Here is a 144,179-nt window from a genome sequence, read left to right as displayed (position 1 = left end):
GCCTGTTTTCCGTGCTGTAATTGTTATATATGGTTATATGGTTAAGGTTCACCAGACTGATTCCTGGGATGTCAGGACTTTCATATGAAGAAAGACTGGATAGACTCGGCTTGTACTCGCTAGATTTTAGAAGATTGAGGGAGGATCTTATAGAAACTCCTGATTACATTTTGTCGTATTTATGTAGACATTTTTAATCAAATCCTTCTCCCCCCCCCCCCCCCCCCCCCCCCTCCCAATATTTCAAAAAAAAAAACTGGCATCTCACCCATAGAATCAGCAATGTCAGGCAGTGACTAGTGGGTACCGCAAGGCTCAGTGCTGGGACCCCAGCTATTTACAATATATATTAATGATCTGGATGAGGGAATTGAAGGCAATATCTCCAAGTTTGCGGATGACACTAAGCTGGGGGGCAGTGTTAGCTGTGAGGAGGATGCTAGGAGACTGCAAGGTGACTTGGATAGGCTGGGTGAGTGGGCAAATGTTTGGCAGATGCAGTATAATGTGGGATAAATGTGAGGTTATCCATTTTGGTGGCAAAAACGGGAAAGCAGACTATTATCTAAATGGTGGCCAATTGGGAAAGGGGGAGATGCAGCGAGACCTGGGTGTCATGGTACACCAGTCATTGAAGGTAGGCATGCAGGTGCAGCAGGCAGTAAAGAAAGCGAATGGTATGTTAGCTTTCATTGCAAAAGAATTTGAGTATAGGAGCAGGGAGGTTCTACTGCAGTTGTACAGGGTCTTGGTGAGACCACACCTGGAGTATTGCGTACAGTTTTGGTCTCCAAATCTGAGGAAGGACATTATTGCCATAGAGGGAGTGCAGAGACGGTTCAACAGACTGATTCCTGGGATGTCAGGACTGTCTTATGAAGAAAGACTGGATAGACTTGGTTTATACTCTCTAGAATTTAGGAGACTGAGAGGGGATCTTATAGAAACTTACAAAATTCTTAAGGGGTTGGACAGGCTAGATGTAGGAAGATTGTTCCCGATGTTGGGGAAGTCCAGAACAGGGGGTCACAGTTTAAGGATAAGGGGGAAATCCTTTATGACCGAGATGAGAAAAACATTTTTCACACAGAGAGTGGTGAATCTCTGGAATTCTCTGCCACAGAAGGTAGTTGAGGCAAGTTCATTGGCTATATTTAAGAGGGAGTTAGATGTGGCCCTTGTGGCTAAAGGGATCAGGGGGTATGGAGAGAAGGCAGGTACAGGATACTGAGTTGGATGATCATCCTTGATCATATTGAATGGTGGTGCAGGCTCGAAGGGCCGAATAGCCTACTACTGCACTTAATTTCTATGTTTCCCTCTCCTCACCCCTCTCCCTCTCCTCACCCCTCTCCCTCACCCCTCTCCCTCTCTCCCTCACCCCCCTTCCCTCTCTACCCCACCCCCTTCCCTCTCTCCACCCGCCCCCTTCCCCCTACCCCTCTCCTCCTCCCTCTCAGTCCCCCACTCTTTACCGTCTCTCTCCCCCACCCCTCCCTCTCCCCCCCCTCCCCCCCCTCCATCCCCCCCCTCCCCCACATCTCTCTCCCCATCCCCCTCTCTCACCCCCTACCCCCCGCTCTCCTTTCCCTCCCAAATCTGTCATGTCTCCTCCTCCTCCTCTCTCCCCTCCCTCCCCCTCTTCTCACCCCCCCCTCCCCCTCCCCCCACCTGTGAGTTTGGGGGGTGGTTAATTTGAGTGTGATGCCGCAGCCCCTACTCCCCCCCCCCCCGCAAACGCTGTTGGGGAAACAGACCCAACGGGTCTGCACTTGGTCTAGTTATATATTAAAACTGTGTGCCTGCCGCCGTCCGGCTGCCGGCCACCTTTCTTCCTTTGATTCCTTGCTACTCCGAAACCAGACGCAGAATTGACGAGATCTTTTCCATTTCGGGAGAGATTTCACTTTTCTTTCAAAGTATCCGCTCCTGATTACATTTCGTCGTGTTTATGTACACATTTTTTAATCAAATCCTTCCCCATCCCCCCCCCCCCCAATATTTAAAAAAAAAACTGGCTTCTCACCCCAGAAGCAGCCCCAGCCCCAGCCCCTGGTGAATGTTCCATCGTGTGATGTCACAATGACCAATGCTCAAAGACAGTCTTGCCATAGAAGGAGTACAGAGAAGGTTCACCAGACTGATTCCTGGAATGTCAGGACTTTCATATGAAGAAAGACAAGATAGACTCGGCTTGTACTCGCTAGAATTTAGAAGATTGAGGGGGTATCTTATAGAAACTTACAAAATTCTTAAGGGGTTGCACAGGCTAGATGCAGGAAGATTGTTCCCGATGTTGGGGAAGTCCAGAACAAGGGGTCACAGTTTAAGGATAAGGGGTAAATCTTTTAGGACCGAGATGAGAAAAATATTTTTCACACAGAGAGTGGTGAATCTCTGGAATTCTCTGCCACAGAAGGTAGTTGAGGCCAGTTCATTGGCTATATTTAAGAGGGAGTTAGATGTGGACCTTGTGGCTAAAGGGATCAGGGGGTATGGAGAGAAGGCAGGTACGGGATACTGAGTTGGATGATCAGCCATGATCATATTGAATGGTGGGTGCAGGCTCGAAGGGCTGAATGGCTACTCCTGCACTTAATTTCTAGGGTTTCTATCCTTTTCCCTCTCCCTCCTCCTCTCCCTTAATTTCTCCCTTCATGTTCTACACCACCACCGTTCCTCTCCTCCCCCCCCCCGCCCCCTTTTTCTCACCCCTTCCCCTCTGTCACCCCTTATTCCCTTCCCACCCATCCCTCTCTCACTCTCCCCCACTCCTCCTTCCCTCTCTCTACCCCCTCCCCCCTTTCCCTCTCTCGTCCCCCCGCCTCCCCCCCTTCCCCTACCCCTCTGTCCCCTTCCCCCCACTCTTCCCCCTCCTCTCTCCCCCACCAGCCCCTTCCCCCCCATTTCTTCCTCTCCCCTCTCGCCCATTCCCCTACCACCCCCCCCTCCCCCACCCCCTCCTCTCCTCCCACTTTCTCTTTTACCCTTATCTTCCTTCTCCCTCTCTCCCCTTTTTCCCCCCTCTTACCCTCCCTCCTCCTCCCCTATAGTTCCTTTCCTTCCTCCCCTTTGGATTCTCCCTCCTTCCCCTCACCCCCCTATTTCAATCCTCCTCCCCCTCTTTTACTCCCCTCCTCCCACCTCCTCCCCCCTACCCCTCTTACTTCCTCCCCCCCCCTCCCTCTCCTCTCCCTCCTAACCCCCCTCCCTCCCCTCCCCCCAGTCCCCCCTTTGTTCATGCCTCTCCCCACCCCTCCCCTCCCCTCTCCCCCCACCTCCCCTTCTCACCCCCCACCCCCCTCGCTCCCCCACCCCTTTCCTCTCCCCCCTCCCTCCCCCCCTTCCCCCCCCCCCCCATTACAGATCTACTCCCCTCTCCCTCTCGACTCCCCACCCTCTTCCTTTCAAAAACCCCCCCCCCCACTTTTCCCCCCACCGCTCCATCCCCCCCCTGCTCCCCCCCATCCCTCCCCCCCCCCACCCTTCTGGTCCCCCCTAAACATTCCCCCCCATTTTCCGGTAAATTCCCCCCCCCCTCCCCTCCCCTCCCCCTCCATCTCCCCCCGTCCGAAATCTTCCCCCCGTCCCCCACGCTCTCTCTCTACCATCCCTCCCCCCCCCCGCCTCTCCCCTCCCCCCCCCCTATTCCCCCCTTATCAACCTCTCTAACTCTCCCCCCCCCTTACACTCTCCCCCTCCACTCCCTCCCCCCTTCTCTCCCTTCCCCTCACCTTCATTTCCACTCCCCCCCTAACACTTCTCTTTGCCACTGAAGCATCACCCCTCTCCCTTTCCCTCCCCTCCCCCCCCCCCCTCTCCTTCCCTCCCCTCTCCTTTCCCCCCCTCCCCCCTCCCCCCTTCTCCCCTCCCCTTCTCCTGTTCCTTCCCCTAGATATCCCCCCCCTCACGACCCTCCGTCCTCCCCTCCCCTCTCCCCCCTCCCTTTACTCCCCTTCTTTCCCTCCTCCCCTCCTTCTCCACTTTTTTCCCCCTCACTCCCTTTCCCCCCCCCACCTGACTCCCCCGCCCCCTTTTCCTTGTCACTCCCCCCCTCTTCTCTTTTCCCCCATCCCTATCCCCCCCCCCCACCTTTCTTCCCCCCCGCTCCCCCCCCCCAATTTTCTCCTCCCTTGGTTCTCCCCCTTTCCCCTTTCACCTTCCCCCACCCCCTTTCTCCCCCCTGTACACAGGTCCTCCCCACTTACCCCCCCCCCCTTCCTCTTCCCCCCCTTTTCCCCCTCCTCCCCCCACTCCCAAACTTTCCCCCCACCCCCTTTTCCCCCACCCCCTAGGTTTTTACCACTTTTCCCTGGAAACATTATGTTTCCCCCGTCTCATCCTTGCCCCCCCTCTCCCCCACCCCCCTCCCCCACTTCTCCTCCTTTTTATTCACCCACCCCCCTCTTCTTCTGTTCGATTTACAAGACTTCCCTTTCCCCTAATCCCTTCCTTTCTCCCCCCTCCTTCCTTTGTCCTCCCATTTCCTCTTCCCCCCACATTTCCCCCTTGTCCCCTTTTTTAGTCAAATCCTTCTCCCCCCCCCCCCCCCCCACAAATGTTCCCCCCCCCACTCCTTTCTCACCCCCTCTTCTCTACTTCCCTTCTCAAGCCCCTGGTTTATTCTTTCTCCTTCCCCGTGATACCCCCCTTGCCCCCTTATCTTACACCCCCCCCCTTTCCTTTGCACTTTTTTCCTTTCCATATCCCCTTTTGCACTCCTCCTCACCCTCCCCCCAACTTCCCCCCATCAGTTCAACTTTTCCCACATTTGATGTATCCACGTTGGTTGCCCACCCTTCCCTTCTTTTCCCCCAGATTACCCCCTTTTTCTCTTCAAGTTGCTTTTTTGCCCCTTAGTACCTTCCCCTTCCTTCTCTCCCCCCTTTTTTCCCCTCCTAGTAAGCACCCCCTCACCCCCCCCCCCCCACCCTCTGGTTCCCCCACCTATCCTTCCCCCCCTTCCCCCCCCCTTGTATCCCCCCCTCCCTTTCCCCCCCCCCCCCCCCCTTTCCAGTTACAGGACCCTCTCCCCCTCCACGCCCCCTCCCTGTTGCCTTTTCCTCCCATATTCCATCCATTCCCCATTTTGCTATTTCTCCTTCCCCCCTTTTTTCCCACCCCCCCCCCCCTCTGCTTAAGACCCCTTCTTTTTTTCTCTTTCATCCATCCTCATCCTTCTCCCCCCCCCCCCCCCTTCCCCTCCTTTGATCCCCCCTTTCTTTCGCCCCCGCTCCCCCCCCCCCCGCCCCCCCCCCCCATCACCCCTAGCTTTCCCCTCCCCCCCCCCCCTCCACTTTTCCCCCCCCCCCCCTTCATCCCCCCCCAGAAAAGACCCCTCCCCCTTTCCTCCCTTTGGTTTCCCTGCCCTCCCCCATCCCTTTTTTCCCCCTTCATCCCCCTCCTTCCTCTCCCCCCCCCTCTTGACCTTTCTTTATTTGACCCCCCCACTTCCTTCCCTCCCCCCTCCTTCGACCCCTCCTCCCCCCCTCCCCTCTTTTATTCCCCTCCCTCCTTCCTTCCCTTCTCCCCTCCTCCCCTTTTCCTCCCCCTCCCCCTTTTTCCACCCTTCTCTCTCCCCCTTTCTAGCTCTCTTCCTCTTTCCCTTTCTTCACCCTCCCCTCTCCCTCCCTCCCCCCATTCCCCCTCCCTCTCATCTCACTCCCCCTCCCCCTTCCCTCCTTCTGTCCCCTCCCCCCCTTTCTTCTCTCTGTTCTCACCCCAGACCCTCTCCCCCCCTTCTCCATACCCCTCTCCTTCCCCCCCTTTCTTTCCCCTTATATGGTGTTCCCCCCCCTCCTCTCCCCTCCCCTCCCCCCCCTCCTTCCTATACTTTCTCCGCCCTCTCCTTTGTCTTACCACCTCCTCATTTCCTTCCCAACCTATTTCCTCCCTTTCTGCCCTCTCCCCCCCCCCCTTTTTCCCCCCACCCCCTCCCCTGTGTCCCTCCTTGTCTCCCTCTCCTTTCTCCTCCTTCTCCCTTCCTCCCCTCCTCCTCTGCCTCACTTTTTCCCCCCCTCCTCTCATGTCGGTCCCCCTTTTTCATCTCTCTCCCCTCCTTTCTTCTCTCTCTTCTCCTCCTCCCTCCCCCTGCCCCTTCCTCCTCGACTTTTATTCCCTCCTGGTCCTCCCTCCTTCTTTTCTCTCCCCTCTCCCCTCTACCTCCCTCCTTCCCCTCTTCCTTATTTTCTCCCTCCCCCCTCTTTCCACCCTCTTTCTCCTCGTTTCCCCCCCCCACCCCCCCCCCCCCCCCCCCCCCCCTCCCCTCTTCTCACCACCCTCCCCTCCCCTCAACTGCTAGATCCCCCCCCCTCACCTCACGGATCTTAATAGATTTTACCCCACCCCGCCCCCCCCCCCCCCCCCCCCACCATTGCGTGGAAGGTCCCCCCCCCCTCCAACCACGTCGGATGTGCATGTGGTATCTGGACTATCTCCAGAAGGCTTTTGACAAGGTCCCACAAGACGATTAGTATACAAACTAAAGCAATGGCATTGGGGGTTCAGTATCCCCCTCCCCCGCGAACTCCCCCCCCCCCCCCCCCCCCCCCCCCCCCCTCAAAGTTCCCCGCCCCTCTCCTCACCCCCCCTCCCCTCTTCCACCCCCCCCCTCCCCCCGCCGTGTTCCCCCCCTCCTCCCCCGCCGCCCTTTCCCCCCACTTCTCAATCCCCATCCCCCTCCCCCGTAGGGACTATTTCTAACCTCCCCTCCCCCGCACCTGGATTGTCCCCCCCCCCCCCCCCCCCCCCCCCCCCCCCCCCCCCCCCCCCCCCCCCCCCCCCCCCCCCCCTTTGGGGCCCCCCCCCCCCCCCCCCCCCCCCCCCCCCCCCCCCCCCCCCCCCCCCCCCCCCGAGATTGTGTGCGCCGCTCCCCCCCCCCCCCCCCCCTTGCAAACCCAGCATGGGTACACCAGTCACCCAAGTAGGCATGCAGGTGCAGCAGGGCAGTAAAGAACCGAATGGCCGTATAGACTCCCCATTGCACGAACCATGCCCCCGCTCCCCCTGGATGTCCATTCCTGCACACATTTTTTTCCCCTTCCCCCCCCCTGCCTGCGACCCACCTGGACCATAACCCTCCCCTTCCCTGGTCTTCCAAATCCCCCCATTTATTTTAAAATGACACCATTGCACTGCCTCCACCCCCGTCCAGTGGACAGTTCTTCCAGACCGCCCACCACTCCCTCCCATAGAAGTTCCCCCTCCCCCCCCCCTCACCTCCTCCCCCCCCCCCCCCCCACCTGTCCTTATAGAACTCTTACAAATTCCCCACTCCGGGTTGCACAGACCTAGATGCAGGTCCCCCCTTCCCCTTGTTAGCGAAGTCCAGAAGAATAAGGACCCCTCACCCCACTTATAAGGGTGAAATCCCTTTAAAAACCCAGATGAGAAGCCTTTGTTTCACACAGAGAGTGGTGAATCTCTGGAACTTTTCTGCCACAGAGAGTAGGCGAGGCCAGTTCATTGGCTATATTTAAGAGGGAGTTAGATGTGGCCTTGTGGCTAATGCCTTGATCGGGTATGGAGATTACTCCCAGGTACTAGGATAACTGCTCGTTTGGGGGGCTCGTTAATTGTGAGTGGATGCCACCCCTCTTCCCGCCCGTCCAACCCTCCCCCCCCCCCCCCCCCCCCCCCCCCCTCCCTCCCCCAAGCCCCTCCCCCCCCCCCCCCCCTTTCCTCCCCCCCCCCCCCACCCACCCCCCCCACACACCCGACAATCCCCCCCCCCCCCTTTCCCCACCCCATCTGCCCCCTCCTCCCCCCGCACCCCACCCCCCTCCCCCCATTGATCTACTCTCCCCAACCACCCTCCCCTGATGCCCCCACGCCTCCCCCCCCCCCCCCCCCCGCAAACGCCGTTGGGGAAACAGACCCAATGGGTCTGCACATGGTCTAGTTATATATTAAAACTGTGTGCCTGCCGCAGTCCGCCGACCGGCTGCCGGCCACCTTTCTTCCTTTGATTCCTTGCTACTCGGAAACCAGACCCAGAATCGCCGAGATCTTTTCCATTTCAGGAGAGATTTCACTTTTCTTTCAAAGTATCCACTCCTGATTACATTTCGTCGTGTGTACACATTTTTAGTCAAATCCTTCTCCTCCCCCCCTCCCCCCCCCAATATTTCAAAAAAAAAAAAAACTGGCTTCCCACCCATAGAAGCAGCACCAGCTCCAGCCCCAGCCCTTGTGAACGTTCCATTGTGTGATGTCACAATGCCCAATCTTCACATATGTCCAATCGGAATGGATTCATTTACATATGCCTTTGCAGGAGCCCCAGCCCCTGGTGAACGTTCCATCGTGTGATGTCACAATGCCCAAAGACATTCTTGCCATAGAGGGAGTACAGAGAAGGTTCACCAGACTGATTCCTGGGGTATCAGGACTTTCATATGAAGAAAGACTGGATAGACTCAGCTTGTACTCACTATAATTTAGAAGATTGAGGGCAGATCTTATAGAAATTTACAAAATTCTTAAGGGGTTGGACAGGCTAGATGCAGGAAGATTGTTCCCGATGTTGGGGAAGTCCAGAACAAGGGGGTCACAATTTAAAGATAAGGGGGAAATCCTTTAGGACAGAGATGAGAAAAACATTTTTTTTCACACACAGAGAGAGGTGAATCCCTGGAATTCTCTGCCACAGAAGGTAGTTGAGGCCAGTTCATTGGCTATATTTAAGAGGGAGTTAGATGAAAGAAAACTGGCAGGGAACATAAAAACTGACTGCAAAAGTTTTTATAGATATGTGAAAAGAAAGAGATTAGTTAAAACAAATGTAGGTCCCTTGCAGTCAGAAACAGGTGAGTTGATCATGGGGAACAAGGATATGGCGGACCAATTGAATAACTACTTTGGTTCCGTCTTCACTAAGGAAGACATAAATAATTTGCCGGAAATAGCAGGGGACCGCGGGTCAAAGGAGTTGGAGGAATTAGAATAGAATAGAATAGAATAGTTTCTTTATTGTCATTGTAACATGGGCCATGTACAACGAAATTTAAAATGTCAGCCAGTCAGTGCAGCATTCAAACATTTCTAAAGCTAACGAAACATCCACGGTAAAATAATAAAGATAAGCAAATAAATAAAAATCACAGACAAAGCACGCATACACACCCAACCCTCCATCCTTCTGTCGATTTCACCGTTACCACAGTCCCTTAGTCTGTATCGCCCCTGCGTTCCTTGGCGGCCACATTTAGTGCTTTCATAGCAGTGGGGTAAAAACTGTTTTTTAGTCTATTTGTCCTTGTCCTTGTGGATCTGCCTGACGGCAACAGTTCAAACAGGGAGTGTCCGGGGTGGGAGATGTCCTTTATTATATTCTGGGTTTTTTTGGTGCAGCGGGAACTGTGTAGGTCCTCCAAGGTAAGGAGAGGGCAGCCGACAATCCTCTGGGCGTTGTCAATGGCCCTCTGGAGCGCTTTCCTCTGAGCCGCTGTGCAGCTGGTGTACCACACGCATACACAGTATGTTAGTATGCTCTCAATGGAGCACCGATAAAAGGAATTGAGTGAAATCCAGGTTAGCCGGGAAGTGGTGTTGGGTAAATTGAATGGATTAAAGGCCGATAAATCCCCAGGGCCAGATAGGCTGCATCCCAGAGTAGTTAAGGAAGTAGCTCCAGAAATAGTGGATGCATTAGTAATAATCTTTCAAAACTCTTTAGATTCTGGAGTAGTTCCTGAAGATTGGCAGGTAGCAAACGTAACCCCATTTTTTAAGAAGGGAGGGAGAGAGAAAATGGGGAATTACAGACCAGTTAGTCTAACATCGGTAGTGGGGAAACTGCTAGAGTCAGTTATTAAAGATGGGATAGCAGCACATTTGGAAAGTGGTGAAATCATTGGACAAAGTCAGCATGGATTTACGAAAGGTAAATCATGTCTGACGAATCTTATAGAATTTTTCGAGGATGTAACCAGTTGCGTGGATAGGGGAGAACCAGTGGATGTGGTGTATCTGGACTTCCAGAAGGCTTTTGACAAGGTCCCACATAAGAGATTAGTATACAAACTTAAAGCACATGGCATTGGGGGTTCAGTATTGATGTGGATAGAGAACTGGCTGGCAAACAGGAAGTAAAGAGTAGGAGTAAACGGGTCCTTTTCACAGTGGCAGGCAGTGACTAGTGGGGTACCGCAAGGCTCAGTGCTGGGACCCCAGCTATTTACAATATATATTAATGATCTGGATGAGGGAATTGAAGGCAATATCTCCAAGTTTGCGGATGACACTAAGCTGGGGGGCAGTGTTAGCTGTGAGGAGGATGCTAGGAGACTGCAAGGTGACTTGGATAGGCTGGGTGAGTGGGCAAATGTTTGGCAGATGCAGTATAATGTGGATAATGTGAGGTTATCCATTTTGGTGGCAAAAATGGAAAAGCAGACTATTATCTAAATGGTGGCCGATTGGGAAAGGGGGAGGTGCAGCGAGACCTGGGTGTCATGGTACACCAGTCATTGAAGGTAGGCATGCAGGTGCAGCAGGCAGTAAAGAAAGCGAATGGTATGTTAGCTTTCATTGCAAAAGAATTTGAGTATAGGAGCAGGGAGGTTCTACTGCAGTTGTACAGGGTCTTGGTGAGACCACACCTGGAGTATTGCGTACAGTTTTGGTCTCCAAATCTGAGGAAGGACATTATTGCCATAGAGGGAGTGCAGTGACAGTTCACCAGACTGATTGCTGGGATGTCAGGACTGTCTTATGAAGAAAGACTGGATAGACTTGGTTTATACTCTCTAGAATTTAGGAGATTGAGAGGGGATCTTATAGAAACTTACAAAATTCTTAAGGGGTTGCACAGGCTAGATGCAGGAAGATTGTTCCCGATGTTAGGGAAGTCCAGGAAAAGGGGTCACAGCTTAAGGATAAGGGGGAAATCCTTTAAAACCGAGATGAGAAGAACTTTTTTCACACAGAGAGTGGTGAATCTCTGGAACTTTCTGCCACAGACGGTAGTTGAGGCCAGTTCATTGGCTATATTTAAGAGGGAGTTAGATGTGGCCCTTGTGGCTAAGGGGATCAGGGGGTATGGAGAGAAGGCAGGTACGGGATACTGAGTTGGATGATCAGCCATGATCATATAGAATGGTGGTGCAGGCTCGAAGGGCCGAATGGCCTACTCCTGCACTTAATTTCTAAGTTTCTGTTTCCCTCTCCTCACCCCTCCCTCCCTCCCACCCCTCCCTCCCTCTACCCCTGTCTTCCCTCTCTCCCCCCGCCACCCCCCCTACCCCTGCCTCCCCACTCTTCCACTTCTCTCCCCTTACCCGACCCCTCTCCTTCCCCCACCCCCTCTCTCTCTTCCCCTCCCTTCCCCTCTCTCCCCCACCCCTTCCCCAACCCCTCTGTCCCTCTTCCACCTCTCCCCATCCCCCCTCCCCCACATCTCTCTCCCCATCTCTCACCCCCTACCCGCTCTCCTTTCCCTTCAAAATCTGTCCCGTTTCCTCCTCCTCCTCTCCCCTCCCTCCCCTCTTCTCAGCGTGTCCTCTCCCACCCCGTCTCCCATCTACCCCATCCCCCCCCCTGTGTGTTTGGGGGGTGGTTAATGTGAGGGTGATGCCGCAGCCCTCCCCCCCCCGCCAACGCCGGTGGGGAAACAGACCCAATGGGTCTGCACTTGGTCTAGTTTTTTAATAAAATCCTTCTTCCCCCCCCCAAAAATTGCAAAATAAAACATCCCTCAGCCATAACATGTTGGTGAACGTTCAACCGTGTGATGCCACAATGCAACGTTCCATCGTGTGATGTCACAATGCCCAATGCTCACACAGGTCCAATAGGAATGTATCCATTTACATATGCCTTTGGTGCAGCCCCAGCCACAGCCCCTCTCTCCCTCCCACCCCTGCAGCCTGTGTCGAAGCGCGTCATCACGTGTGTGGGTATAGAGAAAGAGGATAGGGGGTGATAGGGAATGGGGAATAGATGGACTACCCCTACCCCTCCCCCTTCCACTCTCCCTCCCCACTATTTCCCCTCTCCCCCTCCCTCCCTCCACACACTTCCCCCCTCTCCCAACACCCCTCTCCCCCTCCCCATCCCTCCCTCTCCTCCACATCCCTCTCTCCTCCCCCTCTCCATCTCCCTCTCCTCACCCCTCTTCCTCACTCTCCTCACCCCTCTCCCTCTCCTCCCCCCCTCCGCCTCCCACCCCCATTCCTCTCTCCCCCACCCCCCCCCTTCCCTCTCCCCCTTTCCCTCCCCCACCCCATTCCCTCTCTCCCCCCACCCCCGCCCCCTACACCCCTGCCCTCCCCCACCCCTTCCTTCTCACCCCGCCCCCCCCGCCCCCACCCCCTTCACTCCCCCCACCCCTTCCCTCTTCCCCTTCTCCTATTCAGCCACTGTTGAATCCATCTTGCTATTCCCGCATTTATACCCAACAGTTTAACCCTTCTCCGTACTCTTACCCTCCCCCTCCCTCACCACTTGGGGAAACAGACCCAACGGGTCTGCACTTGGTCTAGTATACTTTTAAAACTCTGTGAGTGTGTGGGTGTCTGTGTGCGTGTCCGTGTGTGTGTGTGTGTGTGTTTGTCATTGTGCATTTGAAAACGCATCTCCTCAAAAACCAGACACAAAAATGAAGAGATTTTTACATATATCTGTAGGAATTTAACTTATGATTTGAGAAACCTACTCCTCTCTAAATTTGGTTAATTATTTCCCCAGATTTTGGATAAAGTTGTTCACAAAACTCACTTTTAAAAATATAATCACCGTTTGCCAGCTGCTGACGTCACAATGCCCACATGCCCACCAATCGGGGCCCACGTGGCCCCGCCACCCCCACCCCTCCACCGCCCCCCACAGCTATGGATTAATGCAGCTGCTGTCCACGCACTCCCCCCCCTCCCCCCGTTCTTCAAATGGCGCGCAGAAAGAACGAGAAAGTTCAGCAGAAAAGATCCTACAGCTCCGCTCCGCTATAGGATCTTTGTTCTGCACATCGCGAGCTCAGCGGTGCTCACGTGCTGAAGATGCTTCTACTCACTGTCGGCACAGCTTGTGAAGCCCCGTCCGCACCTCACTCAGCTGCTAGTTTCCAGCAAAGATCTTATAGCATAAGATCTTTGGTTTCCAGAGAGTCAAGCCGCTTCTGTCTCTCTCCGCTCTTCGCAGCCTCCTCACCCGACCGGCTCCTCCCCTTCTCTTCTCACCTCCTCCCCTCTCCTCCCTCCCTCTCCCCCCTCTCCCCATCAAAGGGGACGACCCGTGTACACGTCCCGATCCTCTGTAATGTTGGTGGAAGCCACGGTCAGCCGGCCCTCTGCTGCTTTTGGCAGTCCTCAGCAAAGAGCCTATAGCTCACTATAGAGTCTTTGGTCCTCGGATCGCTCCAGGCTCGCTTGGGCCCCGCGACCTGCTGCCCCACCCCACCCCCCCCCCCTCTCTCTCTCCCCCCCCTCCCTCTCTCTCTCTCTCTCAACCGCTCTCTCTCTCCCCCTCTCTCTCCCCCCCCCTCTCCCCCCATCCCTCCTCCTCCTCCCCTCCACCCCCTTCTCCCTCTTGCCCTTCTGTCTCTGCCCCTCTCTCTCTCTGTCTCTCCCCATTCGCTCTCTGCCCTCACTCTCTACCCTGCCGCCTCCCTCTCTAGACGCGCCTGTGAGTTAGGGGCTATGCGTCAGTGGATAAGGCGGTTATGGGGTAAAAGGAGCAATTTAATAATATTAATATAATATCAAGGGGGGTAGTTAGCGTGTGTGTGTGTGGGGGGGTGTAGTTAGTGTGTGTGTGTGAGGGTGGTTAGTGTGTGTGACACCGGATGCTGCCTCCCCCTCCCCGCCCCGCAACCGTGCGTTGGTGGGGACAGACCCAATGGGTCTGCACTTGGTCTAGTATATACTTAAAAGTTAAGTATATACTTAAAAGGATGCGTGTGTGTTTGTTTGTTGTTTGTGTATAATCATGTCTTCTCAAAAAAATGACGCGCTAATGATAAAATGTTTAAATATTCCGGTAGAGATTTTTCCCGAAATCGCCTTATCTGACAATTTCATGCTTTATTTCTCGAGTTATCATTAAAGATGTTCAAAACTCTGACAAAACTTTGCATTTAAAAACGACTGTCTTTCGCTGATGATGTCACAATGGGTCTGCGTGCTGTTCTTCCTCGCACTGCATGTGACCCCCCCCCCCGTTATTCAAAAGACGCAGAAAGAATGAGCCGCTTAGCTCAGTCCTCGGGTCCATTTCGTGTGTGTTTGTTTGTTGGTGTGTGTGAGAGGGTCCCCGGTGTGTGAGGGGTGGGGGTGGTTAGTGTGTTTGTGATGCTGCCCCCACCCCCCTCCCCGGAACCGCGTGTTGAGTGGACAGGACACAACGGGTCCCACTTGGGACAGGAACAACGGCTCCTATAACGGCTCCTCTCACCTTATAGTGTGCCCTCTAGTGTTAGAAATGTCCACCCTGGGAAAATGATTCTATCTACCTGATCATAATTTTATGGAGTTAGTTATTGACCTTATCATAAATTTGCGTAATCAGTTTAGATAGTGCTTTAGCTTTGGACCTGGCTTTCTTGGTTGAGTGTTTGTCCTGGTGTTATTGCACAAGCGTATAGTTTGTGTTTGAATTGTAATTTTACTTTGGAGTCACGTGAGTGACTACGTGAAGACCCCGTCCAGCACGCATGCGCGAGATAGCGTCTCACGCAGTGCAACAGCGACGAACAGGAGTACAGGCGCTCCCGCTAGAAATTTAAAAAAACGGGACCTCCAGGTAAGTAGCTTACTCTGAGGTCGTGTTTTTTTCAAAATCCTTGTTCAGGTTTGTTCACTCACAGGATCATGAACAAGGGAAAACAAGCAAGAAAGGTTGTACCCCATTCGACTCCGACGGAACAGGAGAGTTCCATCAGTGGGGGGCGACCAGCGGCACCTGGACCGCACACGCTGCGGTCCACAGTCACCGACACCAATTCCGAGCCGAGCCCAGCGCCGCTAGCACAGCCTGAACAACAACAGCAAGCTGGAGGTAAGGCAAAACGGAAGTCGGACCGTCCGGTATATTCAGACGAGTCCGGTGCGGAAGACTCACCACCCGAGAGCGGCAAAGGTGGCCGTTTGAGCTGGATGGAAAGGCTCATGGAGCAAATGCTCCAGCGAGACTTGCTCCAGGAGATGGGGCAAGCTCGCCAAGGGAGCACTGGCATCCCGCTCCATGCACTACCACACACTGGGCATCGTATCTCCCTCAGCAGAGGGGAGCGTTGGCGACCAGGACTGGGCTGGTCAAGAACAGGGGTCACTGGCTGAAGATACCGGGAGTATGCTCGGGGTACAGGAACAGGAAGAGCTGTTGGGAGTGGTGAACCGCTACGTGGCAACACCGCGAGCAGGCTGGCCGTTACAGCCTAAACTGGCGGCCAGCATTGACCAGCTGTCCTCTAAACCACTGCAAGAACAGGTAGTCAATGAGGCATTGGACCTCTAAACGCCTCCTGAAAACTGCATTTTGCTCAATGTACCTGCCGTCAATAGTCAAATCTGGGGGTACTTTGGGCAGGGTATCAGAACCCAAGGATTGAAACTGCAGAAAATATTGAAGCTCTTGATGTCGGCTAACACCTCCTATGCTCATTCCGTGGACAGGGTAGACATGACAACTAACCAGCAAGATACCCTGGCTCTACTGTGCAACACACAGTACGAAATTAACAACCTCCGTAAGGAAGCAATAAGACCTGCCCTCAATCCTAAATTTGCAGGACTGTGCAGAACACCGGCCTCAGAACCACAGATCCTGCTATTTGGCAATGACTTGCCCAAGCAAGTCAAAGACCTGGATGAGGAATCCAAAGCATTTGGCCTCATGAGGGAAGGACCCGGAACGAGCAGAACCACTCAACCCAGACGGCAGTACCCCATCGTATCCACCAGTCGGCGTCAACTTCATGGGACTGGTAAAAGCTCGGGGCCCGCACACCATCCCTGGAAGCCTTTTTTAGGACAGGGCACAGAGCGGGCCCCATTGAAAATGCTCCACCCCCACACAGCACCACCCCGACAGACAAGGAACCAGAAACAGAAGAAATGAATACACCACCAATAACAATGGAGGTAGGTGGGTCTGGTCATATAACCATATAACCATACAACAATTACAGCACGGAAACAGGCCATCTCGGCCCTACAAGTCCGTGCCGAACAATTATTTTCACCTAGTCCCATCTACCTGCACTCAGACCATAACCCTCCGTTCCTTTCCCATCCATATACCTATCCAATTTATTTAAAAATGAAAAAATCGAACCTGCCTCCACCACTTCCACTGGAAGCTCATTCCACACCGCTACCACTGTCTGAGTAAAGAAGTTCCCCCTCATATTACCCCTAAACATCTGTCCCTTAATTCTGAAGTCATGTCCTCTTGTGTGAATGTTCCCTACTCTCAAAGGGAAAAGCTTGTCCACGTCAACTCTGTCTATCCCTCTCATCATTTTAAAGACCTCTATCAAGTCCCCCCTTAACCTTCTGCGCTCCAGAGTACATAAAAGGTGGGGGAATTGTGCTAATAGGGGGGAGACTACACCTGTTCATGAAAGCATGGAGGACTATCACACTTGATAGTTATATACTAAACAGTATTCGAGGATATAAAATTGAATTCATTCAAGAAAACATGCCACCAGTTCAGCATGCACCCCAAAGGGGTTTTACCCTCTCACTAAAAGGAAAACTGGAGGGACAAGCAGAACTGGTGAGGTTACTTACAAAGGGTATCATTGAGAAATCTGAACATGAACCTTTGGAATTTGTTTCAAATATATTTACCAAAACCAAAAAAGATGGTGGATGTCGCATCATCATTGACTTAACTACATTGAATACTTTCGTTAAATATATACACTTTAAAATGGAAACATTTGTGACTGCCAAACAACTGATTTCCAAAGGATACTTTATGGCAAACATCGATTTAAAAGATGCATACTATTCAGTACTAATTCATAAGGATCATCGTAGATACCTAAAATTTACCTGGATGGGGCAAAAATGGCAGTTCAAATCATTAGCTAATGGCCTACCATCAGCCCCAAGACTGTTTACCAAGATATTAAAACCAGCCTTGGCAATATTAAGAAAACAAAAACATATTGTCATGGCATATCTTGATGATATTTTGATAATAGGAAAAACCATGGAATTAGCTAATTCAGCTGTATTAGCTACTAGACATTTATTTGAAACCTTGGGTTTTGTTATACATCCAGATAAATCTCAGTTGACGCCATCCACAACTATGGACTAGCTGGGATTCACAATTAACTCAGTCCACATGTCTGTAACGTTGCCAAAAGAGAAATCAGCAGAATTGGCACAAACGTGTAACAAATTAATGGTTAACAATCGACCAACCATCCGACAAGTGGCAAGAGTAATTGGGAAAATAGTAGCAGCATTTCCAGCTACCCAGCTTGGACCTTTGCATTATCAACACTTCCAAAGATCAAAGGTGCAAGCGTTAAAACGACATGCAGGTCATTTTGACCGAACCATGAAATTGCCCATTGAAGCAATATCAGAGTTCCAATGGTGGATAGCGAACATTTGGCATAATTGCAGTCTGATCATCATCAATAACCCAACGTTAACTATACAAACAGATGCCAGTGCTCAAGGCTGTGGAGCAACTAATACCATATCCAGTACAGGTGGTAGATGGACTAATCTAGAATCATTACTACTACAGACACTGGGCATAAACTATTGAGAAATGTTGGGTGCATTCTATGGTTTAAAAGCATATTGTACAAATATGCACCATTTGCATGTTCGTTTGCAGATTGATAATACCACAGTGGTGGCCTATATTAACCATATGGGCGGGATAAACTCGATATCATGTGACAATTTGGTCAACACAATCTGGCAATGGTGTGTCGATAAACATATTTGGCTATCAGCAACTTACCAACCAGGTAAGCAAAATACAGTGGCAGACACCAGGTCAAGCAAGTTTAATGATAACACCGAATGGATGTTAAACCCCAAAGTATTTGCTGAAATTACAAAGCAATATGGCACACCAGATATCGATCTCTTTGCATCCCGACTGAATCACCAGGTACCGATGTATGTCGCTTGGGAACCAGACCCCGAGGCAGCGGCGATGGATGCATTCGCGCTGGACTGGGGGGACTATTTTTTCTATGCCCCTCGCCCCTTCTGCCTCATCAGTCGGGTACTGCGCAAAATACAAATGGACTCTGCTTCAGGCATTTTGGTAGTACCTGACTGGCCTACACAGCCATGGTTCCCAGTGGTCCTTGACAGGGTCATTGAAACACCAATGACCATTCCCAGTGGATCAGATCTACTGATTCACCCTGTGTCAGGCGAAAGTCACCCATGCCATGACAGAATTAACCTACTGGGTTGCAGATTCTAAAAAGGCCTTTGCTGGACCTGGGATTGTCAAACAGGACCATGGACACGATGACAGCGTCTCACCGACTTTCCACCAAGAAACAATACCTCTCAAGCATAAGAAAATGGGAAACATACTGCTCGAGAATAGGGACAACCTACTCGTCAACCACCATAACAAATGTACTGGAGTTCCTGGCCAGCCTTCATCATGATGAAGGTCTGAGCTATAGCGCTATCAATTGTGCTAGAAGTGCACTGTCAGCCTACCTAAGACAGGCACCAGGACAACAGGCCATAGGGTCTCATCCGCTGGTGATCAAATTAATGAGAGGGATCTTCAATTCGAACCTCTCTAGACCTAGGTATACCATGATCTGGGATGTCAGTGTTGTCCTGACATACCTAAGGTGATGGTCACCAGCCAGATCCCTCACTCTGGAACAGCTAACCCTGAAAACGGTTATGCTGATGGCGTTAGTCTCAGCACAAAGGGTCCAGTCCCTTCACTTACTCAGACTGGACAACAATGTCATAACACCAGACCAAATAACATTCACCATTCAGGAGCTGGTAAAACAAAGTAGACCAGGAACTTCAGGTCTTATTATGGAATTCCGGGCGTACCCACCTGACCCCCGTTTATGTGTCATGACTCACGTGCTGTTATACATCAACACAACTAAAGATTCCCGAGGGAGAGAAGAAGCTCTATGGGTCAGCCACAAAAAACCACATGGTCGAGTGTCGAGCCAAACCATCTCTAGATGGCTCAAACAGGTACTGGGAGCTGCTAGAGTGGATACTGACATTTACACATCTCACAATACAATACAATACAATACAATATCCTTTATTGTCATTTGAGCCTCAGTGAGGCTCAAACGAAATTCTGTTTCCACAGCCATACAAACAAAGACATACACACAATTTAATTCACACAAACATTCATCATAGTGGACCCACTGTGATGGAAGGCAAAGTCTTTTCTCTCCCCTGTTCTCCATGTCTCTCCCGATGTCCAAGCCCCAGGCGGGCGATGATAAGTCCCACGGCCATTTTAGGCCGGGCGGGGCAATGTACAGCCCTGCTCCCGGTCTAAAAGTCTCGAGGTTGGAGCCCCCGGCGGGTGCTGTAATGTCCCACGGCCATGAAGCCGTGCGGGGCGATGTACGACCCCGCTCCAGGTCGTTCCAACCCCGCGACACGGGCTGGAGAAGTTGCGTTGTGGGAGCTCCGGGAAGCGGTCTCTCCCCCCCGGATCCGCGAGCTCCCGATGTCCCGGTCCACCGGACCTGCGGCTGCGTTGCTGGAGCCTCCGAGCCCCAGGAGTCGAGTCGCAGCAGCGAGTCACCACCGCTCCCCACGCTCCGACGCCGGCCAGCCCCACGATGGTGTCCCAGCTCCGCAGTCTCCCAAGCCCCCGGGTCGTTCAGGTTGGAGGCCGCTCCACGGCGCTAGGCCCCAACGACAATGGAGGGTCCCCTGGACAGGGGAGAGATTTTAAACGGTCTCCCCCCCCCCCACATATACACATTTAAAACCAGTATTAAAAAACACCAACACTATATTTAACTAGAAACATAATTTAAAAAAAGACAGACAGGCTGTAGGGGCCGCTGCAACTGGTGAGTCACTCCACCAGGGCAGCATCCACGTTGGCGGCTAAAAGAATGGACGTGCCATTAGACCACATCCTGGCAACAGCGGGGTGGTCCATGGGGAGAACCTTTCAAACGTTCTATGACAAGCCATTAGCAGAACCTGTTTTATTTGCAGAAAGAATTTTAGACTCTGCACACATATAATTTAAGCCCGGGGGAGCATTATTTTCTTTGTTATTGTTTTCAAATAAATACCATTATTGTTTTATAAACAGATTAATGTTTGATTTTGATAACATACTTCCTCCCTTGGATGACTTCGGCAGCGAGTGAAGTATGAACTGTCACACGGTTTGAAATCACAGAGCTTTAAAATCTTCACGTAGTCACTCACGTGACTCCAAAGTAAAATGGTAAGATTAAACGAGAACTTACCAGTTTGAAGTTTGATCTGTATTTTATGAGGAGTTATGATGAGGGATTACGAGCCCTCCGCTCCCACCCTCAATTATAGAGATCAACTGGTAACTTAGTTCTCCTTATCTTTACTATGTATATTTCAATTATTGTGTTGTTTCTGTGATTTCACACCGCTGCTTTGAAGTATGTTGCGCATGCGTGCTGGACGGGGTCTTCACGTAATCCCTCATCGTAATTCCTCATAAAATACAGATCAAACTTCAAACTTGTAAGTTCTCGTTTAATCTTACTATTTTACTTCTATAAGCCCCCACTCAACTTCTGACTTTCCAGAGAAAACCTCTCCTCTTAGCTAATACCACCTATTCCCAGCACCATATATAGTTTCATACTAACTATATGTCTGCACCTGGAGTAGGGCAGGGCTGGCCTTAAGCCGATTGGACCTATTGCTCCCAATTGGGCCCTGCGAGTAAGGGGGCCCCGCGCCAGAGTAATTAACTCTTGGCTCGGGTAGAACTACCCTGGGTGGAGGGGGGAGAGAGGGGCGGAGAGAGAGTAGAGGAGTGGAGGGGAAGTAAAGGGTAGACGGGGAGAGGGTGTGAGGGGGAATGGAGAAAGGGGAGGTGGGCTGTTCGTTCATGGCTGCGCTCCTGCCCCTCCAGTCGCTGTGCTTCACGCACACAGCCCCGGCTCCACCCCTCTCTCTCCCCGGGGAGACGCGGTGAACAATACACGGAGGGCCAGGCCGGGGGTTGGAGCAACGGTTACAAACAACGTCCTCAGCTCACACCCGTCCGCCTGGACCCCGGTATCCGCTCCTGCCGCCGTCCCTCTCCCTCCCTTCTCTCCTTCCCTTCTTCCCTCCCTCCCTTCTCTCCTTCCTCTCTCTTTTCTCTTCTCTCATTCGCACCATCCCTTCTTTCTCTTCTTCCCTCCCTCCCTGTGTCCTTCCTCCCTCCCACACACACATCATGCACAGACAACTAATACACACACATCATGCACAGACAACTAACACACACAACTAAGTTAGGGTGGGGTAGAAGCCCAAAATTTAATGCCTGGACTGGTTTCTCACCAATGGTTATTGGTTTTCCAGGATCTATTTAATTAAATTACTTTTTTTTTCTTTTCACAGTCACTAAAACAAGTGGCATTGTAACTATATACTTTTCAGAGGTGATCTACACATTTTGTTTGTTACTTGTAGGTGTACATGTATGCAATTTTATATTAAAATGTAACTTAGATCTGTTTGGTCAATTAAGTTGCAGGCACATTTTAAGCGCTCATTTTGATTACTTTCCATTCTACCATAGAGATCTATAATAGACTTTAATCATATCTCTATGAATCTCCAGACCTTGGCTGGGAACCTGGGGCTCACCAAAAGTGTTCCCAATTGGGCCCCGCACCTCCTAAGGCCGGCCCTGGAGTAGGGCATGCTGAATATATTGTTTTCTATATTCAGCAGAAAATAAATAAAAGTTGGAACAAAAATCCACTGACCTGGGATGATTTTATTATACAATCAAATTAAATATGAATGGAAACCCTGTTGTTCCAGAACTACCATTCTTCACGTACCAAAATACTCTATACATCGTACACAGCTGTTAGATGCAGATTGTCAGTGCAGTCCATGTACTGGCTGCATGTACATTCGGGCACTCAATTACTGAAAGCAGAAAGACAATGATGTATGGGTTGTGAGGTTGCAGCAAAAAGGATTCAACTGTTCTGGAGGTCTGTCCAGTATGTCTTTGGAGTGTGGGAGTAAGGTTCCGGAGTAAACCCACGCAGGTCACGGGGAGAATGTACAAACTCAGTGCAGACAGCATCCGTAGTCAAGATCTAACCCAGATCCCTGGAGCTGTAAGGCAGCACCACTGTTACTGAAAGCAAACATGCAGGCAGAGCAAGCAGTAGTATGTAGGACTTAACTGCAAGACTATTTGAATGCAGGAACAACATTACGGGGCCTGGGTGAGTCTACACCTGGAGTAGGGCGTGCAGTTTTGGTGCCTGTATTAAGGCAGGCATGTATTTGCCATAGAGGGAGTGCCATGTGTGTTCATTAGAGGGTTTCCTGGCACGGCAGGTGTACAAGGGGAGACAAGGCAAGGATGGCGGTCAGTGCACAGAGGTCTCGAAGATGGAGAGCAGATCCAACTGTCAAAAGAGCTTGACAATGTTGGACGATGTTTCTCTTGACTGTTGGGGTCTACAACGGGCTTAAGGTGCAGGATAACACTTAAGTCAACGTGGGGAAATCTTTTCACTCAGATGGTGGTGAACGTGGAATTCACTGCCACCAAAGGTGAGTCTTTGAAAGGAGATAGGTCAGAGGAGTGTTGGAGGGGAGGGTGGGTTATGGAGGGGAAGGAGAGCAGGATATATACATTTCTAGACAGAAGATTATTGTGGTCCCATTGGTGAAATGGGTTCAAAGGGATGAATGATGCCCCGTGGTGACAACCTTTTGGCAATCATCGGCACATTTTTATTGTTTATTATCAGGTCAGTTCGGTAAAGTATCAGCTTTGAGCATGTGATCATGTGTCCACAGTCTCCCACACTAAACACCCCACATTATATATCAGCAGCAGCTCATAGATTCACTCCCTTGTCTTATCATTTTCACACAGTACATCATATGATACATAAAGACAAGAACTCATGGCCGCAGGACTGCCGAGTCCATCTGACAGCAACCACTGGTCCAAACCCTCACCTACCGACTCGGACAAAGTCTACTCTGGGATGGTGTGGTCTTCCACGTTCTTTTGCAACATAAAGATTCAAAGGGAGTCATCAACTCCTTTAATTTTATAAAACATTCACACCAAGCCAAAGGGTGCGGATGCCAGCTGTTTACTTTGATTTTCGTGCGCCCGGAAGTGAATCGGCCCACGTATTCCCCTTGCCGACTCTGCAAGGTCGTCCCTAAAGTATCACCGGCATTGGTTGATATCGCCAGAAACGGGGCTTTTCACCACAACCACAATCACAGAAGACACACATTCAGAGAGAGGCAGCGTCAGGGGAGGGGATAAGGGAGAAGTTGTTCCAAGAGGCAGCTAAACACCATTTGGCCCGCATCTTGTAAGGCGATTTATGCAGACAAATGGGATTAGTCACGATGGCACGATGGTGGGAATAGGCATGGTGGGCCAAAGGGCCTGTTTTTATCCTGTAAAACGTTATGACTGTGATTGCCTTCAGTCCTTCCTCATTGCACAAAGGCACAACATCGACCCTTTAAATGAAGAGGCATCTCCCGACTACATCTGCACATGTCCAGCGCCATGTCTCCTCGTCCTTCCTCCTTCAGCACAGAGGTCCCTCGTCTGATGTCTGAATAGATCACTTAATCCAACTCTCCTCCACAAACATCGAAAGCCGCAAGTCAATAAGTATGGAGCCGGCCTGATCCAAACATTCACAATCACTTTTCTTACTGCAGGCAAGGGGCGAATAGAGTTATGTCGACTGTTCCCCTACTATCTACATTTGGCGGGAATGACAAAGTAATTTTAGTCTCTCCGTTTCGTCGTGCCAGATCCTGTTCCCGGTTAAACCAGATGGTCACCAATTTAGACTGCGATGGACAAGTTATCCTTTGCATCGATGTCCTTCTGCGACTCACTTTCATAGGCACTGTCCACCGACTGCTTCCCATCTGTAAGAAACAAACTCCCATCAGTCTCACCAGCAACGGCATCTTCAACACAGGACAGAGTCATTTGTTGCACAAACCCAGACCATACGTGCAAGTGTATACCAACACACCAGTCCCTGCACTGGTCCAATCACAAATCCCACTCATGTACTGAGTGGGTGGAGCAAACAGAATATTACTGTAAATACCTTGGACTGACTGGCAGTGATGCACGAGGTACATGCAACTGGTCCTCAGAAAGACACAAAGTGCTGGAGTAACTCAGCAGGTCAGGCAGCATCTCTGGAGAAAAAGGATTGGTGTTGTTTCGGGTTGGGACCCTTCTTCAGGCTTACCTGGGGACGGGGGACTGGAAGTATGAAAAGGCCAGAACAAATCAGGGTCATACCATACCAGGATGCCATTTGTCAGGACACGCTCTATGGAGCAACAGTAAAATGACACTAGCAGCTATTGTGGCAAATTGACTTTCCTGAGTGATCTTAGGAACTAAAGCCGTTGTTGTGCCTTCTTTACCAGGGAGTGCGTGTTCGTTGACCACCTGAGACCTGCTGAGATCTGGGTGCCCAGGAACCTGAAACTGGACTGTCCACTCTTTCTCTGTTTATGTACAAGTGAGGGATGGTCACCCTGCTTCTTCCTGAAGTCAATGATGAGCTCTTTTGTTTATTTGTATTGAGTGCTCTGAGCACTGTGTTGTTCTCTGAGCACCAACCTATTAACCTCTGTACGTCCTCCCTGTAAGCTGACTCATGGCCCTCAGTGATCAGCCTCACCGCTGTCATGTTGTCTGCAAATGTTATGATGGTGTTGTGCTGTGGGTCGGTATGCAGTCATAGGTGGAGAGGGAATCGTTTTTGCTACCAAAGTTGTTGTTTTCTGTTTTTGCTACCAAAGTTGATAACCTCACATTTATTCACATTAAACTGCACCTGCCATGCATCTGCCCACTCACCCAATCTGTCCAAGTCACCCTGCATTCTCATAGCATCCTCCTCACAGTTCACACTGCCAACCAGCCTTGTGTCATCTGCAAATTTGCTAACCTTACTTTGAACCCCTTCATCTAAATCATGAATATACATTGTAAATAGCTGCTGTCCCAGCACCGAGCCTTGCGGTACCCCACTAGTCACTGCCTGCCATTCTGAAAGGGATCCGTTGATCCCTACTCGGTTTCCTGTCTGCCAACTAATTTTCTATCCATGACACACTCTACCCCAATACCATGTGCCCTAATTTTGCCCACTAATCTCCTATGTGGAACCTTATCAAATGGTTTCCTCCCACATCCCGAACACAGGTGGGTTTGTAGGTTAATTGGTCCTCTGTAAATTGCCCCCATGTGTAGGGAGTGGATCAGAAAGTGGGATAATGTCAAACTAGTGTGAACAGGTGATCAATGGTTAGCGTGGGTTTGGTGGGCCGAGGGGTTTGTTTCCGTGATGTATCTCTAAAAACAAGTTTCATAGGGATAGGGATAATTGTGTGAGTGAGAACAGAGTTCATGAAGTGACCCAGCTGAAACAGACTGGTGGGTGACAAAAGAGCTTCAGTTCAACGTGATCTGTGGCTGGAAGTTAATGCAGGGGCAGCTGTCTCTTGCAAGGCAACACCTCGGCGTTCCGGCAGCAGCCCGACTTCGGGACCGTGGCGGCGACACGACATCGGAGCCTCGGCCGCGGGCCAGTGGACGACATCATCGGGAGCTCGCGGGTCACAGGATGGTGACCTGTTTTTCCGGAGCTCCCGCAACAACAGCTTCATCCGCTGGACTGGACGGCGGCAGCTTCGGCAGCTTTGACCACGGAGTTTGAACCGGCCCATTGGCGGAGCTCGGATTCAGCCGCGGGACTGATTCACTCACCATCACCCGGCGGGGTCACAACATCGGAGGCCTGGATCGCCTCAACACAGAGGGAGAACAAGGAGGGAAGAGACAAAGACTTTTAGACTTTTGCCTTCCATCACAGTGAGGAGGTGTCTGGTGAACTCACTGTGGTGGATGTTAAACTGTGTTTATTGTGTTATTGTTATTTTATTATATGTATGACTGCAAGGCACGAAATTTTGTTCAGACCAGAAGGTCTGAATGACAATAAAGGATACTTGAACTTGAACTTAACTTTTTTTAACCTCGAGTACTTGATTAATGGTGGTTGCCACAGAGGGACTATAATAAATATTCACAGGCCCGTTATAGGTTGTGAGGAGGGACTGGATAGTTAAAGCTCCCATTGTCTGGACTTTAGAAGACTGAGAGGTGATCTCATTGAAATGTACAGAATTATTCATAGAAACATGGACAATAGGTGCAGTAGGCCAGTCAATATGATCATAGCTGATCATCCAGAACCAGTATCCTGTTCCTGGTTTTTCCCCATATCCCTTGATTCCGTTAACCCAAATAGCTTAATCTAACTCTCTCCTGAAAACATCCAGTGAAATTAACCTCCACGGCTTTCTGTGGCAGAGAATTCCACAGATTCACAACTCTCTGGGTGAAAAGGTTTTTTCTCATCTCAGTCCTCAATCGTCCAACACTTATTCTTAAACTGTGACCTCTGGTTCTGGACTCACGTAATATTGGGAAAAGCTTTCCTGCATCTACCCTGTCCAATCCCTTAAGAATTTTATGTGTTTCTATAAGATCCTCTCTCATCTTTCTAAATTGCAGTGAATACAAGCCCAGTCGAGAGTTCATTGGGGCAATGCAGAGAAGGTTTCCTTTGACTAACCAGGTGATCGCAGTCTCAGAATAAGAGAGTTATTCAGCTACCTTGGATTAGAGCAGCCTGTATAGAGAGGCTTCAATAGTGTGGATGTGGAGAGGATGTTTCCATTAGTGGTAGAGTCTAGGATCAGAGGTCATAGCCTCAGAAATAAAGGACTTTCCTTTAGGAACAAGATGAGAAATAATTTATTTTGTCAGAGGGTGGTGTATCTGTGGAATTCAGAGGGCTGTGGGGGCCATCAATAGATATTTGTAAGACTGAGACTGATAGATTATTGATTAGTATGTGCGTCAGGGGTTATGGGAAGAAGGCAGGAGAATGGGGTTAGGAAGGAGAGATAGATCAGCCATGACGATGGGCTGAATGGCCTAAGTCTGCTCCTATCGCATGACCTTATGAGGTGAAATTCCTGGACCTGGTGAACCTGAAATTCTCCTCTCTGGTGGACGGTTGAGACTCAGACATGGGGAGGGTTCAAGAGGGTTTGAATAATGTGGATATTGAGGGAACAGAGGGATACGGGGATTAGTGCAGGAGGATGATGTTGAGGGGAATGATCTGCCACGATCTGGAGAAGGGCTAGGAGCAGGCTGGATGGGCCAAATGACCCCCCCTGGCTTATGATCATACAGACACCCTCCTCGACTCTCTGCCCAGTGTCAGACACAGAGGCCCCACTCTCAACTCCTTTGCTCAAGTCTCATTGTCCAATTTTGCGAGATGCCTTTCGACTTTACAGATACAACGTGGAATCAGGCCCTTTGGCCCATCGCGTTCATGCCAGCCAGCGATCGCCCAAACACTAGCACTACATTACACCACAGGGACAATTCACAATTTTCAGAAGCCAATTAGCCTACAAACCTGCACTTCTTTGGAGTGTGGGAGAAAATCAGAGCACCCAGAGAAAAGCCACACGGTCACACGGAGAACATACAAACTCTGTACAGATAGCACCCGTAGTCAGGATCGACCCGGGTTTCTGGTGCTGTGCCACTGTGCAAGGGAATCTCGCTCAAATCCAATTTACAGATCAACCATGAGGACAACAGTCCTTGAACTCATCTTCCCCAACAACATCGCAACGCACCTGAGCACTGAAGCGCTTTGTAAATGTCTGTTTTCTGGATAATATTCATGGCTTTCTCCCAGCCCAGCTGCTGGAGGGCTTCAATTAATTGTTTAATCGTTCCACCTGAAATCTGGAGAGAGAGAAGATTATGAAGAGATAATCAGACACTACAGATGCTGAATCCTTGAGTAACTCAACGGGTCAGGCAGCATCAGTTGAAGGCAATAGGCAGACACGTTTCAAGAAGATTATGACTCCACTTGTGAACCGTAGATTGGCATAAGATTAACTATTCTGTATTAAACTGCATTAAATATTCCACAGCTCACGTGCCCCAATGATAAAGAGATAAAGATCCTGCTGTAATTTTTGATAATCATCTTCGCTATCTATGATATTGCCCACTGTAGTATCTTCTGTAAAGCCGCTGAGAGACAAAGAGGGATCTGACGGGGGGGGGGGGGGGGGGGGGGGGGGGGGGGGGGGGGGGGGGTGCAGTAGACAGCGGGTGCTACTATCTACCTCATTGGTGATCCTTGGAAGATCCTTGATCAGACTTTGCTGGCTTTAACTTGCACTCTGCGATGTTATTCCCTTATCATGTCTTAGAGTTATAGAGTGATACAGTATGGAAGCAGGCCCTTCAGCCCAACTTGCCCACTCCGGCCAACATGTCTCAGCTATACTAGTTCCACTTGCCCACGTTTGGTCCTTATGCCTCTACACCTGTCCTATCCATGTACCTGTCTAACTGTTTATTAAATGTTGGGATAGTCCCTGCCTCTACTATCTCCTCTGGCAGCTTGTTCCATATACTCACCACCCTTTGTGTAAAAACGTTACCGCTCAGATTCCTATTAAATCTTTTCACCTTAAACCTATGTCCTCTGGTCTTCGATTCACCTACTCTGGACTAGAGACTGTGCATCTACCTGACCTATTCCTCTCATGATATTATGCACCTCGATCCTCCTGCGCTCCAAGTCGTAGATTCCCACCCTCTTCAACCTCTCCCTTTAGCTCAGGCCCCTCGAGTCCTGGCAACATCCTTGTAAATCTTCTCTGAACACTTTCCAGCTTCACAACAGCTTTCCTTTGACATGGTGCCCAGAACTGAACACAATACTCTAAATGCGGACACCAACGTCTTATACAACTGCAACATGATCTCCCAACTTCTATACTCAATACTCTGACTGATGAAGGCCGATGTGCCAAGAGCCTTTTTGACCACCTTATCTACCTGCAACTCCACCTTCAAGGAACCATGCATATGCACAAGGGGTGGGCATGAGGTGTCTGAGAGCTGGCGCCTGGCCTCAGCACGGTTGAGGTCAGCCTGTTAGACCACCATGGCACCTTCCTTATCGCCAGGTTTAATGACAATGTTTGGACTGTTACTGAGTGAGCGGAGGGCTGTGGCTTCTGAGGGGGTGACATTGGAATGGGTAAGGGGAGTGGAGAAGTCTAGACTGTTGATGTCATGCCAGCAGTTGGAAATGAAAATGTCCAAAGAGACAACAGGTGCAGGAATAGGCCATTCGGCCCTTTGAGCTAGCACCGCCATTCACTATGGTCATGGCTGATCATCTACATTCAGTGCTCCATTCCTGCCTTCTCCCCATATCCCCTGACTCCGCTATCTTTAAGATCTAACTCTCCCTTGTAGTAAATGCTTACTATGTTCTGTGTGCTGAAGCAAAGCAAGAATTTCATTGTCCTATCAGGGACACATGACAATAAACTCACTTGAACTTGAACACATCCAGAGAGAAGGCCGACGGGGAATCCAAGAGGAGGAACGTTGGAGATGGGGGAAGTGGTACAAGATACAAGAGACATTTATTTTTCACATGTACCAGTTGGTACAGTAAAATGTGTGGTCACCATACCGCCTTATAAATTAAAAAAAAGAGCACAACACACAATAGGCTCCAACATAAAACATCCCCACATAGCAGAATGAAAGATTGCCACTGTGAGGGAAGGCACCAAAGTTCAGTCATCTTCCTCTGATGTTCTTTGATGTTCTCCCATGGTCGGGGCCTCCCGAGCCCTCCGCAGTGGGTGGCCTGATGTTCAGGCCCACTCACCCGGATGATGGAACTCTGATGTCGGAACGGGAGGATAACCTCAGCGGCTTGGAGCTCCGAATCGGCCACTACCTACCGGAGTCCGCAGCTCCCGAAGTCCACGGGCTGAGCAGGTCGGAGATTCATGCTGGCGGCCCTCGGCAAAGGGATCCCAGGACTCTGCGATGTTAAAGTCGACGCCGCCCGTGCTGGGAGCTCCGCGATGTTGAAGCAGCATGCCCAACACTCCGGAGCTTCAAACGGCGATCCAGGTGGGCATTGCCCGCTCCGCGATGGATCCAGTGCTGCACCGCTCTCTGGTCCGGACCCTGGTCCCCGGCATGATAGGCCGCGCCAATCCAGTTAGTAGGCGTGAGGAGGAGGGCGAGGACGCGACTCGGAGAATAGTTGCATCCTCTACAGGAATTGACTGGGAAACAGTTTCTCCCTTATCCTACCTCCCTCCCCCACATAGAAATACTAAAGAAACCTCCAAAACATATTGTGAAGACAGAATAAAATTTAAAAAAGATAAATAAAACAGACAGACTGTAGGCAGAGGCTGCCATCAATGTGGCCGGCCGGCACAGCGCCCCTAGTGGTTGTAACTGGGCAGTGAGGAGGCCTGGAAGTGACGGATGAAGAGTTCTAGGTCCTCGAGGGCTGGGAACTGGTCAGGATGTGGGTTTAGTGCAGCACAGGTACAGGCCCTTCAGCCCACCATGTCAGTGCTGAACATGAAGCCAAGACCAGCTCTCATCCACCTGTATATTGTCCATATCCTTCCATTCCCTGCATTTCCATGTACCTATCCAAAACATTCTTCAATGCCACAACTGTATCTGCCTCCCCGACAGCACATTCCAGACTCACCGGTGTAAAACAAATTGCCAACTCCTCATTGTCCCAAGGAATTGCCCCCTCCGCTTTCAAAACTGCTGCTGTCACATCAATCTTAAAGAAACCTGGTCTTGATCCCTCCTCTCTCATTAACTACCGCCCAATCTCAAACCTCCCCTTTCTTTCAAAAACCCTGGAGCGTATCGTTGCGTCACAACTTCATTCCCACCTCCTTGCGTATAACCTATTTGAACCCCTCCAATCTGGCTTTCGCCTCCTCCATAGCACAGAAACTGCTCTCCTCAATGTCCTCAACGACCTCCTCACCTCTGCTGACACTGGTTCCCTCAACATCCTCATCCTCCTCGACCTGAGCGCAGCCTTTGATACAGTGAACCATAACATCCTGCTCACCAGACTCAAAGACCTCAGCATTGAAGGCTCTGCACTCAGCTGGCTCCGTTCCTACCTTTCCAACAGATCCCACTTCATCTCTCTCCACAACCACACCTCTGCTACAGCCACAGTCACTTAAGGCGTTCCCCAAGGCTCCGTACTCAGCCCCCTCCTCTTCATCATCTACATCCTCCCCCTTGGTCAGATACTCCACCACTTCAACCTGGACTTCCACTGTTACGCCGATGACACCCAGATCTACCTCGGCACCAAATCCCCCCCACCCCCCCCCCCCTCTCCCATATCAACTCCTGTTTGTCAGCTATAAAAACCTGGATGCAACATAACTTCCTCAAACTCAACAGCGATAAAACAGAATTCCTCCTCATAGGCTCCAAATCCACACTCAGCAAAATCAATAACCCCACTCTCACCATCGACGGCACCACTGTCTCCCCATCTCCCCAGGCCCGCAACCTTGGCGTGATCTTTGATTCCACCCTCTCCCTTGAGCCTCACATCCGCCATGTCATTAAAACCTCCTTCTTTCACCTCCGCAACATCCCCAAACTCAGACCCTCTCTCACACCTCCCGCTGCTGAAAGACTCATCCATGCCTTCATCTCCTCCCAACTGGACTACTGCAACTCACTTCTCCTTGGCATCAGCTCCACCTACATCAACCGACTCCAACTGGTCCAGAACGCAGCCGTCCGACTCATCACCCACACCAAATCCTGGCATCACATCACTCCAGTCCTCAAACAACTTCACTGGCTTCCCATCTCCCACCGGATCACCTACAAAATCCTGATCCTCACCTACAAAGCCCTCCACCATCTGCCCCCCCCCATATCTCACTGACCTCCTCTCCCCCTACCAACCCTCACGGTCCCTCAGATCCACATCAGCCGGTCTCCTCTCCATCCACAAATCCAACCTCCGCAGTTTTGGGGACAGAGCCTTCTCCAGGGCAGCTCCAGGCTCTGGATCTCCCTCCCCCAACTGATCCGCAATTCTGTGTCCCTCACCATCTTCCAGTCCCGCCTCAAGACCCATCTCTTCACTTCTGCCTATCCTTAGCCCCACATCCCCCTCCCTTTTCATCTGTGCTTGAATTGCCTCATATTGTATTTTGAATTGAATTCTGTCTTTAATTTGTGTACTAGTCATGTCTCTACTATTTATTTCATTCCCCTTACATGTTTTTCCTCTACCTGCTAAATTTTTGTAAGGTGTCCTTGAGACTCTTGAAAGGCGCCCATAAATAAAATTTATTATTATTATTATTATATGCTAAATGTTGCCTTGCTCACCTTAAGTCAAAGCCCTCTATTATTTAATATTACAACTCTGGGGGAAAAAGATTCTGACTGTCTACCTATTCATGCCTCTCATAATATGATATACTGAGAGGCATAGATAAGGTAGACAGTCAGAACGGCCTAATTGACTCCCAGTAATGACGCTAGATAATGAGCAATGGTACAAGGGTGAACGTACATCAAAGTTGTCCAGCAGTGACTTGCTTGGAGACACAGCACTTTGGAGCAGCTTGCTGAGTGAGCCGAGGCCCAGCTTCTCTGCCAGTTTCATCCAGTCAGCCCCTGAAACTTCCTGGTTCAACACTTCGTTCAGCTCTCCCAATGCTTCCGAACCCAGGGATGCAATACTGCCTGAAACATAAACACAGAGAACATAGATCAGTACAGCACAGGAACAGGCCCTTTGGCCCACAATGTCCATGCCCAATATGATGCCAAGTTAAACCTCTGCCTGCATGTGAACCATATCCCACCTTTCCCTGCATATCCATGTGCCTATCTAAAAGCTTCCTAAATGTCACTATCTTACCTGTGTCCACCTCTGGCAGTGTATTCCAGGCACCATCTTTCTATGTGTAAAAAAACAACTTACCCCCCCACATCTCCATATAAACTATCTCCCTCTGACCTCGGAACAATGCCATCTAGTCTTGGAAAGGGGTTCTGACTGCTACGCCTCTGCTACCATAATTTGGTATTCTTCTATCCTCCCCCTCATCCTTTGACACTCCAGAGAAACCAATCTACATTTGTCCAACCTCGTCTCACAGCGAATACCCTCTAATCCAGGCCACATTCTGCACCCTCTGCACAGCTCCCAGGAGGCCGTGGGGAAGCCGGGCAGTGGGTCCCCGCGGTCGGCACCACAGAGACATCAGGAGAGGGCCCGGCGGCGGTCTAGGTGGAGGAAGGGGCCAGCCGTGGTGGAGGACGGGTCAGCAGAGGGTGCCGCAGGGCGGGCAGGAGGACCACGTGGGTGCTGGATGGGCCACAGACAGGAAGGGGACCTGTCGTGGGGGAGGGAGGCGCCGAGAACATAGGGGGCCCAGCATGGGGGGGGGGGGGGGGGGGGACAAAGGGGGGGCCATTGGGTATTAAATACATCACAACTTTGTTGGAGACCTTTACGTGGCTTCTCTTCGCATACCTTGTGTATACAAAACAAAGAATGTGACTGTTACCCGCCACATGTGATCATTCATTCACAACCTTTCTGCAATGGGGCAACCAGAACTGTGCACAATAGACAAACGTAGAAACATAGTCAACATTTAGTTCCCACATCAATAGCAAGAAGAGACTGCAGATGCTGCAACCTGGATCAAAGAATGGACCCAAATGGGAAGGCAGCATTTGTGGAGGTTGAGGGGAAGTGGAGGAGGAAATTCTTTAGCCAGAGGGTGGTGAATCTGTGACATCCATTGCCACTGACGTCTGTGGAGGCCAAGTCATTGGGTATTCTTAAAGCAGAGGTTGATTGGCTCTTGATCAGTATCACAGGATACAGGGAGATGGGGACACCAAGAGAAAGGATACTGAATGGCCTAATTCTGCTTCATGTGTCTTGTGGTATTTCTGATTGAGACTCTTCATCAGGACTCACCACCACAGTGGGTGAACTAATCAAACGCTACTCGGGCAGAGATGCGGGTTCAACTGCACCGGGACAAACGACACAAAGGTCTGGAAATGGAAGCAAATTCAGGAATATCCACGTTTCAACGTCGGATAGACAAGGAATGTGGACATGACTGGTGATGTTTGCCAACGAATGCTGATTCTCAAAGTAACGTGCCTGATGCTGAGGGTGAGGTGGCACTCGGGCACAGGCTGGTAATATTGGTGCCACATAGCTGACAGATCCCAAAGACCCACACACTCGACTTTGTCAGCAACTGTGACATTTACATTCAATGACGGAATACAAATTGTACTGCGACAACAGGTCAGGGTTGAACCCGGGTCACTGGATTGTGTCATAGTTATTCAGCAAGGAAACAGGCTCATTGGCCCAACTTGCACATGCCCAGCAAAATGCCCCGTTGATGCCAGTCCCACCTGCTCACGTTCCCCGCCTATCCTTCTAAACCTTTCCTATCCATGTACCTGTCCCAATGACTGATCTGAGAGGCTGCACCATTGTGCCAACTGCACTGAAGTCAGAGATATTTACAGCAGGAGGCTGCAAATGGCCATCACACCATGCAAACCCTGCTCCAGCTCTGTCACCATTGCCTTAGTTGCTCACTGAAGCCCAGTTGCCCAATAATATTCCACAACCTGGCTTTGAATACTGATCCACTTTCTCTTTCAACATTGCAATGCTCTGCCCCATTCTAGGGCACATCAATCCCTCTGCCTAGTACCAGTCCACCAATGAAACCTCACGGTGGCACAAGGGATAAAGTTGCTGCTTCATACACCAGAGACCCGGGTTCAATCCTGACTACACTACAGGTGCTGTCTGTACAGTTTATACATTCTCCCTGTGACCTGCATATGTTTTCTCTGGGTACTCTGGTTTCCTCCCACACGCGTAAGACATACAAGTTTGTAGGTATAACTGTGAATTGTCCCTAGTGTGTAGAATAGTGTTAGCGTGCAGGGATCGCTGGTCGGCGCAGACTCGGTGGGCAGAAGGGTCTATTTCCATGCTGTATCTCTAAACTAAACTAAACTAAAGCTCTCCTCAGGTGTCATCTTTTATTCAATATCTCTTTACTGGGTCCAAACCTGATGAAGTGGTCAATTGTAGTTCAATGAAAACAAAAGGTCAAGGTGCAGGATAGTAACCCATTGCAGTGAGCCAATGCCTGACTGGGAATAACAGCATGGGTATCAGTGAGCCTTTCTCTACGTAGCAAGACGCACAGATATAAAGATACAGCATGGAAATGTGAGCCAGTGATCCACCCACCCAGTCTGTGCCGAACATACTAGTTCTATTTGTTATCCTACTTTTGCATCAATTCCCTGCACACTAGGAGCGATTAGCAGAGGGCCAATTAACCAACAAACCCGCACGTCTTTGGGATGTGGGAGAAAACCGGAGCACCCTGAGGAAACCCACGCGGTCACAGGGAGGACGTGCAAACTCCACACAGACAGCAGCTGAGGTCAGGATTGAACCCAGGTCCCTAATGCTGTGAGGCAGTGGCTCTACCAGTTGTTCCATTGAAAGGCCCAAGATGTAATGAGTGATGTGTCCATCATGGACTCGACTTTGACCAAAGAGTGTCCCCAACCCACGTGAATTTATCACCTCCTGTGACATTTGAATCAAATGATGGCGTGCAAATTCGACAAATGCCTTTGATGAAGATACTGAAGTTTCGGCGAATGTTTGCAAACTTGCTGGTGACACATAGATAAGTGAGGAAGTTACGAAGAGGACCCAAGGTACTAAAGGGATATGGCTGGGTTGGGCGGGTAGGCAAAGATGGTGCAACTGGAGTGTAACGTGGGAAAGTGTGACAATGTCCATTTGGGATAGAAAATGGAAAAGCATATGATGTAGACGGTGGGAGATGGTAGAGCTGAGGTATAGAGGGTTCTGATGGCCCGGTGCCTAGTGTGTAAACCACCAACATGTGGCAATAAGTAAATAGGAATGTAAACACATTGTCAATGTTTATAGTGGGAGGAATAAAAGACAAAAGGAGTTCATGCTTCATTTACAGCGGGTCAGGCAGCATCTGGAGAGAAGGAATATGTGACGTTTCAGGTCAAGACCATTCTTCAGACTGAGTCAGGGGAAAGTTTAGACTGGCTGGGCTTGCATCTGCTGGAGTCCAGATGAATGAAGTTGATTGAATTGAAAGATGTGATCCTGATGGATGTTAGAAACATAGAAAATAGGTGCAGGAGGAGGCCATTCGGCCTTTCGAGCCAGCACCACCATTCATTGTGATCATGGCTGATCGTCCCCTATCAATAACCCGTGCCTGCCTTCTCCCTGTATCCCTCGACTCCACTAGCCCCTAGAGCTCTATCTAACTCTCTCTTAAATCCATCCAGTGACTTGGCCTCCACTGCCCTCTGTGGCAGGGAATTCCATAAATTCACAACTCTCTGGGTGAAAAAGTTTTTTCTCACCTCAGTCTTAAATGACCTCCCCTTTATTTAAAGACTGTGGCCCCTGGTTCTGGACTCGCCCAACATTGGGAACATTTTTCCTGCATCTAGCTTGTCTAGTCCTTTTATAATTTTATATATTTCTATATAATATCCTTCTAAACTCCAGTGAATACAAGCCTAGTCTTTTCAATCTTTCCTCATATGACAGTCCCGCCACATTGACAGAGTGAATATGGTGACAGGTGCCTCGTGGAGCCATAAAGCAAAGGAACTGGCCCTTCCACTCATTGCATTGCAACCAACCACCATGCCCATTTATACTAAAAGGTAGAGACTATTTTCTAAATGGGGTGAGAATCCAGTGCTGGTGCAGGGTTCCCTAAAAGTGAATCTGCAAGTCAAATCGGTGGTAAAGGAAGAAAACTCAATGTTAGCATTTATTTCAAGAGGGCTTGTGCAAAAAAACAGGGATGTAATGTTGAGGCTCTATAAGGCGCAGACAAGGCAGCATTTGGAATATTGTGAGCAATTTTAGGCGCCATATCTGTGGAAGGATGTGCTGGCTCTGGAGAGGGTCCAAAGGAGGTTTACAAGAATGATGGCAGGAATGAGTAGGTTAACATGTTCAGGTTCAATGGTTGGGTATTAATGGTGGAGTAGCAAGATGGATTCAACAGTGGCTGAATGGGAGATGCCAGAGAGTAATGGTGGATGGTTGTTTGTCAGGTTGGAGGCCAGTGACGAGTGGGGTGCCACAGGGATCTGTGTTGGGTCCACTGTTGTTTGTCATGTACATCAATGATCTGGATGATGGTGTGGTAAATTGGATTAGTAAGTATGCAGATGATACTAAGATAGGTGGGGTTGCGGGTAATGAAGTAGAGTTTCAAAGTCTACAGAGAGATTTATGTCAGTTGGAAGAGTGGGCTGAAAGATGGCAGATGGAGTTTAATGCTGATAAGTGTGAGGTGCTACATCTTGGCAGGACAAATCAAAATAGGATGTACATGGTAAATGGTAGGGAATTGAAGAATGTAGGTGAACAGAGGGATCTGGGAATAACTGCACAGTTCCCTGAAAGTGGAATCTCATGTAGATAGGGTGGTAAAGAAAGCTTTTGGTGTGCTGGCCTTTATAAATCAGAGCATTGAGTATAGAAGTTGGGATGTAATGTTAAAATTGTACAAGGCATTGGTGAGGCCAATTCTGCAGTATGGTGTACAGTTTTGGTCGCCTAATTATAGGAAGGATGTCAACAAAATAGAGAGAGTACAGAGGAGATTTACTAGAATGTTGCCTGGATTTCAGCAACTAAGTTACAGAGAAAGGTTGAACAAGTTAGGGCTTTATTCTTTGGAGCGCAGAAGGTTAAGGGGGGACTTGATAGAGGTTTTTAAAATGATGAGAGGGATAGACAGAGTTGACGTGGAAAAGCTTTTCCCACTGAGAGTAGGGAAGATTCAAACAAGGGGACATGACATGAGAATTAAGGGACTGAAGTTTATGGGGTAACATGAGGGGGAACTTCTTTACTCAGAGAGCGGTAGCTGTGTGGAATGAGCTTCCAGTGAAGGTGGTGGAGGCAGGTTTGTTTTTATCATTTTAAAATAAATTGGATAGTTATATGGATGGGAAGGGAAAGGAGGGTTATGGTCTGAGCGCAGGTATATGGGACTAGGGGAGATTATGTGTTCGGCACGGACTAGAAGGGTCGAGATGGCCTGTTTCCGTGCTGTAATTGTTATATGGTTATATGGTTATAACATATGATGAGCGTTTGTCGGCACTGGGCCTGTACTCACTGGAGTTTAGAACAATGACAGGGGATCTCATTGAAACATACCAATTAATGAAAGGCTTGGATAGAGTGGATGTGGAGAAGATGTTTCCACTAGTGGGAGAGTCTAGGACTAGAAGTCACAGCCTCAGAATTAAAGGACATACTTTTAGGAAGGAGATGAGGTGACATTTCTTTAGTCAGAGGGTGGTGAATGTGGATTTCTTTGCCATAGAAGAGTGTGGAGGCCAGGTCAGTGGATATTTCTGAGGCAGAGATAGATAGATTCTTGATTAGTACAGGTGTCAGGGGTTATGGGTAGAAGGCAGGAGAATGGGTTGATTGGCCAGATGGGCGGAGGAATGGTTGTACCGGGGGCTCTGGTGCTGTGAGGCATCAACTCGACCTTTGTGACACCATGCTGCCGATAACCACTGTGCTGATGTACTCCAATCTCAGTGCAGATACATTCACCATGAAAGCAAACCCACCCATAATAGACATTAGTTTATTATGATAATACAAAAGTTAGTGGTTTAGCAGATAGTGAAGATGGTTGTGAAGAATTGCAGCAGGATCTGGATCGATTGGCCAGGTGGGCAAAGGAATGGTTGATGGAATGTAATCCAGAGAAGTGCGAGGTGTTTCATTTTGGGATGCGGAACAAGGGCAGGACCTACACAGTAAATGGTAGGCAGTTGTAGTGTTGTAGAGCAGAGGGATCTAGGAGTACAGGTGCATGGTTCCTTGAAGGCGAGTTGTAGGTTGATAATGCGGTCAAAAAGGCTTTTGGCACTTTTGCCTTCATCAGTCAGAGTATTGAGTATAGAACTTGGGGACTCATGTTGCAGTTGTATAAGACGTTGGTGAGACCACATTTAGAATATTGTGTTCAGTTCTGGGCACCATATTATAGGAAAGATATTGTCATGTTTGAAAGGATTCAGAAAATATTTACGAGGATGTTGCCAGGACAAGAGGGTGTGAGCTATAGGGAGAGGTTGAGTCGTCTGGGTCTCTATTCCATGGAGCATAGGAAGATGAGGGGAGATCTTATAGAGGTACCTTGAAGGTGGGCATGCAGGTGCAGCAGGCAGTGAAGAAAGCGAATGGTATGTTAGCATTCATAGTAAAAGGATTTGAGTATAGGAGCAGGGAGGTTCTACTGCAGCTGTACTGGGTATTGATGAGACCACACCTGGAGTATTGCGTACAGTTTTGGTCTCCAAATCTTAGGAAAGACATTCTTGCCATAGAGGGAGTACAGAGAAGGTTCACCAGACTGATTCCTGGAATGTCAGGACTTTCATATGAAGAAAGACTGGATAGACTCGGCTTGTACTCGCTAGAATTTAGGAGATTGAGAGGGGATCTTATAGAAACTTACAACATTTTTAAGGGGTTGGACAGGCTAGATGCAGGAAGATTGTTCCCGATGTTGGGGAAGTCCAGGACAAGGGGTCACAGTTTAAGGATAAAGGGGAAATCCTTTGTGACTGAGATGAGAAAAGCATTTTTCACACAGAGTGGTGAATCTCTGGAACTCTCTGCCACAGAAGAGAGTTGAGGCCAGTTCATTGGCTATATTTAAGAGGGAGTTAGATGTGGCCCTTGTGGCTAAAGAGATCAGGGGGTATGGAGAGAAGGCAGGTACAGGATACTGAGTTGGATGATCAGCCATGATCATATTGAATGGCGGTGCAGGCTCGAAGGGCCGAATGGCCTCCTCCTGTACCTATTTTCTATGATTCTATGATTCATACTTTGCTCATTCAAGTACTTGTCTCTTAAGGTGCCCTTTAAATATTGTTTTGTTCCTGATTCCAGTTTCCTTCTTCCTCTGCAGCTCAGTCAAAATTGTTATAAGTACATTAAGGGAAAGAACTAAAAGGAAAATAGGACTGGTCAGAAAGCATCTGTGTGATGAGCCACAGGAGATGAGGAATGTCCTCCATGAATATAAATAGTGTGGAGAAAGACATTAAAACTAATGATGTGGAATTCTCAGCCTCAGAGGGCGGTGGAGGCAGGTTCTCTGGATGCTTTCAAGAGAGAGCTAGATATGGCTCTTAAAAATAGCGGGGTCAGGGGATATGGGGAGAAGGCAGGAACGGGGTTTTGATTGGGGATGATCAGCCATGATCACATTGAATGGCGGTGTTGGCTCGAAGGGCCGAATGGCCTACTCCTGCACCTATTATCTATTGTCCATTGGGAACTTGGAACAGGAACTGAAGATGTTCTGAGGGCAGTCCACATGGCAGTCAGGGAGGTGCTGAACATCCTACTCCGTACGAAGGTAGAGAAATCCCTGGTGTCTGTTCAGATATACCCGAGGTCACAGTGGGAAGCTAGGGAAGAAATTACAGGAGCCCTGACTGATGTTGTTAGACATGGGTGGGATGCTGGAAGACTGGAGGGTGGCTAATGTTGTGCCTCTATTTAAGAAGCGGTCCAAGGAAAAGCCTGGGAACTATGGACCTGTGGCAGGCAAGATACCATAGGGCATTCTGAGGAATAAGATTTATAAGCATTTAGATAGACAGGGGCTGATTAGGGATGGATAGTGTGGCTCTGTGCATGGGAGAGCGGGTCTCAGAAATATGATTGAGTGTTTTGAAGAAACCAAGATGGCTGACGAGGTCAAGGCCATAAGAAGTTGGCTACAGGGTATCTGATGGGGTTCCGCATGGTAGGCTAGATTACACGGCATCCAGAGAGAGGTAGCTGACTGGATAGAAATTGGCATGGTGGAAGGAAGCAGAGCGTATTGGTGGAAGGATGTTTATTGGGCTGGAGGCCTGTGATGTGCCTCAGGGATTGGTGCTGGGCCTGTGATGTGCCTCAGGGATTGGTGCTGGGCCCATTGCTATTTGTGGTTTATATCAATGATTTAGATGAGAAGGTAGACACAAAAAGCCGGAGCAATACAGCAGGACTGGCAACAGCATGTCTGGAGAGAAGGAATGGGTGGCATTTCGGATCGAGACCCTTCTTCAGACTGAGGATCTCGACCTGAAACGTCACCATTCCATCTCTCCAGATATGCTGCCTGTCCTGCTGAGTTTCTTCAACTTTATTTGTCTATCTTCAGTTTAAACCAGCATCTGCAGGTCCTTCCTACACATTTAGATGAGAATGTACAAGGCATGAGTGGCAAGTTTGCAGATAACACTAAAGTAGATGGTATCGTAGACAGTGGCGTGGTTATTGAAAATGACAGCAGGAAATTTTTTCACACAGAGAGTGGTGAATCTCTGGAACTCTCTGCTGCAGAGAGTAGTCGAGGCCAGTTCATTGGCTATATTTACGAGGGAGTTAAATGTGACCCTTGTGGCTAAGGGGATCAGAGGGTATGGAGAGAAGGCAGGTACGGGATACTGAGTTGGATGATCAGCCATGATCATATTGAATGGCGGTGCAGGCTCGAAGGGCCGAATGGCCTACTCCTGCACCTAATTTCTATGTTTCTAATTTCTATCTTGATCAGCTGGGCAAGTGGGTAAAGAATGGCTAATGAGGTTTAATGTTGATTAGAGCGAGGTGTTGCATTTTGGAAAGTCAAACTAGGGCTGGACCTTCACAGTGAATGGAGGGGGAGGGGGAGGATGGTTACCAGGTGGAAGGGAAAGGCAAAGTTGAGTTACAATATAATCATTCAATTCAATTCAACTCAATTCAACATCTGTGATCTCATTAAGCAGTGCAGACAGGTCCAAAGTTGTACGATCATTAAGTAACAGACAAATTGCCAGCTCAGAACTACTGGACATCTGAACAACTCTCATCAACTTCTTCACTATCTTACACTAATTGTATCTTTATCCTTTATCTGTACACTGTGGAGGGCTTGATTGTAATCATGTCTAGTCTTTCTGCTGACTGGATTACACACGCAAACCAAAAAGTTTCACTGTAGCTCAGTCCACGTAACAATAATAAAGTAAACTCATTGTGTTCAGTTGTTATCATCCTGTTGTAAGAAAGATGATGTTAGGCTGGAAAGGGTGCAGAGAAGATTTATGATGTTGTTGCCAGGACTCGAGGGCCTGAGCTATAGGGTGCAGTTGAGCAGGATGGGATTCTATTCCTTTGAGCACAGGAAGATGAGGAGTGATCTTAGAGGTGTACAAAATCATGAGGGGAATAGATAGCGTAAATACACAGAACCTTTTCCATCGAAGAGTGCAATCAAGAACCAGATGACATAGGTTTATGGTGAAGGGGGAAAGATTTAAATAGGTTCCTGAGGGGCAACTTTGTTTGGTGGGTCTAGTGTAGATATGGCATGTTGGTTGGCATGGGCAAGTTGGGCCGAAGGGCCTGTTTCCACACTGTATGACTCTCTAAACTAAATACTACTGATCACTGGGCACACCAATGAATACACAATGCCACTAGCCTTGTTAGCCAAGTTCTCTCATCATTCTACCCAGGACAAAATGCAAATGGCAGTGGGGTAGATAATGGGCAGCAGACTGGCAGCTGCCCCCTTCATGCCCAATGATGTACCCACCAGCCCCCGCTGTCCAAACACAGAATCACAGACAAATCGGAGCTACCTTGCTGAACATCAGCCGACTTCACACTCTGCTCCTCCCAGTTACACGAAATTCCTTGTAAAATATCCCGCACCTGTGTGGAATAGAATAGGTCAGATTCTCTACAAGGCAGTGCTGACAATATTAACATTATTGTACAAATGTGTGTTTGAGGTTTTACCGTTCTTCAATGCAAAGTTTGCCAACTTTTCTGTTTCCCCACACAGTTACCTTGGGGTCTGATTGTTGATAATTAATGGTCATAACACGGCATCCTATGCAGCGGAGAAACACCCACTAAATCCACACTGACCACTGATCCCCGCATACGAACACTATCCTAAACACACTAGGAACAATTTTACATAGATACCAAACCAACTAACATACAAACCTGTATGTCTTTGGGAGGAAACTGAAGATCTTGGAGAAAACCCACGCAGGTCATGGGGAGAACGTACAAACTCTGTACAGACAGCACCCATAGTCGGGATCAAACCCGGGTCTGTGGAGCTACTGTTGCACCACTGTGCCGCACGTTCACCAAGTACAGGGCTACAAGTCATTCCCATTTCCCAGCTCCCGGCTACATGTTCTCATCCGGGTTCCCTGTAAACACGTGGGGTCTCGGTCTCATGGCCCCTTCAGCACTCCAGACGCCCACTTCTCCTCAGCCCCCTCTCAGCCTGACACCAATTCATTTGTAGTTGGGAGGAACCTCAGATGCTGGTTTACACCGAAGATACACACTAAATGCTAGAGTAACTCAGCGGGTCCGGCAGCAGCTCTGCAGATGTTATCAGGCAGCTGTATCATCAGACTACAACTAGAGAGCAGTCCTGAACTTCTATCCACCTCATTGTTGACCCTCGTACTATCTTTGATCGGACATTACCTCACACTAAATGTTATTCCCTTGATCATGTATCTGTATACTGTCAATGGCTCGATTGTAATCATGTATTGTCTTTCCCCTGACTGGTTAGTACACAACAAAAGCTTTTCACTGTACCTCGGTATACGTCACAATAAACTAATCTGAACTGAATGGGTGACATTTCAGGTTGAGGCCCTTCTTCAGACTAAGTCTGAAGAAGGGTCTCGACCCAAAACGTCATCCATTCCTTCTCTCCAGAAATGCTGCCTGTCCCGTTGAGTTACTCCAGCATTTTGTGTCTATCACCATGTGTATTCATGTGTGTTCTCTACCTGGGGAAGTGGGCTCTTCCTGTTCATCGTGACGCACATTTATACCGAGTCATCTCACAGTCAGTCTCAGCCAGCCCGTCTCTGGAAACCACAGTCCCACAGCCCCTGGAGCCACCTCCCTTCCATGGACTCTATCTACACCTCACGCTACCTTGGCAAGGCCATCATCATAGTCTCACTGGTCACTGCAATGGGGGTGGCACGGTGGCACAGCAGTAGAGCTGCTTCCTTACCGCGCCCGAGACCCAGGTTTGATCTTGACTACGGGTGATGTATGCATGGCGTTTGTACATCCTCCCTGTGACCGCATGGGTTTTCTCCAGGAGCTCCAGTTTCCTCCTGCACTCTAAAAGCGTAAAATTGTACATTTCCCCTAGAGTGTAGGACAGTGCTAGTGCACAGGGCGATTGCTGGTCGGCGTGGACTCAGCGGGCCGACAGCCTGTTTCCACATTGTATTTCGAAGGTAAAGTAAAGACATCCCTCCCATCTCCTCTGTGCAACAATTTCCACCAGATCGTGACCTGGATGATCACAAACCTTCTGATCGCTGGTGATGTCGAGCGGCGTGTGTCCACGGCTGATGTCCACGTCTGCATCATCCTCTTCCTCAGAGTCCAGCAGCGGCTCATAGTTCTCCACATCACGATCAGCTCCTGGCGTGGGAGGAAGGTAAGCAGGTGAGGGCAGGGCAGGGCAGGACAGGAGAGGACAGGAGAGGGCAGGTGAGGGCAGGGCAGGAGAAGGCAGGTGAGGGCAGGGCAGGGCAGGGCAGGTGAGGGCAGGGCAGGACAGGAAAGGAGAGGGCAGGTGATATGAGGGGAGAGGAGAGGAGAGGGCAGGTGAGGTGATGGAGAGGGGAGGAAGGGCAGGGCAGGAGAGGGCAGGAGAGGGCAGGGGAGGGCAGGTGAGGGCAGGTGAGGGCAGGTGAGGGCAGGTGAGGGCAGGTGAGGGCAGGTGAGGGCAGGTGAGGGCAGGTGAGGGCAGGGCAGGTGAGGGCAGGGCAGTGAGGGCAGGGCAGGCAGGGCAGGGCAGGGCAGGGCAGGGAGGGCAGGTGAGGGCAGGGCAGGGCAGGGCAGGTGAGGGCAGGGCAGGGCAGGGCAGGGCAGGGCAGGAGAGGCAGGGCAGGGCAGGGCAGGAGGGCAGGAGAGGGCAGGAGAGGGCAGGGCAGGAGAGGGCAGGAGAGGGCAGGAGGGAGGGCAGGGTGAGGGCAGGTGAGGGCAGGTGAGGGCAGGTGGGAGGGAGGGCAGGGCAGGGCAGGGAGGGCAGGTGAGGGCAGGTGAGGGCAGGTGAGGGCAGGGCAGGGAGAGAGGCAGGAGAGGGCAGGGCAGGGCAGGTGAGGGCAGGGTGAGGGCAGGGCAGGAGAGGGCAGGGCAGGGCAGGTGAGGGCAGGGGCAGGAGAGGGCAGGGCAGGAGAGGGCAGGGCAGGCAGGAGGGCAGGGCAGGAGAGGGCAGGGCAGGAGAGGGCAGGGCAGGGCAGGTGAGGGCAGGGCAGGGCAGGTGAGGGCAGGGCAGGGCAGGTGAGGGCAGGGCAGGGCAGGTGAGGGCAGTTGAGGGCAGGGCAGGAGAGGGCAGGGCAGGAGAGGGCAGGGCAGGAGAGGGCAGGGCAGGTGAGGGCAGGGCAGGGCAGGTGAGGGCAGGGCAGGGCAGGTGAGGGCAGGGCAGGGCAGGTGAGGGCAGGGCAGGGCAGGTGAGGGCAGGGCAGGGCAGGTGAGGGCAGGTGAGGGCAGGTGAGGGCAGGGCAGGTCAGGTGAGGGCAGGGCAGGTGAGGGCAGGGCAGGAGAGGACAAGTCAAACGCACAGCTCCTTCACTGCACATGGAAATGCTGGGAATACAGTGCAATATGTGGAATTCTTTGCCACAGACGGCTGTGGAGACCATCATTGGGTATTGTTAAAGTGGAGATTGACACGTTCTGATTAGTAAGGACGTCAAAGGTTACGATAAAAGGAAGGAGAATGGATTTGAGAGTGAAAAACAGATCAGCCATGATAGTGGTGGAGTAGATTCGATGGGCTGAATGGCCTAATTCTTGTCCTATGATGGTCTTGTACATTGTTATACATGGTACGAAGCGACCAATTGGTCTCGGTAATGGAACGCAGCAGACAGAGGAGACGGGTTGTTTGCAGGAATGGGGAAGAAGTATTTAACAAACATTCAGTCATAAGGACCACAATGAATGTGTCAAGAGAGGAGAGAAAGTGAGGTGAAGGTGAATGGTATGGTATGTTAGCTTTCATTGCAGCGAATGGCATGTTAGCTTTCATTGCAAAAGGATTTGAGTATAGGAGCAGGGAGGTTCTACTGCAGTTGTACAGGGTCTTGGTGAGACCACACCTGCAGTATTGCGTACAGTTTCCAAATCTGAGGAAGGACATTATTGCCATAGAGGGAGTGCAGAGACGGTTCACCAGACTGATTCCTGGGATGTCAGGACTGTCTTATGAAGAAAGACTGGATAGACTTGGTTTATACTCTCTAGAATTTAGGAGATTGAGAGGGGATCTTATAGAAACTTACAAAATTCTTAAGGGGTTTGGACAGGCTAGATGCAGGAAGATTGTTCCCGATGTTGGGGAAGTCCAGGACAAGGGGTCACAGCTTAAGGATAAGGGGGAAATCCTTTAAAACCGAGATGAGAAGAACTTTTTTCACACAGAGAGTGGTGAATCTCTGGAACTCTCTGCCACAGAGGGTAGTTGAGGCCAGTTCATTGGCTATATTTAAGAGGGAGTTAGATGTGGCCCTTGTGGTTAAGGGGATCAGGGGGTATGGAGAGAAGGCAGGTACGGGATACTGAGTTGGATGATCAGCCATGATCATATTGAATGGCGGTGCAGGCTCGAAGGGCCGAATGGCCTACTCCTGCACCTAATTTCTATGTTTCTATGTTTCTAAGGTGAGACACCAGGAGTCTGAGCGAGCAGTTGTGTGGAACTGGAGGTGGCCAGGATGAGATGCATCCCATTAGCGAGAGCCTCAGTGATTTATTTTCTCCTGGTGGACAGCATGTTAGCACAGCGGTAGAGGTGGTGCCTTACAGCGCCAGTCACCCTGGCTCCTTCCTGACTATGAGTGCTGTCTCAATGGAGTTTGTACATTTTCCCTGTTGGTTTTCTCCGAGTTCGCCAGTTTCCTCCCACACTCCGAAGATGTACAGGTTTGTAGATTAATTTGATTTTGGTAAAATTCAAAACTGTCATTGGTGTGTAGGCTAGTGCTAGTGTACGGGGATCGCTGGTCGGCACGGACTCGGTGGGCTGAAGGGCCTGTTTCCACGATGTACCAGTCTAAAGTCTTATGCATATCAACAAGAGGGATAGTTTAATGTGAGAGGAAGGAGTTTTAAAGCGGAAATATCTTCTTTTATAACAGAGAGGGGCTGATATCTGGATCTCCTTGACACAGATATGGATACAATTGTGATATTTGAGGTATTTAACCAGACAGGCAGGGCATGGAAGGATATAGACCCCATGTGGACAAATCAGATTAGTTTAGACAGACAAAAGGGTTAGCATGGTCGGTGGGCCAAAGGGCCCTTCTCTGTGCTGTACTTCAGTGATACAGTGGGAGACTGGGAGAGTCTAGGACCAGAAGCCCCAGCCTCAGAATAAAATTGACGTACCTTTAGAAAGGAGATGAGGAGGAATTTCTTTAGATGGTGAATCTGTGGAATTATTTGCCACAGACAGCTGTAAACGCCAAGTCATTAGGTGTTTTTAAGGTGGCGATAGATAGATTCTTGATCAGTAAGGGTGACAAGGGTTATGGGGAGAAGGCAGGAGAATGGGGCTGAGAAGGAAAGATAGATCAAGCTTGATTGAATGGCGGAGTGGATTCAATGGGCCAAATGGCATAATTCGTCCTATGTCCTTATAAACATGAAGATGCAGGGAAGAGCTGGAGGGCAGGGTGAGAGAAGACACTGGATCTGAAGCCACTCACGAGGATGAGATTGTGCTGACAGACTGTGGGAATTGCTTCATTCTCCACTGCTGCTGAGGTGGTAAAAAAGCAATTTCACAATTTATGCCAAAGTGTCTTAAACAGTTAGGGATCAACGAGGAGTCATTCAAGCTGGAAAGGGTACAGAGCAGATTTACAAGGATGTTCAAGGCCAGGAGTCCACGGCCTGAGCTATAAGGAGAGGTTGAGCAGGCTGGAACTCCGTACCTTGGAGTGCAGGAGGATGAGGGATGTAATGTTAAAATTGTACAAGGCATTGGTGAGGCCAATTCTGGAGTATGGTGTACAATTTTGGTCGCCTAATTATAGGAAGGATGTCAACAAAATAGAGGAGATTTACTAGAATGTTGCCTGGGTTTCAGCAACTAAGTTACAGAGAAAGGTTGAACAAGTTAGGGCTTTATTGTTTGGAGCGCAGAAGGTTAAGGGGGGACTTGACAAAAGTCTTTAAAATGATGAGAGGTATAGACAGAGTTGACGTGGATAAGCTTTTCCCACTGAGAGTAGGGAAGATTCAAACAAGGGGACATGACTTGAGAATTAAGGGACAGAAGTTTAGGGGTAACATGAGGGGGAACTTCTTTACTCAGAGAGTGGTGGGCTGTGTGGAATGAGCTTCCAGTGAAGGTGGTGGAGGCAGGTTCGTTTTTATCATTTAAAAATAAATTGGATAGTTATATGGATGGGAAAGGTATGGAGGGTTATGGTCTGAACGCAGGTGTATGGGACTAGGGGAGAATACGTGTTTGGCACGGACTAGAAAAGTCGAGACGGCCTGTTTCCGTGCTGTAATTGTTATATGGTTATATCTTATAGAGGTGTACAAAATCACCAGAGGAACAGATTGGGTAAACGCAGACTCTCTTACCCAGCGTAAGGGAATCGAGGCCAAGAGGACATAGGTTTAAGGTCAGGGACAAGATTTAATAGGAACACGAGAGGTAACCTTTTCACATAAAGGGTGGTGGGTGTATGGAATGAGCTGCTGGAAGAGGTAGTTGAGGCAATGTTTAAGAATCATAGACATGTTTGACTAAAGAAATTCATCATCTCCTTCCTAAAAGAACTTCCTTTAATTTTGAGGCTAGGACCTCTCGTCCTAGACTCTCCCACGAGTGGGAACATCCTCTCCACATCCACTCAGTCCAAATCTTTCATAATTCTGTACATTTGAATGAGATAATGTACAATAAAGCAACATTGAACCGTTGACAATGAGCTGCCGGAGGAGGTAGTTGACGCAGGGATTATCACAATGTTTAAGAAATATTGGTACATGGATAGGACAGGATTGGAGGGATATGGGCCAAACGTAGGCAGGTGGGCCTAGTATATCTGGGACATGTTTGGGTTGAAGGGCATGTATCACTCTATGACAGAGGCTGTGGGCAATGACAATGTTGTGGGAGGAGCTGAGAGACATCCACACACACAGGCCCAGCTTGGGACAGGTAGATGTAGAAGGTGGACCCTTCCCCACAGGAGGGGGGGCATGAGCAGCCCCCACCTCTGGGTGCAGCTTACAGCAGAGCAGAAGGACGTGGGGTTTGGATAGTGACAGAGTTGTGATGGGATGTGAGGGGGAGGCAGAGCCGCTGGACGGGCGCGATGGTGACCAACCTGCCCCGAGCAGTATGGCGGTGAGGGCCGGGAAACCGTAGCCGGCAGCCAGGTGTAGCGCAGTGTTCCCCTGGAACGTTGGTCGGTCCACATCCACACCGGCCTGCGGACACCAAAAACAGCACATTGCAGTTTGAACTTTACAGTTACTGTCCTCCAGTACATCTGGGAGATTGTTTGTGTCTTCCTTAGTGAAGACAGAATCCAAAGTCCCTAATCACCTCTTCTGCCATTTCTTTGTTGCACATAATAATTTCACCCATGTCTGCCTTCAAGGGACCCACATTTGACTTTTCTACTCTTTTTCCCTTAACATATCTAAAGAAGATGGGACTAGGGGAGAATACGTGTTCGGCACGGACTAGAAGGGTCGAGATGGCCTGTTTCCGTGCTGTAATTGTTATATAGTTATATTGTTATATGGTTAAGATCTTACTGTCCTTTACATTCCTGGCCAGCTTCCCTTCGTACTTCATCTTTTCAGCCCGTATTGCCCGTTTTTTCCCTTCTGTTGTCCTATGAAAGTTTCCCAATCCTCTGGCTTATGGCCACTCTTTGCTGTGTTATACATCTTTTCTTTTAGTTTTATTCTATCCCTAACTTCTCTTGCCAGCCACAGTTGCCTCCTACTCCCCTTAGAATCTTTCTTCCTTTTTGGAATGAAATGATCCTGCGTCTTCCGGATTATGCCCAGAAATTCCTGCCATTGCTGTTCCACCGTCGTTCCTGCTAGGATCCCTTTCCAGTCTACCTTGGCCAGCTCCCCTTTCATGCCTTCATAGTCCCCTTTGTTCAACTGCATCACTGACACTTCCAATTTAACCTTCTCCTTCTCAAATTGCAGCTTAAAAGTAATCATATTATGATCATTACCTCCAAGCAGTTCCTTTATCTCGAGTTCTCTTATCATATCTGGTTCATTGGACAACACTAAATCCAGAATTGCCTTTTCTCTGGTCGGCTCCATTACAAGCTGCTCTAAGAATCCATCTCGGAGGCACTCTACAAGCTCTTTATCTTGGGGTCCTGAACCAACCTGATTTTCCCAGTCTACCTGCATATTGAAGTACAGGTCCAGTGCCTTCAAACGCTCATCGTGTGTGATGAATGAGTGTCTTCAGCAAGGTATTGGGCAAACCACAGAAGGTAATTTGCTGTAAGAAGCAGGGAAATGGCCGAACTGGGCTGAATGGTCTCCTTTGCTGCTAGAATAATTCTAGGGTTCTAGTGTGGATCAGTACAGACTCCAGGACAGGGCAATTCTCCCACCTGAAGAGTTCCTTCCCCTGGTAAATGGGTGTCATTTGAGGACATTTCCTCCAACGGCACCTCTCCAGACCCAGAGAACTCGTGTAACAGCGGCCTGTGCAGACAGAGTGGGCCTCAATGAGGAACCGTCCTCACATAACATGACTACAGCTCGGCCACTGCCCTGTTGTGGCTGCTGCAGAGTTGTTGATTTTACCAAAAAAGCACAGTGCTGGGGGACATCAGTGGGTCTGTGGAGGAAATGGACAGACAACCAGAGTTTCAGGTCGGGACCCGTCTACGTGGGGTAGACAGAGTTCATTGTTCAGTAATGCCTTCATTTCTGCACTGCTTTGCGATTGGACTGGGTTTTCATTTAGTTTTACTTTTAGTTTTAGAGATACAGTTTTAGAGAAACAGGCTCTTCGGCCCACCGAGTCCAAACTGACCAGCGATTCCTGTATCTACGGCCCACCGAGTCCATACTGACCAGTGATCCCCGCATCTACGGCCCACCGAGTCCGCACTGACCAGTGATCCCCGCATCTACGGCCCACTGAGTCCGCACTGACCAGCGATCCCTGCATCTATGGCCCACCGCACTGACCAGTGATCCCTGTATCTACGGCCCACTGAGTCCGCACTGACCAGTGATCCCTGCATCTATGGCCCACCGCACTGACCAGTGATCCCTGTATCTACGGCCCACTGAGTCCGCACTGACCAGTGATCCCTGCATCTATGGCCCACCGCACTGACCAGCGATCCCCGCACACTACATACTAGGGACAATTTACAATTTTACCGAAGCCAATTAACCTACAATCCTTTAGAGTCTTGGGAATGTGGGAGGAAACCAGAGCTCCCATAGTCAGGATCAAACCCGGATCTCTGATGCTGCAAGACAGCAGCTCTACCACTGCGCCACCATGCTGCATTTTCTGTCGTTTGGTGTTGCAGAGTCTACTACACTGTTCTTTCACCAACAGTGTCTCCACGAGGTGGTGCTGTGAGCAGGGGTTGGTCAGCGAGGTCACTAGGGTGGGCCAGGCTCAGGGCAGGATTTAGATGAAGAGTGCACAAATATCCGCCCGCCCTCGGGCTCCTCCTCCTCCCCTTTTCCTTCCTTCTTCCCCCCCCCACCCCCCATCAGTCTGAAGAAGGGTTTCGGCCCGAAACGTCGCCTATTTCCTTCGCTCCATAGATGCTGCTGCACCCGCTGAGTTTCTCCACCAATTTTGTGTACCTTCGATCTTCCAGCATCTGCAGTCCCTTCTTGATCACTTGTGAGGCCCCCCCTTCCCAATCCCCCATGACTAGAAGACCATGACAACCCGACAGTGACAGTGTGACAATTTTAGATCCTACTGTATGTTGTCATTAAACAGTTGGTTTTAAAATACATATTGTATTCACAACGGAGCGGGCGATGCCTTACCTGGATCGCCGTTTGAAGCTCTGGAGTGTTGGGCCTGCGGCAGGAATGGGGGTTGGGGTCGGAGGAAGGCAGGTGAGTGGACTGAGGCCGAGGCGATGTCTGGTGGAGGGGTGGTGGGTGGTCAGGGGGTAGGGGGGGTATGAGGACTGTCGTGTGGGTGGGGAACAGCTGGGGTCACATGGTATGAGGGGAACGGGGAAGACCCAATGGAACAGTCACTGAGGTTACCAGGGTTGGGGGGACTGGCACTAGGACCCAGCACAGTCAAACCCAGGGCAGTGGGAATCTGCAGCGTGGAAACTTCAGGCCCGGTGCTGAGTCCAGGCTGCGGGTAAGGTGATGGCTGCTGGAGGGCGGTGCAGTGGCCAGGGTCAGCGGGCAAAGAGTAGGAGTTCCCGGTGGGCAGATGGTCGGCGAGGCAGCGAGGTGAATAGACCCCCTAGATCTCGAGGCCCTAAGCTTAAGCTTGTCTAGCTTATACATAAATCCGGCTCTGGCCAGGCTGCAGTAGGAGTGGGCAGTGGGCAATGCTCACAAGGTAAGTGTCCCTGTACCACAAGGTGAGTGTACCTGTACATGAGCACAAGGTGAGTGTACCTGTACATGAGCACAAGGTGAGTGTACGTGTACCACAAGGTGAGTGTACCTGTACCCGAGCACAAGGTGAGTGTACCTATACCTGAGCACAAGGTGAGTGTACCTGTACCTCTGACATGGGGAACACGAGGAAAGCTGCAGGCCCCGATGGCATCTCGGGGTGAGTACTAAAGTCCTGTGCTACGCAGCTAGCTCTGGTGCTCACTACAATATTCAACCTCTCCCTGGACAAGTCCGTGGTCCCTGCCTGCTTCAAAAAATCATCATTGTACCGGTCCCAAAATATGCCTCCCCAGCCTGCCTGAATGACTACCATCCAGTGGCCCTCACCTTGGTAGTCATGAAATGCTTTGAGAGGCTGGTGAAGAAACACATCTGCGCCTTCTTCCCTCGCAACATGGACCCGTTGCAATTCGCATACCGTCCGAACAGGTCCACGGACGATGCGATCTCCCAGGTTTTGCACACCGCTCTCTCTCACCTTGGGAATTTATGTGATAGACCAACACAAAGTGGCGCATAATTGTGAAGTGGAAGGAAAATGATACATGGTTTTCAAATTTTTTTACAAATAAAGAACTGAAAAGTGTGGCGTGCAAAAGTATTCAGCCCCCTTTACTCTGATACCCCTAAATAAAATCCAGTGCAACCAATTGCCTTCAGAAGTCACCTAATTAGTAAATAGAGTCCACTTGTGTATAATCTAATCTCAGTATAAATACAGCTGTTCTGTGAAGGCCTCAGAGGTTTGTTAGAGAACATTAGTGAACAAACAGCATCATGAAGCCCAAGGAACACACCAGACAGGTCAGGGATAAAGTTGTGGAGAAGTTTAAAGCAGGGTTAGGTTATAAAAAAATATCCCAAGCTTTGAACATCTCACGGAGCACTGTTCAATCCATCATCCGAAAATGGAAAGAGTATGGCACAACTGCAAACCTACCAAGACATGGCCGTCCACCTAAACTGACAGGCCGGGCAAGGAGAGCATTGATCAGAGAAGCAGCCAAGCATGGTAACTCTGGAGGAGCTGCAGAGATCCACAGCTCGGGTGGGAGAATCTGTCCACAGGACAACTATTAGTCGTGCACTCCACAAATCGGGCCTTTATGGAAGAGTGGCAAGAAGAAAGCCATTGTTGAAAAAAAGCCATAAGAAGTCCTGTTTGCAGTTTGCCACAAGCCATGTGGGGGACACAGCAAACATGTGGCGGAAGGTGCTCTGGTCAGATGAGACCAAAATTGAAGTTTTTGGCCTAAATGCAAAATGCTATGTGTGGCGGAAAACTAACACTGCACATCACCCTGAACACACCGTCCCCACTGTGAAACATGGTGGTGGCAGCATCATGCTGTGGGGATGCTTTTCTTCAGCAGGGACAGGGAAGCTGGTCAGAGTTGATGGGAAGATGGATGGAGCCAAATACAGGGCAATCTTGGAATAAAATCTGTTAGAGTCTGCAAAAGACTTGAGACTGGGGCGGAGGTTCACCTTCCAGCAGGACAACGACCCTAAACATACAGCCAGAGCTACAATGGAATGGTTTAGATCAAAGCATATTCATGTGTTAGAATGGCCCAGTCAAAGTCCAGACCTAAATCCAATTGAGAATCTCTGGCAAGATTTGAAAATTGCTGTTCACAGACGCTCTCCATCCAATCTGACTGAGCTTGAGCTATTTTACAAAGAAGAATGGGCAAAGATTTCAGTCTCTAGATGTGCAAAGCTGGTAGAGACATACCCCAAAAGACTTGCAGCTGTAATTGCAGCGAAAGGTGGTTCTACAAAGTATTGACTCAGGGGGGGCTGAATACTTTTGCACGCCACACTTTTCAGTTTTTTATTTGTAAAACAATTTGAAAACCATGTATCATTTTCCTTCCACTTCACAATTATGCACCACTTTGTGTTGGTCCATCACATAAAATCCCAATAAAATACATTTACGTTTGAGGTTGTAACGTGACCAAATGGTGAAACGTTCAAGGGGTATGAATACATTGTATGTGACGAATAAACTTGACTTGACCACATTGTGAGTGTACCTATACCTGAGCACAAGGCGTGTGTACCTGTACCTGAGCATAAGGTGAGTGTACCTGTATCACAAGGTGAGTTCCCCTGTACCAGAGAACAAGATGAGCATACCTCCACCAGATGTCCGACCAGCTTCAGGCTCTGGATTTCCACAGCCAGGTGTAGTGGTGTCCGCCCGCTCTTCTGCTCAGCCACGTTGCCATCGGACCCCTTGCTCAGCAACAGCTCCACCAAGCCTTCGCTCCGCGCCTTCACCGCCAGGTGCACTGGGTACAGCCCTGTGGAGATCAGATAAGCGGGGACACTCAGGCTAAAGCTGTCCGTGATCAGTCCCCCACAGGCTCATCTTCAACACAGGCGTCATCACCACCACACGGGCAAGATTGCCACCGGCCACCATTGTGTTTTCTATTTATGGGAGGCACATATTGTCACAGCTGGTAGAGCTGCTGCCTCATAACGCCAGGGACCTGGGGTCGATTCTGGCTATGGGTGGTGTCTGTGTGGAGTTTGCATGTTTTCCCAGTGATTGTGTGGGTTCTCTCCGGGTGCTCCGGTTTCCCCAAGATGTGCAGGTTTGTAGCTTAATTGGCTTTAAATCACCCGTAATGTCCAGGATAGTACTAGTGTATGGGTGATCATTGGTCGGCGTAGACTCGCTGGACCTGACACTGGTAATGGGAGTGAACACCACTGCAGGTAAGCTGCTGCAGACAACATGAACTATCAGCCTACTGGAACCATCCTGCCTGAAGTCGGCTGTTTCTGGACCCGATTTGTCCTGGTCCTCTCTTGCTTCCAGTACCCTCTCCCCCTATATTAGTCTGAAGAAGGGTCTCCCTATAGAGATGCTGCCTGACCCGCTGGGTTACTGTAGAACGTTGTGTCTATCTTCAGTATAAACCAGCATCTGCGGTTCATTGTTATTAGTTCTGTCCAGTACAGATTAGATTATTGTCCCGTGTACCGAGGTACAGTGAAAAGCTTTTGTTGCTTGCTAACCAGTCAGGGGAAAGACAATACATGATTACAATCGAGCCGTCCACAGTGTACAGATACACAAGGAAGCATTACTTACCGTCGCAGTCAGATGAGGTGAGCAGCCTGCTTAGTAGCTGCGGTGAGAGTTGATGCAGCAACAGCTGCACCATCTGCTCGTCACTCCTGTGCAGAGCAAGATGGAGGATGGAGTTTCCACGGCGATCCAAGATGGCAGCATCGGCGCCGGCGGTGAGCAGCAACTCCACAATCTTATACTGTTGGGTGATGATCCCCAGGTGGAGCGGAGTCTGGGGACACAGGAGACACAAACACTCAGTCACACACTGTGGCCCATGGAGCAAACTCTCGATGGCTGTGACCCACCCTACGGAGTTCTAGCCCCCACCCCCCACATGGCAGTCCCCCCCCCCCCCCCCCCCCCACCCCCACAAAGGACAACCAGATATGGGGGGCACCGTGGTGTGGGGGGTGGGAAAACAAAGGAGGACCTGGCGTGGGGGGATTGGGCCGGGGGGGGGGGGGGGGGGGGGGGGGGGGGGGGGGGGGGGGGGGGGGGGGGGGGGGGAGGGGGGAATCAAAGGATAAAGACGTACAGGTATGTAGGTAAATTGGCTTTGTAAATGTAGAAATTGTCCCTAGTGCGTGTGGGATAGTGTTCATTTGTGGGGATCGCTGGTCGGCGCGGTCGTGGTGGGCCGAAGTGCCTGCTCCCGCGCTGTATCTCTAAACTAGACTAAAAACCATCATGGTGGGACGGGGGCGGGATGGAGAACAAAGGAGGACCTAGTCCGGGTTACTTTGTTGGCACCCTTTATGTGGCGACGCTTTGCATACTCTCGGTATAGAAAACAAAGAATATCACTGCGGCTTGTCACATGAGACAGTAAAACATCCATCCATCCATCCATACCCTGGACTACATCCAATTCACTAAAGTGTCAAGTGTCAACTTAGTCAGCAATACAAACTGCAAGGAGCCCCCACCAAATTAAAGTCTTCATAATCTTGTAAATTGGAAGTACAACTAGAAAATTAAAATACAGGCACCTGGCATTTTACACAGTGGTTGAAAAGTGGTGGGTAATTCCAAAATGAAACATATATGTGACTATGCTGTCAGCAGTAAATTTGAGGATGTTATTCCTAAAATACTCGCACCGAAATCAAGCTTTGGTATTAAAAGAGGTGTGTCATTTCAGAAATACATAAATCAAACACAGATAAAACACAGGTGCGGCACGGTGGCCCAGCGTTAGAGTTGCTGCCTTACAGCACCAGAGACGAGGGTTCGATCATGACTTTGGGTGTTGTCTGTATGGAGTTGGGGTGGGTGATGGGAACAGGCGGTGGAGATGGGTGTGACCGCCACATTGTCCTGGCCCTCTCACCCCAGTGACCCTGGTCCCATCAAGCCCCAGACATGGTGGGCAGTTCATGCACACCAAGAGGTGTGATGGTAAATTGAGAATGTGGGGGAGACGGACATGGCACAGGGGGGGGGGGGGGGGGGGGGAGACGCAAGGACTGACACAAGTCGGGGTGGGGCTGGGTGGTTACACAGGGCTGAGGCAGGGGTACACAGAGCTGCCGGGTAGGGGTGACACAGGGCAGGAAGGTGGGGTGGGGGGGAGGGAGGCTGCAGGAATGGACAGAGAGGGGTACACAGAGCCGACAGGGGGAGTGGGGGTGTGGGCACTTACCTGGCGCAGGTGGTTGGGCAGGTTGATGATGTTCTGCCAGGGAATGCTGACAATCACCTGGAGAAGCTGCTGCACCACCAGTGGCTGCTGGTGGATCACGGCCAGGTGCAGCGACCTGTGGGAGAGGGGGGGGGATTAATGAATGGCCCCAGCCCAGCCCACCCTTCAGCCCATCCCCACTCCCCCCTCACACCCACCCCCCTCACACCCACCCCCCCTCACACCCACCCCCCTCACACCCACCCCCTCACACCCCACCCCCCTCACACCCCCCCCCCCTCACACCCACCCCCCCCTCACACCCCCCCCCCCCTCACACCTACCCCCCCTCACACCCCCCCCCTCACACCCCACCCCCCCCCCCACACCCACCACCCCCCCCCCCCCCTCACACACCCCCACTCCCCCCTCACACCCACCCCCCTCACACCCACCCCCCCTCACACCCACCCCCCCCTCACACCCCCCCACACACCCACCCCCCACACACCCCCCCTCCCCCCCCCCACCACCCCCCCCCCACACACCCACGCCCCCTCACACCCCCCCCCCCCCCCCCCCCCCCCCCCCCACCACCCACCCCCCCCCACACCCACCCCCCCCCCACCCACCCCCCCCCTCACACCCACCCCCTCACACCCCCCCCCCCAACACCCACCCCCCCCCTCACACCTACCCCCCTCACCACCCACCCCCCCCCCCTACCCCCCCTCGCACCCACCCCCCTCGCACCCCACCCCCCCTCGCACCCACCCCCCCCTCGCACACCCACCCCCCCCCCGCACCCACCCCCCCCTCGCACCCACCCCCTCCCTCACACCCACCCCCTCCCTCACACCCACCCCCCCCTCACACCCACCCCCCCCCTCACACCCACCCCCCCCCTCACACCCCCACCCCCCCCCTCACACCCCCACCCCCTCCCTCACACCCACCCCCCCTCACACACCCGCCCCCCCCACCCCATCTCCCAACCTGGGGCACAGGGAGGGAGTTACACAGCGGCCCCAGCTCAGCCCTCACCCCTAATCCCTTACTCCCACCCACAATCCCTTACTCCCACCCCGTGTGATGGCCTACTGCAGGGTCCCAGGGCACAAGGTGGGGGGGGGGGGGGCAGGGGGGTTAACAGAGCTGCCCCCACCCTTCCACTACACCGGTCCCCATGGGTCAATGCTTACGTGTCTCCATTTTCGTCCTGAACAGCGGTGAGGTGTCGCTGCACCGCCAGCAGCATGCGCACATCGGCCGTGACGGCGTAGTCCAGCAGTGCCCGCGCGGTCCGCTCCGTGATCTGCAGCGCGCCAACGCCCAACAACACGTCTGTGGGCACGGAGAGACGGGACAATCAGGCACGCCCAGGGAACGGGCTGAGGTCCACAGATCAGCTCCTCGTACAATCTACAGACCAACACCTCCTCCCCCCCCCCCCCAATGTACAGCTCACTCTGCCAACAACCCCCACTGGTTATCAGAGCTGCCGACAAGGGAGGTGCCATGGTGTGCTGACCTCTACCTTGAACCATGACCCCACAGACGAGCACCAGGCCTTAATCTCAAGCACCATCACTGACTTCATCACTTCCGGCAGTCTGCCCTCTAAAGCCTCCAACATCATCCTTCCTCGATTTTATCTTCTCCCCAAAATCCACAAACAGAACTGTCCTGGCAGCCCCATTGTTTCTGTTTGTTCATGTCCCACTACTGACCAACATCTACTACAAACCTACTGATTCCCATAGCTATCTTGACTACACTTCTTCCCACCCTGCTTCCTGTAAAGACTCCATCCCCTACTCCCAATTCCTCCATCTACACCGCATCTGCGCCCAGGCTGAGGTGTTCCAAACCAGGGCATCGGAGATGTCCTCATTCTTTAAGGAACAGGGGTTTCCCTCTTCCATTATAGATGAGGCTCTCACCAGGGTCTCCTCTATATCCCGCAGCTCCGCTCTCACTCCCCATCCCCCCCACACGTAACAAGGGCAGAGTCCCCGTCTTCACCTTCCACCCTACCAGCCGTCACATACAACATATAATCCTCTGACATACCATCCTCCACCTCCAACGGGATCCCACTAGTGGACGCATCTTCCCATCTCCACCCCTTTCTGCTTTCCGCAGAGACCATCCCTCCGTAACTCTCTGGTTAATTCGTCCCTTCCCACCCAAACGACCCCTCCCCAGGTACTTTCCCCTGTAACCACAGGAGATGCAACAACTGTCCCCCCTCAAGGACCCAATCAGTCTTTCCTGGTGAGGCAGAGGTTCACTTGCATCTGCTCCAACTTCTTATACTGCATCCGCTGTTCCAGGTGTCAACTTCTCTACATCTGCGAGACCAAGCGCAGAACACCTCCGCTCAGTTTGTCGTAACCACCCTAATCTCCCGGTGGCTCAGCACTTCAACTCCCCCTCCCATTCCCAATCTGACCTTTCTGTCCTGGGCCTCCTCCTCTGTCAGAGTGAGGCCCAGCGCAAATTGGAGGAACAGCACCTTATATTTCACTTGGGTAGTTTACACCCTATCGGTATGAACATTGACTTCTCTTAACTTCAAATAGTCCTTTCTTCCCTCCATCCATCCCCTTCCCAGTTCTCCAGCTCTCCTCTGCACACTTTCTATCTTTTTCCACCTTTCTGCCCCCCCGCCACCCCATACATCAGTCTGAAGAAGGGTCGACCTGAAATGTCACCCATTCCTTCTCTCCATAGATGCTGCCTCACCCGCTGAGTTACTCCAGCATTTTGTGTCTAACTCCTGGCAACAAACTGGGATCTGCAGCCCGATCCATTCAGGAACGAGCTGAGATCCAGTGACCAGCACCTCCTGGGATCTGGACACCAACACCACCTGGGAAAGCTGGGATCTGGAAATCAACACTTCTTATGATCTGGAGACCAGTGCATCGCAGGAATGATGTGGGATCTAGACACCAGCACCTCCTGGGATATGGAGACCAACAGATCCAGGAATGATGAGGGATCTAGGGACTAATACCTTCCAGGAATTTACCATCAACCATTGTCAGATTACCATCTGTACATATAAACAGAGGTAAACAGCACATTCTTTTCTCCAGCGATGCTGCCTGACCCGCTGAGTTACTCCAACACTTTGTACATGTCCACGTTCTCTAGAGATGCTGCCTGAACCGCTGAGTTACTCCAGCACTTTTTGTCCATCTTCTGTCCTTCAAAGAAATTACTGTTTGTCCAGGACATAAGAAGGTCTGAAGAAGGGTTTCTACCCAAAACGTCAGTGTATGTTCTCCAGAGGTGTTGCCGGACACACGTACTCCAGCACTCTTGTGTCTTGACCTACCTGATCTCCCGGTTGCCAAACACTTTAATTCTTCTTCTCATTCCCACACTCACCTTTCTGTCTTGGGCCACCTCCATTGTCAGAGTGAGGCCCAGCGCAAATTGGAGGAACAGCATCTGATATTTCGCTTGGGCAGCTTACAACCCACCGGTATGAACGTTGACTTCTCTAACTTCAAGTAACCCTTGCATCCCCTCACTCCCCATCCCTCTCTCACCTGAGTTGTATTAGTTTCATTCACTGTTGTCCTAATGAGTTTCATTGTCTGTAACTCATTTTCACCTAGCCCACAGCCAACAATGGCCTGCTTCCTTGATCATTGTTACCTTTTTGCATAACTTTCATTTTGTTCTATATCTTTCTATGTAATCGTCTCTATCTCTCGTTTCCCTTTCCCCTGAACCTCAGTGTGAAGAAGGGTCTCAACCCCAAACGTCAACTATTCCTAGTCTACGGGGGATGCTGCCTAACCCGCTTATTGTGTCTATAAAGGTTGACAAGCCATGTTGCAGCTGTAAAACACTTTGGTCGGGTCCTGCTGCACAAAGCCATGGCCAACACTACAAGTCCATCATGAGATAGTAGATGTGAAGGGCCGAATGGCCTAATTCTGCTCCTGTGACTAATGAACTTATGAAGCAGCTGATAGTTGGTGTGAACACTGCTGAGCATGAGGTAATCATCATCTGACAACCATCCACACCGCAGTTAGATCAGACTCCTGTGCATCAGGTAGATGCACACAGTCTCATGCCCAGAGTAGGGGAATCTAGGACCAGAGGACCATAGGTTCACGGTGAAGGGGAAAAGAAGGGTGATTTCTTCACGCATAGGGTGAAGGGAACAAGCTGCCAGAGGAGGTAGTTGAGGCAGGGACGGAGTCCAGTTTAATGAGGGACCTTCGCGGCCTCGTTTAGTGAAGCACTTGTGTAAATGGCAGTGACGAGGAGTTACACCAATTCTCCGCTCAAGCTTGCAGGCTGGGTGATGTTCATTATTATCATGTGTACCGAAGTACAGTGAACGGCTTTGCTATGCGTGGTATTCAATCACATCAAATAATACTAGACATAAATGCAATCGTCATCTCATGCACGTCAGAGGAAAGAGGAAAGTACAGAGTGCAGAATAAAGCTCTCAGCATTTGTAGCGCATCAGTTCCAGTGACAAAGTCCAATGTCCACAATGGGGTAGAGGTAAATCGGGCAGTACCATTAGTCTTAACTTTAGACTTCAGATATACTGGTGAATGCCAGATGGGCTGAAGAACCCGTTTCCTTGCTGTGTCACTCTAATCTTTGACTGGCAGCACCAACACAGAGGTGCCACCTCCCCCGCCCCCAGCTCACGTACCGTGGTGGGCCGGCTGGTCACTGGGCAGTGCCGGGCAGTCAGTGGGCAGCAGCCCCTCTCCTGGGGTGCACTCCGTTGACTGGGCTGGGGCACCATGCGGGCGTTCTTGTTCCTTGCCCAGTTCCGTGGCTCCTGGTGCCTGTCTGCCCATCTCCATCGCTCCTGGTGTATCGGTGGCATGCTGCATCCCCTGCTGGCCCGTCCACAGCCCGCCGCCAAAGTTACTCGTGTAACCGAGGAAACTAAAACCTGCAACAAGGCAGCAACGTTCCTGACAGTTGTGGCCATGAGCAGACAGAATTCTGGCATCTGCACCCCCGCAACCATCTCCCCCCCCCCCCCCCCCCCCCCCCCCCTACCCCCCCCCCCCCCCCCCCCCCCCCCCCCCCCCACCTCCCCCCCCCCCCCCCTCCCCCCCCCCCACATACACACACACAGACACAGATCCACCCCCACAACCCTCTCCCTCCCCCCTCCCCCCTACACACACAGAGACACAGATCCACCCCCACAACCCTCTCCCTCCCCCCTCCCCCCCTACACACACAGAGACACAGATCCACCCCCACAACCCTCTCCCTCCCCCCCCCCCATACACACACACACACACACAGATCCACCACCGCAACCCGCATAACCCTCTTCACACCCCCACACAGACACACACACGCAGACCCTCCACTCACACCCCCCACACACACCCCCCCACCGCACACACCCCACCGCACACACCCCACCACACACACCCACCACTCCCCCCCTACACACCACCACCGCACCCCCCCCCACACACACACCTAACACCGCACCCCCCCCCCCACACACACCACCACTGCACCCCCCCCCACACACACACACACGCACCCCCCCCACACACACGCACCCCCCCACACACACGCACCACAGCACCCTCACACACACACACCACCGCACCCCCAGCCCCCCAAATGCACACACAACCCCCCCCCCCTCCCTCCCTCGTTGGGGCCTCCAGCAAGGACCAGACTGGGACCAGGGGAGAGTATCCTTTCACCCCAAACACCAGCAACGCTCCCGACAAGATTATCCCCGGGAGCACTCACACTGCCACCCCCCCCCCCTCCCGTTACCCTACACCCCCACCCTGGCTTCACAAACACCCCTGCCAATTGCAGCTCACCCCAACCCACAGCACCGCATCTACCCCCCGCACCCTTCCCCCCGCCATCCATCACCCACCAGCACCCATGGCACACCCCATCACGCACCTCTACACTACCCACTCCAACCCAGGGCAGGGCACACCATGTACCCACAGCACCACATCTGCCCCACACCACATCCTTGCCCGCCTCCTGTACCCATCACACCATATCTGCCCCACACCACATCCTTGCCCACCTCCTGTACCCATCACACCACATCTGCCCCACACCACATCCTTGCCCACCTCCTGTACCCATCACACCATATCTGCCCCACACCACATCCTTGCCCACCTCCTGTCCTCATCACACCATATCTGCCCCACACCACATCCTTGCCCACCTCCTGTACCCATCACACCACATCTGCCCCACCCCACATCCTTGCCCACCTCCTGTACCCATCACACCATATCTGCCCCCCACCACATCCTTGCCCACCTCCTGTACCCATCACACCATATCTGCCCCACACCACATCCTTGCCCACCTCCTGTACCCATCACACCATATCTGCCCCACACCACATCCTTGCCCACCTCCTGTACCCATCACACCACATCTGCCCCACACCACATCCTTGCCCACCTCCTGTACCCATCACACCACATCTGCCCCACTCCACATCCTTGCCCACCTCCTGTACCCATCACACCATCTCTGCCCCACACCACATCCTTGCCCCCCCCCTGTACCCCTCACACCACCTGCCCCACACCACATCCTTGCCCGCCTCCTGTACCCATCACACCACATCTGCCCCACACCACATCCTTGCCCGCCTCCTGTACCCATCACACCACATCTGCCCCACACCACATCCTTGCCCACCTCCTGTACCCATCACACCACCTCTGCCCCACACCACATCCTTCCCCACCTCCTGTACCCAACACACCACACCTGCCCCACACCACATCCTTGCCCACCTCCTGTACCCATCCTTACCCACCTGCCCGCCTCCTGTACCCATCACACCATATCTGCCCCACACCACATCCTTGCCCACCTCCTGTACCCATCACACCATATCTGCCTTGTGAAACCTGTTGCCCAACTCCACAGTCACTACCAGCACCCACAATGCAGTATCTTCCCCCCACACCAAACCCCCCCCAAGTTCCAACCCATAGCGCACCCCCTCTGCCTGCCCCCCCCCCCCCCCCAAGGGCCAAGGATCCCCACACTCCCTCCCTCCCTCCGCCCCACCTCCTCCTCCCACCCCAAACCCCACCCAGCAGTGCCGGGGGGCACCCCCTTCCGCAGGGGCTTCACCTCCATGAACTCAGGTTAATGTCCAGGCCTTACCCGCTCCTTCAGCACCCGCTCCTCCTCCACCCCCGATCCCCGGCGGAACTCCCGAGGGACCCCCTCCACCAAAGTGATCGGAGAAATGAGGAAGCCTCTTCTGTCTCTTGCGATTCACTTCTTCCTTGTCTGTGAGAAAGATATGGTCAGGTTTAGTCTACAATTGGAGAGGGAGAAGGGTAGATCGGAGGTGTCAGTGTTGCAGTTGAATAAAGGGGACTATGGCGACATGAGGGAGGAGCTGACCAAAGATGCTTGAGGACAAAGATACACTAGCAGGGATGACAGTGGAACAACAATGGCAGGTATTTCTAGGAATAATACAGAAGGTGCAGGATCAGTTCATTCCTAGGAGGAAGAAATATTCCAAGGGGAGAAAGGCTAACTTTGAGGAAATGCGAAAGGATTTAAAAGGAGTAAATTGGGACGTTTGTTTTATGGGAAAGATGTGGAAGAGAAATGGAGGACATTTAAAGGTGAAATTTTAAGAGTACAGAATCTTTATGTCCCTGTTCGGATGAAAGGAAATAGTAAAAATTGGAAAGAGCCATGGCTTTCAAGGGAAATTGGACACTTGGTTTGGAAAAAGAGAGATCTACAATAATTATAGGCAGCATGGAGTAAATGAGGTGCTTGAGGAGTATAAAGAATGTAAAAAGAATCTTAAGAAAGAAATTAGAAAAGCTAAAAGAATATATGAGGTTGCTTTGGCAAGGAAGGTGAAAGTAAATCCAAAGGGTTTCTACAGCTATATTAATAGCAAAAGGATAACGAGGGATAAAATTGGTCCATTAGAGAGTCAGAGTGGACAGCTATCTGCAGAGCCAAAAGAGATGGGGGAGATATTGAACAATTTATTTTCTTTGGTATTCACCAAGGAGAAGGATATTAAATTATGTGAGGTAAGGGAAACAAGTAGAGTAGCTATGGGAACTATGAGATTCAAAGAAGAGGAAGTACTGGCACTTTTGAGAAATATAAAAGTGGATAAGTCTCCAGGTCTGGACAGGATATTCCCTAGGACATTGTGGGAAGTTAGTGTAGAAATAGCAGGGGCTGTGACAGGAATATTTCAAATGTCATTAGAAACGGGAATAGTGCCGGAGGATTGGCGTACTGCGCATGTTGTTCCATTGTTTAAAAAGGGTTCTAAGAGTAAACCTAGCAATTATAGACCTGTTAGTTTGATGTCAGTGGTGGGCAAATTAATGGAAAAGATACTTAGAGATATTATATATAAGCATCTGGATAAACAGGGTCTGATTAGGAACAGTCAACATAGATTTGTGCCTGGAAGGTCATGTTTGACTAATCTTCTTGAATTTTTTGAGGAGGTTACTCGGGAAATTGATGAGGGTAAAACAGTGGATGTTGTAGCAAGATGGATTCAACAGTGGCTGAATGGGAGATGCCAGAGAGTAATGGTGGATGGTTGTTTGTCAGGTTGGAGGCCAGTGACTAGTGGGGTGCCACAGGGATCTGTGTTGGGTCCACTGTTGTTTGTCATGTACATCAATGATCTCTATGATGGTGTGGTAAATTGGATTAGTAAGTATGCAGAAGATACTAAGATAGGTGGTGTTGTGGATAATGAAGTAGATTTTCAAAGACTACAGAGAGATTTATGCCAGTTGGAAGAGTAGGCTGAAAGATGGCAGATGGAGTTTAATGCTAATAAGTGTGAGGTGCTACATCTTGGCAGGACAAATCAAAATATTTGGAGACCAAAACTGTACGCAATACTCCAGGTGTGGTCTCACCAAGACCCTGTACAACTGCAGTAGTACCTCCCTGCTCCTATACTCAAATCCTTTTGCAATGAAAGCTAACATACCATTCGCTTTCTTTACTGCCTGCTGCACCTGCATGCCTACCTTCAATGACTGGTGTACCATGACACCTAGGCCTCGCTGCATCTCCCCCTTTCCCAATCGGCCACCATTTAGATAATAGTCTGCTTTCCCATTTTTGCCACCAAAATGGATAACCTCACATTTATCCGCATTATACTGCATCTGCCAAACATTTGCCTACTCACCCAGCCTATCCAAGTCACCTTGCAGTCTCCTAGCATCCTCCTCACAGCTAACACTGCTCCCCACCTTAGTGTCATCCGCAAACTTGGAGATATTGCCTTCAATTCCCTCATCCAGATCATTAATATATATTGTAAATAGCTGGGGTCCCAGCACTGAGCCTTGCGGTACCCCACTAGTCACTGCCTGCCATTGTGAAAAGGACCCGTTTACTCCTACTCTTTGCTTCCTGTTTGCCAGCCAGTTCTCTATCCACATCAATACTGAACCCCCAATGCCTTGTGCTTTAAGTTTGTATACTGATCTCTTATGTGGGACCTTGTCGAAAGCCTTCTGGAAGTCCAGATACACCGCATCCACTGGTTCTCCCCTATCCACGCTACTAGTTACATCCTCGAAAAATTCTATAAGATTCGACAGACAAGATTTACCTTTCGTAAATCCATGCTGACTTTGTCCAATGATTTCACCACTTTTCAAATGTGCTGCTGTCCCATCTTTAATAACTGACTCTAGCAGTTTCCCCACTATCGATGTTAGACTAACTGGTCTGTAATTCCCCATTTTCTCTCTCCCTCCCTTCTTAAAAAGTGGGGTTACGTTTGCTACCCGCCAATCTTCAGGAACTATTCCAGAATCTAAAGAGTTTTGAAAGATTATTACTAATGCATCCACTATTTCTGGAGCTACTTCCTTAAGTGCTCTGGGATGCAGCCTATCTGGCCCTGGGGATTTATCGGCCTTTAATCCATTCAATTTACCCAACACCACTTATCGGCTAACCTGGATTTCACTCAATTCCTCCAACTCCTTTGACCCGCGGTCCCCTGCTAGTTCCGGCAAATTATTTATGTCTTCCTTAGTGAAGACGGAACCAAAGTAGTTATTCAATTGGTCTGCCATATCCTTGTTCCCCATGATCAACTCACCTGTTTCTGACTGCAAGGGACCTACATTTGTTTTAACTAATCTCTTTCTTTTCACATATCTATAAAAATTTTGCAGTCAGTTTTTATGTTCCCTGCCAGTTTTCTTTCATAATCTATTTTCCCTTTCCTAATTAAGCCCTTTGTCCTCCTCTGCTGGTCTTTGAATTTCTCCCAGTCCTCCGGTATGCTGCTTTTTCTGGCTAATTTGTACGCATCATCCTTCGCCCTGATTTCCCTTGTTATCCACGGATGTACTACCTTCCCTGATTTATTCTTTTGCCAAACTGGTATGAACAATTTTTGTAGTTCATCCATGCAGCCTTTAAATGTCTTCCATTGCATATCCACCGTCAACCCTTTTAGAATTAATTGCCAGTCAAGGTTGGCCAATTCACGTCTCATACCCTCAAAGTTACCTTTCTTTAAGTTCAGAACCATTGTTTCTGAATTAACAATGTCACTCTCCATCCTAATGAAGAACTCAACCATATTATGGTCACTCTTGCCCAAGGGGGCACGTGCAACAAGATTGCTAACTAACCCTTCCTCATTACTCAATACCCAGTCTAAAATAGCCTGCTCTCTCGTTGGTTCCTCTACATGTTGATTTAGATAACTATCCCGCATACATTCCAAGAAATCCTCGTCCTCAGCACCCCTGCCAATTTGATTCACCCAATCTGTATGTAGATTGAAGTCACCCATTATAACTGTTTTGCCTTTGTCGCACGCATTTCTAATTTCCTGTTTGATACCATCTCCAACTTCACTACTACTGTTAGGTGGCCTGTACACAACACCCACCAGCGTTTTCTGCTCCTTAGTGTTTCGCAGCTCTACCCATACCGATTCCACATCCTCCAAACTAATGTCCTTCCTTTCCATTGCATTAATCCCCTCTCTAATCAGTAACGCTACCCCACCTCCTTTTCCTTTCTGTCTATCCCTCCTGAATATTGAATATCCCTGGATGTTCAGCTCCCAGCCTTGGTCACCCTGGAGCCATGTCTCCGTGATCCCAACTATATCATAGTCATTAAGAGTTATCTGCACATTCAACTCATCCACCTTATTACGAATGCTCCTTGCATTGAGACACAAAGCCTTCAGGCTTGTTTTTACAACACTCTTACCCCTTATACAATTATGTTGAAAAGTGGCCCTTTTTGATTTTTGCCCTGGTTTTGTCTGCCTGCCACATTTACTTTTCACCTTGCTACCTATTTCTTCTACCCTCATTTTACACCCCTCGGTCTCTACGCTCACACATTTAAGAATCCCTTTCCCTTTAACTCCATCCTCCACTATCCCATTCAACACCCCACCCCCCTTATTTAGTTTAAAGCCACCCGTGTAGCAGTGGCAAACCTGCCTGCCAGAATGCTGGTCCCACACCTGTTAAGATGCAATCTGTCCCTTTTGTACAGTTCCCCCTTACCCCAAAATAGATCCCAATGATCTAAGAATCTAAATCCCTGCCCCGTGCACCAGTTCCTCAGCCACACGTTCAGGTCTGAGGGAAGTTAGTGTAGAATTAGCAGGGGCTATGACAGAAATATTTCAAATGTCATTAGAAACGGGAATAGTGCCGGAGGATTGGCGTACTGCGCATGTTGTTCCATTGTTTAAAAAGGGGTCTAAGAGTAAACCTAGCAATTATAGACCTGTTAGTTTGACGTCAGTGGCGGGCAAATTAATGGAAAGGATACTTAGAGATATAGATTAAAGGATACTTAGAGATAATATATATAAGCATCTGGATAAACAGGGTCTGATTAGGAACAGTCAACATGGATTTGTGCCTGGAAGGTCATGTTTGACTAATCTTCTTGAATTTTTTGAAGAGGTTACTCGGGAAATTGATGAGGGTAAAGCAGTGGATGTTGTATATATGGACTTCAGTAAGGCCTTTGACAAGGTTCCTCATGGAAGGTTGGTTAAGAAGGTTCAATTGTTGGGTATTAATGGTGGAGTAGCAAGATGGATTCAACAGTGGCTGAATGGGAGATGCCAGAGAGTAATGGTGGATGGTTGTTTGTCAGGTTGGAGGCCAGTGACTAGTGGGGTGCCACAGGGATCTGTGTTGGGTCCACTGTTGTTTGTCATGTACATCAATGATCTGGATGATGGTGTGGTAAATTGGATTAGTAAGTATGCAGATGATACTAAGATAGGTGGGGTTGTGGATAATGAAGTAGAGTTTCAAAGTCTACAGAGAAATTTATGCCAGTTGGAAGAGTGGGCTGAAAGATGGCAGATGGAGTTTAATGCTTATAAGTGTGAGGTGCTACATCTTGGCAGGACAAATCAAAATTGGACTACGTGGTAAATGGTAGGGAACTGAAGAATGCAGGTGAACAGAGGGATCTGGGAATAACAGTGCACAGTTCGCTGAAAGTGGAATCTCATGTAGATAGGGTGGTAAAGAAAGCTTTTGGTGTGCTGGCCTTTATAAATCAGAGCATTGAGTATAGAAGTTGGGATGTAATGTTAAAATTATACAAGGCATTGGTGAGGCCAATTCTGGAGTATGGTGTACAATTTTGGTCGCCTAATTATAGGAAAGATGTCAACAAAATAGAGAGAGTACAGACGAGATTTACTAGAATGTTGCCTGGGTTTCAGTAACTAAGTTACAGAGAAAGGTTGAACAAGTTAGGGCTTTATTCTTTGGAGCGCAGAAGGTTAAGGGGGGACTTGATAGAGGTCTTTAAAATGATGAGAGGGATAGACAGAGTTGAGGTGGATAAGCTTTTCCCACTGAGAGTAAGGAAGATTCAAACAAGGGGACAGGACTTGAGAATTAAGGGACAGAAGTTTAGGGGTAACATGAGAGGGAATTTCTTTACTCAGAGAGTGGTGGCTGTGTGGAATGAGCTTCCAGTGAGCTTCCAGTGAAGGTTCGTTTTTATCATTTAAAAATGAATTGGATAGTTATATGGACGGGAAAGGAATGGAGGGTTATGGTCTGAGCGCAGGTATATGGGACTAGGGGAGAATACGTGTTCAGCACGGACTAGAAGTGTCGAGATGGCCTGTTTCCATGCTGTAATTGTTATATGGTTATATGGTAGTAAGGGGCGAACGTGGCTGACAAGGGACATCAGGGACAGTATAAAAATGAAAGAGAATAAGTACAATGTAGCAAGAGAATTGGGTAATGTTTAAAGAACAACATACGATAACTAAAAAGGCAATACAGGGAGAAAAGATGACGTACAAAGGTAAACTAGCCAAGGATATAAAGGAGGATAGTAAAAGCTTCTTTAGGTATGTGAAGAGGAAAAAATTAGTTAAGACCAAAGTAGGACCCTTGAAGACTGAAAAAGGTGAATTTATTATGGGGAACAAGGAAATGGCAGATGAGTTGAACAGGTACTTTGGATCCGTCTTCACTAAGGATGACACAAACAATCTTCGTGATGTACTAGTGGCCAGAGTATCTGGAGTGATGGAGGAACCGAAGGAAATCCACAATAGGCAGGAAATGGTGTTGGATGGACTGATGGGACTGAAGGCTGATAAATCCCCAGGGCCTGATGGTCTGCATCCCAGGGTACTTAAGGAAGAAGCTCTAGAAATCGTGGATGCATTGGTGATAATTTTCCAATGTTCTATAGACTCAGGATCAGTTCCCATGGATTGGAGGGTAGCTAATGTTATCCCACTTTTTAAGAAAGGTGGGAGAGAGAAAATGGGGAATTGTAGACCAGTTAGCCTGACATCGGTGGTGGGGATGAGGCTGGACTCAGTTATAAAAGATGAGATAGCCACACATTTGGATAGCAGTAACCGGGTCAGTCCGAGTCAGCATGGATTTACGAAGGGGAAATCATGCTTGACTAATCTTCTGGAATTTTTTGAGGATGTAACTAGGAAAATGGACAAGGGAGAGCCAGTGAATGTAGTGTACCCGGACTTTCAGAAAGCATTTGATAAGATCCCACATAAGAGATTAGTGGACAAAATTAGGGCACATGGTATTGGGGGTAGAGTGCTAACATGGGTAGAAAATTGGTTGGCAGACAGGAAACAAAGAGTAGGGATTAACAGGTCCCATTCAGAATGGCAGGCAGTGACTAGTGGGGTACCGCAAGGCTCGGTGCTGGGACAGCAGCTATTTATAATATACATTAATAATTTGGATGAAGTGATTCAAAGTAACATTAGCAAATTTGCAGATGACTCAAAGCTGGGTGGCAGTGTGAATTGTGAGGATCTGATTAGGAACATTCAACATGGATTTGTGCCTGGAAGGTCATGTTTGACTAATCTTCTTGAATTTTTTGAAGAGGTTACTAGGGAAATTGATGAGGGCAAAGCGGTGGATGTTGTCTATATGGACTTCAGTAAGGCCTTTGACAATGTTTGGAAGGTTGCTTAAGAAGGTTCAATTGTTGGATATTAATAGTGGAGTAGCAAGATGGATTCAACGGTGGTTGAATGAGAGATACCAGAGAGTAATGGTGGATAACTGTTTGTCAGGTTGGAGGCCGGTGACGAGTGGGGTGCCACAGGGATCTGTGATGGGTCCACTGTTGTTTGTCTTATACATCAATGATCTGGATGATGGTGTGGTAAATTGGATTAGTAAGTATGCAGATGATACTAAGATAGGTGGTGTTGTGGATAATGAAGTAGATTTTCAAAGTCTAAAGAGAGATTTAGGCCATTTGGGAAAGTGGGCTGAAAGATGGCAGATGGAGTTTAATGCTGATAAGTTTGAGGTGCTACGTCTTGGCAGGACAAATCAAAATAGGACGTACATGGTAAATGGTAGGGAATTGAGGAATACAGTTGAACAGAGGGATCTAGGAATAATTGTGCATAGTTCTCTGAAGATGGAATCTCATGTAGATATGGTGGTAAGGAAAGCTTTTGGTGTGCTGGCCTTTATAAATCAGAGCATTGAGTATAGAAGTTGGGATGTAATGTTAAAATTGTACAAGGCATTGGTGAGGCCAATTCTGGAGTCTGGTGTACAATTTTGGTTGCCAAATTATATGAAAGATGTCAAGAAAATAGAGAGAGTACAGAGGAGATTTACTAGAATGTTGCCTGGATTTCAGCACCTAAGTTACAGAGAAAGGTTGAACAAGATAGGTCTATTCTTTGGAGTGCAGAAGGTGAAGTGGGGACTTGATAGAGGTCTTAAAAATTATGAGAGGGATAGACAGAGTTGACGTGGATAAGCTTTTTTCATTGAGAGTAGGGAAGATGCAAACAAGAGGACATGATTTGGGAATTAATGGACAAAAGTTTAGGGGTAACATGATGGGGAACTTCTTTACTCAGAGAGTGGTGGCTGTGTGGAATGAGATTCGAGTGGAAGTGGTGGAGGCAGGTTCAATTTTATAATTTAAAAATAAATTGGATAGGTTATATGGACGGGAAAGGAATGGAGGGTTATGGTCTGAGTGCAGGTAGATGGGACTTGGGGAGAGTAAGTGTTTGGCATGGACTAGAAGGGCCGAGATGGCCAGTTTCCGTGCTGTAATTGTTATATAGGAGGATTGTATGAGAATCCAGGGTGACTTGGACAGGTTGGGGGAGTGGGCAGATGCATGGCAGATGAAGTTTAATGTGGATAAAAACAAGAAGGAAGATTACTATCTAAGTGGCGTCACGTTGGGAAAAGGGGAAGTACAACGGGATATGGGGGTCCTTGTTCATCAGGCTATGAAAGTACGCATGCAGGTACAGCAGGCAGTGAAGAAAGCGAATGGCATGTTGGCCTTTATTACAAGAAGAGCCAAGCATAGGAGCAAAGAGGTCCTTCTGCAGTTGTACTGGGCCCTAGTGAGACCACACCTGGATTATTGTGTGCAGTTTTGGTCCCCTAATTTGAGGAAGTACATTCTTGCTATTGAGGTATTGAGATAGGTTTACAAGGTTAATTCCCGGGATGGCGGGACTGTCATATGCTGAGAGAATGGAGCGACTGGGCTTGTACACTCTGGAGTTTAGAAGGTTGAGAGGGGATCTTATTGAAACATATAAGATTGTTAAAGGTTTGGACATGGTGGAGGCAGAAAATATGTTCCCAATGTTGGGGAAGTCCAGAACCAGGGGCCACAGTTTAAGAATAAGGTGTAAGCCATTTAGAACGGAGACGAGGAAACACTTTTTCTCACAGCCTGTGGAATTCTCTGCCTCAGAGGGCGGTGGAGGATGGTTCTCTGGATACTTTCAAGAGAGAGCTAGATAGGACTCTTAAAGATAGCGGAGTCAGGAGATATGGGGAGAAGGCAGGAACAGGAAACGGATTGGGGATGATCAGCCATGATCACATTGAATGGCGGTGCTGGCTCTAAGGGCCGAATGGCCTACTCCTGCACCTATTGTCTATAGAAGACAGGACAGGGAGTCATTGCATGCAGACATCTCCAGATTCAGGGACAGGACCTTCCCAACTGAACCATCCTACCACAACCACAGCCATCCTGAACTACTACCTACCTCATCAAGGACCCTTGGACTATCCTTGATCAAACGTTGCTGGCTTTACCTTGCACTAAACGTTATTCCCTTACCACGTATCTGTACACTGTGAATGGCTTGATTATAATCATGTATCAGTTTAGTTTAGAGATACAGAGTTGATGAGCTGTTGCATCAGTGTGGGAGAGAGATGGAGAGGCAGAGGACGGGGAAAGACAAAGAGCAGGTGGATTGACTGGGCTACAGCAAGAACCGGCATTGAAAGTCAGTCCATGGTCAAGCTGATGGTCTGAACACGTGTGTAAATGCAGCACATGAATGTTTGTACATGATCAGGGAATAACATTTAGTGCGAGGTAAAGCTAGCAAAGTCCGATCAAAGATGGTCCGTGGGTACCCAATGAGGTGGATAGTAGTTCAGCACTGCTCTCTGGTTGTGGTGAGATGATTCAGTTGCCTGATAACAGCTGGGAAGAAACTATCCCCGAATGTGGAAGTCTGCGTTTTCACACTTCTGTCCCTCTTGCCGCTTCTTCCCTCTCCCATCAGGCAAGAGGCACAGAAGTGTGATAACGCACACTCCCAGATTCAGGGACAGTTTCTTCCCAGCTGTTAGCAGGCAGATCTCCCACTGTGCCGCCCCTCCCTACAGTAACCGCAGTGTGTACAGGCCTCTGCTTCCACCTGCTCACAGTAGGTGCACGGGGCTCTGAGCCTTACCTTCCACTCTGGGGCAGTAGGTGAAGGCCTTGGCTTCACTCGTCTCCCCGTCCTTCCTGCGTTTCAGCTGCACAAACACTGTGATGGGCCGCTCGATGGAGATGTCCCAGTATCGCGGAGTCCGGAAAACGATGGCAAACTGAGGAGAGAGAAGCCCAGTGAGATGGACACATCTACAGAGGCGGCAGTACTGCCAGGGGACACCAGGGGGCACCAACACTCGGGGTGGAAGGATGCTCCTTTATAACCGAGATCAGGAGAAATTTCTTTAGACAGACAAGAGTTCGTTTTTTGATACAGAGTGGAAAGAGGCCCTTTGGCTCACCGAGTCTGCACCAACCAGTGATGCCCGTACACTAACACTATGCTGCACACACAAGGGACAATTTACAATTAACCTACAAATCTGTAGTGTTTGAGGAAACCAAAGCACCCGGAGAAAACCCACGCGGTCCCGGGGAGAAGGTACAAACTATGTACAGCCAGCACCCGTAGTCGGGATTGAACTGGGTCTCTGGTGCTGTAAGACAGCCGCTCTATTGCTGCACCACTGTGCCGCAAGTCCACAATTCACTTACTCTGGACAAGAGAGTCTACCTTCGACCCAATGTATTCCTTTCATGGTCTTATACACCTCTATAAGATCACCCCCCTCATCCTCCTGTGTACCAGGGAATAAAGTCCGAGCCTACACATTCCTACACAGACCTTTCTGTCCTCGGTCACCTCCATTGTCAGAGTGAGGCTAAATGCAAATTGGAGGAACAGCATCTTTGATTTCACTTGGGGCAGCTTACAACCCCGGCATTCCCTCTCTCTCTATCCCTCCCCCACCCAAGTCGCTTCTCATTTTCACCCTACAAATAGTTGACAATGGCCTGATTCCCTTATCATCAAACTTTTTTGCATAACTGTATTGTGAACGGTTTTGGTCTCCTAATTTGAGGAAGGACATCCTTGTGATTGAGGCAGTGCAGCGTAGGTTCACGAGATTGATCCCTGGGATGGCGGGACTGTCATTTGAGGAAAGATTGAAAAGACTAGGCTTGTATTCACTGGAGTTTACAAGAATGAGGGGGGTCTTATAAAAACATATAATTGTAAAAGGACTGGACAAACTTGATGCAGGAAAAATGTTCCCAATGTTGGGTGAGTCCAGAACCAGGGGCCACAGTCTTAGAATAAAGGGGAGGCCATTTAAGACTGAGGTGAGAAAAAAACGTTTTCACCCAGAGAGTTGTGAATTTGTGGAATTCCGTGCCACAGCGGGTAGTGGAGGCCAAATCACTGGATGGATTTAATAGAGAGTTAGATATAGCTCTCGGGGTTAGTGGAATCAAGGGATATGAGGAGAAGGCAGGCACGGGTTATTGATAGGGGGCAATCAGCCATTATCACAACGAAAGACGGTGCTGGCTCGAAGGGCCGAATTGAAACATAGAAGCATAGAAAATAGGTGCAGGAGTAGGCCATTCGGCCCTTCGAGCCTGCACCGCCATTTAATATGATCATGACTGATCATCCAACTCAGTATCCTGTACCTGCCGTCTCTCCATACCCCCTGATCCCTTTAGCCACAAGGGCCACATCTAACTCCCTCTTAAATATAGCCAATGAACTGGCCTCAACTACCTTCTGTGACAGATAATTCCAGAGATTCACCACTCTCTGTGTGAAAAATGTTTTTCTCAACTCAGTCCTAAAAGATTTCCCCCTTATCCTCACATATCCTTATGTCTCCATATCCACAGGTTAATCAATGTTTATGTTTTCTAATCGCAACCAATCTCCTATTGAAGATGGTTCCCCCATCCTTTGTACATTCCACATCGCTATTTCCAGTTTAGTTTAGTGATACAGTGTGGAAACAGGCCCTTTGGCACCGACCAGCGATCCTTGAAGGTGCAGGTAGATAGGGTGGTCAAAAGACCTTTGGTATATTGTCCTTCATCAGTCAGGATACTGAGTATAGAAGTTGGGAGGTCATATTGCAGTTCGATACGACCTTTGTTGAGGACACATTTACAGGAATATGTTCAGTGCTGAGCACTGAGGACAGATTTTGTCAAGGGCCTGAGCTACAGGAAGAGGTTGAGTAGGCTAGGATAGACACAAAAAGCTGGAGTAACTCAGCAGGACAGGCAGCATCTCTGGAGAGAAGGAATGGCCGATGTTTTGGATCGAGACCCTTCTTCAGACTGGTTAGGGATAAGGGAAACGAGAGATATAGACGGTGGAGAGATAAAGAACAAACATAGAAACATAGAAAATAGGTGCAGGAGGAGGCCATTCCGTACTGCATACAGTTTTGGTCTCCTAATCTGAGGAAATACATTCTTGCCACAGAGAAGGTTCACCAGTCTGATTCCTGGGATGTCAGGACTTTCATATGAAGAAAGACTGGATAGACGGCTTATACTCGCTAGAATTTAGAAGATTGAGGGGGGATCTTATAGAAACGGACAAAATTCTTAAGGGGTTGGACAGGCTAGATGCAGGAAGATTGTTCCCAATGTTGGGGAAGTCCAGAACAAGGGGTCACAGTTTAAGGATCAGGGGGAAGTCTTTTAGGACCGAGATGAGAAAAACATTTTTCACACATACATTTTGCACAAACAGAAACCCCCCACAAACCAGAAGAGCACAAGATCAGAGTTTTAGTTATGTACTAGACTAAGTGAGATCCGTTGGGTCCCATGTTCACACGGGAGGGCTGGTCCCCAGGCGCAATACAAGATACAAGATAGATTTATTCATCACATGTGCCAGATGGCACTGTGAAATGAAATTCCCATACAGCCATACAATAAAAAAAGGGACACAACACACTATAGGGTTTGACATAAAACATCCCCACACAGTAGAATCAAGGTTTCCCACTATGTGGGAAGGCACCAAAGTCAGTCTCTTCCTCCATTGTTCCCCGTGGTCAGGGCCTCCCCGTGCCCTCCGCAGTTGCCGCTACGGGCGGCCCGATGTCCAGGACTGCTCGCCGGGGTGTTGTACGTCCGACGTCGGGGCTGCGGGACATCCTCAGTGGCGTGGACACCAATATCCCACCTATACACAAATTCCAATATTGGTGGCCAGTGGGGGGGGGCTTTCTGGAGTGCTGGTATGGGTTCTTGGGGTGGCAGCTCAGTCCCTCAAGCCTGATCTGCTGGCAGCTCACTCACGGCTGGTGGGCTGGCAGTTGACTCATGACTATTCCTTGAAATTCCTTTTCAAGCACGGTGCAAGGCCACCAAATTCAAATCCATGTTCCTACCATTTCAAGCAGGGTTCAAGGCCACCAAATTCAAGTGCAATTTCTTACCACTTTGAGCAGTGTGCAATGCCACCAAATTCAAGTGCAGTTTCCAACCACTTCAAGTAGGGTGCAAGGCCACCGAATTCAAGTGTAGTTTAATTCCACTTCAAGTAGGGTGCAAGGCCACCAAATTCAAGCGCAGTTTTATTCCATTTCAAGCAGGGTCCAAGGCCACCAAATTCAAATGCAGCTTCATACCATTTCATGCAGGGTGAAACCACCGTAAAACCACACAAAACACCAAACTCACACATTCAGTGTGTTCAGTTGATTCACAGCTCAGACAGTCGTGACCTCTCCCTCCCCCATCATGCAGAGACTAAGCCACACCCACACTTCCTGGTTTTAGAACCCCTTCCCCCCCCCCCCCCCCCCCCCCCCCCCCCCCCACCAGAAAAGGTGTGTTTTTCATGGCGTGATTTACAGAAGAGAGATTCTCAACATTAAAAAAAAAACTAATAACACTTTTATTTTTCATTGATGGGAAGAATTCTCTGCACCTGCTCAGCTGAGTAAAATGGCCGAAAATCACAGCTGTAAGTGGTAGCGTTTTATCTAAAATCAATATACAGTGCAAACAGGAAGTAAGTGCATTTGCAGTAGTGCCTTTTAACTTCAAGCCAAGGCACCCAAGCCACCATTTGCAGTAAGTAGTGCCTTTCAACTTCAAACCAAAGCTCTCAAGCCACCACTTGCAGTAAGTAGTTCCTTTCTACTACAAGCCAAAGCACCCAAGCCACCATTTGCCGTAAGTAGTGCCTTTCAACTTCAAACCAAAGTTCTCAAGCCTGCACTTGCAGTAAGTAGTGCATTTTCTATTTCAAGCCAAAGCTCCCAAGCCACCATTTGCAGTAAGTAGTGCCTTTCAACATCAAGCCAAAGCAACCGAGCCACCATTTGCAGTAAGTAGTGCCTTTCAACTTCAAGCCAAAGCACCCAATCCACCATTTGCTGTAGGTAGTGCCTTTCAACTTCAACCCAAAGCACCCAAACAACTATTTGCAGGCAGTGCGTTTTTACTTCAAACAAACCATATTTTCATTTTCAAACCACATTAAGGGGACTTACAGTTGTGTAGACATTTGTTCAGTTTTATTCAGAGCTCAGAGAGACATGACCCTTGGCTTCATCCATCTTGCAGAGACTGAGTGCGGCACACCACTTCCTGGTTTTATAGACCCTCCCCCTCCCTCCAGCAGTGGCAGCAGAGAGAATGGTTAATTTTTTTAAAATATTAATATCTCTCGGATTTATCATCGATGGGAAAAATCCTCTGCTCCCTTAAGGCGGAAGGGGGCTCTGCGCGAAGTGGCCAAACATGACGGCCGTAGGTGGCGGTGTTCTGTCGGAATTCGCAGCACAGTGGGCCAAAAGCGGTCAAGATCAAGATCAAGGATAAGGGGGAAATCCTTTAAAACCGAGATGAGGAGAACTTTTTTCACACAGAGAGTGGTGAATCTCTGGAACTCTCTGCCACAGAGGGTAGTTGAGGCCAGTTCATTGGCTATATTTAAGAGGGAGTTAGATGTGGCCCTTGTGGCCAAGGGGATCAGAGGGTATGGAGAGAAGGCAGGTGCGGGATACTGAGTTGGATGATCAGCCATGATCATATTGAATGGCGGTGCAGGCTCGAAGGGCCAAATGGCCTACTCCTGCACCTAATTTCTATGTTTCTAATATCAGAGTTTTAGTAATATAGATAGGTTTAGACAGGTACATGAATAGGACAGGTTTAGAGGGATATGGACCAAACGCAGGCAGGTAGGACTTGTATAGCTGGGGCATGTTGGCCGGTGTGGGCAAGTCAGGCCAAAGGGCCTGTTTCCACGCTGTATCACTCTATGACGTGGATGGGGACAATGAGAAGCGTGGAGACGTGCTTCCTTCACACTGCACCACTGGTGTTTGTAGACGTGTGGCCAGGACAGGGCAGCGTAGCGTAGAGGAATGGCTAGCGGCAAGTGTTACCTGTCTGTGGACGTCCGTGGGACCAAAGTCTCCGTATGCCTCCCAGGCGCGTTCATCGTCCTCATAGAAACGGATCTGGATGTCATCTACGAAGCAACAAGAGCAACTCAGAGCTAAAGCAAATTCAGCATGAAGGCACTAGTACAGCACGATGGCTCAGCAATAGAGCTGCTGCCTTACAGCGCCAGAGACCCGGGGTCCATCCTGACTGAGGGTGCTGTCTGTATGCGGTTTGTACGTTCTCCCCGTGAGGTTTCTCTGGGAGCTCCGGTTTCCTAACACACTCCAAAGATGTACAGGTTTGTAGGTTAATTGGCTTTGGTCAAAATTGTAAATTGTCCCTAGCCATTGGTCGTTACTGACTGTGTGGGCTGAAGGGCCTGTTTCCGTGCTGTGTCTCTGCAGTCTACAGTAAAGTCAGGATTGTTGACTAGATATCAGGTTATGTGGGCTGTAGGGAAAGATTTACTGCAGATGTTCCACCAATCGGTGGTGGCCAGTGCCACCTTCTTCGCTGCTGTGCAGGGGCAGCAGGGTGAGGCCACGGATGCCAACAGGATTAACAAACTCATCAGGAAGGCTGGCTACATCCTGGGGGCGGAGTTGGATTCATGGGAGATGGTCTTGGAGGGGAAGAAGCTCCTCAAACTGCAGAGCATCCTGGAACATACAGCCCACCCCATCCATGACACACTCGTCAACCTGAGGAGCACCTTCAGCAACAGACTGGTTTCACCAAGATGTCGGACAGGACGACACAGGAGATCCTTCTTCCCTATGGCTATCAAACTGTACAACTTCTCCCCCTTCTGTGGTGGGGTAGACTGATGGACCCCTCCCCCATATTTGCACATCCACCAATCCTTTCCACTTGTCACCTTAATTTCATGTTTCATGTATTTTGTGTTTTATGACTGTGGGCAGATCAATTTCCCTGCTGGGATAAATGATGTTGTATCGTATCGTATAGTTTATCGAGGGGGAGCAGTGACACAGGAGCAAGCTGGAAGCCTTCAACTGTGAGTGTAGATGTCATCAGCCACAAGTAGTTTAGTTTAGTTTAGAGATACAGTGCATAAACAGGCTGACGAGTCCACGCCGACCAGCGATCCCCGCACAGTAACACTATCCGACACACTAGGAATCATTTCACAATGGATTGTCACCTTGTCGTGGTGGAGAAGCTTGTGTGGACCTGAGATCCTGAGATTCCCCACACAGTTGAGAGGGAAAGGTAGATCAGCCATGATTGAATGGTGGAGTACACTCGATGGGCAGAGGGGCCTAATTCTGCTCCTATTTCTTGTGCTCTTACAAGTACAGCTCTACCCCACTCTCCACCCCCCAACTAACAACAGTCCTGTACATTTGTGGCAGCATTCACTAACCTCTATACCCAGCCTGCAATAACATGTCATATCTGCTCTCTGACAGCGATTTCATCCCATATCAATATTATTCCTCTAAATTCTTCCCGTCAAGGGGTTTGTGGTGCCCGTCCACGTTAGTTTTAGAGATACAGCGCGGAAAAAGGCCCTTGGTTCCACCGAGTCCACGCCGACCAGCAATCCCCACACACTCGCACTATCCTACACACACTAGGGACAAGTTTTACATTTACCAAGCCAATTAACCTACGAACCTTTATGTCTTTGGAGTGTGGAAGATCTCAGAGAAAACCCACACAGGTCACGGGGAGAACGGACAAACTCCGTAAAGACAGTGCCCGTAGTTGGGATCGAACCCGGGTCTCCGGCGCTGCTAGTTCTGTAAGGCAGCATCTCTACTGCTCCACCACTGTGCCACCCTTACATAATTTCATAATTTCCCAACAGCAGCAGAAGCAGCAGCTGACCTGTGGGTGGAGAGCAGCCAACTTGGGGACCGCCGACCTTGGGGACCTGCAGCCATCTTGGGGACCACCGACCTTGGGGACCTGCAGCCATCTTGGGGATCAGCGACCTTGGGGACCTGCAGCCATCTTGGGGATCAGCGACCTTGGGGACCTGCAGCCATCTTGGGGATCAGCGACCTTGGAGACCTGCAGCCATCTTGGGGATCAGCGACCTTGGAGACCTGCAGCCATCTTGGGGACCAGTGACCTTGGGGACCTGCAACCATCTTGGGGATCAGCGACCTTGGAGACCTGCAGCCATCTTGGGGACTAGTGACCTTGGGGACCTGCAACCATCTTGGGGATCAGCGACCTTGGAGACCTGCAGCCATCTTGGGGACTAGTGACCTTGGGGACCTGCAGCCATACTGAAGCACAAGCTGGCTCACCCCTCAGGCAAGCAGTGACCTGCACGCTGACCTCCACCACTCACCTTTCTGGACCTTGTCACACAGGAGGTAGATCTCATCTCCGCCCATCACACAGCCCGAGGTCTTGTCCATCCGGACGATCTTTAGGTTGGAAGCGTTTGGTGCCTCTGCCAGACACACAAGATCAAACATGTTAAAATATCAACAAGAACAACACCTGCTACAAAATCTACAAAAGCATTTGTTGTTACTTTGGAAATAACAGTTGCTGCCTTACAGCGCCGGAGACACAGGTTCGATCCTGACTAGGGGTGCTGTCTGTACGGAGTTTGTACGTTCTCCCAGTGACCTGTGTGGATTTTCTCCGAGATCTTGTGTTTCCTCCCACACTCCAAAGATGTACAAGTTTGTAGGTTAATTGGTTTCAGTAAATTTGTAAATTGTCCCTAGTGGGTGTGGGGCAGTGTTAGTGTGTAGGGATCGCTGGTCCGTGTGGACTCGGTGGGCCAAAGGGCCTTTTTCCGTGCTGGCTATCTAAACTAAACTTAAAACTTAAGTCAACCAATGTATCCAGCAAGAGTGATTGATGAGCCAGACGAAGACCCAAGGTGTAGCAGGAACTGCAGATGCTGGTTGAAAGCAAAGATAGACACAGAAAGCTGGAGTAACTCAGCGCGCCAGGCAGCATTTCTGGAGAGAAGGAATGGGTGACGTTTCAGGTCGAGACCCTGTCCAGATTAATTTCACTGTTTGTATGCCTCGTTGTCACCTTCCCCTCAGCCAACAATGAGCCAGACTACATTTCTTTGATCAACGTCTGCTTTGAGCTGTCCTTTCACACATTACCCTTCCATATCTCTAGTTTCCCTCTTCCCCTCTGACTGTCTGAAGAAGGGTCTTGACCCGAACCGTTACCCGTTCCATCCTGACTACGGATATTGTCTGTACGGAGTTTGTACGTTCTCCCCGTGACTTGCGTGGGTTTTTCTGAGTTCTTCTGTTTCCTCCCACATTCCAAAGGTACAGGTTTGTAGGTTAATTGGCTTCAGTAAAATTGTGAGTTTTTCCTAGTGAGCATAGGGTGGTGTCAGTGTGCGGGGATCGCTGGTCCGTGTGGACTCGGTGGGCCGAAGGTCCTGTTTCCGCACTGTATCTCTAAACTAAACTTGATGAAATTGAGCAAGTGCACCTCACTACCTCCTCACCCAGTATCAGCCTCATCAACCTCGACACTGTGCTGAGAGTCTCCCACCACTAACAGTGTGACAGGTACAAAGTGCAAACTTGGCCACAAAACCCCAAGAGAGGCTTGGGGAATGTTCCATGACTCATGACCAGTCACGGCCAGAAGTGTCAAATTTAAAATTCCCTGCGGTCTCTTTATTCCTTTTATCACGATCAGCCACAACCTTTCCCGTCTTTGCCCAAGACCAAGCTTTGGTGCAGCGGTAGAGTTGCTGATTCACGGCGCCAGGGTCCCAGGTTCGATCCTGGCTACGGCTGCCGTCTGCATGGAGTTTCTACATTCTCCCACACTCCAAAGACGTACAGGTTTGTAGGTTAATTGGCTTGATATAATTGTAAAATGTCCCTAGTTTGTAGGATAGCATTAGTATGCAGGGATTGATGGTCAGTGTGGACCCAGTAGACCGAAGGGCCTATTTCCATGCTGTATCTCTAATCTAAACTAAACTATGAGCAATGGCTTTATGGGCAAGTCTGACAGAGATAGGTGGAGGGGCAGGTAGTGTAGAGAAAGCAGCAACTCTGCAGAAGGACTTGGACAGGTTGGGAGAGTGGGCAAAGAAGTGGCAGATGGAATATAGTGGAGCAAAGTGTATGGTCATGCATTTTGTAATAGGGAATAAAGGCGCTGACTATTTTCAGAAATTGGAAGTGCAAATGCACGTGGGCTGCATCTGAACTTTACCAGTTCCTTCTCCTCATCAACACCACATTTCCTGCTTACTCCAATGCTATCTTTTACTTTACATTTACCACCATTGTACAAGAATGATCCCAGGAATGAGTGGGTTAGCATATGATGAGCACTTGATGGCACTGGGCCTGTACTCGCTGGAGTTTAGAAGGATGAGGGGGTACCTCATTGAAATTTACAGAATAGTAAAATGCCAGCATAGAGTGGATGTGGAGAGGATGCTTACACTACTGGGAGAGTCTAGGACTTGAGGTCATATCCTCAGAATTAAAGGATGCACTTTTAAAAAGGAAATGAGGAGGAATTTCTTTAGTCAGACAGAGGGCGGTGAATCTGTGGAATTCTTTGTCACAGAAAGCTGTGGAGGCCAAGTCAATGGATATTTTTAAGGCAGAGATAGATAGACTCTTGATGAGTACACGCGTCAGGCATTATGGGGCGAAGGCAGGAGAATGGGGTTGAGAGGGAAAGATAGATCAGCCATGATTCAATGGCACGATGGGCCAAATGGCCTAATTCTGCGCCTAGAACTAATTTGTATTGGATAAAAACGGGTAACGACAAGTCAGACTTCAGGAAGGAAGTCAATAGGTCAATAGGTCGAGCATGGAAACAGGCTGTTCGGTGTCGACCAGTCATCACCCATATACTAGCACAATACACACTAGCAACAATTTACAGAAGCCACTTACCCTACAAACCTGCACATCGTTGGAGTGTGGGAGGAAACAGGAGCACCCGGAGAGAACCCACGCAAGTCACGGGAAACCTTGCACACTGCGTACAGACATCACCCCAAGTCAGGATGGAAGCTGGGATTCTGACGCTGCGAGGCAGCAACACTACCGCTGCGGCACCGTGCTGCCCTACATCTTACTCTCAACGTTAGCAAGATCAAGGAGCTGAGTGATGGCTTTGTGAAGGGAAAGCAGAGGGTCCATGCACCTGACTACATCAACGGGGCTGCAGCGGCTTCAGGTTCTGAGTGTGCATGTCCCGTCTGATCTGTCCTGACCCCAGCACGTGGATGCAATTGCACACTAATCTCACCAACTTCATCAAAGGTTAGACAATGGTTCAATGGTTCTTTGTTGTCACATGTACCCAGGTAGTGTGAAAGTCCTTTTTTGCACATAATTAATTAAAAGCCTTACTGTACAAAGGTACAATCATACTTAACGGCAGCATGGTGGTGCAGCATTAGAGTTGCTGCCTTACGAGGTTCGACCCTGAGTACAGGTGCTGTCTGTACGGAGTTTGCATGTTCTCCCTGACGTTTTCCCCAAATGCTCCAGATTCCTTCCACATTCCAAGTAGGTACATTGGCTTCAGTAAAATTGTAAATTGTCCCTTGTGTGTGGGGTAGTGCAATGTATGGGCATTGCTGGTTGGCACATACTCAGTGGGCTGAAGGGCCTATTTCCACACTGTGTCTCTAACCTAAACTAAACTACGAGCAATGGCTTTGTGGACAGGTTTGCAGGTGATGCAAATATAGGTGGAGGGGCAGGTAGTGTGGAGAAAGCAGGAAGTCTACAGAAAGACTAGGACAGGTTGGAGAAATAATTTCTTTAGTCAGAGCATGGTGAATCTGTGGAATTTATTACCTCAGCTGTGGAGGCCAAGTCATTATGTAGTTTTAAGGCAGTGATTGACTGATTCTTGATTAGTAGGGGTGTCAGAGGTTATAGGGAGAGGCAGGAGAATAGGGTTAGGAGGAAGAGATATATCAGATACTAGACTAAGTGGGACCCGTTGGGTCCCATGTTCACACGGGAGGGCTGGTCCCCCGACTCAATATTCCACCTCTCCACCAATTCCAATATTGACGGCCAGTGGGGGGGGGGGGCTTTCTGGAGTGCTGGTATGGGTTCTTGAGGTGGCAGCTCAGTCCCTCAAGCCTGATCTGCTGGCAGCTCACTCGCGGCTGGTGGGCTGGCAGTTGACTCATGACTATTCCTTGAAATTCCATTTCAAGCAGGGTGCAAGGCCACCAAATTCAAATCCGTTCCTACCATTTCAAGCAGAGTGCAAGGCCACCAAATTCAGTGCAGTTTCATACCACTTCAAGCAGGGTGAAACCACCATAAAACCACACAAAACACCAAACTCACAGTTCAGTAGACATTCAGTGTGTTCAGTTGATTCACAGCTCAGACAGAGTCGTGACCTCTCCCTCCTCCATCATCCAGAGACTGAGCCACGCCCACACTTCCGGCTTTTATAACCCCTCCCCCTCCCACCGGAAAAGGTGTGGCTTTCATGGCGTGATTGACAGGAGAGAGATTCTCAACATTTTTTAAACACTAATAACACTTTTATTTTTCATTGATGGGAAGAATTCTCTGCACCTGCTCAGCGGAGGGGGGACTAAAATGGCCAAGAATCACAGCCATAAGTGGTAGCGTTTTAACTAAAATTATAATACAGTGCAAAAAGGAAGTTAGTGCATTTGCAATAGTGCCTTTTAACTTCAAGCCAAAGCACCCAAGCCGCCATTTGCAGTAAGTAGTGTCTTTCAACTTCAAGCCAAAGCTCCCAAGCCACCATTTGCAGTAAGTACTGCCTTTCAACTTCAAGCCAAAGCACCCAAGCCACCATTTGCAGTATGTAGTGCCTTTCAACTACAAGCCAAAGCACCCAAGCCACCATTTGCAGTAAGTAGTGCCTTTCAACTTCAAGCCATATCACCCAACCTACCATTTGCAGTAAGTAGTGCCTTTCAACTTCATGCCATCATTTGCAGTAAGTAGTGCCGTTAAACTTCAAGCCAAAGTTCCCAAGTCGCCATTTGCAGTAAGTAGTGCCTTTCAATTTCAAGCCAAAGCACCCAAGCCACCATTTGCAGTAAGTAGTGCCCTTCTACTTCAAGTCAAATCTCCCAAGCCATCATTTGCAGTAAGTAGTGCCTTTCAACTTCAAGCCAACGCACCCAAGCCACCATTTGCAGTAAGTAGTGCCTTTCAACTTCATGCCACCATTTGCAGTAAGTAGTGCCTTTCACCTTCAAGCCAATACACCCACTCCACCATTTGCAGTAAGCAATGCCCTTCAACTTCATGCCACCATTTGCAGTAAGTAGTGCCTTTCAACTTCAAGCCAAACCACCCAAACCACCATTTGCAGTAAGGTGCCTTTCAACTTCAAGCCAAAGCACCCAAGCCACCATTTGCAGTAAGTAGTTCCTTTCAACTTCAAGCCAAAGCACCCAAGCCACCATTTGCAGTAAGTAGTTCCTTTCAACTTCAAGTCAAATCTCCCAAGCCATCATTTGCAGTAAGTAGTGCCTTACAATTTCAAGCCAATGCTCCGAGGCCATCATTTGCAGTAAGTAGTGCCTTTGAACTTTAAACCAAAGCTCCCAAGCCACCATTTTCAGTAAGTAGTGCCTTTCAACTTCAAGCAAAAGCACCCAAGCAACCATTTGCAGTAGGCATCGATGGGAAAAATCCTCCACACCCATAAGACGGAGGGGGGCTCTGAGCGGGGGAGAGAAGAGGGGGGGGGGGGTGGGAGAGAGAGTGCCTTTTTACTTCAACCCAAACCCAAACAACCATTTGCAGGCAGTGCTTTTTTACCTCTAACCATATTTTCATTTTCAACCAAATTAAGGGTACTCACAGTGCTGTAGACATTTGTCAGTGTCATTCAAAGCTCTGATTGAGGCACCACTTCCTGGTTTTATAATCTCTCCCCATCCCTCCAGCAGGGGCAGCAGAGAGAATGGGGAATGTTGTAAAAACATTAATATCTCTGTCAATTTTCATCGACGGGAAAATTCCTCGGCACACATGTGGGGAAGGGGGGCTCTGAGCGAGGTGGCCAAAAATGATGGCCGTAGGTGGCGGCGCACTCTCGGAAACCGCAGCACAGATCGCCAAAACCGGTCAAGAACATAGTTTTAGTAATATAGATAAGATAAAAATAGAAACATAGAAAATAGGTGCAGGAGAAGGCCATTCGGCCCTTCGTGCCAGCACCGCCATTCAATGTTATCATGGCTGATCATCCAAAATCAGTACCCTGTTCCTGCCTTCTCCCCATATCCCTTGATTCCTCAAGCCCTAAGAGCTCTATCTAACTCTCTTTTGAATGCATCCAGTGGATCTGCCTCTACTGTCTTCTGAGGCAGACAAATTCACAACTGTGTGTGAAAAAGTTTTTCCTCATCTCAGTTCTAAATGGCCTACCCTTTATTCTTAAACTGGGGCCCCTGGTTCTGGACTCCCCCAACATCGGGAACATGTTTTCTGCATCTACAGTGCCCTCCATAATGTTTGGGACAAAGACCGATCATTTATTTATTTGCCTCTGTACTCCACAATTTGAGATTTGTAATAGAAAAAAAATCACATGTGGTTAAAGTACACACTGTCAGATTTAAATAAAGGCTATTTTTATACCTTTTGGTTTCACCATGTAGAAATGACAGCTGTGTTTATACACAGTCCCCCCCATTCCAGGGCACCATAATGTTTGGGACACGGCAATGTCATGTAAATGAAAGTAGTCTTGTTTAGTATTTTGTTGCATATCCTTTGCATGCAATGACTGCTTGAAGTCTGCGATTCATGGACATCACCAGTTGCTGGGTGTCTTCTCTGGTGATGTTCTGCCAGGCCTGTATTGCAGCCATTTTTAGCTTATGCTTGTTTTGGGGGCTAGTCCCCTTCAGTTTTCTCTTCAGCATATAAAAGGAATACTCAATCGGGTTAAGATCGGGTGATTGACTTGGCCACTCAAGAATTGACCATTTTTTTGCTTTGAATAACTCCTTTGCTGCTTTAGCAGTATGTTTGGGATCATTGTCTTACTGTAGAATGAACCGTCGGCCAATGAGTTTTGAGGCATTTGTTTGAACTTGAGCAGATAGGATGTGTTCAGAATTCATTATGCTACTACCATCAGCAGTTGTATCATCAATGAAGATAAGTGAGTCAGTGCCTTCAGCAGCCATACATGCCCAGGCCATAACACCCCCATCACCGTGTTTCACAGATGAGGCAGTATGCTTTGGATCTCGGGCAATTCCTTCTCTCTTTCATACTTTGCTCTTGCCATCACTCTGATCTTCGTCTCATCTGTCCACAAGACCATTTTCCAGAACTGTGGTTGCTCTTTTAAGTACTTGTTGGCAAACTGTAACCCGGCCATCCTATTTTTGCGGCTAACCAGTGGTTTGCATCTTGCAGTGCAACCTCTGTATTTCTGTTCATGAAGTCTTCTGCAGACAGTGGTCATTGACAAATCCACACCTGACTCCTGAAGTGTTTCTGATCTGCCGGACAGGTGTTTGGGGATTTTTCTTTATTTTCGAGAGAATTCTTCTGTCATCAGCTGTGGAGGTCTTCCTTGGCCTGCCAGTCCCTTTGCGATTAGTAAGCTCACCAGTGCTCTCTTTCTTCTTAATGATGCTCCTAACAGTTGATTTTGGCAAGCCTAAGGTTTGGCTGATGTCTCTAACAGTTTTATTCTTGTTTCTCAGTCTCATAATGTTTTTTTTTTTTAAACTTTCATTGGTACAACTTTGGTCCTCATGTTGATAAACAGCAATAAACGTTTCCAAAAGTGATGGAAAGACTGGAGGAAAGACTAGGTGCTGAGAGCTCTCTTATACCTGCATTCAGGAGAAAATTAAACACACCTGACCAATCACAAACACCTGTGAAGCCATGTGTCCTAAACATTATGGTGCCCTGAAATGGAGGGACTATGTATAAACGCAGCTGTAATTTCTACATGGTGAAACCAAAATGTATAAACATTGCCTTTATTAAAATCTAACAATGTGCACTTTAACCTCATGTGAATTTTAATGTTTTACAAATCTGAAATTGAGGAGTACAGAGGCAAATAAATAAATGATGGGTCTTTGTCCGAAACATTATAGAGGGGAATGTAGCTTGTCTAATCCCTTAATAATTTTATGATTGAATGAAGGAGTAGACTCGATGGGCCGAATGGGTGGTGGGTGTATGGAACGAGCTGCCAGAGGAGGTAGTTGAGGCAAGTACTATAGCAACATGTAAAAGACATTTGGACAAGTGCGTGGATAGGACAGGTTTAGAGGGATATGGGCCAAATGCAGCAGGCAGATGGGTCTAGTGCAGGCGAGGCATGTTGGTCAGCATAGGTGAGTTGTATGAGTTGGGTTGAAAGGCCTGTTAGCATGCTGTTTAACTCTATCAGTGATGCCTGTGTATCGTGGGCCTGTCTGTGCATCTCAGGACTGCAAAGTTCTGGATATTTGCCTCACAAGTAAAGTTTGTACAGGAGAGAACGTCAGGATTATAAAAGATTTCAAAGAAGATAAACAAATGCACATCTTAGTTTAGGAAAGAACTGTAGATGCCTGTTTAAATCGAAGATAGATGCAAAATGTTGGAGTAACTCAGTGGGACAAGCAGCATTTCCGGAGAGAAGGAATGGGTGATGTTTTGGGTCGAGACCCATTTTCAGTCTGATGAAGGGTCTCGACCTGACGTCACCCATTCCTTGTCTCCAGAGATGCTGCCTGTCCCGCTGAGTTACTCCAGCATTTTGTGAGACATCTTAGTTTAGTTTAGCTTAGTGTTACAGCGTGGAAACAGGTCCTTTGGCCCAACATGTCCAAGCCGACCATCGATCACCCATTCATACTAGTCCCCACTCCACTATCTCATCCACTCCCTACACAATACAGACAATTTACAGAAGCCAATTAACCTACAAACCTGCATGTTTTGGAAATGAGGACATACTGTAGGTTTAAGGTGATGGGGGAGAAATGCAACAGTAACCCAAAGGGTGATGTTTTCACCCATACAGTGGTGGGTGGATGGAACATCTGCCGGAGGTGGTAGTTGAGGCAGGTACTATCGCAATGTTTAAGAAACATTTGGACAGGTACATTGATAGGATAGGGTTAAGAGGGATATGGGCTAAATGCGGGCAGGTGGGACTAGTGTAGATAGGATATGTTGGTCAGTGTGGGCAAGTTGGGCCAAAAGTCCTGTTTCCACACAAAGTGGGGGGAAACTGTAAGTGGGGGGAAACCAGAGCACCCGGAGGAAACCCACGTGGCCACAGGGAGAACTTATACCTGGCGCCATGCAATTTGACTGTCACAGGATTCCATTTCAATGCAGACAGTGTCTTACAACACAGGGACTTTCCAGCTCCACCCTGACCATCAAGTAGCCACTATTCTATTTCCGAAGATAGTCACAAAAAGCTCAGCGGGTCAGGCAGCATCTCTGGAGAAAAGGAAGAGGTGACGTTTCGGGTCGAGACCCTTCTTCAGTCTGGGAGTCGGGGGGAAAGGGAAACGAGAGGTATGCAAGGTAAATGGAACAAATGAATGAAAGATATGCAAGAAGCAACGATATTAGCCCATCAATGATCTGGATGATGGTGTGGTAAATTGGATTTTACTTCGGAGTCACGTGAGTGACTCCGTGAAGAACCCACCCAGTGCGCAGGCGCGGCATTACGCCAGCAGCGCAACAGCGGCGGCAGCCAAAAGGCTAAAAGAACTAGAAGAGGCAGCCAAACCTGTGGGCCTCATGAGGGCAGGCCTAGGATCGAGCAGGACTCTAACACCTAGCTGGCAGCACCCCTCGGTATCCACCAGCAAATATCCACGAACAAGGACTGGTGAAAGCTCGGCGACCGCTACACATTACCCCCAAAGGTCTTTTTTAGACAGGGGCCCAGAGCGGAACCGTTGGAAGATGCGCCGCCCTACGACAGCACCGATAACAGTACAACAGAACCGCGCCTACAAGAGAAGACAACTCCAAAAATGAGAATGAACTTGGAGGTAGGTGGGTCTGGTTCCTGTCAACATACGTTGAACAAGGGTGCTCTACTAACAGGTGGGCGACTACACTTGTTCAAAAAAGCTTGGGGTAATGTCACAAATAACAAATACATACTCAACAGTATTAGTGGATACAAAATTGAATTTAAAACAGGCATATTACCGCCGGTTCAGCACATACCCCAAAGGGTATTTCTCCCCTCTGAGAAAGAGAAACGGGAAGGACAAGCTGAACTAGAAAGGCTCATGTTAAAAGGAGTCATTGAAAAGACCAGACATGAATCATTGGAATTTGTATCAAACATATTTACCAAAACCAAAAAAGATGGTGGATGTCGCATCATCATTGATCTTACATCACTAAATAAATCTGTTGAGTATATACACTTTAAAATGGAGACATTTGTCACTGCCAGACAACTGATCTCAAAAGGATACTTCATGGCAAGCGTTGATATCAAAGATGCTCACTATCTAGTACCCATACATAAGGATCATTATAGATACCTGAAATTTATCTGGATGGGGCAACTATGGCAGTATAAAGCATTGCCCAATGGCCTAACCTCAGCCCCCAGATTATTTACCAAAATTCTAAAAGTAGGCATGAAAATATTAAGAGAACAAAAACATATAGTCATGGCATATCTGGACGATATTCTCGTATTGGGAAGAACCAAGGAATTAGCTGTGGCAGCAGTTTCAGCTACTAAACAGCTCCTTGAAACGTTGGGGTTTGTCCTACACCCAGATAAATCAAAATTGAAGCCATCAACTACCATGGATTATTTAGGCTTCACTATTAATTCAATCCATATGACTGTTACTCTGCCAAGGGATAAAATGGTTGCATTAGCACAGTCATGCAACAATTTAATAGTCAATAAACGACCAACAATCCGACAAGTTGCCAGAGTAATTGGAATAATTGTAGCAGCAATTCCAGCTACACAATTCGGACCTTTGCACTATCAAAATCTACAAAGAGCAAAGGTACATGCACTGCATCGATGTTCGGGTCATTATGACCGAAATATGTATTTACCCACTGAAGCTATATCAGAACTACAGTGGTGGGCAGACAATGTTTGGCACAGTTTCAGTCCCATTATCATCACTAATCCTAACTTAGTTATCAAAACAGATGCCAGTGCTTTAGGCTGGGGAGCAACTAACTCTATATCCAGCACAGGTGGCAGATGGACTAATTCTGAGTCATCGTTACTACACTCACTGGGCATCAACTATTTGGAAATGCTGGCCGCCTACTATGGGTTAAAAGCATATGCATCTAAAATGCAGCACGTGCATGTTAGGTTACAGATCGACAATACTACGGTGGTGGCTTACGTTAACCACATGGGTGGCATAAAATCATTATCATGCGACAAATTGGTCAATGCAATCTGGCTATGGTGTGTCAAAAGACATATTTGGTTATCAGCTGCCTATCTACCAGGTAAGCTAAATACAGTGGCAGACACCAGGTCACGAAAATTCAATGATAACATCGAATGGATGTTAGATCCAAAAATCTTTGCAAAAATTATTAAGCAATATGGAACGCCAGATATCGATTTGTTTGCATCTAGATTGAATCACCAGTTACCTATGTATGTGGCTTGGGAACCAGACCCAGAGGCAGCAGCGGTAGATGCTTTCACGCTGGATTGGGGAAATTTCTTCTTCTATGCTTTCCCTCCCTTCTGCCTCATCAGTCGGGTACTCGGGTACGACTGACTCTGCTTCTGGAATTTTGGTCGTACCCGACTGGCCTACCCAACCATGGTTCCCAGTCCTTCACGACATGGTGGTCGAGTCACCAATGGTTTTCCAAAGTAACCCACAACTGCTGACTCACCCAGTATCCGGCATGAGTCACCCATGCCATCAATATATTAAACTCCTGGTTTGTAGGACCTAAACAGACCTTACCAGGGACTGGGGCTATCAGAAAGAACAATCACCACCATGTCGGCAGCCCTGCGGGATTCCACAAAGAAGCAGTACCTGACGTACGTCAAGAAATGGGAGCAATACTGCTTGGACGCAGGGACAACGTATGACACAGCCTCAATCACCGACGTGTTGGAGTTCCTGGCCCACTTATACCATGATCAGAAGATGAGCTACAGTGCCGTGAATGCAGCACGAAGCGCCCTGTCTGCTTATCTTAAACCAGCAGGACACCAGAGCATAGCGTCCCATCCGCTAGTGATAAAACTCCTAAAGGGTATTTATAACAACAAACCCCCGACACCCAGGTATACCCATGTATGGGATATTAGTGTGGTGTTATCACATCTCAGAGGATGGCCACCAGCTGGATCCATCAGTCTAGAGGAATCTACTCTAAAAACACTTATGCTCATGGCTCTCGTATCTGCTCAAAGGGTCCAGTCATTACACAAGCTACGACTGGACAACATGGTAACTACCCCAGACTGCATCACGTTTGTTATTCCAGATCTGGTAAAACAAAGCAGGCCAGGTATGCCCAACTCACCGTTAATATTCCGGGCCTACCCACCAGAACCAAGGCTACGTGTTGTGACCCATCTCCACAACTATGTAGACACAACCCAAAAACTCAGAGGGAGTGAAAAAGCCTTATGGGTCAGCCACAGAAAACCTTTTGGACGGGTAACTAGCCAAACCATTTCAAGGTGGCTAAAGCAGGTGCTGAAAGCTGCGGGAATTGATACTAATGTTTTTAAATCCCATTCCACCAGGGCAGCAACAACATCAGCGGCGGAACGCATGGACGTTCCAATAGACCACATCCTAAATACGGCAGGATGGTCAAGGGAGTCGACATTCCGTAAATTCTATAATAAACCGCTGATGAAACCAGACCTGTTTGCAGAGAAAATTTTACAAACTGCAAATCATTAATTTAAGCCCGGGGGAGCATTTTTGAATTTTGTTATTGTTAATAAACACTTTTTGTTTTAAAAAACAAACAGATTCGTTGGTCATTAGATACCACTTCCTCCCTCAAGAACTTCGGCAGCGAGTGATATAAAGCTGTTACACGGTTTGAAATCACAGACCTTTGAAATCTTCACGTCGTCACTCACGTGACTCCGAAGTAAAATAGTAAGATTAAACGAGTACTTACCAGTACGAAGTTTGATCTGTATTTTATGAGGAGTTACGATGAGGGATTACGTGCCCTCCGCTCCCACCCTCATTATATAGATCAAACTAGTAAACTGATGTCTCCTTGATCTTTACTATGTCTACTTCAAATATTGTGTCTATCTGTGATTCCACACCGCTGCTTGGAAGTATGCCGCGCCTGCGCACTGGGTGGGTTCTTCACGTAATCCCTCATCGTAACTCCTCATAAAATACAGATCAAACTTCGTACTGGTAAGTACTCATTTAATCTTACTATTAGTAAGTATGCAGATGATACTAAGATAGGTGGGGTTGTGGATAATGAAGTAGATTTTCAAAGTCTACAGAGAGATTTATGCCAGTTGGAAGAGTGGGCTGAAAGATGGCAGATGGAGTTTAATGCTGATAAGTGTGAGGTGCTACATCCAGGTAGGACAAATCAAAATAGGACGTACATGGTAAATGGTAGGGAATTGAAGAATGCAGGTGAACAGAGGGATCTGGGAATAACTGTGCACAGTTCCCTGAAAGTGGAATCTCATGTAGATAGGGTGGTAAGGAAAGCTTTTGGTGTGCTGGCCTTTATAAATCAGAGCATTGAGTATAGAAGTTGGGATGTAATGTTAAAATTGTACAAGGCATTGATGAGGCCAATTCTGGAGTATGGTGTACAATTTTGGTCGCCTAATTATAGGAAGGATGTCAACAAAATAGAGAGAGTACAAAGGAGATTTACTAGAATGTTGCCTGGGTTTCAGCAACTAAGTTACAGAGAAAGGTTGAACAAGTTAGGGCTTTGGAGCGCAGAAGGTTAAGGGGGGACTTGATAGAGGTATTTAAAATGATGAGAGGGATAGACAGAGTTGACGTGGATAAGCTTTCCTCACTGAGAGTAGGGAAGATTCAAACAAGGGGACATGACTTGAGAATTAAGGGACAGAAGTTTAGGGGTAACATGAGAGGGAACTTCTTTACTCAGAGAATGGTGGCTGTGTGGAATGAGCTCTCAGTGAAGGTGGTGGAGGCAGGTTCGTTTTAATCATTTAAACATAAATTGGATAGTTATATGGACGGGAAAGGAATGGAGGGTTATGGTCTGAGCGCAGGTATATGGGACTAGGGGAGATTATGTGTTCGGCACGGACTAGAAGGGTCGAGATGGCCTGTTTCCGTGCTGTAATTGTTATATGGTTATATGATGGAGGTTAGGTGGAGCCCACAATGATCCATTGTTGACTGTGGGGTAGGTGATAACGTTATACAGACAGCAAGTACTTCCACCAGCCATCACTTGGTCTGTTGACCTGTCTGGCTACTTCTCAGATGTAGGAAGAACAATGTGCAAATGGTTGTGCTGTTTCTACAGGTTTAGTTTTGTTTAGAGATACAGAGCGGAAACAGGCCCTTTGGCCCACTGAGTCGGTGCTGACCAGCGATCCCCGTACATTAACACTATCTGACACACTGGGGATAGTTTACAATCTTTTACAAAAGCCAATTAACCTACAAACCTGCACGTCTTTGGAGTGTGGGAGGAAACCGGAGCAGCCGGAGAAAACCCACGTGGTCACGGGGAGAACGTACAAACTCCGCACAGACAGCACCCGTAGTCACGATTGAACCCGGGTCTCTGGCGCAGTGAGGCAGTAACTCTACCGCTGCGCCACCGTGCCGCACTGGTAACTTACTGCTGTCGAAGATGGGGTCGGAGATGACGGCTGGGAGGGGCAGGGTGTACATGCCCTGGCTGTCGGGGAGGAAGGCGGTGAAGCGCAGCCTGACCACACTCAGGTCCATCTCCTTGGCCAACTGCTCAGACTCCTGCTTCAGGCTCTGCAGTTCCTGCCCTGTGGGTGAAGAGGAGAATCAGTGACCATCGAGATGCAAACCCACCCTCACCGCTCGGTCCACACACACACACACACACTCCCTCACTACCCGGTACGTACACGTATGTACACGTACAGACACACACACATGTACGCACACACACACCCTCACTGCACGGTCCACACACACACACACACACACACACACCCTCACTGCACGGTCCACACACACACACACACACACCCTCACTGCACGGTCCACACACACCCCCCTACGTACACACATGTACACATACAGACACACACACATGTACACACACACACACACACTCTCACACGCGGTCACTGCACGGTCCACACACACACACACACACACACACCCTCACTGCACGGTCCACACACACACACACACACCCTCACTGCACGGTCCACACACACACACACACACACACACACCCTCACTGCACGGTCCACACACACACACACACACCCTCACTGCACGGTCCACACACACACACACACACACACACACACACCCTCACTGCACGGTCCACACACACACACACCCTCACTGCACGGGTCCACACACACACACACACACCCTCACTGCACGGTCCACACACACACACACACACACCCTCACTGCACGGTCCACACACACACACACACAGGGCCACACACACACACACACACACACACACACAGGTCCACACACACACACACACACCCTCACTGGGGTACAAGTCACACACACACACATACACTGACCCTCACTGGGGAACAGGTCCCACACACACACACACACACACACACACACACCCTCACTGCACGGTCCACACACACACACACACACACACACACACACACCCTCACTGCACGGTCCACACACACACACACACACACCCTCACTGCACGGTCCACACACACACACACACACACCCTCACTGCACGGGTCCACACACACACACACACACACACACACACACACACCCTCACTGCACGGTCCACACACACACACACACACACACACACACACACCCTCACTGCACGGTCCACACACACACACACACACACCCTCACTGCACGGTCCACACACACACACACACACACACACACACACACACACACACACACACACACACACACACACACACACACACACACACACCACACACACCCTCACTGCCCGATCCACACCTCGCCCGCCGACTAACATCAGGCACGTCACTAAATCCTGCACTTGTAGCTATTACATCATTACATCTCCATCTGCATGCGCAAACTCCGTAGAGACAGAACCCATAGTCAGGATCGAACCCGGGTCTCTGGCGCTGTGGGGCAGCAAGTTTACCGCTGCGGCATCGAGACGCACAGGACCACTGTGTCTCACTGCAGATACATTCACCATGAACAGCAAACCCACAGGCAGGAGGCATGGACACAAGTCCGGTCAGTGCCCTCTGGCCACTGGGCACTGGGCTTGGCAGTGGACAGGGTGGGCCGAAGGGCCTGTTTCCATGTTGGAACATCCCGGTGAACTCACCCGACAGCAGGGACTTGCTGAGAAAGTCCTGAGAGCTCAGAGGATTCTTCTGGTACAGCTCGTTAAATATCCGGTCCTGTAGAACCTCCGGAACATTCTTCTTTGTGACGTGGAGAATGCCCAGGTTAGTAAACCTGGTGACAGAGAACACAGTGCTATAATCCCTGGTACCACTGCCCAGCTAACTGTCCCCACACGTGGACATGCACGCACATGGACACGCATGCACACGGACACGCATGCACACGGACACACACAGGCGCGCACACACACAATTGCGCACACACACAATTGCGCACACACACTCACCCGGAGAGGCTAACTACCCCGACACACACACGCGGCAGGGGGAGACCTGACCAACCCTCCCACACACACATGCATGCACACGCATGCACACACTCAGGAGTTATGTTTATTTTAGAGATACAGCATGGAAACAGGCCCTTCAGCCCAGCGAGTCCATATCGACCTGTGACCACGAACACTAGGGGCAATTTACAATCTTTACCGAAGCCAATTAACCTACAAACCTGTACGTCTTTGGAGTTTGGGACAAAACCCGAGCTCCCAGAGAAAACCCACGCAGGTCACAGGGAGAATGTATGAATTGCGTGCAGACAGCACCCATAGTCAATATGGAACCAGGATTTGTGGTGCTGTGAGGCACAGCAATAAAGGACGTTTTATTGTAGAGAGCCAAAAGAGAGTGCAGAGTAGGCTTCGCAGTAAGGAACAGCTGCTGAACACGGTGGTACCAGGCAGAGGCTTTTGAGAGAGAACATTGCACCTCATGTCCTGGAGACTCTGCAACAGAGAAGTGGGAAATTCTGCTGGATCCCATGCACCGCACAGCCTCGGCTAGCTTTGGGAAGAAGACCTCGAAGACACACGACTGGTTTGAGGACAAGTCGACCGAGATGACATCCGTCATCGAAGCCAAGCTCGTCGCCCTAGCCGAGTACAAGCGGTCAGCTAAGGAGAAGAACCTGCAGATCCTCAGGGCTGCCAGGAGCACGGTTCGGCATTGCTCCAACGACTACTGCACACAGTTTAGTGATAACATCTAGACAGCCGCCATAACAGGGAACATCAGGGGAATGTACGATGGCATTTGGACCAGTCCAGAGCAACACAGCCCCCCTCAAATCCTCCACTGGGGAAGTAATCACAGACGAATGCCGGCAGATGGTGAGATGGGTGGAACACTACTCCGACCTCTACTCGAGAGAGAACACTGTGTCCCCCTCAGCCCTCGATGCCATCGGGTGTCTGCCGACCATGGATGAGTTAGATGCACAACCGACGGGAGATGAGATCAGCAAGGCCATTGACAGCCTGGCCTCAGGCAGGGCCCCAGGCAGCGACGGGATTCCCCCTGACCTGATCAAGCATTGCAAGACCACCTTAATCTCAACCCAACTATAGTTAACCAACCAGATGCAACTAAATTTAAGGTAGCTCTTTCTTCCCATTAACCCTTTCTGGCTTAAGTCCTCCCTCCACCACCTCCAGTTTAAATTCCATTTGGAATATTTTGGAGGACCAAGAACCAAGAACCTTACTGCTTCCGTTGTATGAAGTCCTCTGCCAGTGCTGGCAAGGAGCTGTACTGCAGGACATGAGGGATGTCACCATCATTAAACTCTACAGAACAAGGGTGAGAGAAGCGACTGCAACAACTACAGAGGCATCTCCCTCCTCAACATCGTGGGCAAGGTCTTTGGTCCGGTCACCTTGACCCGCCTGCAGAAGCTGGCAGAACGTGTCTACCCAGAGTCACAGTGTGGTTTCCGAGCTGGAAGGTCAACAGTAGACATTGTCTTCTCCATTCGCCAGCTCCAGGAGACGTGCAGAGAACAGCGGATGTTCCTGTATGTTGCTCTCATTGACCTCACCAAGGCGTTCGACCTCATCAGCAGAGATGGCCTATTTAAGGCTCTGCCAAAGATGGGCTGCCCACCAAAGAGCATGATAGAATTCTTCCACATCAACACGAAGGGGAGAGTGCAGTTCAATGGCAGCTTCTCCAGGCCCTTCAATATCTGCAATCTGCAGTGGCGTCAAACAAGGCTGCATCCTCGCTCCCACACTCTTTGGGATTTGCTTCTCTCTGCTCCTGAAACATGCCTTCGGCACCGCAACAGAGGGGATCTACCTGCGTACTAGATCAGATGGCAGGCTCTTCAACCTCACCTGCCTCAGAGCAAAGCCAAAAGTACATGAAGCTCTCATCAGAGACATGTTTTTTGCCGACGACGCTGCAGTTGTGTCCCACACCCAGCAGCAACTACAGTCACTGATGGACTGCTTCTATCGGGCATGCAAGGACTTCGGGCTGACCATCAGCCTGGAGAAGATGAACGTCTTGGGGCCGGATACAGAGGCGCTGCTTGTCATCACCATCGACGACTACGATCATGATGTCATCCATCAGTTCACGTACCTCAGCTCCACCAACACCTCTCCTTGGACACAGAGATTGATAAGAGGATCGGGAAGGCAGTTACAAGTCTCGCTCGCCTCCAACTCGAGTGTGGAAAACCCAAAGCTGACGGTGAAGACAAAGATAGCAGTCTACAATGCCTGTGTCATCAGCACGCTGCTATACGGCAGTGAGACATGGACTACATATGACAGGCAGGAGTGAAGACTCAACACCTTCCACCTGAGAAGCATCTGCCGTATCCTGGCAATACAGAGTGTCCAATGCCGAGATCCAGTCTCGCGCTGGCCTTCCCAGTATGTACTCTACTCAGGCAGCGCAGACTGCAGTGGCTGGACCATGTCCACCACATGTAGGATGGACATATTCCAAAAGACATCCTCTATGGAGAACTGACATCTGGGAGGAGAACCATCGGCCGTCCCCAGCTACGTTACAAGGATGTCTGCAAGAGAGATATGAAGGGGCGCAACATCGATGTGGAACCTCGCAGCTGACCGCACGAGGTGGAGGGGTACCCTGAACCAACATCTCAAAACGGGGAAGAGAAACTGTTGAACACAGCGGCAGACAAGCTGGCACACAGAAAGGAACGTAGCAACTTCAACAAACCAGAGACCACACACAAATGTGCGACAGAGACTGTCACTCTGGCATTGGTCTCTTCAGCCACAAGCGACGCTGCTCTAGCCGAGATTTGGAGCAAGCTGCCAACAACTAGGATGCATCACCCATGGTCAATCATGACCGAGGGGGGCCTAATACTATTGTACGCCAGTTTGAACAGACGATATTTATGTATATGACAGCATGCAAAACACAGCTTCTCATTGTCCTGCTGACAATGGGTACATTTGAGAATAACAATCCTAAATCTGTCTGCCCAGGAAATGGCTGAGGCAGATACGACATCATGGTGTTGCACAGATATTGTGGGCCGAATGGCCTGTTTGTGTGCTGTAGTGTTCTCTGGTCTATCCCTCATCTCCACGGTTTTGTGGTGATTCCCACGTTGTGTGTCGGGGTGTACGTGCAGATTGCAGCCAGTTTTCACACAACCACGACTACATGTGGAAACCATTTCACTGGATAAAGTCTGGGTTTACTCTGACTTTGCAATGATAGAAGCACAAGACTGTGACTGTCAGTAGCACCCGGGCAGCTCAGAGCTGGGCTGGTGGCTGCAGGAGAGGTCTCAGCAAGGCAGTGGGGGAACGGTGCTGCAGTGCAGTAGTGCAGCGTGACGGGGCAGTGGTGCAGCAGGGGAGCGGTGTCGCGTGACAGGGGAGTGGTGCAGCAGGGGAGTGGGGCTGTAATGCAGAGGTGCAGCGCTGCAGCGGTGTGCATGGAGAACTCACTGTGCCATCATGTCCTTGGGCCCCACATGCACAATGCAGATCCCTTCGTCCGTGCACTGTTTCCCCACCAGGCTGTGGGCGTGGAGTCGCGGCGGCTCCTTGGCCGTCACCAGCTGCACGAGTACTTTGGCATTGCCCGTGTAGTTGTAGATCTGCAGAACGAGGTGGCAAACATCAGCACCAGCTCTCCCTCCCCCCACCCCAGTAGCCCCCCCATCTATCTCTGACCCTCTCAGCCCCAGCTCTCCCTCCCCCCATCAGCCCGTCCCCATAGACCACCCTGCCCATTATTCCCCCCTCTAACCATCAGTGCCCCCTCTCCCTCTTCCCCGGTGCCACCTCTCCCCCCTCCCTCTCCTCCCCCGTCATTCCCCCGTCCCTTTCCGCACTCATTCCCCCTTCTCCTCCTGTCCTCCCCCCCCCCAGTCCATGCCCCTTCTCCCGTCATTTCCCCCTCTCCCCATCACCTCCCCCATCCATGCCTCCACTCTTCCCGTCCCTCCACCTCCCCCCTCTCCTGTCCCCCTCTGACATTCCCCCCTTCCCTCTCCTCTATTCCTTCCCCCCCCCCTCATCATTCCTCCCTCTCCCTCTCCCCTCGTCCTCCCCTTCCCCCCCTCCACCCCACCCACCCCCTCCACCCCCCGTACCCACCTTGACACTGGGGTAGGTTTTGCGGTTTTTCTCGCTGGACGCCCCGGGCAGCCCCCCGTGTGATGGACCCTCGCACCCGTAGCGGAAACGGAAGCCACGCTGTGGGGGCACAGAGGACGTTAGATGACAAACAGTAACGGGCCCAGCACCAAACCCTGAGGCACACCACTAGTCACAGGCCTCCAGTCTGAGAAGCAACAAAATAGTTCCCATCAGTTTCCCTGTTGCCCTTCTTGAAAAGAGGCCCAACATTTGCCACCCTCCAGTCTTCCTGCACCTCTCCTGTATTTAAAGACAACTCGTAAATTACAACCAGGGCTCCCACAATTTCCTCTCTCATTGCCCACAATGTCCTCAGATATATTTGATCAGGCCCTGGAGATTTGTCTACCTTGAAACACAACAGTACCTTCACTACTTCTTCAATGGTAACCCTGACTGCTCTCACGACACTTCCAGTGACTGCTCCAAGTTCCTCTGTTCTACTTTCTTTCTCCTCAGTAAACACACAGGAGAAATACTCATTGATGACTTTGCTCATCTCCTGTGGCTCCACACAGAGGTGACCACATTGATTCCTGAGAGGTCCCACTCTCTCTCGTCTACTCCTTAGTTGCCGAAACTTCTCCTCCAGAGATGTACTTGATCGCAACTGCCTATACCTGTCACATGCATCCTTCTTGTTTTTGACTAATGTCTCAATTTCCCTCATCAGTCAAGCCTCCTTACATTTGGCTGCTTTGCCCTTCACTCTAACGGGGACATACACATCCTGAGCTATCTTCAGTACACTTAAAAACCTCCAATTTGGCTGCTGTTCCGTTCCCCTCAAATAACCTGCTCCAGTCACAGTCAACTTGAGCAAGACCTTCTCTCACACAATGTGCGGGGATCACTGGTCGGTGCAGACTGGGTGGGCTGAAGGGCCTGTTTCTGTGCTGTATCTCTAAACTAAACTGGCACAGAGCCGCATTCCACAACCCCCACCTTGCCCCCTCCCTGCCCATATTCAGCTGTGCCCTGTGTATGTGGCCACACCGCCCGTGGGTACAGCAGGGTGTGAGTGAGTGAATTCTGCAGAGCCAGCTGTCCCTGTGCCAGGCTCCGAGTGGGACGTACCTGCTTCGGCTGTTCACAGATGTCGATAAACGGACCTCCGGCTGTGGGAGCGAGGCAAGTGTTAGTCAATGTATCGTCCCAAAGACATCGCCACTTCTCCCCAGGGCTCAGTCCCCCCCTCTTTCCCCCCCACCCCACCCTGCCCGCCCACACCCCCACCCAGCCCACCCCCACCCTGCCCACCGACACCCCCACCCTGCCCACCCACACCCCCACCCAGCCCACCCCCCACCCTGCCCACCCACACCCAGCCCACCCACACCCCCCCCCCCCACCCAGCCCACCCCCACCCTGCCCCCCCCACCCCCCACCCTGCCCACCCCCACCCAGCCCACCCCCACCCTGCCCCCCCCCCCCCCAGCCCACCCACACCCCCCACCCCCACCCCAGCCCACCCACACCCTGCCCACCCCACCCTGCCCACCCCCACCCTGCCCACCCCCACCCCCACCCTGCCCACCCCCACCCTGCCCACCCACACCCCCACCCCCACCCTGCCCACCCCCACCCTGCCCACCCCACCCCCCCCCCACCCTGCCCACCCCCACCCTGCCCACCCCCACCCCACCCTGCCCACCCACACCCCCACCCACCCTGCCTGCCCACACCCCACCCTGCCCATCCCCACCCTGCCCATCCCCACCCCCACCCAGCCACACCCCCACCCTGCCCACCCACACCCAGCCCCCACCCTGCCCACCCCAGGCCAGCCCGCCCGTCCCTGCTCATTGCCGTTACCTGACATGAGGGCAGCCTCGGCATTGGTCAACATGTTCAGATCCAGCTGCCCAAAGTCACCATCCGCCTGGGTGAAGCACACAGGGGTCAGGGGTCACAGCTAGGCCCAGGGTTAAGGGTTGGGGGTCACGTTCAGTTGTGGGAGGGCGGCATAGGCAAGGTGGGGTTAGGGGTCACAGTCACAGCCTGGGTCGAGAGTCATGGCCTGGGGTCACGGCCTGGGGTTGGGGTCACGGTCGGGGGTCACGGGCGATCAGGGTCACGACTGGGGGTCGGGGTCACGACCAGGGTTGGGGTCACGGGAGATCAGGGTCATGACCAGGGTTGGGGTCACGGTTGGGGGTCGGGGTCACGGCCGGGGTTGGGGTCATGGTCGGGGGTTGAGGTCAGGGCCGGGGTCGGGGTCACGGCCGGGGGTCTGGGTCACGGCAGGGATCGGGTTCACGGCCAGGGGTCGGGGTCACGGCCGGGGTTGGGGTCAAAGGTCAGAGTCATGAGGAAAAGCACGATGCTCTCCAACACCGGCTATACTCACGTCCTGTGTCCCCAGGCTGTAGGCATCATCCATCCTGAAAGAAAAAAGATCCCATCAGTTTCTGACTGCCCAGCGACAGCGAGAGACAGACTCACCAACCACGGCCTCACCGGATGTAGCAGCACCCCACACGGAGCTCCTGGTGACCCCGGCATCTGTGGGGCCCTCACCCCCCTCACCCCCCTCATCCACCTCATCCCCACCTCATCCTCATCCCCACCTCCCACCTCATCCCCACCTCCCCTTCACCTCATCCTCATCCTCACCTCCCCTCACCTCATCCCCACCTCCCCCTCCCCCTCACACTCACAACCCTACCTCCCTCCACCCTCGCACTTCACTCTCTCTCCCTCACTGAGGGTGGTCTCGCAGCTCGTGTCCCCTGTACCAGGCTGCCCTGGTTTGTGGGCAGACTTGTGCTCCACATACCCACTCCCTCTACCGTTATTCATTGTCCTTGTATAAAAGTAATTCTTGCTACAGGATACACATTTAATTTCACAGCCAACAATTGGTAGCCATGTGGCTAATGACAACAAAACTGTTTTAGCTTTTAATGGCAAATTTGATTGATTGAAAGACACGGCGTGGAAACAGTCCCTTCGGCCCATCAAGCCCACGCTGACACTGTTCCCACTGGTTCTATCTAACACCACTTTCCCACCCACTCCCTACACACTGGAGAAATGTACAGAGGGCCAATGAACCTACAAACCTGTACGTCTTTGGGATGTGGGGCGAAACCAGAGTGCGTGTGGAAAACCCACGCGGTCACAGGGAGATCGTGCAAACTCCACACACAAACACGTGATCAGAACTGAGCATGGGTCTCTGGCGATGTGAGGTAGCAATGCCACCTGCTGCTCTGCCCTTTCCAGCCCTTTTGCCGATGTATGTGTTAGTTGAACATTTCAGAGACCATGACTCTCAGACTCATCTGAATTGATGCCTCTTGTGCAGCAAAATGGAACAGTATCAATAAATCAATAATCAGACAGAAAAAGGGTTGCTTCGCCTAACACCTCTGCACAGTTCACATTAACCAACCTGATCTCCCGGTGGCTCAGCACCTCAACTCCCCCTCCCATTCCGAATCTGACCTTTCTGTCCTGGTCCTCCTCCATGGCCAGAATCCCACCGCAAATTGGAGGAGCAGCACCTCATATTTTACTTGGGTAGTTTACACCCCAGCGGTATGAACATTGACTTCTCCAAGTTCAGGTAGTCCTTGCTTTCTCCCTCATTCCCCTCCCCTTCCCAGCTCTCCCACAGCCCACTGTCTCCACCTCTTCCTTTCTTCTTCCCGCCCCCCATCCCCACATCAGTCTGAAGAAGGGTCTCGACCCAAAACGTCACCTACTCCTTCGATCCATAGATGCTGCCTCACCCGCTGTTTTTTCCAGCATTTTTGTCTAGTCTCAACCCGATACATCATCCATTCCTATCCATAGATGCTGCCTGTCCTGCTGAGATACTCCAGCATTTTGTATCTTTCTTCAGTTCAAACCAGCGTTTGCATTTCCTTCTGACACGGTATCAATAAATATCTACTCTTCCCCAACCTCTTCCTGTAGCTCAGATCCTCGAGTCCAGGCAACATCCTTGTGTATCTTCCCTGCATCCTTTCATAAGATCATAAGGAATAGGAGTAGAATTAGGCCATTGGGCCCATCAAGTCTACTCCACCATTCAATCATGGCTGATTTATCTTTCCCTCCTAACCCCATTCTCCTGCCTCTCCCCATAACCTCTGACACCTGTACTAATCAAGAATCTATCTGTCTCTGCCTTAAAAATATCCATTGACTCTGCCTCGACAGCCTTCTGTGGCAACGAATTCCACAGATTCACCACCCTCTGACTAAAGCAATTTCACCTCATCTCCTTCCAAAAAGAACGTCCTTTTATTCTGTGGCTGTGACCTCTAGTCCTAGATTCTCCCACGAGTGGCAACATCTTCTCCACATCCACTCTATCCAAGCCTTTCACCATTCTGTAGGTTTCAATTATGTCCCCCTCTCATTCCCCTAAACTCCAGACAGGACAGGCCCAATGCTGACACTCACTCACCATATAACAATATAACAATTACAGCACGGAAACAGGCCACCTAGACCCTTCTAGTCCGTGCCGAACACGTATTCTCCCCTAGTCTCATCTACCTGCACTCAGACCATAACCCTCCATTCCTTTCCCGTCCATATACCTATCCAATTTATTTTTAAATGATAAAAACAAACCTGCCTCCACCACTTCCACTGGAAGCTCATTCCACACAGCTACCCCTCTCTGAGTAAAGAAGTTCCCCCTCATGTTACCCCTACACATTTGTCCCTTAATTCTCAAATCATGTCATCTTCCCTACTCTCAATGGAAAAAGCTTATCCACGTCAACTCTGTCTATCCCTCTCATTATTTTAAAGACCTCTATCAAGTCCCCCCTTAAACTTCTGCGCTCCAAAGAATAAAGACCTAACTTGTTCAACCTTTCTCTGAAACTTAGTTGCTGAAACCCAGGCAACATTCTAGTAAATCTCCTCTGTACTCTCTCTATTTTGTTGACATCTTTCCTACAATTTGGGAAGCAGAATAATCATAATAATAATCACAGGTTAACCTACTCATTCCTGGCATTTCCCAGGGGTGACATTCACTCAGCTCAACGACATGTTTAGCCACTTTCCAGTTTACAGCGAGTCCCTGAAGGAGAGTTTGCTCAGCACTTTCTAGGGGTGCGGGGGTGGGGGAGAGTACTGCAAGCGTGAGTTATTGCTGGCGTCAGGAGGGACAGTTTGTGTCATCGCTCTTCTTGGAACAGCCCTGGGTTCACAATGACAGAGCGGCAGAAACTTCCCACCAACGCGGCTCTCAGTGGCGTGGGCGGCTGCACCAGACACTGGCCCTGTCCCAGTCAGTCTCAGTCCCAGTCACAGTCCCAGTCCCAGTCAATCAGTCCTAGATCCAGTCCCAGTCCCAGTCCCAGTCCCAGTCACAGTCCCAGTCCCAGTCACAGTCACAGTCACAGTCCCAGTCACAGTCACAGTCCCAGTCACAGTCACAGTCCCAGTCACAGTCCCAGTCAGTCAGTCCCTGTCAGTCCCAGTCCCAGTCCCAGCGGGTGGGGAAATGGGGTGGGATGTTATGGGATCGATTGGGTCGTTATTCCCTTTATGATGTATCTGTACACAGAGGACGGATCAATTGCAATCATGTATTGTCTTTCCGCTGACTGGTTAGCACGCAACACAAGCTTTTCACTGTACCTCGGTACACGGGACAATAAACTAAACTGAAGCCGGAATGAGGAGAGGGAGAAAGAGGCTCTGTACAGGGGGGGGGGGGGGGGGGGGGGGGGGGGGGCTCAGAGGGGCATGGATGGGAGCTATGTACAGGAGGGGGGGGGGGATTGAGGGGGAGTGGTGGGGGGGGGCACAGCAGGGGACAGGGTGAGGGAGGAGAAGCTGTATACTGTGGGGGGGGGGGGGGAGTGGGGAGCTGTGTACAGTGGGGGGGGGGGGGGTAGGGAGGGGGAGGGTAGCTGCTCTGTACAGGGGGGATGGGGCACCCATGCTGGAGACGGGGCATGGAGGCACGGAGAAGGCAAGGTGGTGCCAAGGGAATGGGCATCACAGAGCAAAGCTGGGATTAGAGGGAGGGGTTGAGAAGCAGTGGGAAGGGGATGAATGGGGAACTAAACACATCAGGAGCGGTCCGTAGGGAAGCCAGTGGAGGAGGAGTGGATGCGCTTCAGGGCAACACCTTTAACTGTTGTTGGGAATGTGGTCAGTGTGTGTCGGGGAGGGAGAGAGAGCGAAGAGATGGGGAGGAATTATTTTGGCTGGAGTTTGGAGAGAGCCACCTGATCAATGAGGGATCTGCACCACAGGGATGGATGAGTATCTCTGCAACGCTGGAGGATGAGGGAAGACAGTCGAAGTTTCACAATTACAGGATTAGTGATATAGATACGGTAGATAGTTAGAGCCTTTTTTGTGTGTTTTGTGTGTGTGTGTGTGTGTGTGTGTGTGTGTGTGTGTGTGTGTGTGTGTGTGTGTGTGTGTGTGTGTGTGTGTGTGTGTGTGTGTGTATGTGCGTGTGTGTATGTGCGTGTGTGTATGTGTGTGTGTGTGTGTGTGTGTGCGTGTGTGTATGTGCGTGTGTGTATGTGCGTGCGTGTATGTGTGTGTGTGCACGTGTGTCTGTATGTGCGCGTGTGGGTGTGTATGTGCGTCTGTGTGCACGTGCGTGTCTGCGTGTGTGTGTGTGTCTGCGTGTGTGCGTGTCCGTGTGTGTGTGAGGGGTTATGATATGGTATACATATGGAGTAGTCTCATTTAATATGTATATTAGTAGTAGTATGTTTACTACACGACTAATATACTACTACTAATTGTACACTGCTACTAATGCACTCCTACTACTACGACAACAACACAGAGGGTAGTGGGGGCCTGGAATGTGCTGCCAGGGATGGTGGTGGAGGCAGATATGATAGTGGTGTTTATATATATATATATATATATATTGGCCCACCTTATTCACCATTGTCCCGTGATGTAAATGAAACGTTTCATTCAGATTGATGTATATTTGAAGTTATTCACATTTTAAACTTTACAAATATCACTTTTCCACTGGCCCTACCCATCAGCTGCATTCAACGGCACGATGACGTCACAATGCAATCCCAAATTTCATGTTTTTTTAAATCGCCACGATTTGTTTTCCACGTGTACTTGCCTGGCCTCACAACGGGGACCCAACGACTCCACGGGTAAGTTTCTTTTTACTTACAAACGCCTCCACAGGCCCTCTATGCACTATATTAACTTAGACTTAATTTCTGCCGTTAACGGCACAACTTTGAACGTGGCAGCCACAGATGCACAGTTTGATGGAATATTGCGCCGGGGGAGTGGGCCCAACGTGTCCGCACTTGGTCTAGTGTTCTATAATCAAAGCTGTAAACGGCCAGCAGGCCAGGCAGCTTCCGTGGAGAGCGACTCAGCGGTAAAGCTACAGCTTGATGAGATATGATTACAAGTGAAAGATAACACAAACTCAATCACAGTGCTATTGTTAGTAATTCTCATGCCTAGTCAGCATGGTAGTGCAGCGGTAGAGTTGCTGCCCCACAGCGCCAGACACCTGGGTTGGATCCTGACTACGGGTGCTGTCTGTACGGAGTTTGTACCTTTTCCCCGTGACCCACGTGGGTTTTCTCCGGGTGCTCTGGTTTCCTCCCACACTCCAAAGATCTGCAGGTTTGTAGGTTAATTGGCTTTGGTTAAATTGTAAATTGTTCCTAGAGTGGGATAGTGTTAGCGTGCGGGGATCGTTGGTCGGTGTGGACATGGTGGGCTGAAGGGCCTGTTTCCCACTGTATTCTAAACTAAACTAGACAGTACAGTAACGAGTACGACCATTATCGCCCTTGTACACTGCCCATGCTTTTTTAAACTCCCCATTTGCCAAACTCCCCCACCCTTGATTCAATCCAAGATGACAGCCGCACAACCCACACAGCTTTGGAATGTCGGAGGGAACAGTCACAGGAAGAACATGCAACCTCCACATAGACAGCACCTGAGGTCAGGATCGATCCTGGATTTCTGGCTCTGTGAGGCAGCGGCTCGAGCATTAGACGGCACTGGGCCTGTACTCACTGGGCCTGTACTCACTGGGCCTGTACTCACTGGAGTTTAGAAGGATGAGGAGACCTCAATGAAACTTACAGAACAGTGAAAGGCTTGGATAGAGTGGATGTGGAGAGGATGTTTCCACTGGTGGGAGAGTCCCTAGTGAGACCACACGGAGTATTGTGTGCAGTTTTGGTCCCCTAATTTGAGGAAGGACATTCTTGCTATTGAGGGAGTGCAGCGTAGGTTTACAAGGTTAATTCCCGGGATGGCGGGACTGTCATATGCTGAGAGAATGGAGCAGCTGGGTTTGTATACTCTGAACTTTAGAAGGATGAGAGGGATCTCATTGTAACCTATAGGTTTATTAATGGTTTGGACACGCTAGAGGCAGGAAACATGTTCCCGATGTTGGGGGAGTCCAGAACCAGGGGCCACAGTTTAAGAATAAGGAGTAAGCCATTTAGAATGGAGACGAGGAAACACTTTGTCTCACAGAGAGTGGTGAGTGTGGAATTCTCTGCCTCGGGGGGCGGTGGAGGCAATTCTCTGGATGCTTTCAAGAAAGAGCTAGATAGGGCTCTTAAAAATAGCAGAGTCAGGGGATATTGGAAGAAGGCACTGATTGGGGATGATCAGACATGATCACATTGAATGGCAGTGCTGGCTCGAGGGGCCGAATGGCCTACTCCTGCACCTATTATCTATTGTTTTGGACTAGAAAGAGCCTCAGAATTAATGGATGTTCCTTTAGGAAGGCGATGAGGAGGAATTTCTTTGGACAGAGGGTGGTGAATCTGTGGAATTCATTGAACATCATTCACTGAACAGGGGCGGCACGGTGGCACAACAGTAGAGTTGCTGCCTCACAGCGCCAGAGACCCAGGTTCGATCCCGACCATGGGTGCAGTCTGTACAGAGTTTGTACGTCCTCCCTGTGACCACGGGTGCTCCAGTTCGCCGGGTGCTCCAATTTCCTCCTAAACTCCAAAGACGTACAGGTTTGTAGGTAAATTGGCTTCAGAAATTTGTAAATTGTCCCTAGTACAGTATATACGGTAGTACTAGTGTAGGGGTGATCATTGATCAGCGTAGATTTGATATGGCGAAGGGCTTGTTTCCGTGCTAAATAAAACTAAAGTTAACATAGAACAGAGAGCGGTCCAGAAACAAAGTTCTGGAGTAAAGGGCATGTCCCACTTTCCCAAGTTACTCACCAATTTGGGGCATCAGGTAAGTCGGGATGTTTTTTCGGGATGTTGAAAAATGTTCACGAGTAAAAAAAAATAGCCCCGAGTACCGGCTGGCTATTACCGTAATTCTCCCAGTTTGAATCAAGAGGAAAACTCGGGGGAATTCATGAGTAACTCGGGAAAGTGGGACAGGGGCTTAACTGAGTGGGTCAGGCAGCATCTCTGGAGAACATGGATAGGTGACGTTTTGGGTCAGACCTGTCCTTGTGGTGGGAGGGAAAGGAGAGATGGAAGAGAGGTGGGGCTGAACTAAGCCTGGTCAGTGACAGGTGGGTACAGGAAGGGGGGGGGGGGGGGGGGGGGGGGGGGGGGGGGGGGGGAGGGGGGGTGGGGGTGGGGGGGGGGGGGAGCTGATGGTTGAACAAAGGGCAGAGATGAATAAAATAAGGATGAAAGAGTTATTTTGTGAAGCGAGGGGGGGGGGATGTATGTGGGAGGGAAGGGGCGGGGAGAAATAAATGCAGGTGCAGGTGGGGCATAGGGACAAGGTGAGGGGAGTGGGGTGGAAGGGAGTGGTGTGGGGGGCTAGTTACTCCAGTACAGCCCAGTGGTTTGAACATTGAATTCTCCACTTTTAAATAACTATAAACTAAACACTGGACTCGTATCTATTTCTTCCCATCTGCTTCAACCTCCATTCCTTCCTATAGCTACACAATGGTAATTTGAGTTTCACTGCACCTTAATTGGTACATGTGACCTTAAAACCTTCAAACAACTCTTCAACCCTCTTGTCTTGTACCTTCTGTTTTTTTATATAGGTCTAGCCTTTGTTCAACCATCTGCCTATCAAACCTACTCCTCACCTGTATGCACCTATTGCTTGCCAGACTTTGTCCTGCCCCTCCTCTCTTCAGACTTCTGTCCCCCCCCCCAAACCCACTACAATCAGTTTGAAGGGTCCTAACCCTAAACATCACCTATCCATGTTTTCTCCAGATGCAGTTCAGCACTTTGTGTGTTTTTTGTAAACTAGCATCTGCACTTCCTTGTTTCTACATAGAACAGTCGAGCACAAGAACAGGCCCTTCGGCCCACAACGTCTGTGCTGAACATGATGCCAAGACCACCTGCACGTGATCCATATCCCTCCATTCCCTGCATATCCTTGTGCCCATCTAGAAGTCTCAAACACCACTATCGTATCCGTCTCCACAACACGTGCCCCAGACGTCCCCTCCCTCTGAGTGAAAAGATTTGTGAGATTTATAGAATTTTCCACACTTGCCTTCTTGCGGTTTTAATCTCAGTTGCAAATTTACTTCCCACACCTCAAACTCAGCTATATCTTTTGTTTCAAGTTACGATTCTCGTTCCAACAGTTTAACCACATTGTTCTCGAGCTCCCAGCAAAATTAGCAAGTCACATCACCATCACCCTTCCTAGAAGATTTGTTATATTAGATGCATCTCTCCAACAGGTTTGCTGAATTTCAAAGTACACTTGTTCATGAACAGTTATTTATATTGAGAGGTATTCAGGCTCATTTGTATAGTGTAGTTTAGCTTAGAGACACAGCATGGAAACAGGCCCTTCGGCCCACCGAGTCTGCGTCAACCAGCGATCCTCGCATATTAACACTATCCTACACATACACAGGACAATTTCACATTTATACCAAGGCCATTAGCCTCCAAACGTGTATGTCTTTTGAGTGTGGGAGGAAACTGAAGATCTCAGAGAAAACCAACACAGGTCACTGGGAGAACGTGCAAACTCCTTACAGACAGCACCCGTAGTCGATATCGAACCGGGGTCTCTGGCACTGTGAGGCAGCAACTCTACCGCTGCGCCACGGTGCCGCCCATAGTATCTCCCAAGCTCAGTTTGAAGAAGAATTCTGACCCAGCGATATGAATATTGATATCTCTAATATCCCCTCTCCCCGTCCCACTCCCACCCTAGGTGTCCTGCCAGTTCCACTGTCCACATCCATATATCCCATCACTATCACCTCTTCCACAGCCAACAATGGACCATTGTGGGCTCCACCTTCCCTTGGTCATCTGATCTGTTCTGAACCTTTTCATATCTCTAGTTTCTCTCTCCCCTGACTCCCAGTCTAAAGAAGTGCCTCGACCCAAAACTCCGCATATTCCTTTTCTCAGTAGATGCTGCCGGACCCACGGATTTGCTCCAGCATTTTGGGTATATCTTTGGTATAAACTAGCTTCTGGAGTTCTTTGTTTCTATATCTTCCTAACAATGGTTGATTCAGATACAGGAATATGGACAGGAAAGCTTTCGAGGGAGATGGGCCAAACATGGGCAGATGGAACTAGTGTAGATTGGGGCATCTTGGTCAGCATGGATAAGTTGGGCTGAAGGGCCTGTTTTCATGCTGTGTGACTATCCTGCCTCTCTAGTCCACTACAGTCTTCAGCAACATGTTGGTAAATGGGATCCAAGGTTGGCTTGGTAACAGGAGACAGGAGAGTGTGGTGCTGTTCTTGTGATTGGGAGCCAGTAACCAGCAGTGTACCACAGGGATCGGTGCTGGCTCCATTGCTATTTATCACAGACTTTAATAACTTGGATATGAATGTGGGAAAAGCCATTTGTGACTTGGCAGTTGACAGAAACCGGGTGTATAGTTTAGAAATCCAGTGCAGAAACAGGCCCCTCGGCCAAATGAGTCCTGACCGACCAACGACCCCTGTACACTAGCACTATCCTACACACAACTAGGACCAATTTCCAATTTACAGAAGCCACTTAACCTATAAACTTGTACGTCTTTGGAGTGTGGGAGGAAACCGGAACATCAGGAGAAAACCCACGCAGGTCACGGGGAGAACGTGCAAACTCCGTACAGACAGCACCCGTAGTTCTATTTCTCCCAACATCACACCGTCTCTATATCTCTCGCTTTCCTTCCCACTGACTATCAGTCTGAAAGGTCTCGATCCAAAATGTCACCTATTCCTTTTTACCAGAGATGCTGTCTGACCCGCTGAGTTACTCCAGTTTTATGTCTTCAAGAAACCAAATAGGTTGGGTTTGTTTCCGTGGGAGTGGGAGGAGGCACAAGGAGGGATGTATAGAGGAGTAGAAAACTGAGGGGCATAGATGGAATGTATACGGAACAACCTTACCCCAAAACTGAGACTTTCGCAGCAGGAGGCCATGGTCTAAGATTGGGTTTAGTGTAGTTTAGAGTGCAGCATGGAAATAGGCCCAACAGCCCACATGGAACAGTGATCACACATTCACACCAGTTCCTTGATATCAAACGGACACTGACACCATCCGCCTAGTCTTTCTCCGTTACATTAATGACAGTCTCCGGGCTGCCTCCTGCACCCTCGTTAACTTCCACCCGGCCCTCAAATTCACCGGGCCCATCTCTGACACCTCTCTCCCCCCCTTCTTGATCTCTCTGCCTCCATTACAGGGGGCACGCTATCGGCTAGCGTCTACAACAAACTCACTGACTCCCACAGTTATCTGGACTACACCTCCTCCCACCCGACCTCGTGCAAAGACGCTATCCCCTACTCTCAATTCCTCCGTCTCCACCGCATCTGTTCCCAAGATGAGGCTCTCCATCCTGGACATCCGAGATGCCCTCTTTATTTAGTAAACGTGGTTACTGTCATAGATGGATCCCTCACCCACATCTCCTCTATGTCACGTAGTTCTGATCTCACTCACCCCCCCCCTCCAGACGGAACAAGAGTGGTTCCCCTGGTCCTCACACTTCACCCCATCAGCCAACACATTATCCTGCAGCATTTCCGTCACCTCCAACGTGATCCCACCACCAGTCATATTTTCCCACCTCCACAACTTTCCGCCTTCCGCAAAGACCTTGGTTCCCTCATCTCTTTCCACCGAAACTGCACCTCATATTCCGCTTGGGTACCTTACAACACAATGGCATGAACATTGTAGCCGACGCATTTCATTCCCCTCACACCCTCTCGCCCTCTGAACCTTATGTGTCAGCTTCTATACTCAATACCCTGACTGATGAAGGCCAATGTAGCAAAAGCCTTCTTGACCACCCTGTCGACCTACAACAGCACTTTCAAAGAATTATGTACCTGCAGTCCTAGATCAATACTCCCAGAGCCCTACCGTTCAGTGTAGGTTTGACTTCCCAAAATGCCAGACTTCTATGTATTTGCATTAAACTACATGGCTATTCCTCAGCCCACTTGCCAATTAATCAATATCCTGCTGTATTTTTTGATAACCACCTTTGCTATCTACCATACCACCCACTTCCGTGTCATCTGCAAACTTGCTAATCATGCCTTCTATGTTCTCATCCACATCATTGATATGGCTGAGAAACAGCAATGGGCCCAGCCCCTGTCCGTGAGGCACACGTTCACTAGTGAGGCCTCCACTTGGATAAATAACCATCCACCATCACCCTCTGCTTCCGTCCATGAAGTCAATTCTCTATCCAGTCGGCTAGCTCTCCCTGGAGCTCTCTCTCTCCGTGCGATCCAACCTTCCAGAACATGTTGGGATGGCACATTGGCACAGTGGTAGTTGCTGCCTTAAACCCCCGTCTCACGGTGCGAGTCCACCCACAATTCATCCCCAGTTAAAAACAAATCAATTTGGTGGTAATCACGTGGAATTAACGTAGCGGGAACGTCAGAACTCGTGGACGTAACTTAGCGCCTCGGAACGCTAACGGCAGGTACTCGGGAAACTTGTTAACTCGTGAACATTTTTCAACATGTTGAAAGAAATTTACTCTTGAAGGAAAAATTGGAAACTGGTTGTGATACCGTAGTGGCCCGTGAGTTCACCGCAGTGACTCGTGGGTTTGGCCCGAGTGCCAGAAGTGAAATGTTGAAGATTAGTCAGATCTAAATGGAAAATTTTACAGTGATCTAACAATTCACTGTTAAGGAGCAAAAAGCACTCACCGGGGATCTGAGAAACAGTGGCATAAAGAATGAACCATGCAGTGTGGGGAAAGCTGCTTGCAAACGTTAATTAGTTCCCTTCAGAACTTTAACTTTTCACATTGAAACAGTGCCATGAATCCTTGTTAGGTTAATGCACTTTTTATGGAGAAGCAGATATATGGGACAGGTGTCCCGTCTCAGGATTTATATCCGACAAATTAACATCAGTTATTGAAGGCTGATGCGTTTCTACAGGTGATTTTCTCAGGCATCACTTTCCACCCAGTCTGTCCGCGTTACAGAGCAATTGGTCAAAACAATGTTGTAAATGGGACGTTTTGTTTTATAATTTTATAATTGGGAATTTTATAAATGTTATAAATGGGAAGGAACTGCAGATGCAGGTTTAATCCGAAGAGTGGTCTCGACCCGAAACGTCACCTATTCCTTCACTCCAGAGATGCCGTCTGTCCCGCTGAATTACTCTAGCTTCTTGATAAATGAATCTTTGGAAGCTCCTTGTCACTATTCAGAGTTTTAAGTGTATTTGTACTAACCCGTGCTATATGCTTGCCAAAGATAGGAGGTGTTCAGTGGGGAAGTTCACAAAATAAGTTTGCAAGTTCAAGAAGGAACTGCAGATGCTGGAAAATCGAAGGTAGACAATAGTGCTGGAGAAACTCAGCAGGTGCGGCAGCATCTATGGAGCGAAGGAAATAGGCAACCTTTCGGGCCGAAGCCCTTCTTCAGTCTGAAACGTTGCCTATTTCCTTCGCTCCATAGATGCTGCCGCACCCGTAAATGAGTTCACAAGCTGCATTGGTAATTTTTTGTTATTTTTGTGAGTTATGCAAAATAAATTAATTTCAGGTTCTTTACATCACAAGTATTCTCCTAAAACGTTACCCACAACTTTACGTAGTAAATGGGTTGGTTTCAGTCCAGCAAAAACACATAACATAAGTCCTCAATGACATTTCTTAGAAACACAGAGAGAGAATGTGAGGTAGATGGGATATGACTCTAATTTTTAACTTGTGTTTGTGTATTCATATTTTTCCATAAATTATGATATCTACACCGGATGATAGTCTAACGTACAATATAGGAAAACATTCTCATATTTACAATTAAGGGCCAATTGTATTCGGGTTTTTAATAAAACCTCACTTTTCCCGAGTTTAAATTGAAACTTGGGCCAGGCGCTGGGAAACTCTGGGACGCTAAAGAGAACATCTGAGCTTTGTCGCGGGCGGGCTGGGGTGACTGTAGGGCTCTGAAAACTTTGTTTCCCAGGGCTGGGGTGAGTGTGAAAGGGGTGGTTTCTGGGCAGATCTGCACAATCAGCAATGTTTTGAGCCGCTGTTTTTTATACAGTTTAAGTCGCGGCTGCTCTGACGAACATACTGGGTGAGTAGAGACACACACACTGCTATCCCTCTGGTCTATGGACCTTGCTGGCGGGGGAACAAATAACGTTAATAATAACGTCATCTTTTTGTTAGAAGTTTACCAACGTTTTGATGAGAGATAAATTAAGGGAATAAAACAATCTTACTGGACACAAAATGCTGGAGTAACTCAGCCAAGCCGGCAGCATCTCTGGAGAGAAAGGTCGAAACGTTTTTTCAGTCTGAAGAAGGGACTCGACCAGAAACATCACCCATTCCTTCTCTCATGAAATGATGCATGTCCCGCTGAGTTACTCCAGATTTTGTGTCTATCTTCGGTCTAAACCAGCATCTGCAGTTACTCCCGACACAAAAGAGCCTATGCCTTTCAATGATTGATGCCAGACCTTGAACAAATGCAGTTCAAATGGACTTTTTAATGCAGTTTTGGAAGGATTATTTCTTGAAACAAACTGCTCTAAACGTTTGAAGGAAGGAATTGCAGATACCAGTTTAAACCAAAGATAGACACAAAATGACGGACTAACTCAGCTGGTCAGGCAGCATCTCTGGAGAAAATAAATAGGTGATGTTTCGAGTCGAGATCGTTCTGCGGGCTGGGTCTTTTTATAGTGTAAAAAACTGCATGACATCATTTTTACCATGTGATGATTTTTCCACACGTCGGTAGTCGTTGTTGGCTCAAGAGTAACTCGGGAGAGGGACTTGGTACATCGCAGAAATGAGAAGTAAACGGCAAACTTAGACATACACGTGGGAACTCGTTTAAACTCGTGAACATAAACTTGGAATCTCGTAGACAACCATGAGTTTGATTTTTTCTTTCGCTCGGGATCACTCGTGAGTGGACTCGCACTGTGAGACAGGGCCATTACAGCGCCAGTGACCCGGGTTCGATCCTGACTACGGATGCTGTCTGTATGGAGTTTGTACATTCTCCGTGACCACGTGGGTTTTCTCCGGATGTTCCGGTTTCCTCCCGTGTATTTGTAGGTTAATTGACTTCTGTAAAACCGTCCCTATGTGTGGGCTCAACGCTGGTTCAATAGTGTTTTTATGGTCACATGTGCAAAGTGCAAACCCACAGTGAAACTCTTCACTTACAAACTGTCCAGTACAGTATCCCATACCCAAGCACATCCCCAATTAGCAAATGGAAGAAATAGTCCACCAATGCAAGTTTAGCACCATTTTCAGAATCCAGTCCACGCTCTAGTTGTTATGAGTCGTGCCTATTCCAGGCAAGTCCCAGGCTGCTGCAGGGCCTCTAGCCATCACCTTCGAGGTCAATCCAAGAACTAGTGTGAGTGGCTGATCGCTGGTTAGCACGGACACAGTGGGCCAAAGGACCTATTCCCACGCTCTAAACTAAACTAATAAATAGCAGCCTACCCTGCGGAACCTTATCAAATGTGGTGCTGAATGCCATATAGATAATGTCTACGGCTTTGCACTCAACAACCTAATGTTTATTTAGTCTAAAGATACAGCATGGTAACAGGCCCTTCGGCCCACCAAGTCCATGCCAACACAAATCCCCGCATGGGGGCAGCACAGCGGTAGAGTTGCTGTCTTACAGCACTTGCAGTGCTGGAGACATGGGTTCGATCCTAACTACGGGTGCTGTCTGTATGGAGTTTGTACGTTCTCCCCGTGACCGCATGGCTTTTCTCCGAGATTCCCTCCCACACTCCAAAGACATACAGGTTGATAGCTTGGCTTGGTATAAGGTAAATTGTCCCTAGTGTGTGTAGTGTTAATGTGCGAGGATCACTGGTCGGTGTGGACTCGGTGGGCTCAGTGTTTCTGCACAGTATCTCTAAATCAAGCTAACTTACACTATCCTACACACTCGGGACAATTTACAATTATGGCCAATTAACCTACAAACCTGTACGTCTTTGGAGTGTGGGAGGAAACAGGAGGCCCCGGGTAAAACCTGCACAGGTCACAGGGAGAACGTGTAAACTCCGTACAGACAGCACACGTCTGGGTCCCGGGTCTCTGGAACTGTAAGGTAGCAACTCTACCATGGTGTTGGTTTGGACGTGGGAAGGGCTGTAGGTGCCCCCTGTGTATGACAGGGTTGCCATTGGATGGGTACTTCAGTCAGAAACAGTTGAATTTATAATGGGAAACAAGGAACTGGCAGACCAGTTAAAGTACTTTGGTTCTGTCATCACTAAGAAAGACACAAACAATCTCCCAGAAATACTAGGAGACCGAGGATCTAGTGTGGCTGAGGAACTGAAGGAAATTCACATGTCAGGAAATAGTGTTGGGTAAACTGTTGGGACTGAAGGCAGATAAATCCCCAGGGCCAGATGGTCTACATCCCAGAGTACTCAAGGAGGTGGCCCTGAAAATCATGGATGCATTGGTGATGATCATTTTCCAATGTTCTATAAACTCTGGATCAGTTTCCTGTGGGCTGGAGGGTAGCCAATGTAATCCCACCTTTTATGAAAGGAGGGAGAGAGGAAACAGGACATTTTAGACCAGTTAGCCTTACATCGGTAGTGGGGAAGATGCTTGTCGATTGTTAAAGATGTTATAGCAGCGCATTTGAAAGCAGTGACTGGAACTGTCAAAGTCAGCATGGATTTATGAGGGGGAAATCATGCTTGACTAATCTTCTGGAATTTTTTGAGGATGTAACAAGTAGAATGGATAAGGATGTGGTGTATCTGAACTTTCACATAGTCTTTGACAAGGTCCCACACAAGAGATTAGTGTGCAAAATTAGAGCACATGGTACTGGGGGTAGGATATTGTCATGGATAGAGAACTGGTTGGCGGACAGGAAGCAAAGAATAGGATTAACGCAAGGCTTATTTTAATGATTTAGATGAAGGAATTAAATGTGACATCCCCAGACACGAAGCTGGGTGGCAGCATGAGCTGTGAGGAGGATGCTATGAGGCTGCAGGGTGACTTGGATAGGTTGGATGAGTGGGCAGATGCATGGCAGATGCAGTATAATGTGGACAAATATGAGGTTATCCACTTTGCTGGCAAGAACAAGAAGGCAGATGAATGTGAATGGTGTCAGATTAGGAAAAGGGGAGGTGCAACGAGACCTGGATATCCTTGTACATCAGTCACTGGATGTAAGCATGCAGGTACAGCAGGCACTGAAGAAAGCTAATGGCATGTTGGCCTTCATAGCGAGAGGATTTGAGTACAAGAGCAAGGAGGTCCTTCTGCAGTTGTACAGGGCCCTGGTGAGACTGCACCTGGAGTATTGTGTGCAGTTTTGGTCTCCTAATTTGAGGAAGGTCATTCTAGTTATTGAGGGAGTGCAGCATAGGTTCACAAGGTTAATTCTCGGGATGGCGAGACTGTCATATGTTGAAAGAATGAAGCAACTTGTATATAGTCGCTTGTATACACTGTAATTTAGAAGGATGACAGGATATCTTATTGAAACATATAAAATTATTAAGGGATTGGACATGCTAGAGGCAGGAAACATGTCCCCGATGTTGGGGGAGTACGGAACCATGGGTTACCGTGGTTTAAGAATAAGGGGTAGGTCATTTAGGACTGAGATGAGGAAACACTTTTTCTCCCAGAGAGTAGTGATTTTGTGGAATTCTCTGCCACAGTGGAGGCCAATTCACTGGATGTATTCAAGAGAGAGTTAGATATAGCTATTAGGGCTAACGGAATCAAGCAGGAACAGGGCACAGATATGGGCAAGATATGGGCGAAAAGCAGGAACAGGGCACAGATTCTGGATGATCAGCCATGATCATATTGAATGGCAGTGCCTGCTCGAAGGGTGGTGCCTGCACCTATTTTCTATGTATCTATGTTTATGTTTCACTGCCTGGGCGAGGGTATGTGTTCATTGGACAACCTGCTTTGCTCCACCTACAATGATAAGACTCTGTCATAGTTCCTTTCTCAGGAAAATGGCCCTGGAATTTCCCACACAGACTTGACTTCCTCATTCTCAGCCAAAACACCACATAATGATACAGTACTGAATCAGAGGCTGCTACCATTGCCTCATACCCAAAGTAGTTTTGTAATAACCTGCTCTGATCAATAAGCACAAGATTGTCCACTTTCACCATGTGGCTGACTGACTACATTTTAACACAGTTTCTTCCCAGCTGTTATTGGGCAACTAAACAATCCTAGTGACAATCAGAGAGTAGCCCTGACCTCTCATCTACCTCATTAGACCCTCAGACTATCTTTAATCAGACTATCATTAATCTATACACTGTGGACGGCTTGATTGTAATCATGTACAGTCTTTCCGCTGACTGGTTAGCACGCAACAAAAGCTTTTCACTTCACCTTGGTGCACATGATAATAAATTAACCATTGATCAGAGTGCAGACTGCTTTTCAGTTCAGTTTAGTTTAGAGATACAGCGCAGAGACAGATCCATTGGCCCACTGAGTCCGTGCCAACCGCGCTGCCAATCACCCCATACACTAGCACTGTACTACAGACCAGGGGGAATTTACAGTGGGCCAATTAACTTGCAAACCTGCACGTCTTTAGGATGTGGGAGGAAACCGGAACACCCGGAGGAAACCCACACGGTCACAGGGAGACTGTGCAAAGTCCATACAGCAGCCAAAATCAGGATCACACCCGGGTCTCTGTCACTGGGAGGCTGCAGCTCTACCACTGCACCACCGTGTCATTTTGGAAATGGGGCAACCTTCCCATTTGAACAGCTGCACAAAAGGCTTCCACCACAGGTTCAAGGTCAAAGGTCTCAGAACAAAAGTGTTGACATTTTTTAATTTAGTTTCATTCAGAGATGCAGCATGGAAACAGAGCCCTGGATACATGGAGTCTGGCCCATCAATCACCCATTCACACTAGTGCTGGGTTATCCGACTTTCTCATCCACTTCCTACACACCTAGGGCCAATTTACAGAGGGCCAATGAACGCACAAACCAACAGGTCTTTGAATTAGAAACATAGACAATAGGTGCAGGAGTAGGCCATTCGGCCCTTCGAATCAGCACCACCATTCAATATGATCATGGCTGATCATCTAAAATCAGTACCCCGTTCCTGCTTTTTCCCCATATCCCTTGATTCCTTTAGCCCTCAGAGCTAAATCTAACTCTCTCTTGAAAGCATCCAGTGAATTGGCCTCCACTATTTTCTGTGGCAGAGAATTCCACAGATTCAAAACCCCTCTTGGTGAATCTTTTTTTCCTCATCTCAGTCCTAAATGGCCCACCCCTTATTCTTAAACTGTGACCCCCAACATCGGGAACATTTTTCCTGCATCTAGCCTGTCCAATCCATTAAGAATTTTATATGTTTCTATAAGATATCCTCTCATCCTTCTAAATTCCAGTGAATACAAGCCCAGTCGAGCCATTCTTTTATCATGTCAGAATGTTGTTGGGAGGAAACTGGAGCGCCCGGAGAAAACCCACACAGGTCATAGGGAGAACGTGCTAACTCCACTCACAGTGGTCAGGATGAAATCTGGGCCTCTGGCACTGAGGCAGTGGCTCTAACCACTGCGCCACCGTGCCACCCTTGCACAGTCCGAGGATCACAAGACTTAGAAGCAGAATTAGGCCATTCAGCCCACTGAGTCTACTCCACCATGGCTGATCTATCCTTCCCTCTAACCCCATTCTCCTGCCTTCTCACCATAACCTTTGACATCCGTACTAATCAACAAGGATCTATCCACCCATTGACGTGGCCGTCTGAGGCACTGATTCACTCCCCATAAATTCCTGCTCATCTTTCTGAAGGAACATCCTGTTATTCTGAGGCTGTGCCCGCTGGTCATGGTGGAAACATCCTCTCCACACCCACTTTATCTAGTCCTTTCATTATCCAGTGGGTTTTAATGGGATCCCCCCCTCATCTGTCTAAACTCCAGCAAGATGCTGTCTGAGTTGCTGAGTTATTCCAGCATTTTCAGTTTGAATGTATCAGAAAGCTCTCTCTACAATGTCCAGGCACACATTAACATGATAGTGAACTGCTGGAGTAACTCGGTGGATCAGGCACCATATCTGGAACATGATCTTTTGGGTTGGGACCCTTCTTCAGACTGATCTTGGGAAGGGTCTCAACCTGAAACGTCACACATCTGTTTTCTCTGGAGAAGTTGTCTGACCCATTGAGTTACTCCAGCACTGTGCTCTTTTATGTAAACCAGCATCTGCAGTTGCTTGTTTCTACTAACAGTTGCGTCTGTTCTGGATGTTAATATACTCCTGCCCCAACTTAATACGAGTGCCAGCTTCCTGATGGCCATGTGAATGGAGCCATGTCAGGACACTGTGGAGCCAGATATCCATGGTGAAAACCACATGTACACGTTGTCATTGTATGAGCCAGGGCTGCCAAGTACATCTGGGACACGTGGGGAGCTGTGGGTTGCTGCCCTCGTTCAGTGACCCACACGCCCACACTGAGGAACACCACTCAGGAGACGGGCAGAGAGTCTTACGGTCAGCTGACGGGTAAAAACCAATCCTGCTCCGATCATTACAAATGAATTTAAAAATCTCAGTAACTGGGGTGAAGCACTGCCCAAATATTATTTACCAGAAATATATTTCCAAATTCTCCATTAAACTTTAATCTGAAGAAGGGTCCCGACCCGAAATGTCACCCATCCACGATCTCCACAGAGCACTGTGTCCTTTATTCAGTCCTCTCATATTTTGCCCTGCATTTGTAACCTAATTATTACCTCATCGACTTACCACATCGACAGACCGCCTCCTACTCTAAATGACTCAAATAAAAAACATCTCCACATTTTCAAATCAGGGAAAAAACTTGCAAATGCTGGAAATCCCAAAAGAAGCAGAAAATGCTGCAAACTTCCACCAGGTCAGTCAGCGTCTGTGGGTGGAGAAATAGACAGTGCTCTGGGTCCTGGATCCTCAGTCAGAACATCTTCCACATCCTGGGGACTGCACCCAATCAAATATTGTTTGGCTATTATTCATCTGAATATTCATCTGGAAAAGGGACTCAAACAAAGATGTCACTTAGTTATTTCCCCCCAGAGATGCTGCCTGACCAGCTGAGTTACTCCAGCTTTCTGTGTCTCTCTTTTCAGTGTAAACCAGCATCTGCAGTTCCTTACTACACATTGGTCCTGAGACGTCACCCACCCACGTCCTCCACAGATGCTGTCGGACCCGAGTTCTTCCAGCATTGCTCAGGATCCCAGCATCTGCAGTTCCTTATTTCTCTAAAATATTTTCTGGCCGTAGTCATTGTCACAATATGGCCAAGAGTGGGTGACAGAGTAAACCTTCTGAAACAGTACGGTCGATTAGTCCCCTCAATGATACTAACAGAAATAAACTTGCAAACTTCCCATCTAGTGCCGCGGATCTCACTTTACACTGCCTAAGGACGCGTCTCACCCCGGTCACTCTCTCCTCACCCCTCTCCCATCGGGCAAGAGGTACAGAAGTGTGTAAACGCACACCACCAGATTCAGGGTCAGTTTCTTCCCAGCTGTTATGAGGCAACTGAACCATCCTATCACCAACTAGAGAGCGGTCCTGAGCTACCACCTACCTCATTGGAGACCCTCGGACTATCTTTGATCGGACTTTGCCAGCTTTACCTTGCACTAAACGGTATTCCCTTATCATGTATCTATGCACTGTAAATGGCTCGATTGTAATCATGTGTAGGGAGGAACTGCAGATGCTGATTTAAACCAAAGATAGACACAAAATGCTGGAATAACTCAGCTGGACAGGCAGCATCTCTGGTTAGAAGGAATGGGTGACATTTCGGCTTGAGACCCTTCTTCAGATTTAGGGGAGGGGGAGATACAGAGATAAGGAAGTGTCAGGTGTGAACAAGACATCAAATGAGGTGGAGATTAAGGCAAATGTAGAATAGACCATTGTTAGGTAGGAGAAGGTAACAACAAAACAAACAGATAAAATGTAATCAGGGACAGTCAGACTGGGTTACTTGAAGTTAAAGAAGTCAATGTTCGTACTGCTGGGGTGTGAGCTGCCCAAGTGAAATATCAGGTGCTGTCCTCCAATTTTGTCTGGGCCTCACTCTGACAATGGAGGAGGCCCAGGACAGAAAGGTCAGTGTAGGAATGGAAGGGGGAGTTAAAGTGTTTAACAATTGGGAGATCAGGTAGGTTTAGGCAGACTGAGCGGAGGTGGTCAGTAAAATGATCGCTGAACCTGAACTTGGTCTCGCCGATATAGGAGTCCACACCTGGAACAGCGGATATAATAGATGAGGTTGGAGGAGGTGCAAGTGAACTTCTGCCTCACTTGAAAAGACTGTTGGGGTCCTTGGACGGAATCGAGGGGGGAGGTATAGGGACAGGTGTTGCATCTCCTGTGGGTGCAGGGGAACATACCTTTGGAGGGGGTGGTTTGGGTGGGAAGGGAGGAGTTGAGCAAGGAGTGGGAGGGATGGTCTCTGTGGAAAAGGGTGGAGATGGGAAGATGTGGCAAGTGGTGGGATCCCGTTGGAGGTGGTGAAAATGCCAGAGGATTATGTGCTGTATGTGATGGCTGGTGGGGCGAAAGGTAAGGACTAGGGGGCACTGTCTGTTACAACTAGGGTGAGGGGGCACAAGAGCGGAGAAGGGGGATACCGAGGAGACACGTATGAGGGCTTCATTTATGATGGGTGAGGGGAACCCCCATCCCCCAAAGAATGAGGACATCTCAAATGTCCTGGTATGGAACACCTCATCTTGGGCACATATGTGGTCTTTCCGCTGACTATATAGCACGTAACAAAAATGTTTTCACGGTACCTGCTACACATGACAATAAACTAAACTGATAACTGATAAGGCATCATACCTCACCCCGGCCCCACAGAGTGACACAGTCAGCTGAATCAACCACAGTACAACCAAGCCAAGACCAGTGACCAACCGCTCCCGGTAACGAAAGGTCCACAAACCAGCTTCACCAGCTTCATCACCACCCACCACCACTCTCCTCCCACTCCCACCGAACCCCCCGCTGTGACCGCGTGGGTTTCCTCTGGGTGCTCAGGTTTCCTCCCACATCGCAAAAGACGTGCTGGTTTGTAGGTTAATTGGACATTTGACAATTGCCCCCAGTGTGGATGGGAAAGTGGGATAATATAGCAGTGTGAAGGGGAGATCACTGGGACTCTGTGGGCTGTCGGGCCTGTTCACATGTTGTGTCTTTAAACTTAATCCTCACTCCCTCTGTCCCCCTCTCTCACTGAACCCCCACGATGAGACAGAAGCTCCTGCCCTGAGTGGCTTTGCAAGTTGTAGTGTGGAGAGGTTGAGAAGCCGGAGCTGCAGGGCAGGAGATGGGGAGACGCCGTCGTTACAGACGGATCACTGGCGCTCATTCACACCGACCCTGCGTGTAACACAAGGCGCTGCTAGGATCCACTAAATTCTGGAGTAACTCAGCGGGGCAGGCAGCATCTCTGGAGAGAAAGAATGGGGGACGTTTCGGGTCGAGACCCTTCTTCAGACTGACGTCCGGGATGTGCGGGATATCACTGGGTGGATGGGGGAAAGCCGCCTTGTTGCTGCCGCCGCTTCGGCCCATCGGCCGCGGCTATCCAACACTAGTCCAGCTAACCGGGGCTGGCAGATGATTCACGCCGGTTTTACCCCGGCAGAGCGGGGCTGAACGTTCATCCCCGGCCCGGCCCGGCCCCGGCCCCGGGGACTCTCGCCGGATCTCCCTACCTGACAGCTCGACGTCTCGGCTCCAGCCACCGCTGCTCCCCGCCGCCTGGCGCTCTGGATCCGGCCGCTCCCGGAGCCTGGTCCCCGTCTCTCGCTGCAGCCGCCCTGCCCTGGTGCCCAGCCAGTCCACTCCACGATAACTAGGCTCCTGCCCCGGCCCCCCGCTTCCTCTCTCGCAGTGGAAAGTCCCTGTCGCTCTCTCTCTGGCCGCGGCCTCTCGCCGTCCTGTCCCGGTCTCTGCTTCCCGGTGTCCGCTCCCCACTTCCAAGCCCCTCTCCCCCCGCTGGGAACCAATCCCCTGGCGCGGCCTCTCGTCACCCTGTCCCTGGTTGCAACAACTTCTTGTCCCCGGTCCCCGCCCCCCTCTCTCTCTCTCTCTTCTTGCCGACCTGTCTCTCTCTCTCTCTCTCTCTCCCCTGGATGTGTGTCTGTCTGTCTGTCTGTACCTGGTTGTGTGTGTCTCTCCCCCCCCCCTCTCTCTCTCTCTCTCTCCCCCCTGGCTGTGTGTGTGTGTATCTTTTTTTCTTTTTCTTTTTCTTTCAATCTCTCTCTCTCTCGTTCTCTCTCTCTCTCTCTCTCTCTCTGGTGGAAATCCCCGGCGCTATTTGCAACAACTGGAGAGCGGGGATTTCCCGTGACGTCGCGCCCAGGACAGCGCGGACGCCCATTGGTTGCTGGGTGGGGGGATGTGGTTGCCCAATTGGCCGCTGAACCACAAGTACGCAAATGCTGGTCCGGGCTGCGCTGGGCGGGGGTTGAAGGGCCGAGCGGCCGACGGCTGAGCCTGACCCGCAGCCAGCCCGGGGAATTCCCACACACATTGACAGCTGGCAGTATCTTCAGGATAATGGGAGTGGGAGTGCCTGCGGAACCGCTTGCAAATAACAAGGAACTGCAGATGCTGGAGAAAGACACAAAGTGCTGGAGTAACTAAGCGAGCCAGGTAGCTTAGGGGGTGGGGTGATCACCTCTGGGGGTGGGGTGGATCGCGTAGATTTATTTACGTGAATATGATGATACTATTTAAAAAAATTGAATAAAATATGATGATCATGCCACAAGGCGAAATAGACGCTAAAGATCATCTTTAAGATGGAAATAAAGTGCTGGAGGAACTCAGCGGGTCAGGCAGCATCTCTGGAAAAAAGGTAGACAAAACTGCTGGAGAAACTCAGTTGGTGAGGCAGCATCTATGGGGCGAAGCAAATAGGCGACGTTTCGGCTCGATTGATGTGAGGGGGGGGGGGCGGGAAGAATAAAAGAAGAGGTGGAGCCAGTGGGTTGAGGGAGAACTGAGAAGGGGAGGAGAAAGTGAGGACTACCTGAAATTAGAGAACTCAATGTTCATACCACTGGGGTAAGCGAAATATGAGGTGCTGCTCCTCTAATTTAATGTGGTCCTCACTCTGTCCATGGAGGCGGCCCAGGACAGAAAGGTCGGATTCGGGGGTGGTTCGGGTGGGAAGGGACAAATTGACCAGGTAGTTACGGAGGGGGCGGTTTCTGCGGAAAGCAGACGGGAGGAGATGGTAAAAAGGAATCGGTGACGTTTAGGGTCAAGACCCTTCTTCAGACATCTATTTCACTATTTATTATTTATTATTAGTTTGAAGAAGGGTTTTGACCTGAAACGTCACCCATTCCTTTTCTCCAGAGACGCTGCCCGACCCGCTGAGTTACTTCAGCATTTTGTGTCTATCTTCAGTTTAAAACAGTATCTGCAGACTGTAGTTCCTCCCTACACATGGATAGGTGACGTTCCGGGTCAGGACGAGACCGGGAGGGGGGGGGGGGGCGGCAGATGGAATATAGTGTAGCAAAGTGTGGAGTCATGCATTTTGGTCGTAGGAATAATGGTGTGGACTATTTTCTAAATGGGGAGAGAATCAGGAAATCAGAGGTGCAAAGGGATTTGGGAGTGCAGGATTCCCATAAAGTTAATCTGCAAGTCGAATTGGGTGTCAGATTGCATTTCTTTCAAGAGGGCTTGTACACAAAAACAGACATGTAATGTGGAGGCCCAGTAGTGCGCTGGTCTGGCCACATTTGGAATATAGCGCATAATTCTGGGCACCATATCTGAGGAAGGATGTGCTGGCCCTGGAGAGGGTCCAGAGGAGGTTTACAAGAATGATTCCAGGAATGAGTGGGTTAACACACGATGAGCATTTGACGGCACTGGGCCTTTTACTCGCTGGAGTTTAGAAGAAACATACAGAATAGTGAAAGGCTTGATAGAGTGGATGTGGAGAGGATGCATCCACTGGTGGGATAGTCTAGGACTAGAGGTCATAGCCTCAGAATTAAAGGACGTTCCTTTAGGAAGGAGATGAGGAGGAATTTATTTCATCAGAGGGTGGTGAATCTGTGGCATGCATTGCCACAGAAGGTTGTGGAGGCCAAGTCAATGGATATTGTTAAGGCAGATATTCTTGTTTAGTATAGGTGTCAGGGGTGATGGGGAGAAGGCAGGTGAATGGGGTTAGGAGGGAGAGATAGATCATGATTGAATGACAGAGTATACTTGATGGGCCGAATGGTCTAATTCTGCTCCTATCAAGTTTGACCTTGTGGCCTTATGACCAAACGTATAATAGTGAAATAGATGGTATTCCCGGGCATGTGATGTTTCAATCTCATCTGCCAAGCCGTCCCGTCTATGAAGCTTCTCGCTGCCTCGCCTCTAGCCCAGCCTTGGTGACAGTGCGTACGGCAGCAAAACCGACTGCAACTAAACAACAACGCCAGACCACAGCGCCATTATATCAGTGAAAGTTAAACACTGTGGCATGGTGAGCAGCAATAGAGTTGCTGCCTCACAGCACCAATCACCCAGCTTCAGTCTTGACCTCAGGTGTTGTCTGTACGGAGTTGGTACGCTCTCCCTGTAACCTGCGTTGGTTTCATCCAGGTGCTCCGGTTTCCTCCCACACTCGAAAGATGTACAAGTTTGTAGGTTAATTGGCCTCTGTAGATTACTTCTAGTGTGTAGGGAGTGGGATAACATAGAACTAGTGTGAACAGGTCAGCATTGTCCCGATCAGCTGAAGGGTCTATTTCCATGCTGTATCTCGAAACTGCTGACAAAAAATGCAAATGCTGGAATTCTGAAACAAAAACAGAAAATGCTGAGCCTCTCTCTCTCTCGCTCTCTCTCTCTCTCTGTTCCTGCACCAAGCCACATAAGCAAATGGGATGAGCCAAAGCGTGACTGAGGTGCTGGGGATTTTCGGGAGCAGCTGAAGGATGGGAAGAAGTGAAACGTGCAGGGAGATTTAGATGGGGAATTTCACAGGTTCAGCTCTTGGGAATGGGGAAGGCTGGTTTATGCTGAAGATAGATACAAAGTGCTGAAGTAACTCAGTGGGTTAGGCAGCATCTCTGGAGAGAAGCAATGGGTGACGTTTCAGGTGGAGACCATTCTTCAGACTAATATTCAGAGTAACAATAACCAATATTTGATAACCAACCTAATCGTTTCTCCAGCCCCTTCTCCCCAAAATCCATAAACAGAACAGGCTATGGTCGTGCAGCAGTAGAGTTGCTGCAACAGCAACCCGGGTTCAATCCCGATTATGGATGCTGTCTATACGGAGTTTGTACGTTCTTCCCATGACTGCATGGGTTTGTTGGTTTGGGTTTGTATACTTAGTATAGGTGTAAATTGTCCCTAGTGTGTGTAAGCTTGTGTTAATGTGCGGGGATCACTGCTCGGTGCAAACTCGGTTGATCCATTGTTTCTGCTGTTCCTGTTCCACTGAATTCATTTCCTTGTACCCGGACTCCATCCTATCCCCTGTGGTCCAATCCCTCCCGACCTATGTCCAAGATACCTCACATGCTTTTATCTTTTCAAGTCTGATTTGATTAAATAGATTCAATGATACTTTATTTACCTAGGTACAGTGAAATGCTTTGCTTTGTGTACAACCCAGTAAAAGCCTACAGCAGGCCTCACCCAGGCAGTACACAAGAGTTGCTATGATTCAGGTGCTGATAAACTTTTGAAAGTTCTTGGTACAGTCTTATCTTCGCACAGTGACGAACCAGGCTCCCCCCCCCCCCCCCCCCCCCCCCCGATCCCTCTTTGTTCTCGGCGGCCCCTTCACCATTCGGCTCCGCATCATCCTTGGAGTCTTCTGCCGGCAGCAACAACAAATTTACATTGAAAAATTAAATAAATGTTTAAAACACAAGCAGTTTTGGAAATGAACTGGTATTGAATTAACCAACATGCCAGACGCCACAAAACTGTCTTAGGTTCAGGTTTATTATTATCATGTGTACAGAGGGACAGTGAACAGCTTTGTTTTGCCCACTGTCCAAACACATCAGATGAATCTTACAAAAACACAATGTAGTCAACCTCCAGTACAATAGGTAGTGCAAAGGGGAAGGTACAGGGTGCAGAATATAGTTCTATTAATTGTAGTGCATCAGTTCCAGAGACAAAAGTCCAATGTCTGTAATGGGGTTGTTGGCAATGGAGTGAATCAGACTGTATCTTAGCTAATGGGAGGACGATTCAGAAACCTGATAGCAGAGAGGAAGAATCTGTTCAGATTCTGTGATGCTCATTTTCAAACTTCTGACTGATGTGAGCGGGGAGAAGGAGTGATTTGATATAATATGTATAGGGCACACGGTGGCAGAGCAGTAGAGTTGCTACCTTACAGTGCTGGCAGCACCATTCATACTCTGATAATCTGTATGTTCTCCCCATGCATGAGTTTTCTCAGAGATCTTCATTTTCCTCCCACACTCCAAAGACGTGCAGGTTTGTAGGTTAATTGACTTGGTATAAGTGTAAATTGTCCATGTCTGTGTAGGATAATGTTGATGTGATGGGGTTGCTGGTCAGTGCGGGCTCGATGGGCCGAAGGGCCTATTTCTGTGCTGTATTTCTAAACTAGATTAAACTAAACTACAAGGGTGAGGGCAAAGCTGGATCTACTCTTAGGAAATTGGCAAGGGCTAATTGGGGGTGAGCCGCTTTGGACCCGCAACCACTGTTCTATTAGCTTTCAAATGGTTATGGTGAAGACAGGTTACACTGAATTGGGCAAGGCCGACTTTGATGGTTTGAACGGGTTCCTGCTGAAACCATCAAAGTCGGCCTTTGATTGGAGTGGGTTGTTTGCAGAAAAAGAATTTTAAAATGGTGATAACAAGAGTTGAGGCATGCATGTCCTGTTAGAATGAAGGGCAAGGCAGGTAGTAGAAGGAAGCTTGGATGATGAGAGATATTAAGGCTCTGGTCAGCAGCAATGAGGCATGGGACACGTGGTGGCAGCTGGGAACAAGTGTATCCCTGGAGGAACACAAAAATGCTGGAGAAACTCAGCGGGTACAGCAGCATCTATGGAGCGAAGGAAAAAGGCAACGTTTCAGCCGAAACCCTTCTTCAGCCAAGGCCTTCTTGTATCCCTGGAGGAGTTTTGTGAACTGAAGAACACACTTAAGAAGGAAATCAGGAGGGCAAAACGGGGACAGGTTATAACTCTGAGATAATATTGAAGAAATATTAGATTTTAGAGACATTGCAAGAGATTTGATGTACATGATGGGAAAGAATTCAAGTTCCAACATCGGAACGGAAGAACATTCTCAGTGGCTTGGACTTCCGAATCGGTCACTTCCTACTGTAGACCACGGTTCCCGAAGTCCATAGGCCGAGCTGGGTGGTGATTCACACTAGCGGCCCTCGGCAAAAGGATCACCAGGACTCCGCGATGTTGAAGTCAGCGCCGCCCGCGGCTGGAAGCATCACAAACCACAGCTCCCCGATGTTGAAGCAGCAGACCCAACACTCCAGAGCTTCGAACGGCGATCCCAGGTAAGGCATCACCCGCTCCACGATGAATCCAGTGCTGTCTCCGGCAGGAAAGGCCGTGCCAATCCAGTTGGTAGGCGGCCACGAGGGGGGAGAGAAGATGTGACTCGGAGATTAGTCGCATCCTCGCCAGGAAGTGACTGAGAAACGGTTTCCCCCTTACCCTCCCTACCTCCCCAACATAAAAACACTAATAAACCTCCAAAACATACTGTTTTAAACAGATTAAAAATAAAAAAAATATGGAAAAACAGAGACTGTAGACAGAGGCTGCCATTATACAGCGCATAGCCAGAGGCTGCCATCATAACTCTGGTGGGTTACTAGAGAGAGAATAGGCCCCTGGGCAAAGTAGTCATCTCTGTGTCGAACTGCAGATGGGTAAGGCTTTCAATGGGTATTTCTTCTTTGTTTTTAACATGGAGATAGACATAAAGACTTGGGACTATTAATGACAATGTTTTGAGGACAGTCCGTATTACAGTCAAGGAGGTGCTGAACCTCCCAAGGCATATGAAGGTAGATAAATTACCCGGCCCTTATCAGATATAGTCGAGGGCACATTCGGAAGCGAGAGAAGAAATTGGAGGAGCCCTGGCTGAGTTATATGAATCATGATTAGAGAGGGGTGAGGTGGCGGAAGACAGGAGGGTGGTTAATGTTGTGCCTCCATTTAAGAAGGGCTGCAAGAAAAGCCTGGGAACTATAGACCAGTGAGCCTAACTATCAGGGTTAGGCACGATACTGGAGAGTATTCTGGGATAAGATACACTGTACATGCATGTGGATAGAGAGGACCTTATATGGGATAGTCAGTGTGGTTTTGTACATGGAAGATCGTGTTTTTTATGAATCTGATTGGATTTTTTTAAAGAAGTAACCAAAAAGCTATATACGGTGTCTATATGGACTTCAGCAAAGCATCTGCATAATAGGCTGCTCTTGAAGATTAGATCACTTGGGATCCAGGGAAGCTAGCTGAGTGGATAGAGAATTGGTTTTATGGAAGGAAGGGTGATGGTGGAAGGTTGTTTTTCAGACTGGAGGCTTGTGACTCGTGATGTGCCTCAGGGAACAGTGCTGGGCCCAATGCTGTTTGTGGTTCATATTAATGATTTGGATGAGAATGTAAAAGGCCTGATTGGTGAGTTTGCAGATGACATTAAAGATGACATATCATAGATAGCAAACATTACAGCAGGATCTTGATCAGAGGCAAGTAGTCTGGAGAATGGTTGTGGATGTTTAATGCAGACAGGTACAAGGTGTTGTATTTTGGGAAGTCAAATCAGGTCATCTCTTCACAGTGAATCACAGGACACTGGGAAATAAGATAATACGACATAGGAGCAGAATTAAGTTATTGGATTTGCTCCGCCATTCAATCATGGCTGATTTATCTTTCCCTCTCAACCCCATTCTCTAGCCTTCCCATAACCTTTGATGCCCCTATTAATCAAGAACTGAAGTGAGAAGTCTTGTTTTGCATGCTCTCCAATCAGATCAGATAACTGTGCATAAATACAATCAAATTCATAAGTGATAGGAGCAGCATTAGACCATTCGGCCCATCAAGTCCATTCTGCCATTCAATCATGGATGATCTATCTCTCCCTCCTAACCCCATTCTCCTGTCTTCTCCCCTATAAATGTGAGGTTATCCATTTTGGTGGCAAAAACGGGAAAGCAGACTATTATCTAAATGGTGGCCGATTAGGAAAGGGGGAGATGCAGCGAGACCTGGGTGTCATGGTACACCAGTCATTGAAGGTGGGCATGCAGGTGCAGCAGGCAGTGAAGAAAGCGAATGGTATGTTAGCTTTCATTGCAAAAGGATTTGAGTCTAGGAGCAGGGAGGTTCTACTGCAGTTGTACAGGGTCTTGGTGAGACCACACCTGGAGTATTGCGTACAGTTTTGGTCTCCAAATCTGAGGAAGGACATTATTGCCATAGAGGGAGTGCAGAGATGGTTCACCAGACTGATTCCTGGGATGTCAGGACTGTCTTATGAAGAAAGACTGGATAGACTTGGTTTATACTCTCTAGAATTTAGGAGATTGAGAGGGGATCTTATAGAAACTTACAAAATTCTTAAGGGGTTGGACAGGCTAGATGCAGGAAGATTGTTCCCGATGTTAGAGAATTCCAGGACAAGGGGTCACAGCTTAAGGATAAGGGGGAAATCCTTTAAAAACCGGCATGAGAAGAACTTTTTTCACACAGTGGTGAATCTCTGGAACTCTCTGCAACAGAGGGTAGTTGAGGGCAGTTCATTGGCTATATTTAAGAGGGAGTTAGATGTGGCCCTTGTGGCTAAGGGGATCAGGGGGTATGGAGAGAAGGCAGGTACAGGATACTGAGTTGGATGATCAGCCATGATCATATTGAATGGTGGTGCAGGCTCGAAGGGCCGAATGGCCTACTCCTGCACCTAATTTCTATGTTTCTATGTTTCTATAACTCCTGACACCCAGACTAATCAAGAATCTATCTTTCTCTGCCTTAAAAATATCAATTGACTTGGCCTCTACAGCCTTCTGTGGCAAATGATTCTACAGATTCACCACCCTCTGACAGGAAATTCCTGCTCATCTCCTTGTGAATGGAACGTTCTTTAATTCTGAGGTGATGACCTCTGGTCCTAGACTCTCCCACTAGTGGAATCATCCTCTCCACATCCACTTATCCAAGCCTCAAGTTAAACTCAAGCACAATAGGTGGAGCAAAGGGGAAGATACACAGTGCAGAAGAGAGTTCTCAGACCATACTTCATATAAGAAACAAATGTTCTGGGCCCCCCTGCTCTTCTCCTGAAGCCCAGAGCTGTTCTAAAGTTGTTCCAGTACAAATACAACACTGGCATTGACCCTATCTTGTGGACCATTGTCCAGCTATGTCCCATTCACAAAAAGCAGCACAAATCCCATCCATCCCCATCAGGCTGCTGTGCTCAGACCACTGTGTGGTGCGAGTGGACTTTATTCCAGCGCACACACGGGCTGGGTCTGCGTACTGGCACTTTAATAACCGGCTGCTGGAGGATCGGTGTTTCCGGGAGTCATTCAGTCGGTTTTGGGTGAAGTGGAGAGAGAGGCAGAGGAGCTTCCCTTCCCTCAGGCAGTGGTGGGATGTAGGAAAGGTTTACATCCGTCTCTTTTGTCGGGAATACACGTGGGGGTCGACCGGAAGGCGGGATTTGGCGGTCGAGCAACTTGAGAGGAAGTTACTGGACGCAGAGCCTTGCCTGGGTCGGGTTGGTGGGGACTCCTGTGAATGGGGTGAGTTTTAGGAGAAGAAGGAAGCTTTGAAGAACCTGCTGCTTGAGCGGTCTCGAGGCACTTACGTGAGGTCGTGGGTCCAGATGCTGCACGATCTGGACCGAGCTTCACCTTTCTTTTTCTCTCAGGAGAAAGGGCAACAGCTCGTAGAGCTGCTCGCTGATGATGGCTCCTCTGTCACTGATCTAGAGATGATCAGTGCTTTAGTCCGGTCCTTTTACGGGTCCCTGTTCTCCACAGATGGATTCAGCGGGGAGGCTCAGCGGGTCCCGTGGGAGAGTCTACCGATTATAGATAGGGAGGTGGCCGATCTTCTTGATGGCCCTTTATCATTGGAGTAGTTGACTCGTGCCCTGCACCAGCTCAGGAGGGGTAAGTCCCCCGGGCTGGATGGGTTGATGGTGGAATGTGTTAGAGCCTTCTGGGATATCCTGGTGGGTGACTACATGTTGGTTCTGGGGGAGAGCCTGGCGACCGGGGAGATGCCCCTCTCGTGGCGTAGAGCAGTTGTTGTCTTACTGCCCAAGAACGGCGAACTCCGCCTGTTGAAGAACTGGTTCCCGGTCTCTCTCCTATGCACAGAGTATACAGTAAAGTTTTTGCACGGGTGATGGCAAATCGCCTGGGCTCCGTGCTGTCTCAACTGATTCACCATGACCAGTCCTATACAGTCCCTGGCCGGTCCATTCAGGATAACATCCACCTGGTTAGGGACCTGATTCATCTAGCACAGGGTACTGGTTATTCAGCTGCTTTTCTGTCTCTTGATCAGGAGAAGGCTTTTGATAGGGTAGAGGATGAATACCTCTTCAGGACGTTGCAAGCGATTGGATATGGACCGCATGTTGTGGCCCAGGTCCGCCTCTTGTACGCTGCAGTGGAGTGCCTTGTGAAGGTTAATGATGTGTTGTTGGCTCCCTTTCATTTTAGGAGGAGGGTCCGTCAGGGGTACCCCGTGTCGGGTCAATTGTACTCGGTCTGTGTGGAGCCGTTCCTGTGTCTTCTTCGGAGGCAGTTAACAGGCCTGGCCCTACCTGGCCCGGGGGTGGAGGCGGTTCTTTTAGCGTATGCCGATGATGTATTCCTTTACGTTCACTGACCCTGGTGACCTGCGGAGGATGCGTGATTGCCAGAAGATTTTCTCAGCTGCATCGTCCGCCAGGATTAACTGGAGTAAGTGCTCTGGACTTTAGTGGATCAGTGGTAGATGAACTCCCTGCCGGAGGGGATGACAATGTATGCGTAGAGCACCACGCACCTCCTCGACCTGGAGGTGTATCTGAGCCCCACTGAGGATGCTTGCCCGGCGAACTGGCTGGAGCTGGAGACAAAAGACATCGCCCGGCTGGGGCGCTGGTCAGGCTTGTTTAGAGTTCTTTCTTTCCAGGGTAGGGTGCTGGTCATAAAACAGCTGGTGGCCTCCATGTTGTGGTACCGGCTGGCCACTCTTGTCCCATCCTCTATCTTTGCAACCACAATACACAAGAAGCTGGTGGATTTATTTTGGGGTGATAGGAAGCACAGATCATCAGTTGCAGCACAAAATGGACATGGACTGCCTCCATGAGCCTGCGACACCTGCGACACCATCATGTCAAGTCAAGTTTATTTGTCACATACACATACGAGATGTGCAGTGAAATGAAAAGTGGCATGCTCGTGGACTTCGTGCAAAAAGACAAACAAACAAACAACCAAACAAACTACAAACAGAATCACATATTCTTTTACATATTAAATATTGTGGGCGGAAGGAAAAAGGTTCAGTAAAGTTAGTCCCTGGTGAGATAGGAGTTTACAGTTCGAATTGCCTGGGAAGAAACTCCTTCTCAACCTCTCCGTTCTCACAGCATGGCAACGGAGGCGTTTGCCTGACCGTAGCAGCTGGAACAGTCCGTTGCAGGGGTGGAAGGGGTCTCCCATGATTTTATTGGCTCTGAAGTTGCACCTCCTGATGTATAGTTCCTGCAGGGGGGCAAGTGAAGTTCCCATAGTGCGTTCGGCCGAACGCACTATTCTCTGCGGAGCCTTCTTGTCCTGGGCAGAGCAATTCACAAACCAGATGGTAATATTTCCAGACAAGATGCTTTCCACAACCGCTGAGTAGAAGCACTGGAGGATCCTCGGAGACACTCTGAATTTCCTCAATTGCCTGAGATGGTAAAGGCGCTGCCTTGCCTTACTCACGAGTACTGAGGCGTGTGATGTCCATGTCATATCCTCAGAGATATGGACTCCCAGATATTTAAAACAGTTCACCCTATCCACAGTATCCCCATTTATCCTCAATGGAGTGTACGTCCTCGGATGATGTGCCCTCCTAAAGTCCATGATCAGCTCCTTTGTTTTTTTGATGTTCAAGAGGAGGCTGTTATCCTGGCACCAGAGTGGTAGATCAGCCACCTCCTCCCGGTAGGCCTTCTCATTGTTGAGATCAGGCCCACCACCACAGTGTCATCAGCAAACTTGATTATTGGATTGGAGCTGAACCTAGCCACACAGTCATGTGTGTACAGGGAGTACAATAGGGGGCTGAGGATGCAACCCTGGGGCGATCCTGTGCTCAGGGTGAGGGACTTTGATGTATTCCCTCCCATCTTGACTACCTGGGGCCTGGCGGTGAGAAAGTCCAGGGCCCAGGCACACAGGAAGGTGTTGAGCCCTAATTCCATTAGTTTCCCGGCCAGTCTGGTGGGGACTATCGTGTTGAAGGCTGAACTGAAGTCTATGAACAGCATCCTCACGTAGCCCCCCTTCTGGCTGTCAAGGTGAAAGCGAGCGGTGTGCAAAACCTGGGCGACCACATCGTCTGTGGATCTGTTCAGACGGTACGCGAACTGTAACGGGTCCATGTTCCGAGGGAAGAAGGCGCAGATGTGTTTCTTCACCAGCCTCTCAAAGCATTTCATGACTACCGAGGTGAGGGCCACCGGACGGTAGTCATTCAGACAGGCTGGGGAGGCATATTTTGGTACCGGTACAATGATGGATTTTTTGAAGCAGGCAGGGACCACGGACTTGTCCAGGGAGAGGTTGAATAATGTAGTGAGCACTGGAGCTAGCTGCGTAGCACAGGACTTGAGTACTCACCCCGAGATGCCATCGGGGCCTGCAGTTTTCCTCGTGTTCACCCGTGTCAGAGCCCTCCTCACGTCGTGCTCGGACAGTGAGAATGTGTGCACATTCCTCCCTTCAGCTTCGTTAGTCAGCCCACTGGCAGTATTGTCGGCAGACCTGGGGTGGTGTTGCCCATCTCGAAACGAGCGTAAAAGGAGTTCAGGTCATCAGCTAGGGAGGTGCCGACACTTGCGGATGAGGGTGGGGTGCTCCGGTAGTTGGTTACAGTCCGTAGCCCCTGCCACAGGCGTCTGGTGTCCTGCTGCTCCATCAGCACTAAACAGACTGAAGTTATGTACCAGCCTGTGCCTGGAAAGCCCAACCAAGAGCCACACATCAGAGTAGAGGGGCAGAACCTACTGGCAGTCGACAATTTCACCTATGTCGGCAGCACACTCTCACGAGCAGTGAACATAAATGCACAGCTCATAAACAGGATCTCCAAGGCCAGCGCTGCCTTTGACAGACTTGGTGAAAATGTTTGTGAGAGAAGAAGACTCAGCGTTGGCACCAAGATGAAGGTCGACCGTGCAGTAGTTCTCACTACCCTGCTCTATACCTGTGTGACCTGGACTGTGTACAGCAGACACACCAAGCCACTGAACCACTTTCACTTCAGCTGTCTCCGCAGACTCCTCCACATTAGGCGGCCGGACAAAATCCCCGACACGGAAGTCCTGCAACGGGCCGGCATCCCCAGCATCTACACCCTCCTCCAGAAAGCCCAAGCCAGATGGGCTGGCCACGTCATCCGAATCAGCCATGATCACAATGAATGGCGGTGCTGGCTCGAAGGGCCGAATGGCCTCCTCCTGCACCTATTTTCTATGAATACCAGACCGTTGGCTGCCAAAACAGCTGTAGTAGGGAGAACATCTTCTTCTTCTTGCATATGGCGTGCACTGCCTAAAGTTATAGGACAACTTGTTCTATTTGATCTTACTTGATTGTGCACGCCAGGTTGATTGCATTCGTCGAAACACGTGAAGGTTGCAATCTCCCACCCGTAGGGAGAACTGTGTCAGGGCAAGCGTCCAGGTGTCGGGCAGAAGAAACGCTTTATAGACTGCCTGAAAGTGTGCCTCAAAGGCCTTAACATCAATCTCAATACTTGGGGGTCGCTTTGCTCTAGACCGCCCAACTGGGCGAAGCAAGATCCCCACAGGAGCGCGTGCAGCTGAGAAGAAGAGCACCGCCGAAGCTCAGAGGAAATGCGCCGTGCGCAAGGCTCGAGCCACTTCAACTTCTACTGCAGCATCCACACAACTGTGTCCCAGATGCGGGGGAGCCTTCCGGGCCTGGACCAGTTTCACCAGTCACCTCCGCACCCAAAAACACCGAAGTTATGGTCTTCAACTATGAAGGACGAACAACACATTTTGTTTTTATTTCAAGATAGACTTTATTCAGGCAATAAATATATACAACACATGAACCATGCAAAATAATTTATCTGACATTTTCAGAGGCTATACAAATTATTCAGTCTACATACATTGCTCAAATTTCACAAATGTATCCCCACCCTTGCCACTCGTGTGGAATCCCTTCCCTTATTTTGAGGGGCGTCTCCACCACACCCTGCCCCCCATGTCCAGCAGCGGAAGGACCCTAGACTGTGGTCCTCCCCCACCGAGCCTTGGCGTTGGCTGCACCAAGCTTCAGTGCGTCCCCCAGCACGTACTCCTGCAGTCTGCAGTGGGCCAGTCGGCAACATTCCCCGACGGACATCTCGCTCTGCTGGGTGGTGAACAACGCTCGGGCAGACCAAAGAGCGTCTTTCACTGAGTTGATGACCCTCCAGCAGCACTCGATGTCAGCCTCTGAATGTGTCCCTGGGAACAGCCCGTAAATCACAGAGTCCTCTGTGACAGAGCTGTTCGGGATAAAGAGTTCCAGGGACCCTTGCATACTTCTCCAGACTCTCTTTGCAAACCCACACTCTGCAAAGAGGTGGGCAACGTCTCCTCTCCATAGCAGCCGTCCCGAGGGCAGCGTGCGCTGGTAGTGAGGTTTCGATGGTGCAGGAAGGATCTGACTGGGAGGGCTCCCCTCACCGCCAGCCAAGCCAGGTCTTGGTGCTTGTTGGTGAGTTCTGGCGATGAGGCATTTTGCCAGACAAGCTGGGCAGTCTGCTCTGGGGACCAAGCCACCGGATCCATCGAGTCCTTTCCCTGCAGTGCCTGCAGGGCATTCCTTGCTGACCACTGCCCGATGGACATGTGGTCAAAGGTCCACAGATGACAGATGGGGCGGCAATGTCCAGCTGACTGACACATTGCGTGGCATCTGCGCCAGGCCAGGCCCATCCTTCGCAACACCAGGGACAGGTAGAACCTCAGCAGGTAGTGACACTTAGTGCCCACGTGCCTTGGCTCTACACTCCGCCTGATGCAGCCACACACGAAGGTGGCCATCAGGGTGAGGGCGACGTTGGGCACGCTTTTACCCCCGTTGTCTGCTGACTTGTACATTGTGACCCATCACACCCGGTCAATCCTCGACCCCCAGATGAACTGGAAGACGGCCCGGGTGATCCCCGTGGCGTAGGAGGGAGGGACAGGCCACACTTGTGCCAAGTACAGCAACCCCGAGAGCACCTCACACCTGATGACCAGGTTTTTCCCGGTTATGGAGAGGGAGCGTTGCCTCCACAGCTCCAGCTTCCTCCCCACCTTGGCTATCCGCTCCAGCCACTTCTTGTTACTCGCCTCAGCCCCCCCGAACCAGATCCCCAGCACCTTCAAGAAGTCAGGCCTGATGGTGAAGGGGATGGAAGATCGGTCGGGCCAGTTGCCAAAGAGCATGGCCTCGCTCTTCCTGCGGTTCACCCTGGCTCCCGTGGCCGACTCAAACTGGTCGCAGATGCTGATCAATCTGCGGACCGACCTTGGATCCGAGCAGAAGACGGCGACATCGTCCATGTACAGGGAGGTCTTTACTTGAATGTCCCCACTGCCTGGCAATGTCACTCCTCTTATGCTCGCATCCTTCCTGATGGACTCGGCAAAAGGTTCAATACAGCAGACAAACAAGACAGGAGAGAGAGGGCAACCCTGCCTGACTCCAGACCTTACAGGGAAACTGTCTGATTCCCACCCATTGATTTGGACTGCACTACGGATATTGGTGTAGAGCAGTTTGATCCAATTTCGGATTCCCTCCCCAAAACCCATTTTGGAGAGCACGTCCCTCATGTACGTGTGCGATGTCCTATCGAAGGCCTTCTCCTGGTCCAAGCTGACTAGGCAGGCATCCACCCATCTGTCCTGCACGTAGGCGATGGTATCTCTCAGCAGCGCTAGGCTGTCTGAGACTTTCCTGCCAGGTACAGCACAGGTTTGGTCCGGGTGGATTACCCGTCCCGGAGCAGACTTGACCCGGTTGGCGATGGCCT

At 49.5% G+C, this 144,179-nt stretch overlaps 1 protein-coding gene across 1 annotated transcript; it reads right to left on the bottom strand.

Annotated features, from left to right (window-relative positions):
• Positions 1 to 22,893: 22,893 nt before the first annotated feature.
• Positions 22,894 to 128,902, bottom strand: LOC129713066 (nuclear factor NF-kappa-B p100 subunit-like). Its single transcript, XM_055661944.1, has 23 exons — positions 128,554 to 128,902; positions 105,678 to 105,711; positions 105,143 to 105,209; positions 104,405 to 104,445; positions 103,286 to 103,384; positions 102,632 to 102,783; positions 98,828 to 98,961; positions 97,144 to 97,302; positions 82,655 to 82,759; positions 80,328 to 80,413; positions 75,050 to 75,188; positions 64,924 to 65,052; positions 62,432 to 62,680; positions 58,935 to 59,076; positions 57,754 to 57,868; positions 56,130 to 56,340; positions 55,163 to 55,329; positions 49,732 to 49,834; positions 44,679 to 44,794; positions 42,952 to 43,024; positions 32,714 to 32,886; positions 27,921 to 28,032; positions 22,894 to 24,095 (listed from the first exon to the last, which is right to left on the bottom strand). The coding sequence occupies exons 2-23, from the start codon at positions 105,708 to 105,710 to the stop codon at positions 24,010 to 24,012; spliced, it is 2,691 nt and encodes an 896-aa protein (XP_055517919.1). The 5' UTR covers position 105,711; positions 128,554 to 128,902; the 3' UTR covers positions 22,894 to 24,009.
• Positions 128,903 to 144,179: the final 15,277 nt, after the last annotated feature.

The sequence above is a fragment of the Leucoraja erinacea genome, chromosome 34, assembly GCF_028641065.1.
Source record: "Leucoraja erinacea ecotype New England chromosome 34, Leri_hhj_1, whole genome shotgun sequence".
Taxonomy (NCBI): domain Eukaryota; kingdom Metazoa; phylum Chordata; class Chondrichthyes; order Rajiformes; family Rajidae; genus Leucoraja; species Leucoraja erinaceus.
The sequence above is the reverse complement of the archived record's forward strand: the minus strand, read 5'-3'. Positions and strand labels throughout refer to the sequence as shown.

Bases quoted from the DNA above. Each gene is read 5' to 3' on its own strand.
- LOC129713066 (XM_055661944.1), bottom strand. From the start codon at position 105,710: ATGGATGATGCCTACAGCCTGGGGACACAGGAC. The intron at 57,869-58,934 runs GTAAGCATTGAC...CCTCTCCCACAG, and splicing joins CAGGACGAAAATGGAGACAC to GTCGCTGCACCTGGCCGTGA. The intron at 56,341-57,753 runs GTAAGTGCCCAC...CTGTGTCCCCAG, and splicing joins TGCCCAACCACCTGCGCCAG to ACTCCGCTCCACCTGGGGAT.